Here is a 126,771-nt window from a genome sequence, read left to right on the forward strand (position 1 = left end):
AAACATGTTTGCTGACATGGGTAAGTGACTGTCAGTGACTGAAATAAGAAGAAGACTGCTGATGCAAAACCACATTTCGAAATTGCACCTTGTGTATTCTACTATTCCAAGCCTATTCCCTATATAGTGCACTACTTTTGACAGGTCCATAGGGCTCCATTGAAGGGAAAAAGCCAAAGGAAACACTGCCTTCTTTCATTGGTCTTGTTACCTCTCTGAAAGCAGCTTTTCTTTGGGGTGTTGTCGCGGGTGCCAGACCCCCACTACGCTCTTCTTAACAGGCCCATCCACCTCAAACCCCCCAAGAGTGTGGGACATTAGGCACAGCTCTGAGGAACAAGAGTGTGGGACATTTGGCACAGCTCTGAGGAACAAGAGTGTGGGACATTAGGCACAGCTCTGAGGAACAAGAGTGTGGGACATTAGGCACAGCTCTGAGGAACAAGAGTGTGGGACATTAGGCACAGCTCTGAGGACAAGAGTGTGGGACATTAGGCACAGGACAAGACAAGGAGACAGTAGTATGAACCTATTAATACAGACGCATTCAAATACATTGGACATACTGAACATTAACAGAGACCATGCATTTGATAAGGCTTTGTAATATACAACCTACATGGTCTGATTATGGGTCCAGGTGAGGGTTTACAGTTTAAAACGTGTGTTGTTGCCTGAGAAACTGGAAAATAAAGGCATATGCTCCTTCACCATAGTGTCCATTGAGTTTGATCTCTTTCTCAATAACGCAGTAAGTGATGACAGTACGGGCAGGAATCTCCAGAGACAGACTGCTGTCATTGAGCAGACTGCTGTTCTCCTTCACAGACACCTGTGGGTTGACAAGACAGAAACCTCACATCTGGGGTGTATTAACTACGAACCAAACGGGACAAAACAAGGAGGGACCTACCTGAATTGGTCCAGTAAGAAACTCAGCTTTTGTTGCAAAACTCTTTCTATAGTAAGGGAACACCCCCCTGAAATGGAAAAAAATGAATGGGAAGTCATTGGCACTGGACAAACCATATACACGGTGTCCAATACCACTCAATTCGGCGTTGTTTCGTTCAAAGTTGATTGCAAATGCCATATGGCAAATGCCAGGTGTAACACTTTAAAAATCCAACAGGTGGCGAGCGCGCTCCACCGTGGTTTTTCATATTGCAAATGCAACACAAGTCAACATCCAAAAGCAAAATTTTGAAAAAATCAAAAACCTAGCAACCCCTTAAAAAAGTGCTTTCTGGACCATCTTTTGAAATTCTTTAGATTTCTTTTGTCAATTACACATGTGTAAGAACTGTAGAATATACTTTTGTCAACTTTTATTATCATATATATATATTTTTTAAACTTGTGCATAAGGCGTATGTTTTGTCCATTTGCAATATGATTTCATAGGAAGTCAAAAGTCAAAGTCAAAAGTCACTTTTTTTTGGGCCAAATGCCATAAGAAATTTGACGTGCTCAAAAATCCTGCAGAAATGCAAAATTGACTGGCCTGATGAAAACAGGATGGCCGGGCAGTGATAGTGGTTCCTTTCCATCGCTCGTTGTGTTGACTTCATCATGTCCATTTGGTGATGTTTTTTCACTGTTGAATCATATTGCAAGTGCACGTGCATTTGCAATATGTTTCAATGGGCATTTACCATCACGAATTTGGCATGCTCAGAAATCCTGCAGAAATGCAAAATTGACTGGCCTGATGAACACAGGATGGCCGGGCAGTGATAGTTGCTCCTTTCCATCGCTCGTTGTGTTGATTTCATCATGTCCATTTCGTGATGTTTTTTTTCACTATTGAATCATATTGCAAATGTACGTTCATTTGCAATATGTTTCAATGGGCATGTACCATCACGAATTTGGCATGCTCAAAAATCCTGCAGGAAAGCGAAATTGACTGGCCCGATGAACTCTGGATGGCTGGGCAGTGATAGTTGTTCCTTTCCATCGCTCGTTAGGGTTGATTTCAGAATGTCACTTTGGTGGTACCTCACTGTTAAACATATTGCAAATGGACAATAGTCACCAGCAAGACACCGTCCATCAGTCAATTAGATATCATTCTGACACCAAACTGATACAAACCAAACCCACTTTTTCCAACACATTTAGTAGCCAACTATCACATACTTCAGAGCTGGCCCATAATTCACAACGTCTTCTGTTCAAACCATAATAAAAACCCAAAACACGTAGTTACGTTTTAGCTGCGGGTCCAGTCCTGACATTATGTGTAGGCCTATGTGAGGCGACCCCGAATCCCAAGTTTTGGCTCGATAGGTCATTTGGTGCCCGAGCAAGACCCTAATTGGTGCTGAAAATCCACTTTTTTCCATGCCTTGCTACGGGGTCCTTGAATGAGCAATCGGACAGAAACGTTGGATCCGTCTATATGGGCCAAGGCGGTCGTAATGCACCTAGTCTTGCGACTCGGGGACATTTCTAAATGTCGTCATTTTCGTGATGCAAAAATGAATTGAAGTTATTCCAAAGGGGCTGTTTCTCGGTCCGAGAACCTTCTAGAGCCACGTAACTCACCACGCACTATCAACCTGAGGTCTAGAACATGATTCCAAAGTTTCAGAACTCTAGGTCTGACGGTTCTTTAATAGTTCGAACAAAGTTAACTCATGCAGGCAGTGTATGTCTCTTCGCACCCCAATGTGTCCCTCCTTCCAAGCTGTGTGTGTGTGTGATTTAGTTTTTCTTTGAAATTTTATGGGAAAAATGACTGATTTACAGTTCATGGGGGTTCTGACTTTTTTTAACCCTTCGAAACAGCCCCTGTGACACCAATTATGGCACTTACGGTTGGCACAGGAAGCTATAAGTCAACACATATCCTCACTGGGGTATGCTTTTACAGAATCCTGAGTTTTAAGTCTTTACGTTAAGAACTGTCTGATTTACACAGGGTTGAATGCACTATTTCTATCATGGATATTCACTTTTAGGGTGATTTTAACCACTTCCGGTTAGTCCAGGAAGCTTAGAATCAACACAGGTAGACCTCATAGTGGCCTGATGGACTGTCACCGAAGACAGGTTCATACGGCATTCATAACCCACATAGGCTTCAGGTTGAATTTAGGGGTGCAGGCAATGTATTCCTATGGGGAGAGAAGTCAATGCAAACTGTTTGATGTAAACACCTTCTTTTAACTGTTAAGGAATAATGCCACACGGTCAAGGTTAGGCTTGCACGGATCAGGAGGACCTCATGAACGTACCTGAGGTCGAATTGTGCTTCTCACCCTAACGGTTCTCTCACTGTCACCCAAAAGCAAATGACGTTGGGGGGCAGGCTTCATTTTGGGCCTACTTTTCTCATGGTCGCTGCGCTTAGACCGAGCGAGCTACGGTCAAGCGGGATATCTTGTTGAACTCGGCACGGCCTAGAGATTATGGTAATGCCATTGCCTGCTCTCTGTGTCTTTAAGCACCACACTTTGTCACTCCATCCTTGCTGTGTATGTGTGTGAGAGCTTTTCTTTGACATCACTGTTGGGAGAAATGACTGATTTACAGTTCAGGAGGGTTACCTAGTCACACATATGAAGTTTTGGAAAGACGTGACTTTTTTAACCCTTCGAAACAGACACTGTGACCCAATTAAAGGCCCTTACGGTTGGCACAGGAAGCTATAAGTAAACACATATATTTCTTAGGGTATGCTCTTACAGAATCCTGAGTTTAAAGTCTTTATGTTAAGAATTGACTGATCTACACAGGTTTGAATACAGTGATTTTCATAATGACAGGTTATGTGTTTCAAAACACTTTCAGGGTGAATTTAATCACTTCCGGTTGCTCCAAGAAGCTTAGAATCAACACAGGTAGACCTCATAGTGGCCTGATGGATTGTCATCGAAGACAGGTTCATACGGCATTCATAACCCACATAGGCTAAGTGACCCCAAAATTTTGAACGGTAGTGTATATGTATATATATTAAATATGAATCTATACAGAGTAAAGTACATGGTTAACTTCAACACTTGTAATATATAATATCCAAGCCTAACAAATAGAGATGATTAATGTAACAAATCCTATAACGCTCTTCATCTCTCTCCATCTACCTGGGTGCTCTTGGGCCCACAGAAGCTCAGCAGCTCCCCTAACTGCCCCCCCTGCTGGACCTCCTCTTTGACCGAACATGGCTGGGTCGTCACAATCCTCTCCTTCACCACCGCAACCACCTCCCTGGACTTCTCACAGGTCTGCTGGATCCCACAGTGGGACATGTCCAAAATCCTGAAGGAGAGACAAATAAATCAGAGAGTTGTCCTTTGATGAGGTCAAAGATGATTCAAATCTATTATTTTTCTTGGCTGATAATAATGTATTCTGGAGAAATCCAGTCTGTTTGTGCCAACATTCCACTCCTTGCCACTCCTCATTGTGCCAAACATGACGAACAGTGACAAGGAGTGTAATGTTAGCACAGACAGACTGGATTTCTCCAGGTTACTTCTACAGCTGTATTCAGATTCATTAAGACATTTACTGGTCTTATAAATCTATTTTTTTAAACTATAGCTACAACCTCAAAAATGTTTAAGGTTTTGTTGAAGGTCAATGTTGATGTATTTATTATTTTTGATTTGTATTCGTATTCCCCAGTCAGTCCATATGGTGTTGGGTAGTCAGACTACAGTCAGCCCATATGGTGTTGGGTAGTCAGACTACAGTCAGCCCATATGGTGTTGGGTAGTCAGACTACAGTCAGTCCATATGGTGTTGGGTAGTCAGACTACAGTCAGCCCATATGGTGTTGGGCAGTTATAATACAGTCAGTCCATATGGTGTTGGGTAGTCAGACTACAGTCAGCCCATATGGTGTTGGGTAGTCAGACTACAGTCAGCCCATATGGTGTTGGGCAGTTATAATACAGTCAGTCCATATGGTGTTGGGTAGTCAGACTACAGTCAGCCCATATGGTGTTGGGCAGTTATAATACAGTCAGTCCATATGGTGTTGGGTAGTCAGACTACAGTCAGCCCATATGGTGTTGGGTAGTCAGACTACAGTCAGCCCACATGGTGTTGGGTAGTCAGACTACAGTCAGCCCATATGGTGTTGGGTAGTCAGACTACAGTCAGTCCATATGGTGTTGGGTAGTCAGAATACAGTCAGTCCATATGGTGTTGGGTAGTCAGACTACAGTCAGCCCATATGGTGTTGGGTAGTCAGACTACAGTCAGTCCATATGGTGTTGGGTAGTCAGAATACTGTCAGCCCACATGGTGTTTTGGGCAGTTAGAATACAGTCAGCCCATATGGTGTTGGGTAGTCAGAATACAGTCAGCCCACATGGTGTTGGGCAGTTATAATACAGTCAGCCCATATGGTGTTGGGCAGTTATACTACAGTTAGCCCATATGGTGTTGGGTAGATAGATAACAGTCAGCCCATATGGGTAGTTAGAATACAGTTAGCCCATATGGTGTTGGGCAGTTAGGTTACAGTCAGCCCATATGGGTAGTTAGAATACGTACAGGTGAACTGAGTGTCCTTAGCTTAATGATGAGCTTTGAGGGCACTACGGTGTTGAACCCTGAGCTGTAGTCAATGAATAGCATTCTCTTTTTTAAAACTTTTTTTACCCCCTTTTTCTCCCCAATTGGTAGTAGTTTCTCATGTCTCATCGCTGCAACTCCCGTACGGACTCGGGAGAGGCGAAGGTCGAGAGCCATGCGTCCTCCGAAACACAACCCAACCTAACCGCACTGCTTCTTTGCGCCCGGCCCGCCACAGGAGTCGCTAGTGCGCGGTGGATATCAAGGATATCAAGGATATGGTTTGTTGGAGGGCATAGCGGGAAATCTTCTAAGGTTCTGGGTTAGAGTCCCGCTCCTTGAAAGCGGCAGCTCTAGCCTTTAGCTCAGTGCGGATGTTGCCTGTAATCCATGGCTTCTGGTTGGGGTATGTACGTACAGTCACTGTGGGGACGACGTCATCGATGCACTTATTGATGAAGCCAATGACTGATGTGGTGTACTCCTCAATGCCATCGGAATAATCCCTGAACATATTACAGTCTGTGCTAGCAGAATAGTCCTGTAGCTTAGCATCTGCTTCATCTGACCAATTATTTTATAAACCGAGTCACTGCTGCTTCCTGCTTTGATTTTTGCTTGTAATCAGGAGGAGAGAATTATGGTCGGTTTGCAAAATGGAGGGCAAGGGAGAGCTTTGTGCACTGCTAGCCGAACTGCTTCTTGACACAACGCACATCCAACTCGGATCCAACCCGGTCGTCCCCACATCTCTGTGTGTGGAGTAAAAGTGGTCTTGAGTTTTTTTCCCCCTCTGGTTGCACTTTAACATGCTGATAGAAATGAGGTAAAACAGATTTAAGTTTCCCTGCATTAAAGTCTCCGGCCACTAGGACCGCTGCCTCTGGATGAATGGTTTCCTGTTTGCTTATGGCGGAATACAGCTCATTGAGTGTGGTCTTAGTGCCAGCATCGGTCTGTGGTGGTATGTAGACAGCTACGAAAAATACAAATGAAAACTCTCTAGGTAGATAGTGTGGTCTACAACTTATCATGAGATACTCTACCTCAGGTGAGCAAAACCTCGAGACTTCCTTAGATATCGTGCACCAGCGGATGCCACTGTTGTTTACAAATATGCATAGCCCACCAGCCCTTGTCTTACCAGACGCCCCTGTCTATCCTGCCGATACAGTGTATAACCAGCCTCCTCCTGTATGTTGATTATGTCGTCTTTTAGCCACGACTCCGTGAAGCATAAGATATTACAGTTTTGAATGTCCTGTTGGTAGTTCAATCTTCCTCGTAGGTCATCGATTTTATTTTCAAATGATTGCACGTTAGCTAGTAGAACGGAAGGCAGTTGGGGTTTTATTTGATCACCTACAAATCCTCAGAAGGCAGCCCGACCTCTGACCCCATTTTCTCTGTCTTCTCTTCACGCAGATTACGGGGATTTGGGCCTGTTCCCGGAAAGCAGTATGTCCTTCACATCGAGCTCATCGCACTCATTGAAGGAAAAAAAGCTTCCAGCTCGTGGTGGTGAGTAATCACTGCTTTGTTGTACAGAAGTTATTTTCAGTCACAAGAGACGGTAGCAGCAACATTAAGTACAAATAAGTTACAAACAATGCAAAAACCGAGCAAAAAAACACAATTGTTCAGGAGCACGAAATATGTCAATTTTAAATTAAATAGATCCTCTCTCTAATCCTGAGAGTGATCTTCCTTGCAATTGCTCGAATAAACCTCATTGCTGATAAATGAGTTCTGCCTTATTCCTAGACTTAGTTTTCCTCAACACCGTCATATGCAGTGCATTCGGAAAGTATTCAGACCCCTTCACTTTTTACACATTTTGTTACGTTACAGCCTTATTCTACAATGGATTAAATAGATTTTCTTCCTCAGCAATCTGCACACAATACCCCATAATGACGAAGCGAACAGGTAGACATTTTTGCAAATGTATTAACATAAGTTTGTTAAAAAAGTTTGAAATATCCAATAAACGTTGTTCCACTTCATGATTGTGTCCCACTTGTTGTTGATTCTTCACCAAAAAATACAGTTTTATATCTTTATGTTTGAAGCCTGAAATGTGGCAAAAGGTCGCAAAGTTCAAGGGGGCCGAATACTTTCGCAAGGCACTGTACGTACACCGAGGTGCTTCTACGAACTAAACTGTGCTATGTTGAATTACATGTAAGAACCACTCCCCAATACTGCTTCACTGACATGAGGATGACAACACATCAAACCCCATTATCCTTCCCTGCAACTTGGCATGTACCAAGGACATAACAATGGACGACAGCCGAACAGTGGAACAGGACAGTTTCCCAGTAAGGGGTTAAAGACAATCCTATGATTATGTAATTAATTCTTAGCTAATGCATTTAAGACATTATAGTATATCATTCTTAAGCAAGCTAATTAGCTTATATTTGTTTAATTCTTTTTTTTTTTAGAAAGAGATGTTGAAAATGGGCATGGATTGATTCAATTGATTAAACCAACCCAAATACGTATAGCTACACTCTTAGAAAAAGGGTTCCAAAAGGGTTCTTTGCATAGGGTTCTACCAAGAGCCGTTTTCATCTGAAGAACCCTTTTTGGAAAATGATGGTTATTTAAGGTAAAGGATTCTACCTAGAACTTTTTATATCCTGCTAACCCTTTTTGGAAGAAAGGGTTCTTTGATGATTATTTGGAAGGAAAGAAGGGTTCTACACAGAACCCTTCTGAATCTGAATAAGCTTTTTATTGTACCTTTATTGGAAACCACATACATGAGAACCTTACAGTGACATGCTAGCGGCTAGTCCACTGTTACAGCACAGTGTACAGTGGTACAGAGAAACCTACATAGAATTCACATAGAAACCTGCTATTTTATACAATGCATTGTGATTGTGGACTGGTTGGCATAGTTTGTTCCAGCTGTAATAGGACGCTACTGTATTTAATCAAACTAGGAAACAAACTGTGGGTGTATTTGGAATGCAGTTCCTGTGTCATTGTGAGAAGGGGGTGTGGCAAAGACACTCCTCTTATAGGCTTGTGACTGACACATCCCCTTCAGAGATTTAGCACTGACTGAGTCCCAAGGACCTGGAGGAAGAAACGGTGAGAACCTGGTAGCTATAGAAGCTCTTGCAGATTACGTCAACAGAGATATGAAATAGTGCTCTTCAGGATACACTGGATAAATATATTATGGGATAGAAAATGTCACATTTCATGCTTTGAGTGAAATGTAGTTTACAGTAGTTTGAATTGATGCTATTGAGAAGGCTTGCTTGGACTTGCATTTATTACTTTTTGTCTTTGTCCTTTCTGTTTGTCCTCAGCCTGAGACACCATTCTCAACCATCTCCTCATCTGTCTCCTTGACCTCTTTGGACTTATAGCTATGGCTACGTTTGCCTCAGCAACAGAAAACTTTGTGAAGAACGTGGATTCTGATGGCAACCTGATACCTGTGTCCTCCCTGAACAACTGTGGCAAGTTGAACCCTCTCTCACTGGTTCTCAAACAGTCACCTTTCTTTATGAAAACCAAATACACGCCTACTAAGTTGACCCTCGATGATGTGTTTACCAAAAATATACCCTTAAATCCAGGTAAACTCCTGATGCCTCATTTCTAACCGTATGTTTCACAGTAAATATCAGCGTGCGACATTTCTTAAAATACGTACACATGAAAATATTGAGAATTATAAACTTAGCGCATGTCACTTCCTAAAACTGTGCTCATGAATGAGCATTAAAGTCGAAATCACACAAACGTTTATTTCTCATAATGGAAATAGAATGCATATGAGTGAATGTGAGAAAACAGACGGTTTACAAGCATGAATGGTGGGTGTCATAAGATGTCAAATTAGAAAGGAAGTCTATTTTTCTCACGTCTATGTGGAGCAATGCCGGTCAAATTAGCGGATCAATTGCCAGAAAATAGACTGATTGTACATTGTTATGCCTGGAATTTTGTAATGTGTAGTTAAAAGCGCCAATGCTGATAAGTTTAACTATCAGTGCCAATACTATGTATAGGCTAGGGCTAATGATAAACGGTGTAGCAATGCATGAATGCAACAAAATCCTATTCATTAACAACTGGATTGTGTTTCAGAATTATATATCAGCTGTCAATGTCATTTCTTTACAGTAGGCTATCACAATAGTAGCTTAATAAAGCCGAGTTGATTGATAAAGTATTTTCATAACCATATAACATGCCGTCAAATGTAACAGTTGAACAGACAGATTATATTTTACAGTGAAGCATTGAGTTCAAAAATTCTGCTGACAGGTCCAAAACTATTTGCCATTGTTTTTTGTAATTTTAGTAATTTAACAGACAATCTTATCCAGAGCAGCTTACAGGAGCAATTAGGTTTAAGTACCTTGCTCAAGGGCACAGATAGATTTTTCACGTGGTTGGCTCTTGGATTTGAACCAGTGACCTTTCGGTTACTGGCCCAATGCTCCTAACCCCTAGGATACCTGTCGCCCAGAAACTGGCACAGTCCTTTGGTCGAATACGGCAATAATTATTACAAAATATGAAAACATTCTGTCAACACCTCCAAAAACATCTGATCAAATTTTCCGTGGCTCACTGCTGTTGTCTAATTCCAATATTCTCCAAATGATACAGCATTATTGTCACCATAAAATGTGAATAGAGGGCGTGCTTTCCAGGCAGAGTTAAAATGCCTGTTCACTCACACAAAGTTTTTAAACGGGTCTGATGTATAACGGGAACTGCGAATGTATGGTGTCTGCCAAGTTTTTAAATCTCTATTTTTAACCATAGATAGGCCTACATATTTTTTTCAGAAATTGCACACGCAGCAATTATTTTGTGTGAAATTGATGCAATTGCTACAAATGGGCCTCATTTATAACTATTGCGTAAATGTCACACTTAATATCCTCTTTGCACCATTTCTGAAAAGAATACTATGTATACAAATAGAGATATTTATAAACTTGACACAAGCAGATGTGCATGTTTCCCATTATAAATCAGACCTGTAGTAAAACTCTGCTTGGAAAAGTCCTCCATTCACCTTTTATGGTGACAATAACGCGGTATAATTTGGAACTATTGGAATTAGGCAACAGCAGTTTCTAAAAGAAAGAGCAATGGCACATTTTATCAACTGTTTTTGGAGATGTTGGCAGAAAGTTTTAAACTTATTCTGTATTTGGCAAACGACTGTTTCTGCCAATGGTAAATGGTGGTGGACCTGTCAGCAGAGCATTTCAATTCAACATGTCTTGCATTGACTGGACTACCTGTTAATTCTGAGACATTGTAAAGGAGAACAAATCAAAGAAAATACACAGCAGTTTCCTCACAGTGCTAGCATATATACTTCAATGGAAAATATCAATCACCTGTTTTTTTTTTTTAAATTTGACCCCTTTTTCTCCCCAATTTCGGGGTATCCAATTGTTGTAGTAGCTACTATCTTGTCTCATCGCTACAACTCCCGTACGGGCTCGGGAGAGAGGAAGATTGAATGTCATGCGTCCTCCGATACACTACCCATCCCAACCAGCCGCACTGCTTCTTAACACCCGGAAGCCAGCCAACCCGGAAGCCAGCCGCACCAATGTGTCGGAGGCTACCTTGGTTAGCGCGCACTGCGCCTGGCCCGCCACAGGAGTCGCTGGTGCATGATGAGACAAGGACATCCCTACCGACCAAGCCCTCCCTAACCCGGACGACGCTAGGCCAATTGTGCGTCGCCCCACGGACCTCCCGGTCGCGGCAGGTTACGACAGAGCCTGGGCGCGAACCCAGGGACTCTGATGGCACAGCTGCCGCTGCAGTACATACAGCAGTACAGCGCCCTTAACCGGGAGGCTCAATCACCTGTTAAATTCAGCTGTGTAGCCTACTATAAACTGCACTGCCTATGTGATTGCATAGCCTACAGCAAAACTTGAAATAAATAGCCTATCTATTTACTAGGCTACTAGGCCAAATTAAATGAGAGATGCGAATGCTAATTTGATGTATGGCTCCTTCAGATACATGAACCCATTACAGCCAGAGAAGGTGAGGAATGTAGTCTGCCGTCATGATCATCATAAAATAAATAGGAAATAGATTTCTGTGTCTATTTATACAGTATTAGATTCCAAAAATAAAACACAGATTTTCACTCTTCTCACTAACGGCACATGGCTCCTTTACAATACTTCAACCCCTAGATAGATATTGTGTGTACGTGTGGTCTAAAGTTTGCAGGAAGCAAGTTCAGTTTTTATAAAAGCAAACTTTTGTTGTATATTTAAGTTTATAAATCAGTCCATTTGATTTATAACAGGAAACATGAGTATGTGTGACATGCGCCAAGTTCATAAATGGCAATATTTGTATAGGTACATATTATTTGGATGTGTCTGTTATAGATATGTGATGGATGTGTCTGTTATAGATATGTGATGGATGTGTCTGTTATAGATATGTGATGGATGTGTCTGTTATAGATATGTGATGGATGTGTCTGTTATAGATATGTGATGGATGTGTCTGCTATAGATACAGTGCCTTGCGAAAGTATTCGGCCCCCTTGAACTTTGCGACCTTTTGCCACATTTCAGGCTTCAAACATAAAGGTATAAAACTGTATTTTTTTGTGAAGAATCAACAACAAGTGGGACACAATCATGAAGTGGAACGACATTTATTGGATATTTCAAACTTTTTTAACAAATCAAAAACTGAAAAATTGGGCGTGCAAAATTATTCAGCCCCTTTACTTTCAGTGCAGCAAACTCTCTCCAGAAGTTCAGTGAGGATCTCTGAATGATCCAATGTTGACCTAAATGACTAATGATGATAAATACAATCCACCTGTGTGTAATCAAGTCTCCGTATAAATGCACCTGCACTGTGATAGTCTCAGAGGTCCGTTAAAAGCGCAGAGAGCATCATGAAGAACAAGGAACACACCAGGCAGGTCCGAGATACTGTTGTGAAGTTGTTTAAAGCCGGATTTGGATACAAAAATATTTCCCAAGCTTTAAACATCCCAAGGAGCACTGTGCAAGCGATAATATTGAAATGGAAGGAGTATCAGACCACTGCAAATCTACCAAGACCTGGCCGTCCCTCTAAACTTTCAGCTCATACAAGGAGAAGACTGATCAGAGATGCAGCCAAGAGGCCCATGATCACTCTGGATGAACTGCAGAGATCTACAGCTGAGGTGGGAGACTCTGTCCATAGGACAACAATCAGTCGTATATTGCACAAATCTGCCCTTTATGGAAGAGTGGCAAGAAGAAAGCCATTTCTTAAAGATATCCATAAAAAGTGTTGTTTAAAGTTTGCCACAAGCCACCAGGGAGACACACCAAACATGTGGAAGAAGGTGCTCTGGTCAGATGAAACCAAAATTGAACTTTTTGGCAACAATGCAAAATGTTATGTTTGGCGTAAAAGCAACACAGCTCATCACCCTGAACACACCATCCCCACTGTCAAACATGGTGGTGGCAGCATCATGGTTTGGGCCTGCTTTTCTTCAGCAGGGACAGGGAAGATGGTTAAAATTGATGGGAAGATGGATGGAGCCAAATACAGGACCATTCTGGAAGAAAACCTGATGGAGTCTGCAAAAGACCTGAGACTGGGACAGAGATTTGTCTTCCAACAAGACAATGATCCAAAACATAAAGCATAATCTACAATGGAATGGTTCAAAAATAAACATATCCAGGTGTTAGAATGGCCAAGTCAAAGTCCATACCTGAATCCAATCGAGAATCTGTGGAAAGAACTGAAAACTGCTGTTTTGCAAGGAGGAATGGGAAAAAATGTCAGTCTCTCGATGTGCAAAACTGATAGAGACATACCCCAAGCGACTTACAGCTGTAATCGCAGCACAAGGTGGCGCTACAAAGTATTAACTTAAGGGGGCTGAATAATTTTGCACGCCCAATTTTTCAGTTTTTGATTTGTTAAAAAAGTTTGAAATATCCAATAAATGTCGTTCCACTTCATGATTGTGTCCCACTTGTTGTTGATTCTTCACAAAAAATACAGTTTTATATCTTTATGTTTGAAGCCTGAAATGTGGCAAAAGGTCGCAAAGTTCAAGGGGGCCGAATACTTTCGCAAGGCACTGTATGTGATGTGGTATAATAGCATAGAGTCCATTCAAATGTTGAACTTTCCCTCAGCTGTCAAGGAGTCTGAATTTGTGGACTACAGTGCAACATTTAGTGACAGCCGAGATGCCAGCGTAGACGTGGAGACAAAATTGGCGGCAGATGCAGTTAATGTAAACTTTAACATGGGGGCAAAACACGCCTCCACACACAAGTCGTCCCTTGGCAAACTGAAGAAAGAAGAGGTTGACCTGAAGTGGTTACAAAACAACTCAAAACACAAGTAAGCTACCCTTTTATATAGAGTCATAAAGTAGATCAGAGTCAATGGTTAGACATCAGAATGGGGAAGAGGAAGTTTGAAAGGAAAGTTACAAGTGGGTCTTTGTCCATGTGTAAACACACACTATGATCAGTGAAACATGCTAAAACATTTGTAACATAATGTGACTGTGCCCCTGGGAGTTGAAGTGAACAACATAACTCACACAAAATTCCAGCTAAAAGCGGAAACAATCAATTTGATGCGAGTCAACTTCATGCCATTTCCAAAACCTTGTATTTCTGTCGAGCGAGAGACAGTTTCAGGGACTTAAAAAAAAACTTACCGGCACCCCTAATGGAGAAAGTTCCAGATTTTGTCTAAATTGATTCAACGGCAGTTAACCTAGAGGTTAAGAGAGCTGGGCCAGTAACTGAAAGGTCACTGGTTAGAACCCCCAGAATCCACCCAAGGTGGAAAAATCTGCTGTTCTCTTGAACAAGGCAGGTAACAACCCAAAAACACATGCTCCCCGGAGACCGATGACTTGACCGTCGATTTAGGCAGCTACCCGTAACTCTCTGATTCAGAGGGGTTGGGTTAAACGCAGAAGAAACATTTAGTTGAATGCATTCAGTTGTGCAACTGATTAAGTATCCCCGTTGCATCATTTATTTGTGTCTCTCCTGCAGGCTTCTGGACATGTCCCACTATCTGATCCAGGAGGCCCGTAATAGTAGGTCTGTGTTTGGGGTGGTGATGGAGAGGATTGTGACGAGTGAGCCGTGCTCGATAAGAGTAAAGAAGCATCAGGCTGGAAAATGTGGTGCTGAAGGGAAGGTCACTGGAGTCCCGGTAGGTGTGAGAACAAGAGTAACCAGCCAGCCAGCACTTCTCAAATAACTGGTGACTGAGGCAGCACACCACTGCAGGCAAGCTGATATCCAACCCATGTGTCGGTAGCCGACATGGTGGTATGACGATATCCAAATCACGATAGCGTATCACAGATTTAAAGTGGAAGTCAATTAAGTCCATTTTTGTTGTAGAAACATAAATGGTTTGTTTCTGATTAACTCTAGTTTTTGGTTTATTTACAGGTGTCTGTAAAGGCGAAAGGCAAAGTACAAGAAGTCAAAGATGTGTTCCTGGAGATTCCTAAAAACACTGTCATTGCCTACAGCATTGATGAGATCATGGTCCAACTCGATGGACACTTTGGTGAGGGAGTAGTTCATTATAATAACTTGGATTCTTTGGTTTTCACTTTGGTATACCTTCATCGATCTACTAGTACAAAGCCACTCTATCCTTCAATGTGCTTATCCAGTACACTATCCAGTCTGTCTGGGGTTATAACTGGTTATATTCTATTACAGACACATTAATGTACACTGTTAAATTATATGTGAGCTAAACATAAACAAAATATATAATATATACACTGAGTGTACAAAACATTAACCTCTTACAGGTAGGCGAGACGCTAACGTCTCAACTGGCCAATTGCTGGGGGAAATGCAGAGCGCCAGATTCAAAAGATTCAAATAAAATGCTATAAAATTCAAACTTTCATTAAATCACACATGTAAGATACTCAATTAAAGCTACACTCGTTGTGAATCCAGCCAACATGATTCATCAGATTCTAAAAATGCTTTTCGGCAAAAGCATAAGAAGCTATTATCTGATAGCCTGCACCATCTGCACCAGCAGTGAACAAAGGAGCTAGCATATTACAACCCTGCGGGCGCTACACAAAACACTGAAATAAAATATAAAACATGCATTACCTTTGATGAGCTTCTTTTGTTGGCACTCCAATATGTCCCATAAACATCACAATTGGTCCTTTTGTTCGATTAATTCCGTCCATATATATCGGAAATGTCCATTTATAAAGCGCGTTTGATACAGAAAAAAACAGCTAACAAAAACTACAAAATATTTCAAAAGTTGCCTATAAACTTTGCCAAAATATTTCAAACTACTTTTGTAATACAACGTCAGGTATTTTTAAACGTTAATAATCGATCAAATTGTAGACGGGGCAATCTGTATTCAATACAGGAAAGAAAACAAACCAGCACTGCTTTTCACATCTTACGCAACTCACAAAAGTGTCCCCAGTTCCGAGTTGGTCTACTTCTTCATTGCACAAAGGAATAACCTCAACCAAATTCCAAAGACTGGCGACACCTAGTGGAAGCGGTAGGAACTGAAAATAGGTTCCTATGAAATATCCCATGGCAAAGACCATATAGGGAACAGAGAGAGGAAAAAAAAATCTGAACAGTTAGTCCTCAGGGTTTTGCCTGCTACATAAGTTCTGTTATACTCACAGATATGATTCAACAGTTTTAGAAACTTCTGAGTGTTTTCTATCCAAATCTATGAATAATATGCATATCTTATATTCTTGGCATGAGTAGCAGGAAGTTGAAATTGGGCACGCTATTTATCCAAAAGTGGAAATTCTGCCCCCTAGTTTTATTAAAAACACCTGCTCTTTCCATGACAGGCTGACCAGGTGAATCCAGGTGATGCTATTATCCCTTATTGATGTGAACACTTTCCTAATATTGAGTCTTTGCCCTCATAACAGCCTCAATTCGTTCAGGGCATGGACTCTACAAGGTGTCGAAAGCATTCCACAGGGATGTTCATCCATGTTGATGTCAATGCTTCCCACAGCTGTGTCAAGTTGGCTGGATATCCTTTGAGCGGGAAATACCCAGCAGCATTGCAGTTCTTGACATAAACGACGTGGGCCTGGCACCTACTACCATACCCCGTTCAAAGGCGCTTAAATATTTTGTCTTGCACATTCACCCTCTGAATGGCACACATACATAATCCATGTCTCAATTTCCTCAAGGGTAGAAAATCCTTCTTTAACCTGTCTCCTCCCCTTCAGCTACACTGATGAAGTGGATTTAACAAGTAACATCAATAAGGGATCGTATCTTTCACCTGGTCAGTTTGTGTTGATGGGTTCTGACTTTTCTAAATATTGTTAATTTCAGGTATCCTATTGAAATATTGAGTGCCATGGTCTGTTTCTAAACCAGAAGTTAATGCTTATTACCGGGGTGGCAGGATAGCCTAGTGGTTAGAGTGTTGGACTAGTAACCGGAAGGTTGCAAGTTCAAAAACCCCTGAACAGGCAGTTAACCCACTGTTCCTAGGCTGTCATTGAAAATAAGAATTTGTTCTTAACTGACTTGCCTAGTTAAATAAAGGTAAAAATAAAATAAATTAAGCTTGGTTTGTGTTGAGTCACTGATAAGGGTGGAGAGATGTGGTTTAGTGAGGAATGGAGGTCAGGTATTTCCGGCATCACTTAATTTCATACAGCCTTGCTAGTCCAGGAGATAAATCAAAGGCTATAACACAATTAGGATGATAACATTCTCCAGATCAGGAAATAAACTATACAAAGTCCTAGTGTACAAGTGTAGATTCAAGTTCACTGGTACATCATTGGTCTAAAACCATAATCTAACCCTTCTGTGTTCACTGGTTACAGTACATCACTGGTCTAAGACTGTAATCTAACCCTTCTGTGTTCACTGGTTACAGTACATCACTGGTCTAAGACTGTAATCTAACCCTGCTGTGTTCACTGGTTACAGTACATCATTGGTCTAATACCCTGTTCTCTTGGCTATAGAGGTGCGCTCCTTTGGAAAGGGTGGGTTTGAAAGAGCCTGGAACCTTCTAGGTTCATGCAATATGTCCGCGGTGGTGTCGCTCCCAAAGGAATGCCTCCTTCGTCAAGGTAATGATGCCACTGGATTGACAGAGCAGCTGTGTTTCTCCCTTCTCCATTTTCCTTACAGTTGTAGTTTAAATGAATCTGGTGATTTGATTGATGTGGTAATTGTTTGTATACTGTAAGTCTAGTGATGCTGTAGTGAATGTACTGTATGTTGTTATTTGGGTGAAGCAGAAGCCCTAAATGTCAAGCCTATCCTTTAGTTACAATTGCAGCACATTTGTTGTGACTTTTTAAGTAATTCATAGAAAATAACATACTTTGAAATAGTGGCAGTTGAGTCCTGTGATTCTCTCAATCTGGATACAAACTTTGTGTTGTTTACCACTGGGCACAGATGTCAGTCAGTTCAACGTCTAGTTTTGAATGACATTTGATTGAGGCTGTAAACTAACATGAATTCAACAAACACATTCACCATGTCTTTGGATTTAGGTCAAAAGTAGGTTGAAAAAAAGACTACATTCTATTTATTACCTTGATGATTTTCCCACTTTATTCAACATCACTACATGTACATGTTTTTGTTGAAAGTGGAAACAATGTTGTTTCAACCTGTTTTTGTTTACAGTCTGTTGTGTGTTGACAGAACTGGCGGAACTGAGGGGTCATTTCCAGGTGCTGTCATCCCTGCCAACAGCTAAACGCTCCTCTCTGCTCCAGCTCCTCAAGACAACCATGGAGGACAGAGAGGCAGTTAGTGTACTGGAGAGTGTGGTGAGGCACTATTACGGATTACAAGCACTTAAAATAAATCAGTGGAGCTTTAGAGAAAAGTCTCTGAGGTACTATACCACTCAGTATTTCAGTTCCCTTCAGTTTCTCATCTACACTCTTGTATGGCCGTCTCTCTCCTCACAGCTGGATCAGATGTTGGTTGATGAGACACCTGCCATGGATGATCTTATGGAGGAGACTGAGAAGCAGACAGTCCAGACCATACTGGACCTTTTACATGAGTCTGATGGAACAAATGAGGGCCAGACATACGACGAGTCACCCTCACTGCTCTGTTCCGTCAACCTCATTGTCAGCGCCATGAATGGTGAAATAGAGCAGAATTACATTACATCATCAGTTTATCATTACGTGGATCAATTCTGTTTCAACAACTTTTTTGATAATGACGTAACTTAACCTTTGACCCTGTCAACTGCGACACTCTTCCCGTTCCAGTTTCATGTCATGTGTTCACACGGCTCTAAATGAAGAAACGTTCATTAGTAGCACTGGTGCTCCCAACTTAAAAAAGTGTGCATATTTATTTTGTAGAAATGCCAGATGGGTGTCTCTCTGTGTTGGGATCCTGTTGCAGTCCTCCAATCTTACAGGCCCTGCAGATTCTGGTGAGTTCACACTTCCCCTTTTGCTACACTGGTAAACAAGTCTGTATACTTCTTCAAAAATACTGTACACTTAGCCTGGTAAACAGGTCTGTATTCAATACTTTACTGTATGTCCCAATCATCCATTTTTTTCTGACTAATCATATCAGATCTTTTTCAGAGCTGATCTGATTGTCTAAACGCAGCCATACAGGCACAATACAGCAGTATATAATCATATTCCTGTGCTGCTTGTCCTCCAGGTGCAGCATGTGGCAGCAGGGAGTGGGGAGACCCTCTCTCTGAGAGATGCAGGTCTGGCTGTTCTGACTGAGGAGGAGCTGTATCAGAGGATAGAGAGTCTCTTTGGTCTCTCTGAAGTTACACTGAAGAGAGAGGGGGACACACTGAGGACAGAGATGAAGGACCAGCCTGGATACCTTCCTCTAGTCATGAGTATCACTGTGAAAGGCCTGGCCTCTTTAGTGCAAGGAGGGAGAGAGAGGGAGAGAGAGAGAGAGACCATGCAACTTCTAGTTGAGCTGAAGAACTAGTGAAGAACAGTGAATGTATCCTTGTAATGTTTTCAGTAAAGTTCAACACACGATATCAGACGTCCCGACCTCCATTCTTCTAGTCATTAGATAATACAACATAAAGTGGGACATTACAGAGGGGGGAGGGAGGGAGGGAGGGAAGGAGGGGGGAGGGAGGGAGGGGATCCTACGTTTGAGCATTGTCAAGTGACCCACATGACAATAACAGAAACAGAATCCTGTTCAAAATCCTGTTCACCAGAATCATGTCCCAAAAACAAGTCTGTTATTCTTGTAGACTCATTTGAAAGTGTAAACTTTCTCACATTACTGTGCTACCAGGTTCAAAAAGTATAAGAGGAAGTCCAGCACCCTGGTAATCTTGATGTCTAGAGAACCAGTGTGATTAAGTTGTTATTAATGATTCATTTTAATATTGATTCTTTACTCAAAGATAACATCGCCAATGCTCAATATGTGGTGTCAGTATGATAGTCCATCTCTGTGATATCTGTGAGATTCAGTGTTTGAACAACAAAAACATTTTGTCATCAGAAACCCTATGCGGTGTGTGTGTGAGTGTGTGTGTGTGGGTGAGGGGGTATGAGTGGGTTTATGTGTGGGTATGTGTCTATACATATGAATGGGAGAGTGAAGGAGGGTGAATATGAATATATGTAGGAGGGTGGGAGAGAATGGGTGTGTGGAGGACTAAGCTATATGTTGTGTGTGAATGAAGGAGAATGAATGAGGAAGTAGAGGGGAGGTGGTGATAAACTGGGTCTGGTGGATAAGAGGGTAAGGATGGAAGGGTGGGACAAGCTTGGCTTGGGGAGGCAAGGGGGAGTAAAGATGGGAGATGGGGTTAAGCATGGCTTTGGTGGGGTTAAGGGGGGAGAACAGGGAGGGGGGGTGGAGAGGGATGGATATTGTTAGAGAGAGAGAAGGAACAACTTAATTCTTCTACGTTGTCATCGCATTTCTTTATGACTTGTAAAACCGTTACAACATGAATAAGGATGTTGAAACATTATTATTCCTTGTTTGTCATTACAACTAAGATGTAATGGTGGTTATTGGTGAGAATGAAGAGGGTCTATATCCAGGGGATTGGGATTGGGTGACTGGGAGGGCATTAGACATTTCTCTGAGGTGAGGGGCTATATCCAGGGGATTGGGACGGGGTGACTGGGAGGGCATTAGACACTTCTCTGAGGTGAGGGGCTATATCCAGGGGATTGGGATGGGGTGACTGGGAGGGCATTAGACACTTCTCTGAGGTGAGGGGCTATATCCAGGGGATTGGGACGGGGTGACTGGGAGGGCATTAGACACTTCTCTGAGGTGAGGGGCTATATCCAGGGGATTGGGACGGGGTGACTGGGAGGGCATTAGACACTTCTCTGAGGTGAGGGGCTATATCCAGGGGATTGGGATGGGGTGACTGGGAGGGCATTAGACACTTCTCTGAGGTGAGGGGCTATATCCAGGGGATTGGGACGGGGTGACTGGGAGGGCATTAGACACTTCTCTGAGGTGAGGGGCTATATCCAGGGGATTGGGACGGGGTGACTGGGAGGGCATTAGACACTTCTCTGAGGTGAGGGGCTATATCCAGGGGATTGGGATGGGGTGACTGGGAGGGCATTAGACACTTCTCTGAGGTGAGGGGCTATATCCAGGGGATTGGGATGGGGTGACTGGGAGGGCATTAGACACTTCTCTGAGGTGAGGGGCTATATCCAGGGGATTGGGACGGGGTGACTGGGAGGGCATTAGACACTTCTCTGAGGTGAGGGGCTATATCCAGGGGATTGGGATGGGGTGACTGGGAGGGCATTAGACACTTCTCTGAGGTGAGGGGCTATATCCAGGGGATTGGGATGGGGTGACTGGGAGGGCATTAGACATTTCTCTGAGGTGAGGGGCTATATCCAGGGGATTGGGATGGGGTGACTGGGAGGGCATTAGACACTTCTCTGAGGTGAGGGGCTATATCCAGGGGATTGGGATGGGGTGACTGGGAGGGCATTAGACACTTCTCTGAGGTGAGAGGGGCTATATCCAGGGGATTGGGATGGGGTGACTGGGAGTGCATCAGACATTTCTCTGAGGTGAGGGGCTATATCCAGGGGATTGGGATGGGGTGACTGGGAGGGCATCAGACACGTTTTTTGAGGTGAGAGGGGCTATATGCAGGGGATTGGGATGGGGTGACTGATGGGGCATTAGACACTTCTCTGAGGTGAGGGGCTATATCCAGGGGATTGGGATGGGGTGACTGGGAGGGCATTAGACACTTCTTTGAGGTGAGGGGCTATATCCAGGGGATTGGGACGGGGTGACTGGGAGGGCATCAGGCACTTTTTTGAGGTGATGGGCTATATCCAGGGGATTGGGATGGGGTGACTGGGAGGGCATTAGACACTTCTCTGAGGTGAGGGGCTATATCCAGGGGATTGGGATGGGGTGACTGGGAGGGCATTAGACACTTCTCTGAGGTGAGAGGGGCTATATCCAGGGGATTGGGATGGGGTGACTGGGAGGGCATCAGGCACTTTTCTGAGGTGAGGGGCTATATCCAGGGGATTGGGATGAGGTGACTGGAAGTGCATCAGACATTTCTTTGAGGTGAGGGGCTATATACAGGGGATTGGGATTGGGTGACTGGGAGGGCATCAGACACTTCTGAGGCGAGGGGCTATATCCAGGGGATTGGGATGGGGTGACTGGGAGGGCATCAGACACTTCTCTGAGGTGAGGGGCTATATCCAGGGGATTGGGATGGGGTGACTGGGAGTGCATCAGACATTTCTCTGAGTGATAGAATAATTTGCATGTTTAAGATAATGACTAAAGTATTCCACCCTGAAACCATACAATTGTATGAAATGTGTTAGAGTCATAATTCAATAATGTGACTAGGTCATTGTGTTACTATTTCACAATATGAGCTGGGTATAGTTGAGACATTCAAGGCCAACTGAACTGTCGACTTGTGAGAACTCTGGAACCAATAACAGGAAAGAGGCCTCCCCAACCTAGGTAGGGGAGTAACTGTTAGAAATGGCTAGGCTTGCAGAAGAGAATGAGAAACTATGTGTTAGTATTGTATAAAAATACAGCCCACCTAAGGAGAGGTGGAGTTTCTTCTGGTGTGTGTGTGTGTGTGTGTGTGTGTGTGTGTTATAAAAATATTGTGTTCTCATTTTGAAGTCAGAGCGCTCTCTGAATAAAGTATTGATCTGTTGCAGAATCTGAGACTGTGTCTAATTCTTTATTAATCTGAGATTTAAGACCTCTGGGGAAATAGCCAAAGCTTGAGTGATAGTTGAGTTCAACCATTGGGATAAAAAATCTTGTGACATTAGATACTTCTCTGAGGTGAGGGGCTATATCCAGGGGATTGGGATGGGGTGACTGGGAGGGCATTAGACACTTCCCTGAGGAGAGAGGGGCTATATCCAGGGGATTGGGATGGGGTGACTGGGATGGCATTAGATACTTCTCTGAGGAGAGAGGGGCTATATCCAGGGGATTGGGATTGGGTGACTGGGAGGGCGTTAGACACTTCCCTGAGGAGAGAGGGGCTATATCCAGGGGATTGGGATGGGGTGACTGGGAGGGCATTAGACACTTCTCTGAGGAGAGAGGGGCTATATCCAGGGGAGTGGGATGAGGTGACTGGGAGGGCATTAGACACTTCTCTGAGGAGAGAGGGGCCATATCCAGGGGATTGGGATTGGGTGACTGGGAGGGCGTTAGACACTTCCCTTAGGTGTGCGTGGGGCCTCCACCAGAGTATGTTAGCGGTGCGGAGCTGGAGCGGAGCGAGGAGCAGAGATTCCCAAAGGCTGTAGCGTCGGCTTTCTCTGCCGCTCCAATTTCGCCCCAGTAGCGCTCACTTCACGAGCTCTGGGCATGCCCGCCCCAGCATGCCCGCCCCAGCATGCCCGCCCCAGCATGCCCGCCCCAGCATGTATTTGTAGTCTACTTGTGTGCTGCTAATTGACCCTTGCTTTAGCTATTGTCATGGAGTTCACTAAATATTTTCATAAAGAAACTGATAAAACACACAGGTGTTAAATCAAGGTGACTTATAAAGATGAGGACCAAGAGCAAGAGAGAGAGAGTGTGGCGATGCAGTGTCCACTCTTATGTGTAAGGCTTGGATGCCACCTGCTGGTAGGTTATAGAACGGATGCCATTGTTCTATGCGGCATATGGCAGTTGTTACGCGCTGGCTACATGAAACTTCCACAACTAAAGAATCATTATGGAATCTGAAAAGACAACCCAAAAGTATGATGGTGTACTTACTACATGCACATGCTAAAAAAAAGGAATGAGGTGGGTAGATAACGAAGTGTGTCATTGGAGCAAAGAATTTATAAACTAAAAATCATCTAATTTTTGTTCTATTTTATTTTATTTATTTAACCTTTATTTAACGAGGCAAGTCTGTTAAGAACAAATTCTCATTTACAATGACGGCCTACCTAAAGGCAAAAGGCCTCCTGCGGGGACGGGGGCTTGGATTAAAAAAAAAAAAAGATAGGACAAACATACATCAAGACAACACAACACAACATAAAGAGAGACCTAAAGACAACAACATAGCGAGGCAGCAACACATGACAATACAACATGGTAGCAACACAACATGGTAGTAGCACAAAACATGACAAAAGCACAAAGGGCAAGAAGGTAAGAGTCAATAATACATCACACAAAGCAGCCACAACTGTCAGTAAGAGTGTCCGTGATTGAGTCTTTAAATTAAGAGATTGAGATAAAACTGTCCAGTTTGAGTGTTTGTTGCAGTTTGTTCCAGTCGCTAGCTGCAGAGAAAATGAGCGACCCAGGGATGTGTGTGCTTTAGGGACCTTTAACAGAATGTGACTGGCAGAACGGGTGTTGTATGTGGAGGATGAGGGCTACAGTAGATATCTCAGATAGGGGGGAGTGAGGCCTAAGAGGGTTTTATAAATAAGCATCAACCAGTGGGTAATGTGTTGGGTCTACAGAGATGACCAGTTTACAGAGGACTATAGAGTGCAGTAATGTGTCCCATAAGGAGAATTGGTGGCAAATCTGATGGCCGAATGGTAAAGAACATCTAGCCGCTCGAGAGCACCCTCACCCGCTGATCTATAAATTACTCCGTGATCTAGCATGGGTAGGATGAATCAGGGTTAGTTTGGCAGCTGGAGTGAAAGAGGAGCAATTACGATAGAGGAAACCAAGTCTAGATGTAACTTTAGCCTGCAGCTTTGATATGTGCTGAGAGAAGGACAGTGTACCGTCTAGCCATACTCCCAAGTACTTGTATGAGGTGACTACATCAAGCTCTAAACCCTCAGAGGTAGTAATCACACCTGTGGGGAGAGGGGCATTCTTCCTACCAAACCACATAACCTTTGTTTTGGAGGGGTTCAGAAGAAGGTTAAGGGTAGATAAAGCTTGTTGGACACTAAGAAACCTTTGTTGTAGAGCATTTCACACAAAATCCGGGGAGGGACCAGCTGAGTTTTAAGACTGTATCATCTGTATATAAATGGATGAGAGAGCTTCCTACTGCCTGAGCTATGTTGTTGATGTAAATTGAGGAGAGCGTGGGGCTTAGGATCAAGCCTTGGGGTACTCCCTTGGTGACAGGCAGTATTATCTACACAATAGGCCATCATTGATTTTGGCCCAATAGGCCTAGCTTATTCCCACATTCAAGGAGCTGTCCGTTTTGATTTGGGTTATTTTACCTAAAAACCTTTAGGCCTACCTATAGAAGAAGAAAACCATACTCTGCATCCCTGCCCAGCCTGGCAAGAGTGGCCAAACGGGTGTTAAGCATCCCCAGTGGCTCTGCAGGTGTGGAGAGGATGTTCTCCGCTGATGGTCGGCTCTCCAGACACCATAGCATGAGCCTGAAGCCACAGACTGGCCAAACTCCTGTTGCACTAATGAGTCATCTTTCATTTAATTTGTATTTAATTCTAAGTAAGTCACTGCCTATATGCACAATTTATAGACACCATCGCATGAGCCTGAAGTCACAGACTGGCCAAACTCCTGTTTCTAAAAATGAATTCAAAGTCACTAATGAAACATCTTTCGTTTAATTTGTATTTAATTCTCAGTAAGTCACAGCCTATATGCACAATTTATAGACTATAATGATTTAATACAACTAAATGTTGTTTAAATGCTGCACACTTTATGTACCTACAAGCCTACTGTGTCGCACATGCAAATGCTTCACAATATATTTCTTTGTAGGCTGTAGACTTGACATCATTAAAATAATATAGCCTAAATAATTCCCTGTCTGGCTCCTGACCTATTTAGAGTGTTTGTGTAGCCTATTTGAAATTATGTTTGCCTCTTACGTTCACTTGTCCTTGTTCATTCAAATACTTTTCTTATGGTTTGGTTTCAATACTTAAAAACCAATTAGTAGTTTTAAAATAGATATGTGTTGGTTAAAATGTGGTTTTAATGCACAATCGAGAGCATCCTGTCGGGCTGTATCACCGCCTGGTACGGCCACTGCCCTGCCCACAACCGCAAGGCTCTCCAGAGGGTAGTGAGGTCTGCACAACGCATCACCGGGGGCAAACTACCTGACCTCCAGGACACCTACACCACCCGATGTCACAGGAAGGCCATAAAGATCATCAAGGACAACAACCACCCGAGCCACTGCCTGTTCACCCCGCTATCATCCAGAAGGCGAGGTCAGTACAGGTGCATCAAAGCAGGGACCGAGAGACTGAAAAACAGCTTCTATCTCAAGGCCATCAGACTGTTAAACAGCCACCACTAACATTGAGTGGCTGCTGCCAACATACTGACTCAATCTCTAGCCACATTAATAATTAAAACGGGATGTAATAAATGTATCACTAGTCACTTGGCTATGTTTGTGTAACCCGTAGTGATAGTATACATTCCACATGAAGTGCTGTTTGTCTGTAATCTCTCCGCTGGGCATGAATAAACATAAATTAATTTAAGCTTGACTTTGGGGTCCTTTAGTGGTAACTACCACGACAGTGTGACAGTTGAACAAAGTTCCTAAGTTATATTCTTGAATAATCAATGGGCAACAAGGGTCCTTATTACAGTGTAATTCCATGTGTAACAAGTAGTGTAGTTAAGTGTAACAACTCATAATTACAGTGTAATAACAACATGTGTGGTTAATGGTGGTTAATTGCAGTCTGGAACTACAGAACAAGACATTTGTGGAGTGGTTGAAAAACGTGTTTTAATGACTCCAACCTAAGTGTATGTATAAACCTACCAGTCTGCCTCTATGACCTTTGCAACAATTTATAATTTGACAAATGTGACCTCTCCCATGCCAGTAGGCGAGCCAGACCAAGAATGAATGAATTCCATTAATTCATTAACCAGTGCAGCCTGTGTAGGTGTTACGGCTTCTAGGAATAGTGGGTGGAGGAGTCAGGCGCAGAGAGCAGGTTAGTTCTGTTATTCCAAAGACAGTGAAAACAGACATGCCAAACACAAGGGAGCATGAAACATCCCGTCCAAACAACAGGACTAGAACTGTCCGGAAAAATAGAAACCACAAAATCATCCAACATCATGAACAGAGAACAAGCCCAATATCCAGCGGGCCTGGTGCCCTTAAACAGCCTACAAACAAAACTCAACTCAAAACAGGTGTACCCAATTAGAGCAAACTAACAGACACAAACGGAAAGGGAATCGATGGCAGCTAGTAGGTCGGCGACGAGGACCACCGAGCGCCGCCCGAACAGGAAGAGGCACCATCTTCGGTGAGATTCGTGACAGTAGGCTTATTGGATATTTATTTAAATCATTATTTATTGATGTTCTTCTCTCTTATCATCATTAAATCGCTGCTAGATAACTACATGCCAACATAACAACGTTGAATGAGTAGAATGAAGACGGGGTCAAATCATGACAAAATAACTAAAGACCAGCCCTCGTTAAAATAATGTTTTTAATTAAAACATTTAATTAATATTTGTATAAATATGTTGGCAATCGTTTTTATAAAAGCAATAATGCCCTGGAACCCAGGGATTATCGTGTGATAACTCCCCCTAAGGGCTGTTTCCGGTCCTCGGCAAACAGCCCTTAGTCTGAGTTATCATAACATTACAATAAAAATAATAAGAATAAAAGTTAGGGATAAAAATACAAATGTGGCGAGATTTCTATCAACAACAATACACTTCTTCATACTTGTCAGCATCTGTAGTATTATAGTTACATTTGAACTAATGTCACAGATCTTTCTAGAGGCTGATCAGGACAGAGGTCATTCAACACCATGTGTTATTTCACTTCCCTTTCCCTGTAGGTCAGACTCATGGTTTTCAAAACATTCAAAACATTTTCTATGCCAGGTTTATATTGGGGTTTTCAGGACATTTGTTCAGAAGTCAAGTGATGTGTGTAATAAAACTGTTTCTTCTTTATCTAACCTTCATCTAACCTGACCTGACCGTGGCCCACATTCCTCACTAATCCACAGCTATCCAACCTTTTCAGTGACCACAACCATGTGATTGCTTTTTCCCTCACTTAGTAACTTTCCAGACCCTTAGCTCTTATCCACCCTCCATTGACCCCATCATATGCACTACCAGTCAAAGGTTTTAGAACTCATTCAAGGGTTGTTCTTTATTTTGACTATTTTCTACATTGTAGAATAATAGTGAAGACATAAACTATGAAATAATACATATGGAATCATGTAGTAACCAAAAAAGTGTTAAATAAATCTAAAAATATTTTATATTTGAGATTCTTCAAATAGCCACCCTTTGCCTTGATGATAACTTTGCACACTCTTGGCATTCTCTCTTCGCATTCTCTCATTCTCTCACCTATTGCTTCTCATTGGACCCTATGATCACTCAGCTACACATGCCTCTCCCTAATGTCAATATGCCTTGTCTTCTGCTGTTTTGGTTAGTTATTGTTTTATTTCACTGTATAGACCCTAGTCCAGCTCAACATGCCTTAGATAGCTCTTTTGTCACACACCACACACATGGGGAGACCTCACCTGGCTTAGCTGGTGTCTCTAGAGATACAAGCTCTCTCATCGTCACTAAATGCCTAGGTTTACCTCCACTGTACTCACACCATACCCTTGTCTGTATATTATTCCCTGAATCTATTCTACCACCCCCAGAAATCTGCCCCTTTTATTCTCCGTTCCCAACGCACTAGACGACCAGTTCTTATAGCCTTTAGCAGTACCCTTATCCTACTCCTCCTCTGTTCCTCTGGTGATGTAGAGGTGAACCCAGGCCCTGTAGCCCCCAGCATCACACCTATTCCCCAGGTGCTCTCATTTGTTGACTTCTGTAACCATAAAAGCCTTGGTTTCATGCATGTTAACATCAGAATCCTCCTCCCTAACTTTGTTTTATTCGCTGCTTTAGCACAATCTGCCAACCCAGATGTCATAGCTGTGTCTCATTCATGGCTTAGGAAGGCCACCAAAAATTCTGACCTTTCCATCCCTAACTACAACATTTTCCATCAAGATAGAACTGCCAAAGGGGGCGGAGTTGCAATCTACTGCAGAGATGGCCAGCAGAGTTTTGTCATACTATCCAGGTCTGTGCCCAAACAGTTTGAGCTTCTACTTTTAAAAATCCACCTTTCCAGAAATAAGTCTCACTGTTGACGGTTGATATAGACCCCCCTCAGCCCCCACACACATGGGGAGACCTCACCTGGCTTAGCTGGTGTCTCCAGAGATGCAAGCTCTCTCATCGTCACTCAATGCCTAGGTTTACCCCCACTGTACTCACATCATACCCTTGTCTGTACATTATGCCCTGAATCTATTCTACCATGCCCAGAAATCTGCCCCTTTTATTCTCTGTAAGGCAATAAAATAAGCCATAGTGGCGAGGTAATTACGATATAGCAATTAAACACTGGAGTGATAGATTTGCAGAAGATAAATGTGCAAGTAGAGATACTGGAGTGCAAAGGAGCAAAAATAAATAAATAATTTAATTAATACAGTATGGGGATGAGGTAGTTGGATGGGCTATTTACAGATGGGCTATGTACAGGTTCAAGGATCTGTGAGCTGCTTTGACAGCTGGTGCTTGAAGTTAGTGAGGGAGATACAAGTCTCCAGCTTCAGCTATTTTTGCTTGCTATAGTTTGTTCAAGTCATTGGCAGCAGAGAACTGGAAGGAAAGGCACCCAAACGGGGAATTGGCTTTGGGGGTGACCAGTGAAATATACCTGCTGGAGAGCGTGCTGCGGGTGGGTGCTGCTATGGTGACTAATGAACTGAGATAAGGCGGGACTTTACCTAGCAAAGACTTGTAGATGACCTGGAGCCAGTGGGTTTGGCAACGAGTATGAAGCGAGGGCCAGCCAACGAGAGCGTCCAGGTCACAGTGGTGGGTAGTATATGGGGCTTTGGTGACAAAACGGATGGCACTGTGATAGACTGCATCCAATTTGCTGAGTAGAGTGTTGGAGGCTATTTTGTAAATGGCATCGCCGAAGTAGAGGATCGGTAGGATAGTCAGTTTTACGAGGGTATGTTTGGCAGCATGAGTGAAGGAGGCTTTGTTGCGAAATAGGAAGCCGATTCTAGATTTAATTTTGGATTGGAGATACTTAATGTGGGTCTGGGAGGAGAGTTTACAGTCTAACCAGACACCTAGGTATTTGTAGTTGTCCACATATTCTAGGTCAGAACCGTCCAGAGTAGTGATGCTGGGCAGCGATCGGTTTAAAAGCATCGGTTTACTTGCATTTAAGAGCATTTGGAGGCCACGGAAGGAGAGTTGTACGGCATTGAAGCTCGTCTGGAGGTTAGTTAACACAGTGTCCAAAGAAGGGCCAGAAGTATACAGAAGGGTGTCGCCTGCGTAGAGGTGGATCAGAGAATCACCAGCAGCAAGAGCGACATCAAATCAAATCAAATCAAATCAAATCAAATTTTATTTGTCACATACACATGGTTAGCAGATGTTAATGCGAGTGTAGCGAAATGCTTGTGCTTCTAGTTCCGACAATGCAGTAATAACAAGTAATCTAACTAACAATTCCAAACTACTGTCTTGTACACAGTGTAAGGGGATAAAGAATATGTACATAAGGATATATGAATGAGTGATGGTACAGAGCAGCATAGGCAAGATACAGTAGATGGTATCGGGTACAGTATGTACAAATGAGATGAGTATGTAAACAAAGTGGCATAGTGTAGTATAAAGTGGCTAGTGATACATGTATTACATAAGGATACCGTCGATGATATAGAGTACAGTATATACGTATGCGTATGAGATGAATAATGTAGGGTAAGTAACATTTATATAAGGTAGCATTGTTTAAAGTGGCTAGTGATATATTTACATCATTTCCCATCAATTCCCATTATTAAAGTGGCTGGAGTTGAGTCAGTGTCAGTGTGTTGGCAGCAGCCACTCAGTGTTAGTGGTGGCTGTTTAACAGTCTGATGGCCTTGAGATAGAAGCTGTTTTTCAGTCTCTCGGTCCCAGCTTTGATGCACCTGTACTGACCTCGCCTTCTGGATGATAGCGGGGTGAACAGGCAGTGGCTCGGGTGGTTGATGTCCTTGATGATCTTTATGGCCTTCCTGTGACATCGGGTGGTGTAGGTGTCCTGGAGGGCAGGTAGTTTGCCCCCGGTGATGCGTTGTGCAGACCTCACTACCCTCTGGAGAGCCTTACGGTTGAGGGCGGTGCAGTTGCCATACCAGGCGGTGATACAGCCCGCCAGGATGCTCTCGATTGTGCATCTGTAGAAGTTTGTGAGTGCTTTTGGTGACAAGCCGAATTTCTTCAGCCTCCTGAGGTTGAAGAGGCGCTGCTGCGCCTTCTTCACGATGCTGTCTGTGTGAGTGGACCAATTCAGTTTGTCTGTGATGTGTATGCCGAGGAACTTAAAACTTGCTACCCTCTCCACTACTGTTCCATCGATGTGGATAGGGGGGTGTTCCCTCTGCTGTTTCCTGAAGTCCACAATCATCTCCTTAGTTTTGTTGACGTTGAGTGTGAGGTTGTTTTCCTGACACCACACTCCGAGGGCCCTCACCTCCTCCCTGTAGGCCGTCTCATCGTTGTTGGTAATCAAGCCTACCACTGTTGTGTCGTCCGCAAACTTGATGATTGAGTTGGAGGCGTGCGTGGCCACGCAGTCGTGGGTGAACAGGGAGTACAGGAGAGGGCTCAGAACGCAACCTTGTGGGGCCCCAGTGTTGAGGATCAGCGGGGAGGAGATGTTGTTGCCTACCCTCACCACCTGGGGGCGGCCCGTCAGGAAGTCCAGTACCCAGTTGCACAGGGCGGGGTCGAGACCCAGGGTCTCGAGCTTGATGACGAGCTTGGAGGGTACTATGGTGTTGAATGCCGAGCTGTAGTCGATGAACAGCATTCTCACATAGGTATTCCTCTTGTCCAGATGGGTTAGGGCAGTGTGCAGTGTGGTTGAGATTGCATCGTCTGTGGACCTATTTGGGCGGTACGCAAATTGGAGTGGGTCTAGGGTGTCAGGTAGGGTGGAGGTGATATGGTCCTTGACTAGTCTCTCAAAGCACTTCATGATGACGGATGTGAGTGCTACGGGGCGGTAGTCATTTAGCTCAGTTACCTTAGCTTTCTTGGGAACAGGAACAATGGTGGCCCTCTTGAAGCATGTGGGAACAGCAGACTGGTATAGGGATTGATTGAATATGTCCGTAAACACACCGGCCAGCTGGTCTGCGCATGCTCTGAGGGCGCGGCTGGGGATGCCATCTGGGCCTGCAGCCTTGCGAGGGTTAACACGTTTAAATGTCTTACTCACCTCGGCTGCAGTGAAGGAGAGACCGCATGTTTTCGTTGCAGGCCGTGTCAGTGGCACTGTATTGTCCTCAAAGCGGGCAAAAAAGTTATTTAGTCTGCCTGGGAGCAAGACATCCTGGTCCGTGACTGGGCTGGGTTTCTTCCTGTAGTCCGTGATTGACTGTAGACCCTGCCACATGCCTCTTGTGTCTGAGCCGTTGAATTGAGATTCTACTTTGTCTCTGTACTGGCGCTTAGCTTGTTTGATAGCCTTGCGGAGGGAATAGCTGCACTGTTTGTATTCGGTCATGTTACCAGACACCTTGCCCTGATTAAAAGCAGTGGTTCGCGCTTTCAGTTTCACACGAATGCTGCCATCAATCCACGGTTTCTGGTTAGGGAATGTTTTAATCGTTGCTATGGGAACGACATCTTCAACGCACGTTCTAATGAACTCGCACACCGAATCAGCGTATTCGTCAATGTTGTTATCTGACGCAATACGAAACATCTCCCAGTCCACGTGATGGAAGCAGTCTTGGAGTGTGGAGCCAGCTTGGTCGGACCAGCGTTGGACAGACCTCAGCGTGGGAGCCTCTTGTTTTAGTTTCTGTCTGTAGGCAGGGATCAACAAAATGGAGTCGTGGTCAGCTTTTCCGAAAGGGGGGCGGGGCAGGGCCTTATATGCGTCGCGGAAGTTAGAGTAACAATGGTCCAAGGTCTTTCCTCCCCTGGTTGCGCAATCGATATGCTGATAAAATTTGGGGAGTCTTGTTTTCAGATTAGCCTTGTTAAAATCCCCAGCTACAATGAATGCAGCCTCCGGATAAATTGTTTCCAGTTTGCAGAGAGTTAAATAAAGTTCGTTCAGAGCCATCGATGTGTCTGCTTGGGGGGGGATATATACGGCTGTGATTATGATCGAAGAGAATTCTCTTGGTAGATAATGCGGTCTACATTTGATTGTGAGGAATTCTAAATCAGGTGAACAGAAGGATTTGAGTTCCTGTATGTTTCTTTCATCGCACCATGTCACGTTAGTCATAAGGCATACGCCCCCGCCCCTCTTTTTACCAGAAAGATGTTTTTTCCTGTCTGCGCGATGCGTGGAGAAACCTGTTGGCTGCACCGCTTCGGATTGCGTCTCTCCAGTAAGCCACGTTTCCGTGAAGCAAAGAACGTTACAGTCTCTGATGTCCCTCTGGAATGCTACCCTTGCTCGGATTTCATCAACCTTGTTGTCAAGAGACTGGACATTGGCAAGAAGAATGCTAGGGAGTGGTGTGCGCTGTGCCCGTCTCCGGAGTCTGACCAGTAGACCGCCTCGTTTCCCTCTCTTTCGGAGTCGTTTTTTTGGGTCGCTGCATAGGATCCACTCCTTTGTCCTGTTTGTAAGGCAGAACACAAGATCCGCGTCGCGAAAAACATATTCTTGGTCGTACTGATGGTGAGTTGATGCTGATCTTATATTCAGTAGTTCTTCTCGACTGTATGTAATGAAACCTAAGATGACCTGGGGTACTAATGTAAGAAATAACACGTAAAAAAACAAAAAACTGCATAGTTTCCTAGGAACGCGAAGCGAGGCGGCCATCTCTGTCGGCGCCGGAAGTCATCATTGCGCCGGAAGTCATCATCATCATCATCATGGATGTATACAGAGAAGAGAGTCGGCCCGAGAATTGAACCCTGTGGCACACCCATAAAGACTGCCAGAGGTCTGGACAACAGGCCCTCCGATTTGACACACTGAACTCTATCAGAGACAAGAACATCAATAAATAATGATTTAAATAAATATCCAATAGGCCTTCATAGGCTGCACTGGTTAATGAATTAATGGAATTCATGCATTCTTGGTCTGGCTAGCCTACTGGCATGGTGTCAAGTCAGCTACTGTGTGGCAATAAAAACAACATACATTTCATTAGTTCAGTATATTGTTTGCCTTGTTTTCATGAACTCAGAACCAAACCCAATCTCAGTTTAGTTTGCCATTTATTGATTTGAGTTTGTTATTCTGGTAACATCACATTGAAATTGCTAATTAAACTTCATATTGTCACGAGTCATACAGTTAGACACCATCAGTGTTTTAAGGTAAATGCTGTCAATTGTCAAACACCTCCACCTTCATGACTGCACGACCACTGTTTGACATTGAGGCCTTGATGGTCACATAATCACCTTTATAAGTGATACAGGAGCCATCTGCTACACCCCTGGCAAATGTTCTCTCCGTACTGTAATACATCTCATTATAAAGAGTTTGATCACAGCTTTTGTCCCTGTTGAAGATTCCCACTGCGAACCAGTTGGAGTACAAGTCTGGGCACAGAGAACATGACAGCTATTATCTCAGTATCATTATCATTGGAGGGATTGAAGAGCTCATAGGTGAAAACACCAACAGCTCCCCTTGCTGTATCGGCGGTCTTGGTGAACGTGCTGACGTCTCTCTTTGAGGGTCCTACAGTAGGCTCCAAGGGACGTAAGTTGTAGCCACTGTTCATGTGGACCCTAATGATAGATAAAAACATCACAAGGTTACTCCAAAAGGCACCAAAATAGAAAACAATCACACTTTTTGTAAGAGCAAAACAATTTGAGGGCTTGGAGGCAGAGGGTCATAAGTGATATTCTGGCCTAAAATTACACAAATGATGGATTGGTAAATGAGCAACACAATCTCACACTCAATTCGTGCAAATATGTACAAAAAGTATTTAATCAGATTTCACGATTTCAGATTATTGTGTAGCTTAATTTGTGTGAAAATACTCATTTTTGTGGAACTTCATTCATAGGAAAATACATTTTAGGGCAATCTTCGGAACAATCTTTTGAAAGTTATTAGAACAATGCTGTTCTATGAATGAAGTCGGACAAAAATGTGTGCAGTTTCACACGAATTAAGCCACAAAAAAATGCACAAAAGTGCACGAAACCTGCTGAAATACTTGTACATATTTGCACGAATTCAGTGTGAAATCCCTTTACCCACGTAGGTTAGGCCAACCCATCGGATTCTGAAAGAACTTTGATTGGCAAGATTGGGTCTACAATTTGGCAGTCAGGTTTGAAGCACTTTCAGACACTGAATCACAGAGAAAAATTGGAATAGGGGGAGGAGTGAGTAATTCAGAGGCTGGGCCAGGCAAAGTAAACGCTACCAAGAGGATAATAGCCTTTTTTTCAATAACCAAAATTTGGGCATGAACTGATTGGATGGAATGAAAGGTGTCTCGGCTAGTGGTAAATGAGATATGATTCTTCAAATCATGAACTAACCCTACACTAGAAGCAGCGTGCAGGCTGATCCATGCCAAACAAAGCCGCCACGGCAAAGGTGTAGTCTGGGGGTTAGAGGTCACAGAATAAAAAAAGTAGTTACTTTGGGTTGACGAGAACACGGGAACTACAATCATTTGTAGTCTCAATGGTGCAGTTCCGGTTAGTCGGAATGCTTGAAGAAATCGCCATAAGCGACTCAGCCCAGGTAGGAATAGACATGATGGCGGTTGTAATAGCGATAGCCTGTGGAGACAGACACAGCACAATGACACAACAACATTCACCTATAGTTTCACCTAGCAGTATACAACTCCTATTGACACCTATAGTTTCACCTAGCAGTATAAAACTCCCATTGAAATGTATTATCTGCTACTTTACGACTTAAATAAAAGAGCTGTAAAGTCAACCTCTAACAACACATTATTGTAAGTTACATGCAGACCTCGGTCAAATTCAATCATTCATTTGTATTTATATTTGAAAATATTGTTTCCACTGTATTTTAATATTTGTTTTTGAATAAATACACAGCTCCAAAACAAGCCCTTGTATTAACAGTATTTGTTTATTCAAATACTCTTTCAAATATTATTAGGACATTTTTTCCAAATGCTTATTTGAAATACTGATTTAAACTACTTTTGAAATATTTTTTTGAAATATCTTTCAATATTAGAAGAAAGAACATACAGTATCTTTCAACTGATTTCACTTATTTATCTCAATTGCCTAATGAGTGGGTTGGGCGGGGCCAGATTGTCCCAGTGATCTATGAATGAAATTCAAGAGCCGTTTTTTTTACAAGATTCTTGTTTATTGTAAAGGGAATTTGTGGTGGTGTGAAGTACTTTTAAGTAAAAAATACTTTAAAGTACTACTTAAGTTGTTTTTTGGGGGTATCTGTACTTTACTATTTATATTTTTGCCAACTTTTACTTCACTACATTCCTAAAGAACTTTTTACTATTGGTATCCAATTGTTGTAGTAGCTACTATCTTGTCTCATCGCTACAACTCCCGTACGGGCTCGAGAGAGACGAAGGTTGAAAGTCATGCGTCCTCCGATACACAACCCAACCAAGCCGCACTGCTTCTTAACACAGCGCGCATCCAACCCGGAAGCCAGCCGCACCAATGTGTCGGAGGAAACACCGTGCACATGGCCACCTTGGTTAGCGCACACTGCGCCCAGCCCGCCACAGGAGTCGCTGGTGCGCGATGAGACAAGGACACCCCTACCCAACCCGGGCGACGCTAGGCCAATTGCGCGTCGCCCCACGGACCTCCCGGTCGCGGCCGGTTACGACAGAGCCTGGGCGCGAACCCAGGGACTCTGATGGCACAGCTGGCGCTGCAGTACAGCGCCCTTAACCACTGCGCCACCCAGGAGGCCTGAAAATCCATTTTTGACCCAGGTCTGGTAATATGATCTGTATGACAACTTTACAACCATTTAGAACACTAACACTGCGCTCTACTTTCAAATTGACATTCCTTTGCACAAATAAAATATTTGCACTGTTACACTGGTAAAATACATTAGCCAAAGAAACCAGGCTTTAGGTTAACAACAAACGGGCACTTTATACTAACATTATACAATTACCACTCCTGTATGATTAGTATGCTTACCAGGAATTATTGTTCAGGAAAGCTGCAAGTCTTCAAATGATCAGAAAACAAAGCTGGTGTCTTTCTTGAGTTGAAGAAGTGAAGCCACACCCCCAAGTTTAAAACTCCTACGTTCCACCTCCATCCGTTGAGGAAGGAAGAGAAGGTGCAGACCAGTATAACAACATCACACTGCCATCTAGCCAAATAATTTGTTTTTTGTTCAACTTTCAATGTGAATAGTCTCTTGGTTGTGTGGGTGCAAAACGGTACATATAGGGACAAACAATACATCAGACCACAGGAGAAGAGAGAGAGAGACACATGGTCTACGAGTCCTAATAAGGACAGACATACAGTGCCTTGCGAAAGTATTCGGCCCCCTTGAACTTTGCGACCTTTTGTCACATTTCAGGCTTCAAACATAAAGATATAAAACTGTATTTTTTTGTGAAGAATCAACAACAAGTGGGACACAATCATGAAGTGGATCGACATTTATTGGATATTTCAAACTTTTTTAACAAATCAAAACTGAAAAATTGGGCGTGCAAAATTATTCAGCCCCTTTACTTTCAGTGCAGCAAACTCTCTCCAGAAGTTCAGTGAGGATCTCTGAATGACCCAATGTTGACCTAAATGACTAATGATGATAAATACAATCCACCTGTGTGTAATCAAGTCTCCGTATAAATGCACCTGCACTGTGATAGTCTCAGAGGTCCGTTAAAAGCGCAGAGAGCATCATGAAGAACAAAGAACACACCAGGCAGGTCCGAGATACTGTTGTGAAGAAGTTTAAAGCCGGATATGGATACAAAAATATTTCCCAAGCTTTAAACATCCCAAGGAGCACTGTGCAAGCGATAATATTGAAATGGAAGGAAAGTCCCTCTAAACTTTCAGCTCATACAAGGAGAAGACTGATCAGAGATGCAGCCAAGAGGCCCATGATCACTCTGGATGAACTGCAGAGATCTACAGCTGAGGTGGGAGACTCTGTCCATAGGACAACAATCAGTCGTATATTGCACAAATCTCGCCTTTATGGAAGAGTGGCAAGAAGAAAGCCATTTCTTAAAGATATCCATAAAAAGTGTTGTTTAAAGTTTGCCACAAGCCACCTGGGAGACACACCAAACATGTGGAAGAAGGTGCTCTGGTCAGATGAAACCAAAATTGAACTTTTTGGCAACAATGCAAAACGTTATGTTTGGCGTAAAAGCAACACAGCTGAACACACCATCCCCACTGTCAAACATGGTGGTGGCAGCATCATGGTTTGGGCCTGCTTTTCTTCAGCAGGGACAGGGAAGATGGTTAAAATTGATGGGAAGATGGTTTGGAGCCAAATACAGGACCATTCTGGAAGAAAACCTGATGGAGTCTGCAAAAGACCTGAGACTGGGACGGAGATTTGACTTCCAACAAGACAATGATCCAAAACATAAAGCAAAATCTACAATGGAATGGTTCAAAAATAAACATATCCAGGTGTTAGAATGGCCAAGTCAAAGTCCAGACCTGAATCCAATTGAGAATCTGTGGAAAGAACTGAAAACTGCTGTTCACAAATGCTCTCCATCCAACCTCACTGAGCTCGAGCTGTTTTGCAAGGAGGAATGGGAAAAAATTTCAGTCTCTCGATGTGCAAAACTGATAGAGACATACCCCAAGCGACTTACAGCTGTAATCGCAGCAAAAGGTGGCGCTACAAAGTATTAACTTAAGGGGGCTGAATAATTTTGCACGCCCAATTTTTCAGTTTTTGATTTGTTAAAAAAGTTTGAAATATCCAATAAATGTCGTTCCACTTCATGATTGTGTCCCACTTGTTGTTGATTCTTCACAAAAAAATACAGTTTTATATCTTTATGTTTGAAGCCTGAAATGTGGCAAAAGGTCGCAAAGTTCAAGGGGGCCGAATACTTTCGCAAGGCACTGTACCAAAGAACATACCAAACTAAACATAGGATAAGATGTCGTGTATTATTAATAGGATATGAAGATGCTGAAGGAATGTTAGAATGGACACATAGTCTACGAGTCCTAATAAGGAAAGAACACCCCGAGCTAAACAGAAGGGGCCCATAGGATAAGATGGGCATATATTATTTTTGGGATAGGAGGAGGTCCTGCCACCATTATAAACTTAACCAAAGCGGATATGGGCGTTATTGGGCGTGAAGAAGCAGGATGGACAGATTGAAAGATAATGGTGGTGGATGGACTAAGGGAGGTTACCACATTTACATGTGGGATGGACTCATATGTTATGTGTGTATAAATACAGAGCCAGAGCTCAGGGAAAGTGTGTGTTCCGCGGACCATCTAGGCTTCTGATATGTTTGTATTAAAAGCCTATATTGACTTCACAAGTTCTTGTAAGTGTTATATTTTGAAACGATCCTCAACGACAGTTGAACATTCAGTGAGTTGTACATTTAAGTCTATCTCTCATTGGTACACATTTGTTTTCTGGTCCACAAAAAGCTCTGTAGCATAAAGAGTATAAATGCTATAAATGTGAGACAAGTTGCAGTTTTAATAAGATTTTTTTTTGTAAGCCTCCAATGTAGAATGCCAATATCTCATTTTTTGGAGAATATCAATTATGGATATATACGCATAGATTTCTTGAAGAGTACAATCTCATCCCATCGGAACTCAAAATATTTTTGCCTTGTGTGTTCCTTGTTCTTCATGATGCTCTCTGCGCTTTTAACGGACCTCTGAGACTATCACAGTGCAGGTGCATTTAAACGGAGACTTGATTACACACAGGTGGATTGTATTTATCATCATTAGTCATTTAGGTCAACATTGGGTCATTCAGAGATCCTCACTGAACTTCTGGAGAGAGTTTGCTGCACTGAAAGTAAAAGTTCAAGGGGGCCGAATACTTTCGCAAGGCACTGTATATAGGGCAGCAGCCTCTAAGGTGCAGGGTTACGTAACCAGGTGGAAGCCGCATAGTCATGGCTATTTGACAGTTTGATGGCCTTCAGATAGATGTTTTTCAGTCTCTCGGTCCCAGCTTTGATGCACCTGTACTGACCTCGCCTTCTGGATGGTAGCGGGGTGAACAGACAGTGGCTCGGGTGGTTGTTGTCCTTGATGATCTTTTTGGCCTTCCTGTGACATCAAGTGTTGTATGTGTCCTGGAGGGCAGGAAGTTTACCCCGGTGATGCTTTGTGCAGACCTCACCACCCTCTGGAGGGCAGGAAGTTTACCCTGGTGATGCTTTGTGCAGACCACACCACCCTCTGGAGGGCAGGAAGTTTACCCCGGTGATGCTTTGTGCAGACCTCACTACCCTCTGGAGAGCCCTGTGGTTATGGACGGTGCAGTTGACATACCAAGCTGATGCAGCCCGAAGGATGCTCTCTACTGCGCATCTGTAAAAGTTTTAGCTGACAAGCCAAATCTCTTCAGCCTCCTGAGGTTGAGGCGCTGTTGCGCCTTCTTCACCACACTGTCTGTGTGGGTTGAACTTTTCAGTTTACCCAATCTGTTCTTAGGATGAAACTGAGAAATAAGTTGTGTAGAAAGTAAACATCCGCACCTCGATGGTGCTTATGTCTGCATAATAAGGGAGGAGGAAAAACATGGCAACTTCTGACTATTTCTAGTTTAGCATTTGATGTCAACGGAATACACTGCCCGATTTACATAATTAGAAAGAGGAGATTCTCTTGTGATTAAAATGGTGTCCAATTTAAAATCTAAGTATACACATTGCGAGATATTTGGCAAAATAGACAGACTTACCGATATTTCCTTATAGGAAACAATGGGAAGACCTCAGAGTTCCACGAGTCATTTTTTGTTTACATTTAAACTACCAGCAATGTGGGCAGGTCTCCTATACAACAATAGCAAATCAGGCATTGTGAAGTAGAACAATAGGCTGGGAATAGAACGTTTGGAAGGCGGGTTGGTGCCACGGGGCTCAATAGAACTAATAGGAGCTGGCAGGGAGAAAAATGCCCTACATTTAAAAAAATGATTACTTCTAAACAACGGCAAGCAGCTGGGACATACGGTAATATTATGAAACTGGGCTCCACGGCAGATGCAATTCACTTTTTATTTAAAAAAATAAAAAATGCATTGTTAAAATATGTCATGTGTCCAGCCTATTAGGAGGTGAGTGCAAATCAAGAGGCGCCTCACAACTGCACTTGCTCCTCAAAAAAGTTTGGTGTTCAAAACACTCTTGCTCAGGTTCCGTTTCTGCCAGTTATTGTGGCATCCCCTTACCACGTTTTGAGGAGTGGAACTGAGTTAGTTTTCACTAGCTAGCTACCTATTGGCCCGGAAGTCCCCCACGACAAAAATAAATAAACAGACCCCGCACATATTTCCGTTGAAAATGAGGTGAATAGAATGCTCTTCAAGCCAATCAGAAAGGAGTATTCAACAATGCCATTGCATAACGTATGATAACTCCCAACTAAGGGCTGTTCGCCTAGAGCCGGTGACAACTCTTAGGGGGGAGTTATCACACGCTAATCCCTGGGTTCGAGGGCATTATTCCTTATAAAACAGTTGGCAACATATTTATAAACATCTTAAATGTTTTCATTAAAAACCTTATTTTAACAAGTAAATTAGTTTTTTATTTTGAAGTTGCCATCCAAGAGGGCTGGTCTTAAGTTATTTACTCATTTGACATGTAGTTATCTAGAAGAGATTCAATGATGAGACAGAAGAACTTCAATAAATAATTATTTTAATAAATATCCAATATGCTGCACTGGTTAATTAATTAAAGGAATTCTGATTGCATACGGTTTTCCTGGTGAATTATTAGTTTCATGTTCATTCTTGGGCTTGCTATCCTACTGGCACGGTAGAGATCACATTTGTAAATACATTTTTGCACAGTTCAGAGGCAAACTGGTAGGTTTATACAACGTATAGATGCTTTTTTTCAGAGGGAGAATAAGTTTATTCATGTTCTGCCTTGTACAGTGCTGCTGCGGTACAGTAGAATTATGAGATTAACACATGGTACTTTGTGGGAGTTGTTGTCCCACAATTCCTGCATATCAACCAATCAGCATCCAGGATCCGAACCTCCCATTTTATATTATTATTATTATTATTATCATTGCATTGTTGGGAAAGAGCTCACATAGTATGAATTTCACACTATTAAACCTGTTGTATCCTGTGCACATGGCAAATTAACTTTGAACTTGAATGAAGCAGCAAAATGCAGATTTTTACAGTATATCTGAACTGGATAACTTTATTCATTTTAACATTGGTGTCAAGACAGCTACTCTGTGCAAAATAAAAACAACATACATTTCATTAGTTCAGTATAATGTTTGCCTTGTTTTCATAAAGTCAGAACCAAACCCAATCTCAGTTTAGTTTGGCATTTATTGATTAGTATTTAAGTTATTCTGGAAACATCACATTGAAATTGTTAATTGAACTTCGGATCTTCACATATGAGTCATACAGTTAGACACCATCAGTGTCTTAAGGTTAGTAATGACTACGCTCTCAACTGTCACACACCTCCACCTTCATGACTGCACGACTACCACATGACATGGAGGCCTTGATGGTCACATGATCACCTTTATAAGTGATACTGGAGCCATCTCCTTCACCCCTAACAAATTTTCTCTCCACACTGTAATACATCTCATGATAAAGAGTTTGATCACATAGTTTGCAGTTGTTGAAGATTCCCACTGCAAACCAGTTGGAGTACAAGTTATAGTCAAAGGGCACAGAGAACATGACAGCTATTATCTCAGTATCATTATCATTGGAGGGATTGAAGAGCTCATAGGTGAAAACACCAACAGCTCCCCTTGCTTTACCGGCGGTCTTGGTGAACGTGCTGACGTCTCTCTTTGAGGGTCCTACAGTAGGCTCCAAGGGACTTAAGTTGTAGCCACTGTGCATGTGGACCCTAATGATAAAAGAACATCACAAGGTTACTCCAAAAAGCACCAAAATAGAAGCCAATCACACTTTTTGTAAGAGCAAATTGGAGGCAGAAGGCGTAAGTGATATCCTGGGCTAAAACTACACAAATAATGCATTGGTAAATGAGCAACGAGAGTTTCATGAAGCTGAACCTCCCGAATCCCTTTGCCCACATACAGTGAAGTATTCAGACCCATTGATTTTCAACATTTTGTCTTATTCTAAAAAAAGTTCTCTCCAATATATTAAAAATTAAACAATTACATTATTTACATAAGTATTCAGACCTTTTGCTATGAGACTCTAAATTGAGCTCAGGTGCATCCTGTTTCCAATGATCATCTTTGAGATGTTTCTACAACTTGATTGGAGTCCACCTTTGGTAAATTCAATTGATTGGACATGATTTGGAAAGGGACACAGCTCCCACAGTTGAAAGTGCATGTCAGAGCAAAAACCAAGACATGAGGTCAAAGGAATTGTCTGTAGAGCTCCGAAGGTCTCCAAAAACATAGTGGCCATCATCATTCTTCAATGGAAGAAGTTTGGAACCCCCAAGACTCCTCCTACAGCTGGCCGCAGGCCAAACTGAGCAGTCGGGTGAGAAGGGCCTTGATCAGGGAGGTGACCAAGAACCCGGTGGTCACTCTGACAGAGCCCCAGAGTTCCTCTGTGGAGATGCAAGAACCTTCCAGAAGGACAACCATCTCAGCAGCACTCCACCAATCATGCCTTTATGGTAGAGTGGCCAGACGGAAGCTATGACAGCCTGCTTGGAGTTTGCCAAAAGGCACCTACATAACTCTCAGACCATGAGAAACAAGATTATCTAGTCTGATGAAAACAATATTGAACTCTTTGGCCTGAATGCCAAGTGTCACGTCTGGAGGAAACCTGGCCCCATCCCTACGGTGAAGCATGGTGTTGGAAGCATCATGGAGTGGGGATGTTATTCAGAGGCAGGGACTGGTAGATCAGTCAGTATTGAGGGAAAGATGAACGGAGCAAAGTACAGAGATCCTTGATGAAAACCTGCTCCAGAGCAGTCAGGACGTCAGACTGGGGCGAATGTTCACCTTCAAACAGGACAACAACCCTAAGCACACAGCCAAGACAATGCAGGAGTGGCTTCGGGACAAGTCTCTGAATGTCCTTGAGTGGCCCAGCCAGAGACCGGACTTGAACCTGATCGAACATCTCTGGAGAGACGTGAAAATAGCCGTGCATCCAACCTGACAGAGCTTGAGAGGATCTGCAGAGAAGAATGGGAGAAACTCCCCAAATACAGGTGTGTTAAGCTTGTAGCATCCAAATCGCTGCCAAAGGTGCTTCAACAAAGTACTGAGTAAAGGGTCTGAATACTTATGTAAGTGTCACATTTCCATTTTGTTTTTTTATACATTTGCAAAGATGTCTAAAAATCTGTTTGTTTTGTAATTATGGGGTATTGTGTGTAAATTGATGAGGTGCGGAAAACAATTTTAATCCATTTTAGAACGAGGCTGTAACGAAAGAAAAATGTGGAAAAAGTTAAGGGGTCTGAATACACTGTAGGTTAGGCCAGCCTATCGGTTTCTGAAAGAACGCTGATTGGCCTGATTGTGTCTACAATTTGGCAGTCTTCTGGGTTTGAAGTGCTGTCAGACACTGAATCACCAATTCAAATAATAATAGTGGGAGGAATGTACAATTCCTAGGCTGGGCCAGGCAAAGTAAATGCTACCAAGAGGATACTGTCATTTTCTCAATAACCAAAATGTGGGTGTGAAAACTGATTGGATGGACTGAAAGGAGTCTGGGATAGTGGTAAATGAGATACGATTCTTCAAATCAATAACCTTTTAAGTATTGTGGCTCTGACTCTAACCTCCAGTCTACACTAAAAGCAGCGCGCAGGCTGATCCATGCCAAACAGAGCCGCCACGGCAACGGTGAAGTCTGGGGGTTAGAGATCACAGAATAAAAAAAGTAGTTACTTTGGGTTGACGAGAACATGGGAACTGCAATCATTTGTAGTCTCAATGGTGCAGTTCCGGTTAGTCGGAATGCTTGAAGAAATCGCCATTAGCGACTCAGCCCAGGTAGGAATAGACATGATGGCGGTTGTAATAGCGATGGTGGCCCTTAGCCTGTGGAGACAGACACAGCACAATGACACAACAACATTCAGTTACACGTTCACCTATAGTTTCACCTAGCAGTATACAACTCCTATTGACAACTATAGTTTCACCTAGCCGTATGAAACTCCTGTTGACACCTACCGTTTCACCTATTAGTATAGAACTCATATAAATCAGTCACTTTATGGCATAAATGAAAAGAGCTGTAAAGTCAACCTCTAACAATACATTATTGTTAGTTATATGCAGAGCTGGATCAAATTCCAACATGTTTGCATTGCTATTTGAAAATTGTATTCATTATTTTAATTAATAAATAACCAAAACAACCACTTGTATTAACAGTATATAAGAGCAGCGTCAACTCCCCATCAGTACGACCAAGAATATGACTTTCGCGAAGCGGATCCTGTGTTCTGCCTTTCACCCAGGACAGCGGAATGGATCCCAGCCAGCGACCCAAAAAAACGACTTCGTAAAAGAGGGAAACGTAGCGGTCTTCTGGTCAGACTCCGGATACGGGAGAGTGGGGAGTCTCGTGCACCACTCCCCAGTATACTTCTCGCCAATGTCCAGTCTCTTGACAACAAGGTTGATGAAATCCGAGCAAGGGTTGCATTCCAGAGGGACATCAGAGACTGTAACGTTCTTTGCTTCACAGAAACATGGCTCACTGGAGAGACGCTATCGGAGTCGGTGCAGCCAGCTGGTTTCTCCACGCATCGCGCAGACAGAAACAAACATCTTTCTGGTAAGAAGAGGGGCGGGGGCGTATGCCTTATGGCTAACGAGACGTGGTGTGGTCACAAAAGCATACAGGAACTCAAGTCCTTCTGTTCACCTGATTTAGAATTCCTCACAATCAAATGTCGACCGCATTATCTACCAAGGGAATTCTCTTCAATTATAATCACAGCCGTATATATTCCCCCCCAAGCAGACACATCGATGGCTCTGAACAAACTTTATTTGACTCTTTGCAAACTGGAATCCATACATCCTGAGGCTGCATTCATTGTAGCTGTGGATTTTAACAAGGCTAATCTGAAAACAAGACTCCCTAAATTGTATCAGCATATCGATTGCACAACCAGGGCTGGCAAAACCTTGGATCACTGCTATTCTAACTTCCGCAACGCATATAAGGCCCTGCCCCACCCTCCTTTCGGAAAAGCTGACCATGACTCCATTTTGTTGATCCCTGCCTACAGACAGAAACTAAAACAAGAAGCTCCCGCGCTGAGGTCTGTTCAAAGCTGGTCCGACCAATCTGATTCCACACTCCAAGACTGCTTCCATCACGTGGACTGGGATATGTTTCGTATTGCGTCAGACAACAACATTGACGAATACGCTGATTCGGTGTGCTAGTTCATTTGAACGTGCGTTGAAGATGTCGTTCCCATAGCAACGATTAAAACATTCCCAAACCAGAAACCGTGGATTGATGGCAGCATTCGCGTGAAACTGAAAGCGCACACCACTGCTTTTAATCAGGGCAAGGTGACCGGAAACATGACCGAATACAAACAGTGCAGCTATTCCCTCCGCAAGGCTATCAAACAAGCTAAGCGTCAGTATAGCGACAAAGTAGAATCTCAATTCAATGGCTCAGACACAAGAGGTATGTGGCAGGGTCTACAGTCAATCACGGATTACAAAAAGAAAACCAGCCCCGTCACGGACCAGGATGTCTTGCTCCCAGGCAGACTAAATAACTTTTTTGCCCGCTTTGAGGACAATACAGTGCCACTGACACGGCCTGCAACCAAAACATGCGGCCTCTCCTTCACTGCAGCCGAGGTGAGTAAAACATTTAAACGTGTTAACCCTCGCAAGGCTGCAGGCTCAGACGGCATCCCAGCCGTGCCCTCAGAGCATGCGCAGACCAGCTGGCTGGTGTGTTTACGGACATATTCAATAAATCCCTATCCCAGTCTGCTGTTCCCACATGCTTCAAGAGGGCCACCATTGTTCCTGTTCCCAAGAAAGCTAAGGTAACTGAGCTAAACGACTACCGCCCCGTAGCACTCACTTCAGTCATCATGAAGTGCTTTGAGAGACTAGTCAATGACCATATCACCTCCACCCTACCTGACACCCTAGACCAACTCCAAATTGCTTACCGCCCAAATAGGTCCACAGACGATGCAATCTCAACCACACTGCACACTGCCCTAACCCATCTGGACAAGAGGAATACCTATGTGAGAATGCTGTTTATCGACTACAGCTCGGCATTTAACACCATAGTACCCTCCGAGCTCGTCATCAAGCTCGAGACCCTGGGTCTCGACCCCGCCCTGTGCAACTGGGTACTGGACTTCCTGACGGGCCGCCCCCAGGTGGTGAGGGTAGGCAACAACATCTCCACCCCGCTGATCCTCAACACTGGGGCCCCACAAGGGTGCGTTCTGAGCCCTCTCCTGTACTCCCTGTTCAACCACGACTGCGTGGCCACGCACGCCTCCGACTCAATCATCAAGTTTGCGGACGACACAACAGTGGTAGGCTTGATTACCAACAACGACGAGACGGCCTACAGGGAGGAGGTGAGGGCCCTCGGAGTGTGGTGTCAGGAAAATAACCTCACACTCAACGTCAACAAAACTAAGGAGATGATTGTGGACTTCAGGAAACAGCAGAGGGAACACCCCCCTATCCACATCGATGGAACAGTAGTGGAGAGGGTAGCAAGTTTTGAGTTCCTCGGCAGACACATCACAGACAAACTGAATTGGTCCACCCACACAGACAGCATCGTGAAGAAGGCGCAGCAGCGCCTCTTCAACCTCAGGAGGCTGAAGAAATTTGGCTTGTCACCAAAAGCACTCACAAACTTCTACAGATGCACAATTGAGAGCATCCTGGCGGGCTGTATCACCGCCTGGTACGGCAACTGCTCCGCCCACAACCGTAAGGCTCTCCAGAGGGTAGTGAGGTCTGCACAACGCATCACCGGGGGCAAACTACCTGCCCTCCAGGACACCTACACCACCCGATGTTACAGGAAGGCCATAAAGATCATCAAGGACAACAACCACCCGAGCCACTGCCTGTTCACCCCGCTATCATCCAGAAGGCGAGGTCAGTACAGGTGCATCAAAGCTGGGACCGAGAGACTGAAAAACAGCTTCTATCTCAAGGCCATCAGACTGTTAAACAGCCACCACTAACATTGAGTGGCTGCTGCCAACACACTGACTCAACTCCAGCCACTTTAATAATGGGAATTGATGGGAAATGATGTAAAGTATATCACTAGCCACTTTAAACAATGCTACCTAATATAATGTTTACATACCCTACATTATTCATCTCATATGTATACGTATATACTGTACTCTATATCATCTACTGCATCTTTATGTAATACATGTATCACTAGCCACTTTAACTATGCCACTTTGTTTACATACTCATCTCATATGTATGTACTGTACTCGATACCATCTACTGTATCTTGCCTATGCCGCTCTGTACCATCACTCATTCATATATCTTTATGTACATATTCTTTATCCCCTTACACTTGTGTGTATAAGACAGTAGTTTTGGAATTGTTAGTTAGATTACTTGTTGGTTATTACTGCATTGTCGGAACTAGAAGCACAAGCATTTCGCTACACTCGCATTAACATCTGCTAACCATGTGTATGTGACCATTAACATCTGCTAACCATGTGTATGTGACCATTAACATCTGCTAACCATGTGTATGTGACCATTAACATCTGCTAACCATGTGTATGTGACCATTAACATCTGCTAACCATGTGTATGTGACCATTAACATCTGCTAACCATGTGTATGTGACCATTAACATCTGCTAACCATGTGTATGTGACCAATAACATTTGATTTGATTTGATTTGAGTATTTGTTAATTCAAATACTCTTTCAAATATATTATTTTCTGTTCCTTTTTAAACCTCTGAAATTATTATTTTTTCGTCATTGTCACGCCCTGACCATAGTTTGCTTTGTATGTTTCTATGTTTTGTTTGGTCAGGGTGTGATCTGAGTGGGCATTTTATGTTGTATGTCTACGTTAGTGTCAGCACAGTTCTTATGATAGCTTCACGGTCGTTGCTCGTTTATTATTTTGTATATTTTGTTCAGTGTTTATTAAATTCACGATGAACACATACCACGCTGCATTTTGGTCCTCCAATCCTTCCAACTACTCCTCCTCAGACGAGGAGGGCGACGATCGTGACAGGTATATTTAGCTTGTCATTAAAGGTGGGTTGCACCAACATGGAATAACTCTTAAACTGGGTTAAAATCCAGGTTTATCGATTAATCTTGTTGCACCAAATTTTAAATCTGGTTCTAAATTAATCCAGGTTCAATTAAATCCTTCCTCTAATCTACATTTAGTTTCCACTTTAAACCTAGATTAATATTAAGCCTGTTGCTAAATAAAATAAAAATATATACATTTAGATTGGAGATGAATTCTAAACTGCCACTTGAGGTGGTTGAACTGATGAAATGTCAGCATATCTACTGTGGAGAGACCCAAACGACAGAGTTCCTCAGAGAATGATTAGAGACAGGTTGAATCCTGTTAAATTTTATGATAATGATGAGTTTTAAAGGAGATACAGAGTCCTTGGAGAAGCGGTAATGCAACTAGAAAGAAAGGTTGAACCAACCATTAAGCATGGGAGTGAAAGGAACACGGCTGTACCTCCTGGTGGCCCTATGGTTCTACACACCTGGATGTTTCCAGATGGTGGATGGGGATCTTTTTGGACTCCACAAGTCAACCGTCTGCAGGATTGTAATCAGTATCCAGTGCTATTGCCGGTCTGAAGGATCAGTACATAACGTTCAATTCTACAGAGGAAACGGCAGCTGGATTTTACAAGAGAGCTAGATTCCCAGGTGTATTAGGGGCAATAGACTTTACACACATTCCTATTCCCAACTATTCCGTATTCTGAAAGGTTACTGCTCCATCAACATGCAGGCTGTCTGTGATGACAAATGTCAGCTCTCCAACATCCTACTGCTCCATCAACGTGCAGGCTGTCTGTGATGACAGATGTCAGCTCTCCAACATCCTACTGCTCCATCAACGTGCAGGCTGTCTGTGATGACAGATGTCAGCTCTCCAACATCCTACTGCTCCATCAACGTGCAGGCTGTCTGTGATGACAGATGTCAGCTCTCCAACATCGTAGCTAGATGGCATGAAGTCTCAGAGTTTTTGGAGTGTGGAAAAATAGATTCCCGTGCCTACAGGAGGGGCTCCGCATGACGATGGACACTACAATGACGATCATTATTGCAGTGGCAGTTCTGTATAACTTTGTCAGGAGACCGAGGAGGACCTACCTGAGGAGAATGGAGAGAGCCAGGTGCAACAATGGAAATAGAACGCTGTGAGGAAAATCTTGATTGAGAATCATTTTGCAGTCTAAGGTGTATAATGTAGCATTGGTAACATGTAAAAAGCAATAATATATTTTGATAACCTAATTAGCAATTGTACAGTACGTGTCTATCTGTATTAAAATGTATTATTAAGACTTATTCTCAATATCATACAGGGTGAAACTGGAGGCACCAGAACACAAGAGTGGGGACAAGACTGGAGGACGGCAAATTACTTGGGAAAGGATTGTTTTAATAAATAATTGTTTAAATAAATAAAAAGATCATCATTAAGCATTTGTTTCCCTGAAGTAGTTTTTGTTTCTGAATTTGCAGTAACTCTTTTTGTAAATTCAGGACCTTAATCTGTAGTAGATTATTCTCTCCAGCTCCAAAACATCAATATGAGCTTGATTTCTGTCAGTTCTGGGGCGTCTCCTTGGCCTGTGACGTTTTTGCTGATGTTGCAAGATCCACCGACTGCTGTTTCTCCATGGCACAGGCTCAACTAAAGGAAATAAAGAAAATTAACTCATTATTAGTAGGCTATTTACGTGCCCATTTGGTACATTCATTGAATTGAGGCTTATGATATGCCCAGCCTTGGTACAAATGATGTTATGCAACATGCTGTAATGGGCCTGATTACGGTAACATTGTAGTAAAGTAGCATTAACGTTTGTTTTAACGTGCGTTATAGTCATTCATATTTACCAGTTATTTATGCTTACTAAATATTGGTGGGTCGATTTTTCCACTGTCATCATAGGGGGGCAAACTGCTGGGGAATCATCTCACATATCTTCTGGAAGAGAGGATCAATTCCTTTGGACGGAGGCCCCCTCCCGTCAGAAATAGCCCCCGCCTCTCTCTGCCGCATCTTTTTTTGCCTTTCGCTTTTAAGTTTTTTCCAGCACGCCTTCATCCCTCTTCTCTTTAATCCGAATCGATCCATTAAATCTGTCGCATAAAATGGCCCGTGTCTTCCTTCTTTTTGACAGTTATGTTGTCTGTCTTTTTTACTTCCAGTACATTACTAAATTCCTCCCATCAAATATTTTACGTGCCATGATCAGGTGGCTAGCAGACAAATAATACATGACTAAACAACAATGTTAAGTAATGACAATATTAAGTTATATTTCATGCTAGCTAGCTTGGTTTATAATCTAGCTAGCTACAGTAGCTAACGTTAGCTACCGAATGACTTTTCTGTCTAGTACTGGCAAATGATGGAATATATTTCAAATCAGCCAACCCATGAGATCCTTTCACGATGGAGTTGCAGTACTTCTACATTGTTATTATTTAATCAAGGAACAGCACCTTTGTGGCCTCATTTGACAAGTAGGCTAGCTACATCGTTTCAACTCATGAAATACCTAATATATTGGTGTAACATGTCACTACTCAGAGTTTAAATCCATGAATCATAAATTTACTGATCCAGATTTTAAATTAAGTGGTGCAACACATATCTGATTAATTATAAACCTAGATTTACAAATCCTAGTAGATTAGTTCTAATCCTAGATTAATTTTCACTGTGTTGGTGCAACCCACCCTAAGAGTAGATGATTTAATCATAATGAAAATAAAACACACACATTGTGTTGCCAGTCACAGTGTAGGGCGCAAGATGCAACTGAAAATGTGCAGCTGTGGAGAAAGCAAAAAGGATGGAGGAAACTTGCCTTGAAGTGTCGTAGAAATATTGGTTCAGTAATATCTCTCAGATACCGAAACTTGTGAATTCAAAATATACTTTATTTCAAAGTAACAAGCCGAGTTGGTCCACGGAGCAACTGCCAGTCCCAGACTCAGAGATCTCTTTACATCCACAGCTTCAGTCTGACGCAACATACAGTACACAGCCACTCCTCTTTATAGAAATGATCTTCACCCTTTGGTGTTCAGACACTATCGTCACTTTGTTCAATCCCCTCTTCCTTTATTAGCACATACTTCAGGGCATAGTTTCTATTGGTGGCGGAACCATAGCAATGATACAAAAATACAGACATACACAATGCAAGTGCATGTCTTAAGGATACTTATAGGATTAGGTAATGGCTTTCCCTAGGCCTATGATGACACAGACATACATACATATATACATAATGGCTTCTCTTAATACTATATTGATTTGTATCACTACTCTGAGATGCATAATATATGTACTGGAAAATCACCCATAGAAGAGCTGGGCATCTTGTTATGACATGCATTATCTGAATTAGTTCCACATAGTTAAACCTATGGAGAAGCGGCTTCTATGGAGGATCTTTGACTATCTTTTAACCTCTGAGTTGGTTTAACGTTGGACCAGAGCAAACGTTACTTAGCTAACTAGCTAGTGTGCAGAGCAGCACTATAATTAAAAACACATCTTACCTTTTTGCAGTTAATGAATCCAATGTGAAGTGTGATAACTATAGCACAGAGAGCACAATGCCTGCAGTCCGAACACTTAAAAGACACACCCTATCCCCTCAGCCCTCAAATGAAGTGGACACTTCTGATGACGCATCATGACTGCTTAAAAGACGCACCCTATCCCCTCAGCCCTCAGCCCTCAAATGAAGTGGACACTTCTGACGACGCATCATGACGTCTGACGACGTCACACTTGCAAGGTGAAGGGCGAGAGAGGAAGGAATTACTTTTTAAATGGACCACCCTTGGCCTGAAATTCTTCACTTGTTCATCCCGCGATGATTGTGTTTTCAGCCACCGGTATCTTGTGGGTGCTTTATATGCGCTACAGTTAATTATGATTGCATGTCTACTTATATTAACTATATAAATATTAATATACAACTACTGTATGATAGCTAGCAAATAAATTAGCTAACTAGCGGGAACTTCTGAAGGAAAATGTTTTATTTCTCCAATTACCAAACAAATACATATGTACATGTTTGTGCCGTCATGTGCATTAGTAGCACAGTTTCTAACTTATTTGTATTTGTTTTTACTTCCACTTGTATGTTGACCTCTCCATTGATGTTGTTTTTACTTCCACTTGTATGTTGACCTCTCCATTGATGTTGTTTTTACTTACACTTGTATGTTGACCTCTCCATTGATGTTGTTTTTACTTCCACTTGTATGTTGACCTCTCCATTCATGTTGTTTTTACTTACACTTGTATGTTGACCTCTCCATTGATGTTGTTTTTACTTACACTTGTATGTTGACCTCTCCATTGATGTTGTTTTTAAGTTTCCGCAGACTTTTCTTAGCAGACATACAATCGTCACAAATTGAATTCATGGGGAGTTTCAGGTCCCGGAGTGAACATCATTGTACACTCGCAAAGCCGACTAAAAAGGAGGGCTGAGGGTCTTACTTTGCAAACTTCCCTTGCTTGGCTAATCATTGGGACCGCCCGCCAAAATGGCGATGGGGATTCCCCCAAAGGAATAAGAGGGTAAGTGGACGAGGGTGTGTCTTTAAGTGTTTGGACCGCGAGCTATTAGACATATATTTCACCGGATGTATAAACGTGAAGCATCCGGATGGCGTTTATGGCGGTGAGGAAGCCCAGTGACCGGCAGTGGGAGAAGATGGAGCGACTCGAGATGGATTTTGCCCGATATTCTGCTAATTTTATTATCAATGAAACATTTGATCTCCATACAGTTTTCTGTTTCCAAAACTAGAATCTGTAACTAAAAGAGTGCACAAAGTTTGGTGGACTTAACTCATTGTACACACAGTGAGTCTGGAAAGTATTCAGACCCCTTGACTTTTTCTACATTGTGTTACATTACAGCCTTATTCAAAAATGTATTGTGTTTTTTTGTCATCAATCTACACACAATACCGCATAATGACAAAGTGAAAACAGGTTTTTAGAAATGTTTGCAAATGTATTAAAAATAAAAAACAAATCTCATTTACATCAGTTTTCAGACACTTTGCTATGACTCGACAATGAGCTCAGCTGCATCCTGTTTCCATTGATCATCCTTGATGTTTCTACAACTTGATTGGAGGCCACCTATGGTAAATTCAACTGGTTGGATATGATTGGGAAAGGCACACACCTGTCTATATAAGGTCCCACAGTTGACAGTGCATGTCAGAGCAAAAACCAAGTGATGAAGTCGAAGAAATTGTCCGTAGAGCTCCTAGACCGGATTGTGTCTAGGCACAGATCTGGGAAAGGTACCAAAACATTTATGCAGCATTGAAGGTCCCGAATAACACAGTGGCCTCCATCACACCTAAGTGGAAGACGTTTAGAACCACCAAAACTCTTTCTAGAACTGGCCACCCGGTCAAACTGAGCGATCGGGGAGAAAGGTCTTGGTCAGAGAGGCGACCAGAAGGACAACCATGCAGCACTCCACCAATCAGTCCTTTATGGTAGAGTGGTCAGACGGAAGCACATGCTTCAACAAAGTACTGAGTAAAGGGTCTGAATGCTTATGTAAATGTAACATTTACGGGGTTTTTTTTCCTATAAATTAGTGTTTTTAGTTTTTTTTGCTTGTCATTATGGGGTATTGTTTGTAGATTGATGGAGGGGACGGGACAATTGAATCCATTTTAGAATAAGGCTGTAACGTAACAAAATGTGGAAAAAGTCAGGGGGTCTGAATACTTTCGGAATCCACCGTAGAGGACTTTGTTTAGGACGGGTGCACTAGGTAGGATATGTCATTTGAAACTAAATGATCCAGTATCTTTATCCATTGAACTAACATTGTTCCAGTAGAAAGACAGAAGGAAACAATAGTGACTTTTAAGTCTCAGATTTCCATTCATGTATTCCAAACAGAATGTTGTAGCTTTACTACATCGGAAAAGACCCAGGTAAAATGAAGAACTGTGTATTAACCTGTGTTTCTTTTCTAGTAGTGCGCCAACGTTTCATTTCAGGACCACGGACAGCTACTGTTAGCTAGAGCAGGAGAAATGCAAGGCATGCCGTGGCGAGTTCAGCACCACGGCAGTGGAGACTCTAGAGCGCCACTAACAACTAGGAAGACCACATGATGATTTTTGGACTACTGTACCCTCCAGGGGGCAGCAGCAACTTTCTCGAATGGCTGAGCCTGGTTGATAAGCACATCATGTTGCTGCCAATTAAGGTGATTGTGAGTCAGTGTCCCAGGTGGCAAGCCGTGAGGCTGCTGGGTTTGTTTGGTGGCCATATTTATGTTTCATCACCATATGAAAAATGATTATGCACTTGGACTGGCAGACCAAGAGGACAAGACGGAGATGGCCCTGAACTCGGTAAGTGGCTGTCTCCTGGATACATGCACATCCAACATTGTCCTCAAGCGCTAATTTCTCAAATAACTGCACACATTCATTCAGGTTACAGACCGTGTAACTAGGCCTAGGACAGACCATGTAACTAGGCCTAGGACCCCTAGACGTAACGAGTCTGGTTACAGACCATGTAACTAGACCTAGGACCCCTAGACGTAACGAGTCTGGTTACAGACCATGTCACTAGACCAAGGACCCCTAGACGTAACGATTCTGGTTACAGACCATGTAACTAGACCTAGGACCCCTAGACATAATGAGTCAGGTTACAGACTGTGTAACTAGACCTAGGACCCCTAGACGTAACGAGTCAGGTTACAGACCATGTAATTAGGCCTAGGACCCCTAGACATAACGAGTCAGGTTACAGACCGTGTAACTAGGCCTAGGACAGACCATGTAACTAGGCCTAGGACCCCTAGACGTAACGAGTCTGGTTACAGACCATGTAACTAGACCTAGGACCCCTAGACGTAACGAGTCTGGTTACAGACCATGTAACTAGACCTAGGACCCCTAGACGTAACGAGTCTGGTTACAGACCATGTAACTAGGCCTAGGACCCCTAGACGTAATGAGTCTGGTTACAGACCATGTAACTAGACCTAGGACCCCTAGACGTAATGAGTCAGGTTACAGACCATGTAACTAGACCTAGGACCCCTAGACGTAACGAGTCAGGTTACAGACCATGTAACTAGACCTAGGACCCCTAGACGTAACGAGTCAGGTTACAGACCATGTAACTAGACCTAGGAGCCCTAGACGTAATGAGTCAGGTTACAGACCATGTAACTAGACCTAGGACCCCTAGACGTAACAAGTCTGGTTACAGAACATGTAACTAGACCTAGGACCCCTAGACGTAATGAGTCAGGTTACAGACCATGTAACTAGACCTAGGAGCCCTAGACGTAATGAGTCAGGTTACAGACCATGTAACTAGACCTAGGAGCCCTAGACGTAACAAGTCTGGTTACAGAACATGTAACTAGACCTAGGACCCCTAGACGTAATGAGTCAGGTTACAGACCATGTAACTAGGCCTAGGACCCCTAGACGTAACGAGTCAGGTTACAGACCATGTAACTAGACCTAGGACCCCTAGACGTAACGAGTCTGGTTACAGACCATGTAACTAGACCTAGGACCCCTAGACGTAACGAGTCAGGTTACAGACCATGTAACTAGACCTAGGAGCCCTAGACGTAACGAGTCTGGTTACAGACCATGTAACTAGACCTAGGACCCCTAGACGTAATGAGTCAGGTTACAGACCATGTAACTAGACCTAGGAGCCCTAGACGTAACGAGTCTGGTTACAGACCATGTAACTAGACCTAGGACCCCTAGACGTAATGAGTCAGGTTACAGACCATGTAACTAGACCTAGGACCCCTAGACGTAATGAGTCTGGTTACAGACCATGTAACTAGACCTAGGACCCCTAGACGTAACGTTATGGGTTATAGGCTTCCTAACAATACATTAAAAAAGCATTATAACAACTATAAGCTATGCAAGTGACTCTGAAAATAGCCTTGTAGTTTTTGGAATTTTGTACTCTTTTTGAATGGTCTTCAATGGGCAAAAACGTCATTAAAGGCATCTGGCAGAAGTAAATACAACTGCGTTTTGATGAAAAGCCATTATCACGGAAGTATGACGTAGGGATGTGTCATTAATTAATGTACAGTAGTTGGAATTTATGTATTGATTTATATGACAACAACTTGATCAAATAATGGACCTGAAGTTGAGATGTTTATCAATGATGACTAATTATGTATACATTTCAATCAGGACTGACTAATCAGAATACTATTATGTTACTGTATATGTACTAATCAGAATACTATTATGTTACTGTATATGTATGAATTTTCTTTTTAATCCTAGTACTGAATATAATGTGTGTAAATATAATCAAGAATTAGAACAATGACTGTCTGTTCCTTGGTAGAAATGAATGAACTATATCGCCAGACTGGCTAGAATGCTTATCTACACAGGGTGACCTTGGCTCTAGGCGAGGAGGGAAGGCTTGAGAACTATAGAGCCTTTCTACCAGTGTCAAGAAGAGACGGAACATTTAGAAAACGCTGACGTCATTTTCAGTTTATAATCTGTGGTAAAATGTGTAAGGAGCAGTACTCACGAGAATAAACGCAGCTGGTTGATTTCAAAGGCTGGTCTCTGTCCATTTTATACCAATAAGAGTCTTACAACCTCCTATGAATTGACAGAGTGATTAATTTTAATTGGTTATTAAAACAGAGGAATTTAATTCCTGTAACACCATCTGAAACCATAACATTAGGAACACATGGACGCTAATATACCAGCTATACCACATATTGTTTTATACATTTTTCTTCACGTGCATTATCTTGTTTTTTATACTTTTTACTCCTGCTCTAAGTATCTTTGCAATTGTCAACAATACGTTAGAAAATGTGACATTTCTGAAATTCATCCCTGGCGGTGCAGTTTATATATCCACTTTGTAGCACAAGGAATGTTTCTATTCAGCTAAATCTTTCCTAAAGAGGCCAGGCCATTCACAGCGATACTCATGACAAGAGGAAGGTATCCAGGCTGGTCCTTCATCTCTGTCATCAGTGTGTCCTCCTCTCTCTTCAGTGTAACTTCAGAGTGACCAAAGAGACTCTCTGTCCTCTGATACAGCTCCTCCTCAGTCAGAACAGCCAGACCTGCATCTCTCAGCGAGAGGGTCTCCCCACTCCCTGCTGCCACATGCTGCACCTGGAGGACAAGCAGCACAGGAATAAGCTTACATGCACTCTTATCTAAAAGGCCATATAGGACTAGAGGCTCAATCAAGCAGGTGTGAACTCACCAGGATCTGCAGGGCCTGTAAGACTGGAGGACTGCAGCAGGATCCCAACACAGAGAGACCTTCATCTGTCATTCCTGAAGATATAAATATACACACATAGAACCACAGTAGTGAACCTAGTTTCCCAGGAACTGATCAAATAATAACTGGAGAATCCTGTGAAAACTGCTCTCTATCTCACCGTCCATGGCACTGACAATGAGGTGGACGGCACTGAGAAGTGAGGATCTGATCTCGTCCTCATCCTTCCCAACACATTGGTCTACAAGATCCAGAATGGCCTGGACTGTTTCCCTCTCAGACTCTTCCAGATCACCCAGGTCAGGAGTCTCACCATCACACATCTGATCCAGCTGTGATGAGAGAGAGTGAGATATTCATCCCTGCTATTAGGTTGGTGTGTGTGTGTGTGTGTGTGTGTGTGTGTGTGTGTGTGTGTGTGTGTGTGTGTGTGTGTGTGTGTGTGTGTGTGTGTGTGTGTGTTTGGGCCCTGTTTCTGTACGCCTCACTCACCACACTCTCCAGCACACTGACTGCCTCTCTGTCCTCCATGGTTGCCTTGAGGAGCTGGAGCAGAGAGGAACGTGTGTCTGCTGGCAGGACTGACAGCAGCTGGAAATGACCACTCAGTTTCTCCAGTTCTGTCAATACACAAACAACAAACAGTGTTACTTTGTAAAATATTGATCAACGGGTTTTTTATATACCAAAAGTGTGTTAACTTCATAACTAATCAAAAAGAACAACTTAAATATTGAAAATTCTATTCAGTAGACTACATTACATGTTGACCAGACGTTCCATTCAGTAGACTACATTACATGTTGACCAGACGTTCCATTCAGTAGACTACATTACATGTTGACCAGACGTTCCATTCAGTAGACTACATGTTGACCAGATTTTCCATTCAGTAGACTACATGTTGACCAGATGTTCCATTCAGTAGACTACATTACATGTTGACCAAACATTCCATTCAGTAGACTACATTACATGTTGACCAGACGTTCCATTCAGTAGACTACATTACATGTTGACCAGACGTTCCATTCAGTAGACTACATTACATGTTGACCAGACGTTCCATTCAGTAGACTACATGTTGACCAGACGTTCCATTCAGTAGACTACATTACATGTTGACCAGACGTTCCATTCAGTAGACTACATTACATGTTGACCAGACGTTCTATTCAGTAGACTACATTACATGTTGACCAGACGTTCCATTCAGTAGACTACATTACATGTTGACCAGATGTTCCATTCAGTAGACTACATGTTGACCAGACGTTCCATTCAGTAGACTACATGTTGACCAGATGTTCCATTCAGTAGACTACATGTTTACCAGACATTCCATTCGGTAGACTACATTACATGTTGACCAGACATTCCATTCAGTAGACTACATTACATGTTGACCAGACGTTCCATTCAGTAGACTACATTACATGTTGACCAGACGTTCCATTCAGTAGACTACATTACATGTTGACCAGACGTTCCATTCAGTAGACTACATTACATGTTGACCAGATGTTCCATTCAGTAGACTACATTACATGTTGACCAGATGTTCCATTCAGTAGACTACATTACATGTTGACGGGATCGTTCCATTCAGTAGACTACATTACATGTTGACCAGACGTTCCATTCAGTACATTACATGTTGACCAGACGTTCCATTCAGTAGACTACATGTTTACCAGACATTCCATTCAGTAGACTACATTACATGTTGACCAGACGTTCCATTCAGTAGACTACATTACATGTTGACCAGACGTTCCATTCAGTAGACTACATGTTGACCAGATTTTCCATTCAGTAGACTACATGTTGACCAGATGTTCCATTCAGTAGACTACATTACATGTTGACCAAACATTCCATTCAGTAGACTACATTACATGTTGACCAGACGTTCCATTCAGTAGACTACATTACATGTTGACCAGACGTTCCATTCAGTAGACTACATTACATGTTGACCAGACGTTCCATTCAGTAGACTACATGTTGACCAGACGTTCCATTCAGTAGACTACATTACATGTTGACCAGACGTTCCATTCAGTAGACTACATTACATGTTGACCAGACGTTCTATTCAGTAGACTACATTACATGTTGACCAGACGTTCCATTCAGTAGACTACATTACATGTTGACCAGACGTTCCATTCAGTAGACTACATGTTGACCAGATTTTCCATTCAGTAGACTACATGTTGACCAGATGTTCCATTCAGTAGACTACATTACATGTTGACCAAACATTCCATTCAGTAGACTACATTACATGTTGACCAGACGTTCCATTCAGTAGACTACATTACATGTTGACCAGACGTTCCATTCAGTAGACTACATTACATGTTGACCGGACGTTCCATTCAGTAGACTACATGTTGACCGGACGTTCCATTCAGTAGACTACATTACATGTTGACCAGACGTTCCATTCAGTAGACTACATGTTGACCAGACATTCCATTCAGTAGACTACATTACATGTTGACCAGACGTTCCATTCAGTAGACTACATGTTGACCAGAAGTTCCATTCAGTAGACTTCATTACATGTTGACCAGACGTTCCATTCAGTAGACTACATGTTGACCAAACCTTCCATTCAGTAGACTACATGTTGACCAGACGTTCCATTCAGTAGACTACATGTTGACCAGATGTTCCATTCAGTAGACTACATTACATGTTGACCAGACGTTCCATTCAGTAGACTACATTACATGTACACGGATCTGACTTCCGGCGCCTGATCTGACTTCCGGCGCCGACAGAGATGGCCGCCTCGCTTCGCGTTCCTAGGAAACTATGCAGTTTTTTGTTTTTTTACGTGTTATTTCTTACATTAGTACCCCAGGTCATCTTAGGTTTCATTACATACAGTCGAGAAGAACTACTGAATATAAGATCAGCATCAACTCACCATCAGTACGACCAAGAATATGTTTTTCGCGACGCGGATCCTGTGTTCTGCCTTACAAACAGGACAACGGAGTGGATCCTATGCAGCGACCCAAAAAAACGACTCCGAAAGAGAGGGAAACGAGGCGGTCTTCTGGTCAGACTCCGGAGACGGGCACAGCGCACACCACTCCCTAGCATTCTTCTTGCCAATGTCCAGTCTCTTGACAACAAGGTTGATGAAATCCGAGCAAGGGTAGCATTCCAGAGGGACATCAGAGACTGTAACGTTCTTTGCTTCACGGAAACGTGGCTTACTGGAGAGACGCAATCCGAAGCGGTGCAGCCAACAGGTTTCTCCACGCATCGCGCAGACAGGAAAAAACATCTTTCTGGTAAAAAGAGGGGCGGGGGCGTATGCCTTATGACTAACGTCACATGGTGCGATGAAAGAAACATACAGGAACTCAAATCCTTCTGTTCACCTGATTTAGAATTCCTCACAATCAAATGTAGACCGCATTATCTACCAAGAGAATTCTCTTCGATTATAATCACAGCGGTATATATCCCCCCCCAAGCAGACACATCGATGGCTCTGAACGAACTTTATTTAACTCTCTGCAAACTGGAAACAATTTATCCGGAGGCTGCATTCATTGTAGCTGGGGATTTTAACAAGGCTAATCTGAAAACAAGACTCCCCAAATTTTATCAGCATATCGATTGCGCAACCAGGGGAGGAAAGACCTTGGACCATTGTTACTCTAACTTCCGCGACGCATATAAGGCCCTGCCCCGCCCCCCTTTCGGAAAAGCTGACCACGACTCCATTTTGTTGATCCCTGCCTACAGACAGAAACTAAAACAAGAGGCTCCCACGCTGAGGTCTGTCCAACGCTGGTCCGACCAAGCTGACTCCACACTCCAAGACTGCTTCCATCACGTGGACTGGGAGATGTTTCGTATTGCGTCAGATAACAACATTGACGAATACGCTGATTCGGTGTGCGAGTTCATTAGAACGTGCGTTGAAGATGTCGTTCCCATAGCAACGATTAAAACATTCCCTAACCAGAAACCGTGGATTGATGGCAGCATTCGTGTGAAACTGAAAGCGCGAACCACTGCTTTTAATCAGGGCAAGGTGTCTGGTAACATGACCGAATACAAACAGTGCAGCTATTCCCTCCGCAAGGCTATCAAACAAGCTAAGCGCCAGTACAGAGACAAAGTAGAATCTCAATTCAACGGCTCAGACACAAGAGGCATGTGGCAGGGTCTACAGTCAATCACGGACTACAGGAAGAAACCCAGCCCAGTCACGGACCAGGATGTCTTGCTCCCAGGCAGACTAAATAACTTTTTTGCCCGCTTTGAGGACAATACAGTGCCACTGACACGGCCTGCAACGAAAACATGCGGTCTCTCCTTCACTGCAGCCGAGGTGAGTAAGACATTTAAACGTGTTAACCCTCGCAAGGCTGCAGGCCCAGATGGCATCCCCAGCCGCGCCCTCAGAGCATGCGCAGACCAGCTGGCCGGTGTGTTTACGGACATATTCAATCAATCCCTATACCAGTCTGCTGTTCCCACATGCTTCAAGAGGGCCACCATTGTTCCTGTTCCCAAGAAAGCTAAGGTAACTGAGCTAAATGACTACCGCCCCGTAGCACTCACATCCGTCATCATGAAGTGCTTTGAGAGACTAGTCAAGGACCATATCACCTCCACCCTACCTGACACCCTAGACCCACTCCAATTTGCTTACCGCCCAAATAGGTCCACAGACGATGCAATCTCAACCACACTGCACACTGCCCTAACCCATCTGGACAAGAGGAATACCTATGTGAGAATGCTGTTCATCGACTTCAGCTCGGCATTCAACACCATAGTACCCTCCAAGCTCGTCATCAAGCTCGAGACCCTGGGTCTCGACCCCGCCCTGTGCAACTGGGTACTGGACTTCCTGACGGGCCGCCCCCAGGTGGTGAGGGTAGGCAACAACATCTCCTCCCCGCTGATCCTCAACACTGGGGCCCCACAAGGTTGCGTTCTGAGCCCTCTCCTGTACTCCCTGTTCACCCACGACTGCGTGGCCACGCACGCCTCCAACTCAATCATCAAGTTTGCGGACGACACAACAGTGGTAGGCTTGATTACCAACAACGATGAGACGGCCTACAGGGAGGAGGTGAGGGCCCTCGGAGTGTGGTGTCAGGAAAACAACCTCACACTCAACGTCAACAAAACTAAGGAGATGATTGTGGACTTCAGGAAACAGCAGAGGGAACACCCCCCTATCCACATCGATGGAACAGTAGTGGAGAGGGTAGCAAGTTTTAAGTTCCTCGGCATACACATCACAGACAAACTGAATTGGTCCACTCACACAGACAGCATCGTGAAGAAGGCGCAGCAGCGCCTCTTCAACCTCAGGAGGCTGAAGAAATTCGGCTTGTCACCAAAAGCACTCACAAACTTCTACAGATGCACAATCGAGAGCATCCTGGCGGGCTGTATCACCGCCTGGTACGGCAACTGCACCGCCCTCAACCGTAAGGCTCTCCAGAGGGTAGTGAGGTCTGCACAACGCATCACCGGGGGCAAACTACCTGCCCTCCAGGACACCTACACCACCCGATGTCACAGGAAGGCCATAAAGATCATCAAGGACATCAACCACCCGAGCCACTGCCTGTTCACCCCGCTATCATCCAGAAGGCGAGGTCAGTACAGGTGCATCAAAGCTGGGACCGAGAGACTGAAAAACAGCTTCTATCTCAAGGCCATCAGACTGTTAAACAGCCACCACTAACACTGAGTGGCTGCTGCCAACACACTGGCACTGACTCAACTCCAGCCACTTTAATAATGGGAATTGATGGGAAATGATGTAAATATATCACTAGCCACTTTAAACAATGCTACCTTATATAAATGTTACTTACCCTACATTATTCATCTCATACGTATATACTGTACTCTATATCATCGACGGTATCCTTATGTAATACATGTATCACTAGCCACTTTATACTATACTATGCCACTTTGTTTACATACTCATCTCATTTGTACATACTGTACCCGATACCATCTACTGTATCTTGCCTATGCTGCTCTGTACCATCACTCATTCATATATCCTTATGTACATATTCTTTATCCCCTTACACTGTGTACAAGACAGTAGTTTTGGAATTGTTAGTTAGATTACTTGTTATTACTGCATTGTCGGAACTAGAAGCACAAGCATTTCGCTACACTCGCATTAACATCTGCTAACCATGTGTATGTGACAAATAAAATTTGATTTGATTTGATTTGATGTTGACCAGACATTCCATTCAGTAGACTACATTACATGTTGACCAGACGTTCCATTCAGTAGACTACATGTTTACCAGATGTTCCATTCAGTAGACTACATTACATGTTGACCAGACGTTCCATTCAGTAGACTACATGTTGACCAGACGTTCCATTCAGTAGACTACATTCCATTCAGTAGACTACATGTTGACCAGATGTTCCATTCAGTAGACTACATGTTGACCAGACGTTCCATTCAGTAGACTACATTACATGTTGACCAGACGTTCCATTCAGTAGACTACATTACATGTTGACCAGACGTTCCATTCAGTAGACTACATTACATGTTGACCAGACGTTCCATTCAGTAGACTACATGTTGACCAGATGTTCCATTCAGTAGACTACATGTTGACCAGATGTTCCATTCAGTAGACTACATTACATGTTGACCAAACATTCCATTCAGTAGACTACATTACATGTTGACCAGACGTTCCATTCAGTAGACTACATTACATGTTGACCAGACGTTCCATTCAGTAGACTACATTACATGTTGACCAGACGTTCCATTCAGTAGACTACATGTTGACCAGACGTTCCATTCAGTAGACTACATTACATGTTGACCAGACGTTCCATTCAGTAGACTACATTACATGTTGACCAGACGTTCTATTCAGTAGACTACATTACATGTTGACCAGACGTTCCATTCAGTAGACTACATTACATGTTGACCAGATGTTCCATTCAGTAGACTACATGTTGACCAGACGTTCCATTCAGTAGACTACATGTTGACCAGATGTTCCATTCAGTAGACTACATGTTTACCAGACATTCCATTCGGTAGACTACATTACATGTTGACCAGACATTCCATTCAGTAGACTACATTACATGTTGACCAGACGTTCCATTCAGTAGACTACATTACATGTTGACCAGACGTTCCATTCAGTAGACTACATTACATGTTGACCAGACGTTCCATTCAGTAGACTACATTACATGTTGACCAGATGTTCCATTCAGTAGACTACATTACATGTTGACCAGATGTTCCATTCAGTAGACTACATTACATGTTGACGGGATCGTTCCATTCAGTAGACTACATTACATGTTGACCAGACGTTCCATTCAGTACATTACATGTTGACCAGACGTTCCATTCAGTAGACTACATTCCATTCAGTAGACTACATGTTGACCAGATGTTCCATTCAGTAGACTACATGTTGACCAGACGTTCCATTCAGTAGACTACATTACATGTTGACCAGACGTTCCATTCAGTAGACTACATTACATGTTGACCAGACGTTCCATTCAGTAGACTACATTACATGTTGACCAGACATTCCATTCAGTAGACTACATTACATGTTGACCAGACGTTCCATACAGTATGTTGACCACTAAACAGGAGACATTACCCTCCACTGGCATTATTACCTTTGTTCAGATTTAGGGGACTGTTGGCATCAAAGTCGCCTCCAAGGTCCATAAATCCATCCTCTTCAATCTCGTAATTTGACCTAACCTTTTCAAAGCCCCCATTGTTGGAGAAGAGGCACAGCTCTGTGGACAAGAGCAGAAAACAGTCATAACCAGTCACACACAGGCAGAAACAGTGGCTGTACTAAATACAGTGGCTGTACTAAATACAGTGGCTATACTAAATACAGTGGCTATACTAAATACAGTGGCTATACTAAATACAGTGGCTATACTAAATACAGTGGCTATACTAAATACAGTGGATATATTAAATACAGTGGCCATACTAAACACAGTGGCTATACTAAATACAGTGGCTATACTAAATACAGTGGATATACTAAATACAGTGGATATACTAAATACAGTGGCTATACCAAACACAGTGGATATAGTAAATACAGTGGCTATACTAAATACAGTGGATATACTAAATACAGTGGCTATACTAAATACAGTGGCTATACTAAATACAGTGGATATACTAAATACAGTGGCTATACTAAATACAGTGGCTATACTAAATACAGTGGATATACTAAATACAGTGGCTATACTAAATACAGTGGATATACTAAATACAGTGGATATACTAAATACAGTGGCTATACTAAATACAGTGGCTATACTAAATACAGTGGATATACTAAATACAGTGGCTATACTTAATACAGTGGCTATACTAAATACAGTGGGATATACTAAATACAGTGGCTATACTAAATACAGTGGCTATACTAAATACAGTGGATATACTAAATACAGTGGCTATACTAAATACAGTGGATATACTAAATACAGTGGCTATACTAAATACAGTGGCTATACTAAATACAGTGGATATACTAAATACAGTGGCTATACTTAATACAGTGGCTATACTAAATACAGTGGGATATACTAAATACAGTGGCTATACTAAATACAGTGGCTATACTAAATACAGTGGGATATACTAAATACACTGAGGAACATAGACGCTGGCTGTGTACTTTACCATGGTACTTAACCATGCAGCTATACCTGGGACATTGATAAACCATACACTTCCTCACCAAACTTTCCATTGCGTTTGACCTTGAGTTCAATCAGACTGAAGGCCACGACAGTATATTCAGGAATCTTCAGCGACACATCACTCTCTGTCTGAGTACTGCCGCTCTGCTTCATAGAGGCCTGTGGAGGAAATGTCAAATCAGTCAGAGACGTTTGGTGCCCGTTTTCCACTCATGAAAATATGATAAAAACATAATTGACTTCAGTAGAACGCCTAGTAATCCTTCCTACTACCTTCACGTTCAGGGCCACGCAGGCGCTCATGTTGGCTCCTGCATTGCCACGCTTCCGGGCTTTGTTTGTGACCGGGCAAGGTTGTGATGTCATAATCCTCTCCGTCAACACCCCTAATATTGCCCTGGGCTTCTCCCGGGTCTGCTTGATCACAGGGTGGGTCATGTCCAGACGTCTGCAGGAGAGACCCAAATAAATGATGTTATACAAAATATAGAGTGGGCAAGGAAATATTATTTAAAGGTACTAGTTATGCTTCTTACTAGAGGGTTATTCTTGAACTGCAATGTATTTTACATCCCTCGCCTTTGCAACCATGAAAAACCCTTTCAAGGCTCTCTTCAATCTGTAACACTGAAGCGTTACGGATTACGCAAAATAAATGTAAAAGTCGTTTCCGTTTGAGCCGACATATGCAGCGTTTACCAGGGAAATAATCATGCATTTCAATCACACTGCAAAGCTGAATTTCCGTGATCCGGATTGAGTACAGATAGTTTTAGTTGATATTGAACTGAATTTCCGTGATCCGGATTGAGTACAGATAGTTTTAGTTGATATTGAATTGAATTTCCGTGATCCGGATTGAGTACAGCCCTAAAATGACAAATAGTTTTAGTTGATATTGAATTGAATTACCGTGATCTGGATTGAGTACATATAGTTTTAGTTGATATTGAACTGAATTTCCGTGATCTGGATGAGTACAGATAGTTTTAGTTGATATTGAACGGAATTTCCGTGATCTGGATTGAGTACAGATAGTTTTAGTTGATATTGAACTGAATTTCCGTGATCTGGATTGAGTACAGCTAGTTTTAGTTGATATTGAACTGTTTATCAATGTGAAAACAAGTCCTATATAATGCAAAACATAATTTTTATGTTTTTATTGTTTAAAGAACTTAAGGAAAGCAAATTGGTTTGTCCCAGTAGTGATGTGTAGAGTTGTAGGGACATGTTTCGGGGATTTGGAGACATCTATCTATTATTTTGAATGATAGAAGTAAAAGTATTTCACATATTGTATAGATCAATAAAAACAAAGAAGGCTATTAAAATAAAATAAAATTTAACAAATATAATATGTGTCCTTAAGCTTTATGTCATTAGTGTCACCACCTTATAAATCACTCATTAAAATATTATATAAAAGGACAGTAAGCATTCTCTCAAGTGGCAAACTGTTATACTAGCTAATCACAACCTTTAAGTACAGTATGTCAGACATTTGAGTATTTTATTGATCATTTGGTGTGTGTCTAAATAAAAAGTGTATTTGCTGTTACTCAATTTAAATGAAGGGAAATTACATTGTGAGCAAAATACTTAATCATATCTCTTTAGTAAACTATTTTTTAAAAGGTTAATGACTTTTAGATTTGGACATAAACGCTGCATACTGTACATGTCGTCTCAAGTGTAAATGACCTTCCATGGTCCGGACTGAATCTAGACCCTGGGATTCTTTAGTGTTATGCTGATTGTGATAGCAGTGAGGATTCTAAGCTGTATTCTAAGTGTGAGGAAGTTGCTAAATCAGTACAGTTCCACTTCTTTGTCATCTGACAGAACTTCAACCAGAAAACGCCCTTTTTACAACCAGTATACAACCTGACCATGATGTCAGATTAGATGCCAGCATGACCGCATTGCAACCCATTTTGCCCGCTGGTCTTGGGTCTAAATATGGACTCCTTGGGCAGGTGAACCTGTATGATTGTAGTTAACATACCAACCTGGACTCCTTGGGCAGGTGAACCGTATGATTGTAGTTAACATACCAACCTGGACTCCTTGGGCAGGTGAACCGTATGATTGTAGTTAACATACCAACCTGGACTCCTTGGGCAGGTGAACCGTATGATTGTAGTTAACATACCAACCTGGACTCCTTGGGCAGGTGAACCGTATGATTGTAGTTAACATACCAACCTGGACTCCTTGGGCAGGTGAACCGTATGATTGTAGTTAACATACCAACCTGGACTCCTTGGGCAGGTGAACCGTATGATTGTAGTTAACATACCAACCTGGACTCCTTGGGCAGGTGAACCGTGTGATTGTAGTTAACATACCAACCTGGACTCCTTGGGCAGGTGAACCGTATGATTGTAGTTAACATACCAACCTGGACTCCTTGGGCAGGTGAACCGTATGATTGTAGTTAACATACCAACCTGGACTCCTTGGGCAGGTGAACCGTATGATTGTAGTTAACATACCAACTTGGACTCCTTGGGCAGGTGAACCGTATGATTGTAGTTAACATACCAACCTGGACTCCTTGGGCAGGTGAACCGTATGATTGTAGTTAACATACCAACCTGGACTCCTTGGGCAGGTGAACCGTATGATTGTAGTTAACATACCAACCTGGACTCCTTGGGCAGGTGAACCGTAGGATTGTAGTTAACATACCAACCTGGACTCCTTGGGCAGGTGAACCGTATGATTGTAGTTAACATACCAACCTGGACTCCTTGGGCAGGTGAACCGTATGATTGTAGTTAACATACCAACCTGGACTCCTTGGGCAGGTGAACCGTAGGATTGTAGTTAACATACCAACCTGGACTCCTTGGGCAGGTGAACCGTATGATTGTAGTTAACATACCAACCTGGACTCCTTGGGCAGGTGAACCGTATGATTGTAGTTAACATACCAACCTGGACTCCTTGGGCAGGTGAACCATATGATTGTAGTTAACATACCAACCTGGACTCCTTGGGCAGGTGAACCGTATGATTGTAGTTAACATACCAACCTGGACTCCTTGGGCAGGTGAACCGTATGATTGTAGTTAACATACCAACCTGGACTCCTTGGGCAGGTGAACCGTATGATTGTAGTTAACATACCAACCTGGACTCCTTGGGCAGGTGAACCGTATGATTGTAGTTAACATACCAACCTGGACTCCTTGGGCAGGTGAACCGTATGATTGTAGTTAACATACCAACCTGGACTCCTTGGGCAGGTGAACCGTATGATTGTAGTTAACATACCAACCTGGACTCCTTGGGCAGGTGAACCGTATGATTGTAGTTAACATACCAACCTGGACTCCTTGGGCAGGTGAACCGTATGATTGTAGTTAACATACCAACCTGGACTCCTTGGGCAGGTGAACCGTATGATTGTAGTTAACATACCAACCTGAACTCCTTGGGCAGGTGAACCGTATGATTGTAGTTAACATACCAACCTGGACTCCTTGGGCAGGTGAACCGTATGATTGTAGTTAACATACCAACCTGGACTCCTTGGGCAGGTGAACCGTATGATTGTAGTTAACATACCAACCTGGACTCCTTGGGCAGGTGAACCGTATGATTGTAGTTAACATACCAACCTGGACTCCTTGGGCAGGTGAACCGTATGATTGTAGTTAACATACCAACCTGGACTCCTTGGGCAGGTGAACCGTATGATTGTAGTTAACATACCAACCTGGACTCCTTGGGCAGGTGAACCGTATGATTGTAGTTAACATACCAACCTGGACTCCTTGGGCAGGTGAACCGTATGATTGTAGTTAACATACCAACCTGGACTCCTTGGGCAGGTGAACCGTATGATTGTAGTTAACATACCAACCTGGACTCCTTGGGCAGGTGAACCGTATGATTGTAGTTAACATACCAACCTGGACTCCTTGGGCAGGTGAACCGTATGATTGTAGTTAACATACCAACCTGGACTCCTTGGGCAGGTGAACCGTATGATTGTAGTTAACATACCAACCTGGACTCCTTGGGCAGGTGAACCGTATGATTGTAGTTAACATACCAACCTGGACTCAGGGATTGAAGTGAACGTAAATCTGTCTTTCTCCATTTAGTGTAATATGTTACGTTTCGTATGTATTCATTTGTGGATGTCCATCATTCATTTCATATGATATGTTATGAAATACGATTTGTTACTAATTGCAACCCAGATTCACCTGGTCAGTCTGTCACGGAAAGAGCAGGTTTTCTTAATGTTTTGTACACTCAGTGTATGTACAGTATAGGGCAACTCACTTGTCTTTCGAGTAGTTAACCACCTCCTTCACTTCCACCTCCTCCTTCTTCAGTCTGCCAAAGGACGACTCTTGTTCGTTGAAGCATTTTAAGCCCAAGTTAAGTTTTAAATCAGCCGCCAATCCCTCCACATTTCCTTCTGAGTTTATTTCTTTCTTGTCAGCAAATGTCCCACTGTGGTCCACGAAGTCAGACTCCTTCACATCTCAGGGAACATTCAACATTAGAATTCAACATGATCATTTTCATCATTTTTTCATAAAGGGGGAATTCAGACCCGAGTTATGCGCACGTACATTTCATTTATTTCACTTCTATGCACTTTTCTCTCTACACGTATTCTGACCTTGATTTAATTCCCTCATAATTCCACCACCTTCACACACACAGAAACCATGAATAAGGTTGAGCAACCTGTCGGTTCCAAGTGTAAAAACATCGTCTTGGTCCTGCGTAGCTCAGTTGGAAGAGCACGGCGCTGTGGCGCTGTTTTACTCATGTTAGTCTGTCAACCATGTCCAATCACCCACCATCGCCATGTCTATGTTTCTAAAGCCAATCATGTATATAGCCATAGCTTACATTACTTATACAGTGGGGCAAAAAAGTATTTAGTCAGCCACCAATTGTGCAAGTTCTCCCACTTAAAAAGATGAGAGAGGCCTGTCATTTTCATCATAGGTACACTTCAACTATGACAGACAAAATGAGAAAAAAAATCCAGAAAATAACATTGTAGGATTTTTAATTAATTTAATTGCATATTATGGTGGAAAATAAGTATTTGGTCAATAACAAAAGTTTATCTCAATACTTTGTTATATACCCTTTTTTGGCAATGACAGAGGTCAAACGTTTTCTGTAAGCCTTCACAAGGTTTTCACACACTGTCGCTGGTATTTTGGCCCATTCCTCCATGCAGATCTCCTCTAGAGCAGTGATGTTTTGGGGCTGTTGCTTGGCAACACGGACTTTCAACTCCCTCCAAAGATGTTCTATGGGGTTGAGATCTGGAGACTGGCTAGGCCACTCCAGGACCTTGAAATGCTTCTTACGAAGCCACTCCTTCGTTGCCCGGGCAGTGTGTTTGGGATCATTGTCATGCTGAAAGACCCAGCCACGTTTCATCTTCAATGCCCTTGCTGATGGTAGGCTTTGTTACTTTGGTCCCAGCTCTCTGCAGGTCATTCACTAGGTCCCCCCGTGTGGTTCTGGGATTTTTGTTCACCGTTCTTGTGATCATTTTGACCCCACTGGGTGAGATCTTGCGTGGAGCCCCAGATCGAGGGAGATTATCAGTGGTATTGTATGTCTTCCATTTCCTAATAATTGATCCCACAGTTGATTTCTTCAAACCAAGCTGCTTACCTATTGCAGATTCAGTCTTCCCAGCCTGGTGCAGGTCTACAATTTTGTTTCTGGTGTCCTTTGACAGCTCTTTGGTCTTGGCCATAGTGGAGTTTGGAGTGTGACTGTTTGAGGTTGTGGACAGGTGTCTTTTATACTGATAACAAGTTCAAACAGGTGCCATTAATACAGGTAACGAGTGGAGGACAGAGGAGCCTCTTAAAGAAGAAATTACAGGTCTGTGAGAGCCAGAAATCTTGCTTGTTTGTAGGTGACCAAATACTTATTTTCCACCATAATTTGCAAATAAATTCATAAAAAATCCTACAATGTGATTTTCTGAAATTTTTTTTCTAATTTTGTCTGTCATAGTTGAAGTGTACCTATGATGAAAATTACAGGCCTCTCTCATCTTTTTAAGTGGGAGAACTTGCACAATTGGTGGCTGACTAAATGCTTTTTTGCCCCACTGTATATCTATGAGGGGCGGCAGGTAGCATAGCGGTTAAAAGTGTTGGGTCTGTATCAGAAAGGTTGCTGGTTCAAATCCCAGAGCCGACAAGGTGAAAAATCTGTCGTTCTGGTCTTGAGCATGGCAATTAATCCCCAACAACTGCTCCCCATGTCCCAATGATGTTGATTAAGGCAGCCCCCCACACCTCTCTCATTCAGACACATTTCACTTGAATGCATTCAGTTGTGCAGCTGACTAGCCCATTTGTTTGGGAATTAAAATCAGTCAGGTGACATATCAGCATGATTAATATCAGCATGATATAGCCAAAGTTAACTAATTTGCCATGATGCTTCATTAGCATACTTGCTTGAATACCGACTAATGTCCCATTAACACCATGTACTCTTGTAGGCTAAATGTCATAGAATATGAGGTGTGAAAGAGACGACTGGGTTTGATGTCAGAAGTTAATGGTTTTCTAGAGAAAGCCAGATGGCGTTGGAATGTGTTGGGGGACGGAACGAGAGCCTGTCGTCGGAAGGAGTGGACCAAAGCTCAGAGTGAAAAGTGTTCATGATTTATTTTATTATCAAAAAACACTCGAACGAAGTAACAAAACAAAAGCGAACAGTTCTGTCAGGTAACAGAGACTAAACAGAAAATAAATACCCACAAAACACAGGTGGGAAAAAGGCTGCCTAAGTATGATTCCCAATCAGAGACAACGATAGACAGCTGCCTCTGATTGGGAACCATACTCGGCCAAAACAAAGAAATAGACAACATAGAACGCACACCCAAAATAACACCCTGACCTGACCAAATAGAGAAATAAAACGTCTCTCTAAGGTCAGGGTGTGACATTTAGCCTAGTTTACATTAGGTTTCCATTGTATTGCTAATTGTTCTTGTGGTAGTGTGATACATTCATCCTGTTAGTTACAGCCCCATAAGGGAGTGGATGTCCTGCTTGCAGACATTTGCCACCTCAGGGGTTTGGCCTGTCGATGCGGCAACATGCCAGCTCCGAGGAAGAAAAGGTGGCATGACCTCTTTCAGAAGGTACTGTATGTATTATGACGAGAGATAATGGCCATGCATAGGCCTATGACATTTTAACTTTGTGTTCATCTAGAAAACAGACTGTTTATAAAAATACCTGTCATTAAATGTAGGTCTTAAACACTAATAAACAGAAACTTTATTACAATATTAGGCCATCAAATTGTCATGGCATATTGTTACAAAGAGACTATACACAGTATCAAAGTCTCAAGCTGTGATCTTATCAACCAATCATTACAGGTTAAGGAAAGTTCCAGAGAGAGCTGGAGATCATCACCCCTTGACTCCCGGATTCGGGTGTGGGAGAGACGTAGTGGGGCGAGCTGCTTGAGAGTGGTGTGAGATGGTGAAGTCACCAGCAGAGGACTTCCTAACACATGCTTCCTTATAACAACAACCTGATTTTCACTGTACCCTGCAATTATATATGTTACATGTTACGGTGTGAGTGGTGTGAGATACTGAGATATTAAATAAATGTTAGAGAAGAAGCATAGAATATGAGGAGTGAAAGAGACGACTGGGTTTGATGTCAGAAGTTAATGGTTTTCTAGAGAAAGCCAGATGGCGTTGGAATGTGTTGGGGGACGGAACGAGAGCACCGTGTTGATACAGGAAAGACAGATGGACATCTGTGGATTAGGTGAAGGAGGGGTTGAGGTCAGGAGGTGAGGACAGGTCACCTTAAGGGAGTAATAAAGGTTTGATATCCTGTTACCCGTTTCCTGTAGAACCATAAGATGTAAGGATTGGAGAGAAGGAGTGTCTTAAGTGGGATGAATATAACTGTGATGGTGAGAAATGTTTTTCTGTCTGAATTACAACTGTACAGAACCTTTGGGCAGAATTAAACTTGATTAAAGCTTATCTAGTGTCCGTTGGTTATTTACTCTGAAAAATAAGAACCTAACAGATGGCGCTGCGAGCAGAGTTCACCATGATTTGTCATCAAACCAAAGAGTCCACATCAGTGGAGCAGAGCTGGCAACAAACAAGGTGGGCTAGTTCCTATATCTGTTTCCACTCATTTTGACATCTTGGGGAAATGAGAATCGTTCGCTGAACTAATTATGGGATACCGACCTGGAGAGCCTGAGTTTAATTATATAAGCCCATTGTGTAACAACCGGTCGTAGCTTTATAGTAAATGGTAAGGCCCGGAATGTAAACTCATACAGGCAGTAAGGTAAGTCCTAGGGGGTAACTCCCTAGTGGGTTGGTTCCTGCTATTACTATAAAGTCAATAGTAAATCCCAGTGGGTTAATACCTGTGATTACTATAAATATAGGGTAAGTCCCTTAAGGTAAGCCCGCACAGGCTGGAACCTACGAAGGGTGAGTTCTAGGGGGTAAATCCCGGCGGGGTTGGTTCCCTGCATAGCCATAACGGGGTGAGTTGTATTGGTCATAAAAGTGTGTGTGAATGGAAGGTTAGTTGTGTGCCCAGTTGGGGTGGTAAACCATTGCAGATTATGTGGAAATAGGAAGACAAGTGTGAATTATTTTGATGATGTGGGTTATCAATAATAATGATATTTGAGGAAGTACTGGAATAGGACATACCATTATGTGGAAGGAAATAAAATTATGTGGATATATTGAAGCAACATCTCAAGACATCAGTCAGGAAGTTAAAGCTTGGTCGCAAATGGGTCTTCCAAATGGACAATGACCCCAAGCATACATCCAAAGTTGTGGCAAAATGACTTAAGGACAATAAAGTCAAGGTATTGGAATGGCCATCACAAAGCCCTGACCTCAATCCTATAGAACATTTGTGTGTGTGAGCAAGGAGGCCTACAAACCTGACTCAGTTACACCAGCTCTGTCAGGAGGAATGGGCCAAAATTCACCCAATTTATTGTTTGGAGGCTTGTGGAAGGCTACCCCGAAACGTTTGACCCAAGTTAAACAATTTAAAGGCAATGTTACCAAATACGAATTGAGTGTATGTAAACTTCTGACCCACTGGGAATGTGATGAAAGAAATAAAAGCTGAAATAAATAATTCTCTCTACTATTATTCTGACATTTCACTTAAAATAAATTGGTGATCCTAAATCACCAAAGTAGGGGAATTTTTATTAGGATTAAATGTCAGATATTGTCACGCCGTGGTCTTAGTATTTTGTGTTTTCCTTATTATTTTGGTCAGGCCAGGATGTGACATGGGTTATTTATGTGGTGTGTTTTGTCTTGGGGTTTTTGTAGGTTATGGGATTGTGGTATAGTAGAGTTGTCTAGGTAAGTCTATGGTTGCCTAGAGTGGTTCTCAATCAGAGGCAGGTGTTTATCGTTGTCTCTGATTGGGAACCATATTTAGGCAGCCATATTCTTTGAGTGTTTCGTGGGTGATTATTCCTGTCTCTGTGTTTGTTTGCCCAGATAGGGCTGTTTCGGGTTGTTACGTTTAGTGGTTTGTATTGTTCGTTATTATCTTTATTAAAGATGTATCGCGATAACCACGCTGCATTTTGGTCCTCCTCTCTTTCGACACAAGAAAACCTTAACAGATATTGTGAAAAACTGAGTTTAAATGTATTTAGCTAAGGTGTATGTAAACTTCCGACTTCAACTATATATACAGTCGTGGCCAAAAGTTGAGAATGACACAAATATTAATTTTCACAAAGTTTGCTGCTTCAGTGTCTTTAGATATTTTTGTCAGATGTTACTATGGAATACTGACGTATAATTACAAGCTTTTCATAAGTGTCAAAGGCTTTTATTGACAATTACATGAAGTTGATGCAAAGAGTCAATGTTTGCAGTGTTGACCCTTCTTTTTCAAGACCTCTGCAATCCGCCCTGGCATGCTGTCAATTAACTTCTGATCCACATCCTGACTGATGGCAGCCCATTCTTGCATAATCAATGCTTGGAGTTTGTCAGAATTTGTGGGTTTATGTTTGTCCACCCGCCTCTTGAGGATTGACCACAAGTTCTCAATGGGATTAAGATCTGGGGAGTTTCCTGGCCATGGACCCAAAATATCGATGTTTTGTTCCCCGAGCCACTTAGTTATCACTTTTGCCTTATAGCAAGGTGCCCCATCATGCTGGAAAAGGCATTGTTCATCACCAAACTGTCCTGGATGGTTGGGAGAAGTTGCTCTCTGAGGATGTGTTGGTACCATTCTTTATTCATGGCTGTGTTCTTAGGCAAAATTGTGAGTGAGCCCACTCCCTTGGCTGAGAAGCAACCCCACACATGAATGGTCTCAGGATGCTTTACTGTTGGCATGACACAGGACTGATGGTAGCGCTCACCTTGTCTTCTCCGGACAAGCTTTTTTTTTGGATGCCCCAAACAATCGGAAAGAGGATTCATCAGAGAAAATGACTTAACCCCAGTCCTCAGCAGTCCAATCCCTGTACCTTTTGCAGAATATCAGTCTGTCCTTGATGTTTTGCCTGGAGAGAAGTGGCTTCTTTGCTGACGGCACGTGTTTCCTTGCAGGTAACCATGATTGACAGAGGAAGAACAATGATTCCAAGCACCACCCTCCTTTTGAAGATTCTAGTCTGTTATTCGAACTCAATCAGCATGACAGAGTGATCTCCAGCCTTGTCCTCTCACACCTATGTTAACGAGAGAATCACTGACATGATGTTGGCTGGTCCTTTTGTGGCAGGGCTGAAATGCAGTGGAAATGTTTTATTGGGATTCAGTTCATTTGCATGGCAAAGAGGGACTTTGCAATTAATTGCAATTCATCTGATCACTCTTCATAACATTCTGGAGTATATGCATATTGCCATCATACAAACTGAGGCAGCAGACTTTGTGAAAATTTATATTTGTGTCATTCTAAAAACGTTTAGCCACTATATATATATACATATATACACATATACATTATATACATTATATACATTATATATATATATATATATATTATATATATACACATTATATACATATATACATATATTTCACTGTGACCTGCTGCAACTGACTCAGGCAGTGAGGCAGGCTGTTGCTGAGTGAGTGAGTTAGGGGAGTGCTGGAAGGGTGTGTATGTTGAGTCACTCGATTAGGGTGGTTGAGAGATAACTGCTGCAGGCAGCTTAGTCCATTATTGGCTGAGTCACATGAGTGAGAGGAGACAAAGCAGCACACACACACTTTATGACAACTTTTTACCAGTTGTAGGTAGGCTATTTAGAATGCCATTATGGAGTCACCTATTTTTTCCAACCATTTTACAATAAAACATGTTAACACGCTACAACTGATGCGCATCAAGAAATAACAGTGACAAAACACAGGATAACCACTTTGGGCGCATTAGAATAATTCACGTGGAGGTGGTTTAAACTCCCTTCTAATGTGGACTGGGTTTTACACATGCTCAGTTCTACGGTTTCCGGGGATGTGCTAGTGGAAATCCTAAATGGAAGTTCTGGAACTCCCTGGCTGATTCTGTGATTGGGAAAAGTCCTCAATGAAACAGACAAATGTGAAGAATGACACGTTTGCATCCGTCGACCTATTAGCCTGTTAACTGATATGCCGTTGCTGGCTACTGTAGAATATCATTTGACAAAATAAATATGTTGAAATGGAGTTGCTGGAGTCGATGCAAATCAATTTGTGCTACTTGTTTAGCCTACTTGGAGCTGGAACACGGATTTAATAAATAGCCTGTAACTTCAGTTTAATGTTGTTGTAACCTTGTGTTATTATGCAGTTATTAATGGCCATGTTAGGTTTATTAAATTGTAAGTTATCAAAGCTCTATTGCAATTGTCATCAATTGTTAGAATGCATTAGATTGACAGTAAGAGTCAGTCAGATTAGGCTACAGGTAAACAAACACTGGCTGTTGTTGACAAGCATAGTCAGTTCATTACATATTATTCATTTTTAATTCAGTGATTGAAATGATGACCTCATCCCCAGTAGCCTATTCCAGCAGGCTATTGGTTAACACAAGCACCCTGCCTGAGGGGCTGCTCTGGTGTTTACCTGGGTTTAAAATATCTATAATTATGTACATGCGCTAAATGGATTTATTTCCAATTATAAACCGGGTTCGAGCCCTGAATGCTGATTGGCTGACAGCCATGCTATATCAGACCGCGTACCATGGGTATGACAAAACGTTTATTTTTACTCTTCTAATTACGTTGGTAACCAGTTTATAATAACCAGTTTAAACTGGTAACTAGTTTATATAGGGGCGGCAGGGTAGCCTATTGGTTAAAGCGTTGGACTAGTAACTGGAAGGTTGCAAGTTCAAATCCCCGAACCGACAAGGTACAAATCTGTCGTTCTGCCCCTGAACAGACAGTTAACCCACTGTTCCTAGGCCGTCATTGAAAATAAGAATTTGTTCTTAACTGACTTGCCTAGTTAAATAAAGGTAAAACACATGTAAAAAATGGCCAATATCCCACAGCCAAAGGCTGTATCCAGGCACTTGGCGTTTCATTGTGCGTTTAAGAACAGCCCTTAGCCGTGGTATATTGGCCATATACCACATCACCTCGGGGCTTATTGATAGGATCCCTGTCTTATAAGAGTTTATTGTTTATCTTGTCATTATTGTACTGCCGTGTATTGTTTATATGGTCTGTCTTTGAGTTTAATATCGACATCCATTGATGGAAAATTATCTGGTGAGTTTAATAAGGGCAAATTATATTTTCTCTTGCGACATATTCAAATTCCTATATTTTATCATGTTATAGTTTGCAATAAATATTATTTGGATGAAAACCGAATTTTGCTTCTAACGTCGTTACAAGTTTCGTAAATATTCCTTCTATTTGGTTCGATAACGTTAATGGAAAAAAGGTTTATTGCTGATGGAAATAAAGGTTGGACTAGTTTTCAGGCCTTTTTGGGTGGGTTTTGCGTAGTCAACGCTTGGGATTTTTTTTTTTGACCTGGCAACCCTGCCAGAGGGGCTGTTTTTTATTTTTTTTATTTGACCTTTATTTAACTAGGCAAGTCAGTTAAGAACAAATTCTTATTTTCAATGAAGGCCTAGGAACAGTGGGTTAACTGCCTTGTTCGGCCGGCAGAACGACAGATTTTTAACTTGTCAGCTCGGGGATTCGATCTTGCAACCTTTCAGTTAATAGTCCAACGCTAGTCCAATGTTCTGGTGTTTACCTGGGTTTAAAGGTTTGTCTTCATGTTCTCCGGGTTTCAGCACATCACTCAGGGAAAAGCCTCTGGACTGGTATTTCGGTTCCTGCCAGAAGCATCCACATCTGGGCCTGGTCTTCACAATGAGTGAGAGGAGATTCAGTTTACCAGAGCTGTCGTTCAGACTGGACACAGGAATCAGGCTACCGTTAGAATCTACTTCCTTCAACATGGATTTCACGGCCTTGGAAATCATGATGGTGGTGGATCGTGTTTCTGGCTGCAGCAGATGACAAAGACACAAATGACAAAGATGTCTAAGAAACAAAACTAGGATGAACACATAAACACTCAATACAACAGCTTCAGAAGAGCATTCTAAATACATTTCACAGTTGGCAAGACACTCAATAATACAAACACAAGGTTCAATTTCCCTGGGAAAAGAGTGGATCAGAACAGAGTAGCATTGCTTTTGACAAGACAGGAATACAGACAGGAAATAATTTCAGTCAAAATTGTTGGTCATTCAAGACAATCGAAAGCATGCTGTATTTTAGTCTGATCGCAACACTGCTTCAATACCTGGTTCCCACTGCTTCTTCCTCTGGGTCCTTATGACTTAGAGATACGTTATGAATGAGATAGGAATATGTCTGAAATGCATTAGCTAAGAGTTCATTACATACTAGTAGGAGGAGTCTCTTTTACTGGGAAACTGTCCTGTTCCACTCTTACATTCCTGCTCTTCACTTCTGTTTTATTTCATGAGAAAATAACTTCTCTAGAAGCAGTTAGAGCTACATGCCACATTACTGGGAAGTATATTCTGGTTTGATGTGTTGTCATCCTCATAGCATCCATCAACCAAGCAGACGTTAGTTCCTACAAGTACCTGGATGTCCGTATGAACAATGTGCGTCGCTGGAAATTCCAAGTAGAGTGTCTGCTCCAGTGTCCAACAACGCCTCTATTTCCTACACAGACTCAGGGTTATTAGAGTTACCAGAGAATAATGCTCCTGGTCTTACATGTAATAACTCAGTAACTCATCCACTTTCACTTTCACTTCAGGCTACCGAAGCACAGCTTTGTTTTTACACTGCTGCTACTTCCTGTTTATTATCTAGGGGAGGCCGGGGAAGGGGATTCTGGGGTAGGGGATGCTGGGATAGGGGATGCTGGGGTAGGGGATGCTGGGGTAGGGGATGCTGGGGGAGGCCGTCATTGTAAATAAAAAAGTCTTAACTGACTTGCCTAGTTAAATCATTGTTTAATTTTATAAAGTATCATTCACAACCTTTGTGTCCAACGTGTGGTAAATCAGTTGTCCAACCTGAGTGTGTACGGGGCCTAACTGTTACTACAGGGTCAGAAAGTCACATCCATATACTTCACCACTGTACCGTAGGAGAGTCCAACACCAACAGACACTTATCAGTTCCAAAGTGCAAAAACAGATCTCAAGGTCAAGTGTTAGTTTCAGTTTGAACAAATCCCAGGAGCCTTGCAGTAATAACATACTGTAGTATAGGGTTTCTGATGACAAAATGTCTATGTTGTTCAAACACTGTGAATCAGACATCACAGGAATGGACCATCATACTGACTCCACATATTCAGCATTGGGGATGTTATCTTTGAGTATAGAATCATTATTAAAAAGAATAACATCTTCATCACCCTGGTATTCAAGATTACCAGGGTGCTGGACTTCCTCTTATACTTTTTGAACCTGGTAGCACAGTAATGTGAGAACGTTGACACTTTCAAATGAGTCTACAACAATAACAGACTTGTTTTTGGGACATGATTCTGGTGAACAGGATTTTGAACAGGATTCTGTTTCTGTTGTTGTCATACGGGTCACTTGACAATGTGTAGGACCCCTGTCTTCTGTCTTGCTCATTCACCCTCTGAATGACACACACACACAATCTATGTCTTCATTGTCTCAAGGCTTGAAAATTGTCATTTAACCAGTCTCCTCCCCTTCATCTACTCTGACTGAAGTGGATTTAACAAGTGTCATCAATAAAGGATCATTCACCTGGACTCACCTGGTCAGTCTGTCATGGAGAGAGCAGGGGTTCTTAATGTTTAGTACACTCTGAGAATAACTATTATTTTAATGTAATGTAATGTAATATCTTATGTTGTTCTTGTCTATAACCGTTCTGTAACTTGTAATGTATTTTTCGGTTTCATGTGGACTCCAGGAAGAGTAGCTGCTGCATGTGCAGTATCTAATGGGGATCCTAATAAACTACCCCCCCCCCCCTTTAATGTCCCACTTTATGTTGTATTATCTAATGGGGATCTAATAAACTACCCCCCTTTAATGTCCCTCCCTCCCTCCCTCCCTCCCTCCCTCCCTCCTTCCTTCTGTAATGTCCCACTTTATGTTGTATTATCTAATGACTAGAAGAATGGAGGTCGGGACGTCTGATATCGTGTGTTGAACTTTACTGAAAACATTACAAGGATACATTCACTGTTGTTCACTAGTTCTTCAGCTCAACTAGTGCAAGAGTAAAATACTGAATGGTTCAAACAGGATTGACAAGTTTCATAATATATGCCATTTAGCAGACACTTTTATCCAAAGCAACTTACAGTCATGCGTGCATACCTGTTACATTGCCAAAGCAAGTGAAATAGATAATAAACCAAATTTAAATAAACAATAAAAAATGAACAGTAAACATTACACTCACAAAATATTATGTAAGAATATTCGAAGATAAATACACAATGCAGGGAATTAACAATCAATGGAAATAGTTGTTTTTCAGTTCAACGTCTGTTTAGAATCTGCGTGTGGGATTCTAGTCCGGGACTCTCTTTCTCTCTCTCAGCTTACACTAAAAAGGCCTTTCACAGTGATACTCATGACTAGAGAAAGGTATCCAGGCTGGTCCTTCATCTCTGTCCTCAGTGTGTCCTCCTCTCTCTCCCTTCTTACACTAAAGAGGCCAGGCCTTTAACAGTGATACTCATGACTAGAGGAAGGTATCCAGGCTGGTCCTTCATCTCTGTCCTCAGTGTGTCCTCTTCTCTCTTCAGTGTAACTTCAGAGTGACCAAAGAGACTCTCTGTCCTCTGATACAGCTCCTCCTCAGTCAGAACAGCCAGACCTGCATCTCTCAGAGAGAGGGTCTCCCCACTCCCTGCTGCCACATGCTGCACCTGGAGGACAAGCAGCACAGGAATGAATGTGGCATCTGCATCCCTAGAATTTGCAATAATGAAAAACACTTTAAATGACAAATAGTTAGACATTATACATGTTTTAATTGATATTAAACTGTTTATCAATGTGAAACATAATGGAAGTCCTTTATACTGCAAAACGTTATCTTAGTGGCATGATTTTGGGATATATTATTTTGAATGTTATAAAATAAACAAAAGTATTTGATATATTTTATAGATCAATGAAAACAAATAGAATACTTTGTTAACCCCTTGAACATCACTCATTACAAAGACAAATATATATATATATATCTACAACGTAAACAACATTTATGAATACACTGTATATAGATCAATAAAATAAAGTAAAGATCAATAAAGTAAAGAAGGCCACTAAAATATATATATATTTACAATTATTATGTGTCCCTAAGTTTTATGTAATTAGTGTTACCGCCTTAAAAAATCACTCATTACAAAGATATACAAGTACCTTGAACATTCCTTCCAGTGGCAAACTGTTATCAGGAGAGGGGTCAATATTAAAGAAGATTTTTAGCTAATCACACCCTTTTAGTATGTCATCAATGTTATGATTCCATAGATAATTTGGTGTGTTTAAATAAAACAATATCATTGGTGTAACTCAATTTAAATGAAGGGAAATTACACTCTGAGCAAAATGATTCATCAAATCTCCTTAGTGAATGATTAAGTCAATTATTTTTAAAGGTTAAATGACCTTAGATTTGAGATCGGTGGGCTCCATTTAAGAAACTCCTAAAATACTTACAAAAAGTCATTGATGTGACCTATACTTTGATGCAACACATCGTTCAGCTCCACCACTATCCAAGAGATGGCGCTGATCTGCATGTAATTCTGGCTTTCACTCATGTCACAACATTGTATCAGTAAGCAAACACATTTGATGTGTAATTGCTTGAGCTAATCAAGCATACAGTACGTGCTCGCTTCCCTGTTGTATTGTTATTTTGCCAAATGTTATTTGAGGAAAGGCAGCTCGCTAATGCAGCGGTTTCATTCTCACTCAGTAATCTGTTGTGGAGAGGCTAGCCAAGCTCGCTTGGGTGCTGCTATAGAGAGTCATTAGTAGTGCCAGCCCATAGTTGTTAATCGTCTTCTAGCTACCTAGCTGACAAGTCATCATGAATCATGTCAACAATCACCAAGAAAATTATTTTCAAACTTGTAGAGCTAAAATATCTTGGTGCTCATCAACCGCTGAACAGGCTTCCGTTAAAATAAAGCAAGTTATAAAATAATTAAGCCTGAGTGGTTTGGATGGAACTTCCAGTGGCTAACAGCTGCTGTTTGAGGAAGCTAGCTAGCTAGCTAGCTAAATATCCAACCAGGAAGCGGGAAATTTGAGGTTTGTAGTTTTTCCAACTCATTGCCTATCGAATATACAGTGTCTATGGGGTCATATTGCACTTCCTAAGGCTTCCACTAGATGTAAACAGTCTTTAGAACCTTGTTTGAGGCTTCTACTGTGAAGTGGGGGCGAATGAGAGGGGATTGAGTCAGAGGTCTGGCAAAGTGCCATGAGCCGACCACGCGCGTTCACGTGAGAGTTAGCTTGCATTCCATTGCAATTCTACAGACAAAGGAATTCTCCGGTTGGAACATTATTGAAGATTTATGATAAAAACATCCTAAAGATTGATTCTATACTTCGTTTGACATGTTTCTACGAACTGTAATATAACTTTTCGTCTGAACGTTCTCTTGGACTTGCCTGCGCGACGTGAGATTGGATTGTGTACTAAACGTGCAAACAAAAAGGAGGTATTTGGACATAAGTGATGGACTTTATCGAACAAATCAAACATTTATTGTGGAATTGGGATTCCTGGGAGTGCATTCTGATGAAGATCATCAAAGGTAAGTTAATATTTATAATGCTATTTCTGACTTCTGTTGACTGCACAACACGGCGGATATCTGTTTGGCTGTTTTGTTGTCTGAGCGCTGTACTCAGATTATTGTAAAGCTTTTTTGAAATCTGACACAGCGGTTGCATTAAGGAGAAGTTTATCTAAAGTTCCATGTACGTTCCTCCCGGGTGGCACTGTGGTTAAGGGCGCTGTACTGCAGTGCCAGCTGTGCCACCAGAGACTCTGGGTTTGCGCCCAGGCTCTGTCGTAACCGGCCGCGACCGGGAGGTCCGTGGGGCGACGCACAATTGGCCTAGCGTCGCCCCGGTTAGGGAGGGCTTGGCCGGTAGGGAAATCCTTGTCTCATCGCGCACCAGCGACTCCTGTGGCGCGCTAACCAAGGTTGCCAGGTGCACGGTGTGTCCTCCGACACATTGGTGCGGCTGGCTTCCGGTTTGGATGGCTCTGTGTTAAGAAGCAGTGCGGCTTGGTTGGGTTGTGTATCGGAGGACACATGACTTTCAACCTTTGTATCTCCCGAGCCCGTACGGGAGTTGTAGCGATGAGACAAGATAGTAGCTACTAAAAACAATTGGATACCATGAAATTGGGGAGAAAAAGGGATAAAAATATAAAAAAATAAAAAGTTCCATGTACAACACTTGTATTTTCATCAATATTTATGATGAATATTTCTGTAAATTGATGTGGTTCTCTGCAAAATCACCGGATGTTTTGGAATTACTGAACATAACACGCCAATGTAAACTCAGATTTTTGGATATAAATGAGAACTTTATCGAACTAAACATACATTTATTGTGTAACATTAAGTCCTATGAGTGTCATCTGATGAAGATCATCAAAGGTTAGTGATTCATTTTATCTCTATTTCTGCCTTTTGTGACTCCTCTCTTTGTCTGGGAAAATGTCTGTGTTTCTCTGTGACTAGGTGCTTACTTAACATAATCATTAGGTGTGCCTTTGCCGTAAAGCCTTTTTGAAATCAGATACTGTGGCTGGATTAACGATAAATGTATCTTTAAAATGGTGTAAAATACTTGTATGCTTGAGGAATTTTAATTATGAGATTTCTGTTGTTTTGAATTTGGCGCCCTGCACTTTCACTGGCTGTTGCTGAGGTGGGACGCTACCGTCCCGAATATCCCAAAGAGGTTTTAACAGACAGGCAGAGGCAACTGCACTCAGAATGGTGTTCTGCTGTGTCCCATCACTCTAACAGTGATTAGCAATATTGCAGACCGGTGCTGATATTGATTCTGAAGTAAAATAGACTTTACTCTATAAAGTATGCCGGACTACCGTGGTCTTCCTTGCAATAGGAGCCAAAGATATGGGCAGTAGCCTATACACTGGTCATGACCCTTATGTTATAACGTTTGTGTGTGTCGGATAAGTATTTATGACGCACTGTCCATTCAATGTGTAGTGTAGTGTAGTAATGTGTTTTTGTTAAAAATCGCCACTGGTTACCAATGGTCAATGGTGTTACTACAGCTACTGGTGGTACAATGTTATCTTAATGGTAGAAATATTAGTTTATTTAACATGGGAAGATACATTTACATAAACCCAAATACATATACATAAACCCAAACACATTTACATTAACAAAAACCTAGAAAAATGAACTCCAGGTCATACAGGACTGGAGGCTCAATCAAGCAGGTGTGAACTCACCAGGATCTGCAGGGCCTGTAAGACTGGAGGACTGCAACAGGATCCCAACACAGAGAGACCTTCATCTGTCATTCCTGAATAAATAAATATACACACATAAAACCACAGTAGTGAACCTAGTTTCCCAGGAACTGATCAAATAATAACTGGAGAATCCTGTGAAAACTGCTCTCTATCTCACCGTCCATGGCACTGACAATGAGGTGGACGGCACTGAGAAGTGAGGATCTGATCACGTCCTCATCCTTCCCAACACATTGGTCTACAAGATCCAGAATGGCCTGGACTGTTTCCCTCTCAGACTCTTCCAGATCACCCAGGTCAGGAGTCTCACCTTCACACATCTGATCCAGCTGTGACAAAAGAGTGAGTGAGTGAGTGAGTGAGTGAGTGAGTGAGTGAGTGGTAAAAAGAGACAAGGCAAGAAGGGCCTTTGCTCTTGGGGGCGGCAGGTAGACTAGTGGTTAGAGCGTTGGGTCAGTAACCGAAAGGTTGCTACATCGAATCCCCGAGTAGACAAGGTCACAATCTGTTGTTCTGCTCCTGAACAAGGCAGTTAACCCACTATTCCTAGGATGTCATTGTAAATAAGAATTTGTTCTTAACTGACTTGCCTGGTTAAATAAAAATGCCATCAAAATTTGACATACCAATTAGGATTTTGCTACAAATACTTGGATCAGATATAGAACCTGTTACCACTGGTTATGGTTGTGAGGTCTGGGGTCCGCTCACAAAATGGGCCAAACACCAAATTGACACTCTGCAGAATTCTGCATCCTCCGTGTACAACATAAAATACCTAATAACACATGCAGAGCAGATTTAGGCAGATACCCACTAATTATCAAAATCCAGAAAAGAGCCATTAAATTCTACAACCACCTAAAAGGAAGCGATCCCCAAACCTTCCATAACAAATCCATCACCTACAGAGAGATGAACCTGGAGAAGAGTCCCCTCAGCAAGCTGGTCCTGGGGCTCTGTTCACAAACACAAACAGACCCCACAGAGCCCCAGGACAGCAACAGCAACATAATTAGACCCAAACAAATCATGAGAAAACAAAAAGATAATTACTTGACACATTGGAAATAATTTACAAAAACTGAGCAAACTAGAATGCTATTTGGCCCTAAACAGAGAGAACACACTGGCAGAATACCTGACCACTGTGACTGACCCAAAATTAAAGAAAGCTTTGACTATGTAGAGACTCAGTGAGCATAGCCTTGCTATTGAGAAAGGCCGCCATAGGCCGACCTGGATTCCAAGAGAAGACAGGGTATGTGCACACTGCCCACAAAATGAGGTGGAAACTGAGATGCACTTCCTAACCTCCTGACAAATGTAAAACCATATTAGAGACACATATTTCCCTCAGATTACACAAACCCACAAAGAATTTTAAAACAAATACTATTTTGATAAACTCCCTTAACTATTGGGTGAAATACCACAGTGTGACATCACAGAAGCAAGATTTGTGACCTGTTGCCACGAGAAAAGGGCAACCAGTGAAGAACAAACACCATTGTAAATACAACCCATATTTATGTTGATTTATTTTCCCTTTTGTACTTTAACTATTTGCACATCGTTGCAACATATTTAAAATGTCTTTATTATTTTGGAACTTTTGTGAGTGTAATGCTTACTGTTAATTTCTTATTGTTTATTTCACTTTTGTTTATTATCTATTTCACTTGCTTTGGTAATGTAAACATACAGTACCAGTCAGAAGTTTGGACATAGCTTCTCATTCAAGGGGTTTTCTTCATTTTTATTATTTTCTTTTTTTTTATTGTAGAATAAGTGAAGACATCGTAACGATGAAATTACACATATGGAATCATGTAGTAACCAAAAAAGTGTTAAACGAATCAAAATATATTTTACATTCTTCAAAATAGCCCCCCTTTGCCTTGATGACAGCTTTGCACACTCTTGGCATTCCCTCAACCAGCTTTACATGGAATGCTTTTCCAACAGTCTTGAAGTAGTTCCCACATATGCTGAGCACTTGCTGGCTGCTTTTCCTTCACTCTGCGGTCCAATTCAGCCCAAACCATCTTAATTGGGTTGAGGTCAATTGTGATTGTGGAGGCCAGGTCATCTGATACAGCACTCCATCACTCTCCTTCTTGGTCAAATAGCCCTTACACAGCCTGGAGGTGTGTTTGGGGGCATTGTCCTGTTGAAAAACAAATGATAGTCTCACTAAGAACAAACCAGGTGTGATGGAGTATCGCTGCAGAATGCTGTGGCAGCCATGCTGGTTAAATGTGCCTTGAATACTAAATAAATCACAGACATTGTCACCAGCAAAGCACCCCCCACCATCACACCTCCTCCTCAGTGTTTTCCGGTGGGAACCACACATGCAGAGATAATCCGTTCACCTACTCTGCATCTCACAAACACTCGTCGTTTGGAACCAAACATCGCAAATTTGGACTCATCAGACCAAAGTTGTGACGTGATAAGGTTGGATCCAGGTGCAGAGAAGAGGCCAGATGAGGAATCAGTGGTTAAATATAAATACTTTACTGAGAAACGGTATCCAAAGGATCACAGTAACAACAAACACTAAGTCTCAAAAACTCACTCAGGAAACAAACGCACACGGTAAACAATTCAAGCTTCAGGAAACCAGGAAACACACCTGTTTTAACAGGGAAATCATAATGAATAATAGGACACAGCTGAGTGTTGTTAATGTCTCTAGGTGACAGGTGGAACCATGACAAAAGGACCGATTTCCACCGGTCTAATGTCCATCGCTTGTGTTTCTTATCCCAAGCAAGTCTCTTCTTATTGGTGTCCTTTAGTAGTGGTTTCTTTGCAGCAATTTGACCATGAAAGCCTGATTAATACAGTCTCCTCTGAACAGTTGATGTTGAGATATTTCTGTTACTTGAACTCCATAAGCATTTATTTGGGCTGCAATTTCTGAGGCTGGTAACTCTAATGAACTTATCCTCTGCAGCAAAGGTAACTCTGGGTCTTTCTTTCCTGTGGCGGTCCTCATGAGAGCCAGTTTTGTCATAGAACTTGAAGGTTTTTGCAACATTTTCCACATCAGTAGTAGAGTAGAGAAGCAGGTACGGGGAGTCAAACATTTAATCGGAACAGACATAGAACAAGACAGGAAGAGCATCAGCACAATGCCGAAGTAGGGAAAAGAGGGGGGGGGGGGGGGCAGACAGATATAGGGGAGGTAATGAAAGAGGTGATTGAGTCCAGGTGAGTCCAATAATCGCTGATGCGAGTGACGGGGGAAGGCAGGTGTGCGTAATGATGGCTGGCAGGAGTGCATAATGCTGGGGAGCCTGGAGCGGGAGCAGGTGTGCGTAATGATGGCTGGCAGGAGTGCATAATGCTGGGGAGCCTGGAGCGGGAGCAGGTGTGCGTAATGATGGCTGGCAGGAGTGCATAATGCTGGGGAGCCTGGAGCGGGAGCAGGAGTGCATAATGCTGGGGAGCCTGGAGCGGGAGCAGGTGTGCGTAATGATGGCTGGCAGGAGTGCATAATGCTGGGGAGCCTGGAGCGGGAGCAGGTGTGCGTAATGATGGCTGGCAGGAGTGCATAATGCCGGGGAGCCTGGAGCGGGAGCAGGCGTGACACAAATGCATTAAGAAGGAAAGAAATTCCACAAATTAACTTTTAACAAGGCACACCTGTTAATTGAAATACATTCCAGGTGACTACTTCATGAAGCTGGTTGAGAGAATGCCAAGAGTGTTTAAAGCTGTCATCAATGCAAAGGGTGGCTACTTTGAAGAATCTCAGATATGTGTTATTTTATAGTTTTGATGTCTTCACTATTATTCTACAATGTAGAAAATAGTCAAAATTAAGATAAACCCTTGAATGAGTAGGTGTCTCCAAACTTCTGACAGGTACTGTATGTTTCCCATGCCAATAAAGCCCCTTGAATTGACATTGAATTGAATTGAGAGAGAGAAAAAGAGAGAGACATTAGTTGTGTGTGTGTGTGTCTACATTGTGTGTGTGTGTGTGTTTGGGCCCTGTTTCTGTACGCCTCACTCACCACACTCTCCAGCACACTGACTGCCTCTCTGTCCTCCATGGTTGTCTTGAGGAGCTGGAGCAGAGAGGAACGTGTGTCTGCTGGCAGGACTGACAGCAGCTGGAAATGACCACTCAGTTTCTCCAGTTCTGTCAACACACAACCAATACAGAAACCATTTTATCAAAGTGTCTTATTTTCATGTAACAAATCAAAACATTTTTATATATTTCAAAAGTGTGGTAACTTTGTAATTACTAATCAAAGAGAAATATTGAACATTCCATAGACATTACATTTTGACCAGACGTTCCATTCAGTAAACTACATTACATGTTGACCAGACGTTCTATTCAGTAGACTACATTACATGTTGACCAGACGTTCCATTCAGTAGACTACATGTTGACCAGACATTCCATTCAGTAGACTACATGTTGACCAGACGTTCCATTCAGTAGACTACATTACATGTTGACCAGACGTTCCATTCAGTAGACTACATGTTTACCAGACGTTCCATTCAGTAGACTACATGTTGACCAGACGTTCCATTCAGTAGACTACATGTTGAACAGACGTTCCATTCAGTAGACTACATGTTGAACAGACGTTCCATTCAGTAGACTACATGTTGACCAGACGTTCCATTCAGTAGACTACGTTTACCAGACGTTCCATTCAGTAGACTACATTACATGTTGACCAGACGTTCCATTCAGTAGACTACATTACATGTTGACCAGACGTTCCATTCAGTAGACTACATTACATGTTGACCAGACGTTCCATTCAGTAGACTACATGTTGACCAGATGTTCCATTCAGTAGACTACATGTTGACCAGATGTTCCATTCAGTAGACTACATGTTGACCAGATGTTCCATTCAGTAGACTACATGTTGACCAGACATTCCATTCAGTAGACTACATTACATGTTGACCAAACCTTCCGTTCAGTAGACTACATTACATGTTGACCAGACGTTCCATTCAGTAGACTACATGTTGACCAGACGTTCCATTCAGTAGACTACATTACATGTTGACCAGATGTTCCATTTAGTAGACTACATTACATGTTGACCAGACGTTCCATTCAGTAGACTACATTACATGTTGACCAGACGTTCCATTCAGTAGACTACATGTTGACCAGATATTCTATTCAGTAGACTACATTACATGTTGACCAGACGTTCCATTCAGTAGACTACATTACATGTTGACCAGACGTTCCATTCAGTAGACTACATGTTAACCAGATGTTCCATTCAGTAGACTACATTACATGTTTACCAGACATTCCATTCAGTAGACTACATTACATGTTGACCAGATGTTCCATTCAGTAGACTACATTACATGTTGAGCAGACGTTCCATTCAGTAGACTACATGTTGACCAAACATTCCATTCAGTAGACTACATTACATGTTGACCAGACGTTCTATTCAGTAGACTACATTACATGTTGACCAGACATTCCATTCAGTAGACTACATTACATGTTAACCAGACGTTCTATTCAGTAGACTACATTACATGTTGACCAAACATTCCATTCAGTAGACTACATTACATGTTGACCGGACGTTCCATTCAGTAGACTACATTACATGTTGACCAGACATTCCATTCAGTAGACTACATTACATGTTGACCAGACGTTCTATTCAGTAGACTACATTACATGTTGAACAGACGTTCCATTCAGTAGACTACATTACATGTTGACCAGACATTCCATTCAGTAGACTACATTACATGTTGACCAGACGTTCTATTCAGTAGACTACATTACATGTTGACCAGACGTTCCATTCAGTAGACTACATTACATGTTGACCAGACGTTCCATTCAGTAGACTACATTACATGTTGACCAGACGTTCCATTCAATAGACTACATTACATGTTGACCAGACGTTCCATTCAGTAGACTACATTACATGTTGAACAGACGTTCCATTCAGTAGACTACATGTTGACCAGACGTTCTATTCAGTAGACTACATTACATGTTGACCAGACGTTCTATTCAGTAGACTACATTACATGTTGACCAGACGTTCTATTCAGTAGACTACATTACATGTTGACCAGACATTCCATTCAGTAGACTACATTACATGTTGACCAGACGTTCCATTCAGTAGACTACATGTTGAACAGACGTTCAATTCAGTAGACTACATGTTGACCAGACGTTCCATTCAGTAGACTACATTACATGTTGACCAGACATTCCATTCAGTAGACTACATTACATGTTGACCAGACGTTCCATTCAGTAGACTACATTACATGTTGACCAGACATTCCATTCAGTAGACTACATTACATGTTGACCAGACGTTCCATTCAGTAGACTACATTACATGTTGACCAAACATTCCATTCAGTAGACTACATTACATGTTGACCAGACGTTCCATTCAGTAGACTACATTACATGTTGACCAGACGTTCCATTCAGTAGACTACATTACATGTTGACCAGACGTTCCATTCAGTAGACTACATGTTGACCAGATATTCTATTCAGTAGACTACATTACATGTTGACCAGACGTTCCATTCAGTAGACTACATTACATGTTGACCAGACGTTCCATTCAGTAGACTACATGTTGACCAGACATTCCATTCAGTAGACTACATTACATGTTGACCAGATGTTCCATTCAGTAGACTACATTACATGTTGACCAGACGTTCCATTCAGTAGACTACATGTTGACCAAACATTCCATTCAGTAGACTACATTACATGTTGAACAGACGTTCTATTCAGTAGACTACATTACATGTTGACCAGACATTCCATTCAGTAGACTACATTACATGTTGACCAGACGTTCTATTCAGTAGACTACATTACATGTTGACCAAACATTCCATTCAGTAGACTACATTACATGTTGACCGGACGTTCCATTCAGTAGACTACATTACATGTTGACAAGACATTCCATTCAGTAGACTACATTACATGTTGACCAGACGTTCTATTCAGTAGACTACATTACATGTTGAACAGACGTTCCATTCAGTAGACTACATTACATGTTGACCAGACATTCCATTCAGTAGACTACATTACATGTTGACCAGACGTTCCATTCAGTAGACTACATTACATGTTGACCAGACGTTCCATTCAGTAGACTACATTACATGTTGACCAGACGTTCCATTCAGTAGACTACATTACATGTTGACCAGACGTTCCATTCAGTAGACTACATTACATGTTGACCAGACGTTCCATTCAGTAGACTACATTACATGTTGAACAGACGTTCCATTCAGTAGACTACATGTTGACCAGACGTTCTATTCAGTAGACTACATTACATGTTGACCAGACATTCCATTCAGTAGACTACATGTTGACCAGACATTCTATTCAGTAGACTACATTACATGTTGACCAGACGTTCTATTCAGTAGACTACATTACATGTTGACCAGACATTCCATTCAGTAGACTACATTACATGTTGACCAGACATTCCATTCAGTAGACTACATTACATGTTGGCCAGACGTTCTATTCAGTAGACTACATTACATGTTGACCAGACGTTCTATTCAGTAGACTACATTGCATGTTGACCAGACGTTCCATTCAGTAGACTACATGTTGACCAGACGTTCCATTCAGTAGACTACATTACATGTTGACCAGACGTTCTATTCAGTAGACTACATTACATGTTGACCAGACGTTCTATTCAGTAGACTACATTACATGTTGACCAGACGTTCTATTCAGTAGACTACATTACATGTTGACCAGACGTTCCATTCAGTAGACTACATTACATGTTGACCAGACGTTCTATTCAGTAGACTACATTACATGTTGACCAAACATTCCATTCAGTAGACTACATTACATGTTGACCGGACGTTCCATTCAGTAGACTACATTACATGTTGACCAGACATTCCATTCAGTAGACTACATTACATGTTGACCAGACGTTCTATTCAGTAGACTACATTACATGTTGAACAGACGTTCCATTCAGTAGACTACATTACATGTTGACCAGACATTCCATTCAGTAGACTACATTACATGTTGACCAGACATTCCATTCAGTAGACTACATTACATGTTGACCAGACGTTCCATTCAGTAGACTACATTACATGTTAACCAGACGTTCCATTCAGTAGACTACATTACATGTTGACCAGACGTTCCATTCAGTAGACTACATTACATGTTGACCAGACGTTCCATTCAGTAGACTACATTACATGTTGAACAGACGTTCCATTCAGTAGACTACATGTTGACCAGACGTTCTATTCAGTAGACTACATTACATGTTGACCAGACATTCCATTCAGTAGACTACATGTTGACCAGACGTTCTATTCAGTAGACTACATTACATGTTGACCAGACGTTCTATTCAGTAGACTACATTACATGTTGACCAGACATTCCATTCAGTAGACTACATTACATGTTGACCAGACATTCCATTCAGTAGACTACATTACATGTTGGCCAGACGTTCTATTCAGTAGACTACATTACATGTTGACCAGACGTTCTATTCAGTAGACTACATTGCATGTTGACCAGACGTTCCATTCAGTAGACTACATGTTGACCAGACGTTCCATTCAGTAGACTACATTACATGTTGACCAGACGTTCTATTCAGTAGACTACATTACATGTTGACCAGACGTTCTATTCAGTAGACTACATTACATGTTGACCAGACGTTCTATTCAGTAGACTACATTACATGTTGACCAGACGTTCCATTCAGTAGACTACATTACATGTTGACCAGACGTTCCATTCAGTAGACTACATTACATGTTGACCAGACATTCCATTCAGTAGACTACATTACATGTTGACCAGACATTCCATTCAGTAGACTACATTACATGTTGACCAGATGTTCCATTCAGTAGACTACATTACATGTTGACCAGACGTTCCATTCAGTAGACTACATGTTGACCAGACGTTCCATTCAGTAGACTACATGTTGACCAGACGTTCCATTCAGTAGACTACATGTTGACCAGATGTTCCATTCAGTAGACTACATGTTGACCACTAAACAGGAGACATTACCCTCCACTGGCATTATTACCTTTGTTCAGATTTAGGGGACTGTTGGTATCAAAGTCGCCTCCCAGGTCCATAAATCCATCTACTTCCAACCCCTCCTTTGACTTATCTATTTCAAAGCCCCCATTGTTGCAGATGAGGCACAGCTCTGTGGACAAGAGCAGACAACAGTCATAACCAGTCACACACAGACAGATACAGTGGCTATACTCAATACAGTGGCTATACTCAATACAGTGGATATACTCAATACAGTGGCTATACTAAATACAGTGGCTATACTAAATACAGTGGCTATACTAAATACAGTGGCTATACTAAATACTGTGGATATACTAAATACAGTGGCTATACTAAATACAGTGGATATACTAAATACAGTGGCTATACTTAATACAGTGGCTATACTAAATACAGTGGCTATACTCAATACAGTGGCTGTACTAAATACAGTGGCTATACTAAATACAGTGGATATACTAAATACAGTGGCTATACTCAATACAGTGGCTGTACTAAATACAGTGGCTATACTAAATACAGTGGCTATACTAAATACAGTGGCTATACTAAATACAGTGGCTATACTAAATACAGTGGATATACTAAATACAGGGGCTATACTAAATACAGTGGCTGTAGAAAAGGCCTATGGAGTTGGTGGAAAACTCCTTTAATTCATTGCCATTTACTCAGCTGGACCAGGGGCGCTCTAATTAGGTCAGGTGGAAATGTCCGACAGATCTCAACTCCATAAAAGGAGGAAATTGCCATCGCCTGATCTCGCTGCTTTCTCTTCCTTAACTCCAACTGATCCAGAAGTTCTGTGCGTCCATGAATCCACGTAAGTCCACCGACTATGTTACCTTTCAACTGAATTATCTGTGGCGATCGGGAGAGTGGGCCATTCAGTTATTGTTTATAGGTTTTACCGCGGAGCGCGGCTTGGAGCGCACGCTTCAAACATATTGTGTAATGTGAATTGTCAATGATCACGGCCCTACGGATCCTCATAGGCCAATTATGCAATCGATATGGTTCATATGTATTGGAATGAATTATATGTACACATGAAGACAATTGAAAGAGTGAAATGAGAAACGTCATTGTTTGCTAACTGATTGACTTTGATGGGGATTATAGATTGTATAACCATTCACTGTTTGTATTCTTTCATGATTTATGATAAATAGTTACGAGCCTAAATGACTCGCGGATGATTACTATTGACTTAATGAACTGAACTGTTGACCTCCCTAACTTGTGTTAATAATGAATGATATGATTTGATCTTTGATTATGAATCTGATTGGATACATGTTATTTGTTTCCTTTGTGATGCAGCACAGACTACTCAGTAAATATACCACTTTATGGTTAAAGGAATTCCTGCCTCAGTCTCATCCATTCCTCTGTCACCTGACACGTGACCACCTGTTCACCTTCACTGTCAGTCATCCTACCTGTCCAGCTACTCACACAGATTCCACTAATCTTTCAGTGGCTATACTAAATACAGTGGATATACTAAATACAGTGGATATACTAAATACATTGGGATATACTAAATACACTGAGGAACATAGACGCTGGCTGTGTACTTTACCATGGTACTTAACCATGCAGCTATACCTGGGACATTGACAAACCATACACTTCCTCACCAAACTGTCCATTGCATTTGACGTAGAGTTCAATCAGACTGTAGGCCATGACAGTATTTGCAGGAATACCCAGTGACACATCACTATCTGTCTGAGTACTGCCGCTCTGCTTCATAGAGGCCTGTGGAGAAAATGTCAAATCTGTCAGAGACGTTTGGTACACAGATGACCCAGATTATAACCCAGACAGTCATCTATTCAAAGGACCTTGCTCCCAGACAGACTAAATAACTTCTTTGCTCGCTTTGAGGACAATACAGTGCCACTGACACGGCCCGCTACCAAAACCTGCGGTCTCTCCTTCACTGCAGCCGACGTGAGTAAAACATTTAAACGTGTTAACCCTTGCAAGGCTGCAGGCCCAGACGGCATCCCCAGCAGCGTCCTCAGAGCATACGCAGACCAGCTGGCTGGTGTGTTTACGGACATATTCAATCAAACCTTATCCCAGTCTGCCGTTCCCACATACTTCAAGAGGGCCACCATTGTTCCTGTTCCCAAGAAAGCTAAGGTAACTGAGCTAAACGACTACCGCCCTTTAGCACTCACTTCCGTCATCATGAAGTGCTTTGAGAGACGAGTCAAGGACGATATCACCTCCATCCTACCTGACACCCTAGACCCACTCCAATTTGCTTACCACCAAAATAGGTCCACAGACGATGCAATCGCAACCACACTGCACACTGCCCTAACCCATCTGGACAAGAGGAATACCTATGTGAGAATGCTGTTCATCGACTACAGCTCAGCATTTAACGCCATAGTACCCTCCAAACTCGTCATCAAGCTCGAGACCCTGCGTCTCGACCCCGCCCTGTGCAACTGGGTACTGGACTTCTCCACTCTGCTTCAACACTGGGGCACCACAAGGGTGCGTTCTGAGCCCTCTCCTGTACTCCCTGTCCACCCACGACTGCGTGGCCATGCACACCTCCAACTCAATCATCAAGTTTGCGGACGACACTACAGTGGTAGGCTTGATTACAATGACGAGATGGCCTACAGGGAGGAGGTGAGGGCCCTCGGAGTGTGGTGTCAGGAAAATAACCTCACACTCAAAGTAAACAAAACAAAGGAGATGATGTCGTGGAGGATCGTTACAAAATATAACACTTACAAGAACTTGTGAATTCAATATAGGCTTTTAATACAAACATATCAGAAGCCTAGATGGTCCGCGGAACACACCCTTTTCCAGAGCACTCGCTCTGATTTATACACATACAACATATGAGTCCATCCCACATGCAAATTAAGTTATTTCCCTCAGTCCATCTGCCACCATTATATCCCAATCTGTGCATCCTGCTTGTTCACGCCCAATAACACCAATATCTGCTTTGAGTCAAGTTATAATGGTGACAGGACCTCTTCATGTCCCAAAAATAATACATGCCCATCTATCCTATGGGCCCCCTTATGTTCAGCTTGGTGTGGTCTTTGGTATGTCTGTCCATATTAGGACTAGTAGACTATGTGTCTCTTCTCTTCATGTCCTAAAAATATATGTCCTATGTCTATAGTCCATCAGTTGGTCATTTGGCTGACCCCCTCCTTTGTATGTCCCTCTGACCTTGGTATGTCCAGCTGTCCTATGCTCTCATGGCCTTACTCTGGTTTCCTGTCCTATACAATAGACAATGCATTTTACCAGAATGGCAAATGCACTCTAAGTGTATCTTTCTCTTGTGGTACAGTATTAAGTTTCTCCCTATATGTACATCTTTCTCCCACAAAACCTTCCTCTGGTGCTTATTTAGCACCAAAAAGACACTAAAAGGACATATAAGGTGGAGGCCAATACCAACAGTTGACAAAAACATTAACAAAAATAAAGCTTACAAATCACTTGGACCAAACATCTCCAGATCCTATTTGAAACATAAAACACTTACAAAACCCAATCAGACCAAACATCTCCAAACAATAACATAGATAGGAGTAAAAGATCTAGTCTGTAAAGAATAAAACACTTATAATCAATCATTATATTGTGAAGAAGCAATGAGCATGTAGTATGCCCACACATCCAGAAACAATCAGCTATTCCTTAATCCTGATTCTTTAACATTTCAAGACATAATGTTACTTGAGTTATATTACCACATTTTACCTTTGTGTTTTAAAATCATTACTTTATCAAATTGACTAACTCCTGCAGTTTCTATTACCCAAATAGTTTATTAAATTAACTATAGTGTTTCCCACATCATCCCATTATCTCCAATTAACTATAGTGTTTCCCACATCATCCCATCATCTCCAATTAACTATAGTGTTTCCCACATCATCCCATTATCTCCAATTAACTATAGTGTTTCCCACATCATCCCATTATCTCCAATTAACTATAGTGTTTCCCACATCATCCCATTATCTCCAATTAACTATAGTGTTTCCCACATCATGCCATTATCTCCAATTAACTATAGTGTTTCCCACATCATCCCATTATCTCCATAGCTGTAGAAACATTCATTTATTCCCCCTTTCTTTTCTTTTTACAATAGTAAACTCATCATTATGAGGATCATTCCATTCAGTTCTTATGTTGCACATTCATGTTCTCACAACATATTGTTATTTAATTCACTTCTGCCTTTAGTGTTACCTAGTGCCAAACTGCATTCTATGTTACACAAAGGAATGTAGTATTTTCTCTGAATACATTGAACATTTTACATTTCACACATTCTTCAAATGATGCAAGTTCAGGTACTATCAAAAGATCAGACAAAGGTGATTTTCTACACAAAAGACAATTGTCCATCCTATGTTGATTTTTTTTCTGTATACTTAGCCCATTCGTACCACTCGTTCTTCACTACTTCTTCTCGTGTGGCGTCCTTTAGTGGTTCTGATTCTGAGATATATGTGGCTTTTACAATGTTTTTGTCTTGAGGTATATCATTAGAGTTTGTCAAAGTTCCAAATGTCAGTAAAGAACCCTCCTGGTTCTGATGCTTTAGATTTCTTTGTGGGTACATTGGACTGCTTGGTAAGGACTGCTTGGTAAGGACTGCTTGGTAAGGGCAGTTGATGTTATCTTAGTGGTAGCTACTGTGGTCTTCACAGCAGCTTCCACAGCAGCTTCCACAGGAAATCAAATCAAATCAAATGTGTATGTGTGACAAATAAAATTTGATTTGATTTGTTGTCGTTCTAGCTACCACAGGCTCTTCCTGTTTAGGTATTGGCGTAGGACCAATTCTAATGACTGAGGTGCTACTCCCTTCGGTCAATCTTGTTCTCGTTATTTCAACTATTAATTCTTCACCTTCAACTGGTTCAATCTGATTCATGGTGAGCACCCACTCGTCTACTTCTTTGGTTAACGTCAGGTCACATCCTTTTGGGTCCCAAATGACTTCTCCCTTCGTGTGATGATGTGTCCATCCACAGAATGCAATCTCAGGTAGAGGCTTGATCCTTTTGATTGAGATTGTCTTCTGTTCTCCTGTTTCAGTTCTGTGTTGAGGTGGAACAGAGATTCTAACCTTGTCAGTCTTTTTAGATTGTTTGGCTGGTTCCTCTCTTCTCTTCCTGTTTCCACCCTACATCTTGATTGTGCGTGAGTCTGTTGTTGCTATACTAGCGTTCACTGTTACTTCTGTTATGTCAATGTCATTGTTCTTCTGTGGTTCTAACTTCAAGTGTCTGTTAAGGAGACCATTCAAGAGCTGAAAAGTCAATTGTGGGGAAATCCCCATTTTCTTCAGCTTGCTGGACTTTTCCTCCTCTTTGTGGGGTCTCTCCTTCTGTTCCTTGTGAGGCCTCTCCTCCTCTTTCTTCCCCTGAGGCTCCCTCAGGCCGGACTGGGCTTCCATCTGGAAGGGTGTAATTTTAGGGAAGAGATGTTCCCATTCTGTAGGTGATACTTTGGGGTCCCACTGTGGAGGGCTTCTGTCAAAGAGTTCTACCACAACAGGTATGTCATCAAGAGTATCAGGCATGTTACTCCCTCCCATCCCTGGACTCTTTGGCCCCACAGGAGTGAATTTTGGTTGTTCACAGGTCCTCTCTCCAGTGTTGTCTCTCCTTCGCCTTCTTCTGGGTGCATTAGGCGATGCACCTGTCGTATTTTGGCTTTCACTTGGTCTGCTGTTCTCTTGGCTCCTCCCTGGCGTCTCGATTGCTTTCGCTGTTCCTGCTCCTTCCGAGCTCCTGCCTGATGGATCAGCATCCTCTGTGTCCTCATCTCTATATGGTTGTGTCCTTCTTTCTGTTGGGACTCAGGTGCAGTGATTTAGATGGTACCATGGTACCACGTCTTGCTTCCTTTCACTTGAACGGCCGTGTTTGTTGCTGCGGCCTCCTCGTAGGGTCCTTCTCTCCTCGGTTGATCCCACTTCCTCCGGAACACTTAAACATAGACTAGATCTCCTGGTATCACTGGGAGAGGTCCTTCTGGTCCCCTTGGATCATCAGACATCAGACTTCTCGTCCTGGTTCAGGTTTCTGCCTTCTTTCTGTGAGGCATTCAGACTTAGAGACTTATGGCCTCTGTTCTATGATTACACCATACATTCTCTTACTTCCATCACTCATCACACAACAAACTAACATTCCAGCTGAAGCTGGCGAACTCTTCTCCATCTGGTTTCCTAAACATAAGACTTGGAAAACAAAGGACAAAACATAACAGTATTGACCATGTTATATGTTATGCATTAATATATTCATGAATACTGAACTCTGAGACCATGACAATTCCCACTCTCTCTTCACCTGACTCTATGCCTCCAGGATACTTTTCTGCTGGACTCCACAAAAATGAAAGCCCTGAAAAGCTTCCTCGTGCTTCCACCCAGTCTTTCCCTTTCGGCCGCAGGTTCGGAGAAGTGTTCCCAAATCATGTCATTTTTTTACTTAGTTCCCCATCTGCTCTATTTCAACTGATAAGCATGTGCATAACCTTAATCAACATGATTTCTTCTTGAAGTAATTTAACACTGTATCTGCTTTCACATCAAGCCTTCAACATGTTGTTTAGAGTACAACTACCCTAACATCTATCCTTTTTCACATGATGCATTAACAAATGAAACAAGTAACCCCCAAACTCAACCCAGTATGTCTACAGTGGAATCTAGTCTTTTTCTCTCTCTCTCTCTGGTTCCACGTCCTCTGTCATGGTGTTTTCAAGCTCACCCATTTTACCCACCTTACTTCTTGTGAGACTTATGCACCCACCAAAGAGAGACATGACGATCTTTACCACTGCAGGTGCTGTAAGAAGTATACCCCCAGCCTGGTGTATCTTGATGTACACTCAGTCTCCAGAATTCAGCCCATGCCCTTCCAGGCCTCTTATGTGCTGTTTTTTCCCGAGGACATACACACTAACACATGGGTTATTTCCTGACAACAGACTTTCTTCTTATAGCAAGATCACTAAATCTTAATTTTTAATTAACAGCCCTATGTAAACATTCTGTCTCAAATACCTGGCCTCCTGCCACAAAAAATATTCATAATGATAGCCAAATGATGGTCCCTACAGGCTCTCCAGAGGGTAGTGAAGTCTGCACAACGCATCACCGGGGGCAAACTACCTGCCCTCCAGGACACCTACACCACACGATGTCACAGGAAGGCCATAAAGATCATCAAGGACAACAAACACCTGAGCCACTGTCTGTTCATCCCGCTATCATCCAGAAGGCGAGGTCAGTACAGGTGCATCAAAGCTGGGACCGAGAGACTGAAAAACAGCTTCTATCTCAAGGCCATCAGACTGTTAAACAGCCACCACTAACACTGAGTGGCTGCTGCCAACACACTGACTAACTCCAGCTCACTTTAATAATGGAAATTGATATAAAAAATGTATCACTAGCTACTTTAAACAATGCCACTTAATATAATGTTTACATACCCTACATTATTCATTTCATATGTATATGTATATACTGTACTCTATATCATCTACTGCATCTTTATGTAATACATGTATCACTGGCCACTTTAAACTATGCCACTTTTATGTTTACATACCCTACATTTCTCATCTCATATGTATATATATATACTGTACTCGATACCTATGCCGTTCTGTACCATCACTCATTCATATATCTTTATGTACATATTCTTTATCCCTTTACACTTGTGTGTATAAGGTAGTAGTTGTGGAATTGTTAGGTTAGATTACTCGTTGGTTACAACTGCATTGTCGGAACTAGAAGCACAAGCATTTCGCTACACTCACATTAACATCTGCTAACCATGTGTATGTGACAAATAAAATTGGATTTGATTTGATTCTACACCATTGCATTTTCAGGAAGTGGTTCTAATGTCAAGAACAGGAAATGATGTGGTAACTAGAGCTGGGTCATTCCACCAATTCAGTTTGAGAAGTGTAACTTGAAGAAAAAAAAAATTGCATCACAAGAGGTATCCTTCTTTTATGACTATAGTAAGTGCCTGTTAATTCCCAAATAAAGTAAGGTTGAACATAACTAGGGATGTCCTTGTGACAGGGGGAATGTAAGCTTGTTGTTTGAAGGGATTGGCAGTTGAATGCAAGCTTCACAAAAAACATGAACAATTGTTCAAACATTTCTAGCATGTCTATCTATGGTGCGTTGCGGTCCACCTGCTCAGTGTTCCACCACAAAACACAAGATAATTGGCAAAAATAATAAAACCAGCTGACCTGCTTTTACACTATAATTTGAATATTAGATGTTCAATATTTCTTCTGAAAAAAAACCCATTTAAAAATGAATAGTTTTGAGAGTTCAGTTCACATAAAAGGGTTGACCTTAAAATGAGGGACGGACGTTAATGAATGCTGCATGGATGGACAATATGCTGAATGGTGGCACTTTAACAAGTCTTTATTCATATCAAAAATCAGATTGATTGAATTCTCCATGTGGTCTATATTAATGAAAGGGCACTTCATTTAATTTAACATGCTTTTAAAATTCAATATTGGTGCACAATTTATTCTAGAACAACCCAGGTACAGCATTCTGACTTGAGCAAAAGACAGTATTACCACTACTGAACAGACATCTGTGAGTATTACCACTACTGAACAGACATCTGTGAGTATTACCACTACTGAACAGACATCTGTGAGTATTACCACTACTGAACATCTGTGATCTGTCAATATGGTCCTGACATTGACTTTATTTATGAAGGCCTAGCTATCATGAAGTGAGATTATTGAGATTAAAAATCTATTTTACAACAGAGATTGTCTAAATCTGAGTTACCAGTAAAATATGAGGAAAATATAATTCACTTCAGTAGAACACTTGGTAATCTTTCTTCCTACCTTCCCGCTCAGGAACACACAGGCGCTCACGTTGGCTCCTACATTGCCATGCTTAAGGACATTGTTTGTGACCGGGCAAGGTAGTGACGTCATAATCCTCTCCGTCAAGACGCCTAACACTGCCCTGGGATTCGCACGGGTCTGCTTGATCACAGGATGGGACATGTCCAGAACTCTGCAGGAGGGACACATTTTAGGTCATATTTCATAGAAATCTGGAAACACTGGAAAGCTACTTTAAAAGTAAATAAATGGATGTACCAATCACAGATTGTCTCTTTAAACTAAACTAGTAGTGAAAACAGTGAGGAGGTAGTTTAAGTTTCAGGAAGTTGCTAAACCAGTACAGTTCCACTTCTTTCTTGTCTGAAATCACTTCAACCTGAAAATGTCCTTTTTACACAAAAGACCTGTCTGATGTCATTGCAACCAGTTTTGCTCGCTGGTCTTGGGTCTTGGACTCCTTGGGAAGGTGAACTGTATGATCTATTATGATGTATTGTGACTGTATTATGATGTATTATGATGTAGTATGACTATTATGACTATATAAGACCATATGACTGTATTATGATGTAGTATGACAATTAGGACTGTATTATGACTGTATTATGACTGTATTATGACTGTATTATGACTGTATTATGACTGTATTATGACTGTATTATGACTGTATTATGACTGTATTATGACTGTATTATGATGTATTATGACTGTATTATGACTGTATTATGACTGTATTATGATATATTATGACTGTATTATGATGTATTGTGACTGTATTATGATGTAGCATGACTATTATGACTGTATAATGACTGTATTATGACTATATAAGACCATATTATGACTGTATTATGATGTAGTATGACAATTAGGACTGTATTATGACTGTATATGAATGTATTATGACTATTATGCCTGTATTATGACTGTTATGACTGTATTATGACTATATTATGACTCTTATGACTGTATATGACTGTAGTGAGACTATTATGACTGTATTATGACTGTGTTATGATTATATTATGACTCTTATGACTGTATATGACTCTTATGACTGTATATGACTGTATTGAGACTATTATGACTATATATTACTATATTACGGTGTAGTATGACTATTATGACTGTATCTGACTGAATTATGACTGTATTATGACGTATTATGACTATTATAATGTATTATGATTGTATTATGACTGTATGATGACTGTATGATGACTGTATGATGACTGTATATGACTGAATTATGACTGTATTATGATGTATTGTGATGTATTGTGATGTATTATGACTGTATTATGACTGTATTATGACTATTATGACTATTATGATGTATAATGACTGTATAATGACTGTATAATGACTGTATAATGATGTATGATGATGTATGATGACGTATGATGACGTATTATGATGTATTATGATGTATTATGACTGTATTATGACTGTATTATGACTGTATGATGATGTATTATGACTGTATTGAACATATGTATAGTATAGGGTAACTCACCTGTTTTTTGAGTAGTTGTGTAAGTCCTTCACATCAACCTTCTCTTTGTTCAGGCTGCCAAGGGACAGCTTCTGTTTGGTGGACCATTTCCCTCCCACTGTCAGGTTGAAATCAGCCAACTTTGCCTCCACGTTTCCATCTGCTTTTATTTCTTTCTTGTCACCAAATGTCCCACTGTAGTCCACAAAGTCAGACTCCTTGACAGCTGAGGGAAAGTTCAACAGTTGAAAGGACTCTATGCTATTATACCACAGCACATATCTATAACAGACACATCCATCACATATCTATAACAGACACATCCATCACATATCTATAACAGACACATCCATCACATATCTATAACAGACACATCCATCACATATCTATAACAGACACATCCATCACATATCTATAACAGACACATCCATTACATTATCATTTTCCTATTCTCTTCAGAAAAACAAGAGTAGGATAAATATTTAAATCAATGGTCAGATATTTTAGAACAACAACAACCCATAGTTATTTGTCACTAGCGGGATGCTCTGGTGCTTACTTGGGCTTAAAGGTGTGTTTCCAGGCTCTCCAGGCTCCAGAACATCACCGAGGGTAAAGCCAGGGGACTGGTATTTGGCTTCCTGCCAGAAGCATCTGTGCCTGGTCTTGACAATGAGTGATCGGAGATTCAGTTTGTCTGTGTCATTCAGACTGGACACAGGGATCAGGTGTCCCTCATGATCTGTGTCCTTCACGAAGGCTTTTGTGGCTTTGGCAAACATCTGCGAGATGGTGATGGATCGTGTTTCTGGCTGCAGCAGATGACAAAGACACAAATGACAAAGTTGTCTAAGAAACAAAACTAGGATGAACACATGAACACTCAATACAACAGCTTCAGAAGAGCATTCTAAATACATTTCACAGTTGTCAAGACACTCAATAATGCAAACACAATCTCTTTGAAAGGTTCACTTTCCCTGGGAAAAGAGTGGATCAGAACAGAGTAGCAAATATTTTTTGACCAAAATGTTGGTTATATATCATTCAAGACTATACAAAGCATGCTGTATATTTTTCTTAATTGTTTTATTTCAACAATCTGCAAGAGCTTCAATACCTGGTTCTTACCAATTCTTCCTCTGGGTCCTTATGACTGACAGGTTGTAGAGATATGCTCTTAAGAAGGAGATACTAGTATGTCTGAAATGCATTAGCTAAGAGTTCATTACATACTAGTAGGAGGAGTCTCTTTAACTTAACCCCTTACTGGGAAACTGTCCTGTTCCACTCTTACATTCCTGCTCTTCACTTCTGTTTTATTTCATGAGAAAATAACTTCACTAGAAGCAGTTAGAACTCAAGGAACAACATGCCTGTATTGTTTTGTGTTTAAGAGCAGGGAATTGGCTGTCGTCCATTGTTATGTCCTTGGTACATGCCAAGTTGCAGGGAAGGATAATGTAGTTTGATGTGTTGTCATCCTCATGTCAGTGAAGCAGTATTGGGGAGTGGTTCTTAACATAGCACAGGACCAAGTAGCTGGACGGTCCAAGTAGAGTTGTGCTGGAGGACCAAGTAGCTGGACGGTCCAAGTAGAGATTGTGCTGGAGGACCAAGTAGCTGGACGGTCCAAGTAGAGATTGTGCTGGAGGGCCAAGTAGCTGGACGGTCCAAGTAGAGTTGTGCTGGAGGTCCAAGTAGCTGGAAGGTCCAAGTAGAGATTGTGCTGGAGGACCAAGTAGCTGGACGGTCCAAGTAGAGATTGTGCTGGAGGACCAAGTAGCTGGACGGTCCAAGTAGAGATTGTGCTGGAGGGCCAAGTAGCTGGACGGTCCAAGTAGAGATTGTGCTGGAGGTGCAAGTAGCTGGAAGGTCCAAGTAGAGATTGTGCTGGAGGACCAAGTAGCTGGACGGTCCAAGTAGAGTTGTGCTGGAGGACCAAGTAGCTGGACGGTCCAAGTAGAGATTGTGCTGGAGGACCAAGTAGCTGGACGGTCCAAGTAGAGATTGTGCTGGAGGGCCAAGTAGCTGGACGGTCCAAGTAGCTGGAAGGTCCAAGTAGAGATTGTGCTGGAGGACCAAGTAGCTGGACGGTCCAAGTAGAGATTGTGCTGGAGGACCAAGTAGCTGGACGGTCCAAGTAGAGATTGTGCTGGAGGACCAAGTAGCTGGACGGTCCAAGTAGAGATTGTGCTGGAGGACCAAGTAGCTGGACGGTCCAAGTAGAGATTGTGCTGGAGGACCAAGTAGCTGGACGGTCCAAGTAGAGATTGTGCTGGAGGACCAAGTAGCTGGACGGTCCAAGTAGAGATTGTGCTGGAGGACCAAGTAGCTGGACGGTCCAAGTAGAGATTGTGCTGGAGGACCAAGTAGCTGGACGGTCCAAGTAGAGATTTACTCTCTCAAATGACACCTTCTTAATAATAATAACAGACTTCACAAAAATATCACCACTATGATATTTTATTAGATCTTATGGAGCATCTAACATACAAGCCAGTTTTACATACACTAGGTTGGAGTCATTAAAACTTGTTTTTCAACCACTCCACAAATTGGCTCTCATGCGGACCGCCACGGGAAAGGCAGACCCAGAGTTACCTCTGCTGCAGAGGATAAGTGCATTAGAGTTAACTGCACCTCAGATTACAGCCCAAATAAATGCTTCACAGAGTTCAATTAACAGACAGACACATCTCAACATCAACTGTTCAGAGGAGACTGCGTGAATCAGGCCTTCATGGTTGAATTGCTGCAAAAGAAACACTACCAAAGGACACCAATAATAAGAAGAGACTTGCTTGGGCCAAGAAACACGAACAATGGATATTTGACAGGTGGAAATCAGTCCTTTGGTCTGATGAGTCCAAATGTGTCACGTTCTGACCTTAGTTCTTTTGTTATGTCTTTGTTTTAGTATGGTCAGGGCGTGAGTTGGGTGGGTTGTCTATGTTCCTTTTTCTATGATTTGGGATTTCTGTGTTTGGCATGGTATGGTTCTCAATCAGAGGCAGCTGTCATTCGTTGTCCCTGATTGAGAACCATACTTAGTTAGCCTGGTTTCACTTTTGAGTTGTGGGTGATTGTTTCCTGTGTCTGTACCATACGGGACTGTTTCGATTTTCGTTTGGTCAGTCACAATGTTATTTTGTATTTTTGTAGTGTTCAGTTTTATATATTAAAATGGACACGTACCACGCTGTACATTGGTCCTCCGATCCTTCCTACTACTATTCTTCGTTAGAGGACAATCGTTACAAAATGTACGATTTTTGATTACAACCGCCGTGTCTTTGAGAGACACAGAGTAGGTGAACGGATGATCTCTGCATGTGTTGTTCCCACTGTGAAGAATGGATGAGGTGTGACGGTGTGGGGGTGCTTTGCTGGTGACACTGTGATTTATTTAGAATTCAAGGCACACCAGCATGTCTACCACAGCATTTTTACCAGCTGTACGCCATGCCATCTGGTTTCGGCTTAGTGGCACTATCATTTGTTTTTCAACAGGACAATGACCCAAAACACACCTCCAGGCTGTGTAAGGGCTATTTGACCAAGGAGAGTGATGGAGTGATTCATCAGATGACCTAGCCTCCACAATCACCTGACCTCAACCCATATGGTTTGGGATGAGTTGGACCGCAGAGTGAAGAAAAAGCAGCAAACAAGTGCTCAGCATTGGTGGGAACTCCTTCAAGACTGCTGGAAAAGCATTTCTCATTAAGCTGATTGAGAGAATGCCAAGAGTGTGCAAAGCTGTCATCAAGGCAAACGGTGGCAATTTTGAAGAATCTAAAATTAATTTGGTTTTTTTTAACACTTTTTTTGGTGACTACATGATTCAATATGTGTTATTTCATCGTTTCACTATTATTTACAAAGTAAACATTTGCAAAAATAAAGAAACTCTTGAATGAGTAGCTGTGTCCAAACTTTTGACTGGTGCTGTACATGCTCTGTATCATTCCAAAACACTATATCCACCAATTATTCACGTGCCTTTTTTAATCACAAATGATTGCTTATGGGTTCCTTCATGTGTGTGTAAAATATTACTGTTCTCAGATTTGTTATTAATAGACTTTATATGCATATATTTTTTTGTTGCTAAACGCTATTCTGTATATATCCATTGTTTAGCTAGAAAGGAATGTTGGTATCCTGTCTATTTGACTGTGATATGTGGTTGTCTCACCTAGCGATCTTATTAAGTTGAATGCTTTAACTAAGTTACTCTGGATAAGATGTCAAATGCAAATACTTTACTTACATACACAACATACACAAAAGTATGTGGACACCCCTTCAAATTAGTGGATTTGGCTGTTTCAGCTACACCTGTTGCTAACAGGCGTATAGAATTGAGCACACAGCCATGCCATCTCCATAGACAAACATTGGCAGTAGAATGGCCTTACGTCAGCATGAGAACGGTTCGTCGGGCGCTTTATGAAATGGGTTTTCATGGCCGAGCAGCCACACACAAGCCTAAGATCAACATGTGTAATGCCAAGTGTCGGCTGGAGTGGTGTAAAGCTCGCTGCCATTAGACTATGGAGCAGTGGAAAAGCGTTCCCTGGAGTGTTGAATCACGCTTCACCATCTGGCAGTCTGATGGATGAATATGGGCTCATGGGATGCCAAGAGAACGCTATCTGCGCCAATGCATAGTGCCAACTGTAAAGTTTGGTGGAGGAGGAATAATGGTCTGGGGCTGTTTTTCATGGTTCGGGCTAGGCCCCTTAGTTCCAGTGAAGGGAAATCTTAATGCTACAGCATACAATGACATCCTAGACACTTCTGTACTTCCAACTTTGTGGCAACAGATTAGGGAAGGCCCTTTCCTGTTTCAACAAATGGTTTGTTGAGATCGGTGTGGAAGAACTCGACTGGCCTGCCCAGAGCCCTGACCTCAACTTCATCGGACACCTTTGGGATGAATTGGAATGCCGACTGCAAGCCAGGCCTACAGTAATTGGCCAACAATAGTGCCCGACCTCACTAATGCTCTTGTGGAATGAGATGTTCTACGAGCAGGTGTCCACATACTTTTGGTTATGTAGTGTATCTCATATTATATTATTGATTTTTTAAACCTTTAAAAAATATATAACATTTGTACAGTTCTCTATTAAAAATGTAGTTATTTGTCACATTTGACTGTGTAAAACCTAGCAATACTACTTATTTCTCTGAGACTGAGGTATATAGCGTTTTGCAACAAAACATTATTATTTGTTTCTCCCATTGTTCTCTGCAGATCCTCTCAAGCTCTGTCAGGTTGGATGGGGAGCATTGCTGCACAGCTATTTTCAGGTCTCTCCAGAGATGTTCGATCGGGTTTAAGTCCGGGCTCTTGTCCCGAAGCCACACCTGCGTTGTCTTGGCTGTGTGCTTAGGGTCGTGGTCCTGTTGGAAGGTGAACCTTCTCCCCAGTCTGAGGTCGTGAGTGCTCTGGAGCAGGTTTTCATCAAGGATCTCTCTGTACTTCACTCCGTTCATCTTTCCCTTGATCCTGACTAGTCTCCCAGTCCTTGTCGCTAAAAAACATCCCCACAGCATGATGCTGCAACCACCATGCTTCACTGTAGGGATGGTGGCAGGTTTCCTCCTGATGTGACGCTTGACATTCAGGCAAAATAATTCAATCTTGGTTTCATCAGACCAGAGAATCTTGTTTCTCATGGTCAGAGTCCTTTAGGTGCGTTTTGGCAAACTCCAAGCGGGCTGTCATGTGCCTTTTACTAAGGAGTGGCTTCCGTCTGGCCACTCTACAATAAAGGCCTGATTGGTGGAGTGCTGCAGAGATGGTTGTCCTTCTGGAAGGTTCTCCCATCTCCATATAGGAACTCTGGAGCTCTGTCAGAGTGACCATCGGGTTCTTGGTTACCTCCCTGACCAAGGCCCTTCTCAACCGATTTCTTAGTTTGGCCGGGTGGCCAACTCTAGGAAGTCTTGGTGGTTCCAAACTTCTGTCATTTAAGAATGATGAAGGTCACTGTGTTCTTGGGGACCTTCAATGCTGCAGAAATTTTTTGGTACCCTTCCCCAGATCTGTGCCTCGACACAATCCTGATAATTCCTTCGACCTCAAGGATAGTCTTTTTCTCTGACATGCACTGTCAACTGGTGGGACCCTATATAGACAGGCGTGTGCCTTTCCAAATCATGTCCAATCAATTGAATTTACCACAGGTGGACTCCAATCAAGTTGTAGAAACATCTCAAGGATGATCAATGGAAACAGGATACAGGCTGCAACTGAGCTCCATTTTGTGTCTCATAGCCAAGGGTCTGAATACTTATGTAAATAAGGTATTTCTGTTTTATTAATTTGAAAAAATATCTAAATACCTTTTTCTGCATTGTCATTATGGGGTATTGGGTGTGGATTGATGAGGAAAAACATGTATTTAATACATTTTAGAATAAGGCTGTAACATAACAACATGTGGAAAAAGTCAAGGGGTCTGAATACTGTATCTTTACCATAGATGAATGTCAAGGGGTCTGAATACTGTATCTTTACCATAGATGAATGTCAAGGGGTCTGAATACTGTATCTTTACCATATATGAATGTCAAGGGGTCTGAATACTGTATCTTTACCATAGATGAATGTCAAGGGGTCTGAATACAGTATCTTTACCATAGATGAATGTAAAGGGGTCTGAATACTGTATCTTTACCATAGATGAATGTCAAGGGGTCTGAATACTGTATCTTTACCATAGATGAATGTCAAGGGGTCTGAATACTGTATCTTTACCATAGATGAATGTCAAGGGGTCTGAATACAGTATCTTTACCATAGATGAATGTAAAGGGGTCTGAATACTGTATCTTTACCATAGATGAATGTAAAGGGGTCTGAATACTGTATCTTTACCATAGATGAATGTAAAGGGGTCTGAATACAGTATCTTTACCATAGATGAATGTAAAGGGGTCTGAATACTGTATCTTTACCACAGATAAATGTCAAGGGGTCTGAATACAGTATCTTTGCCATAGATTAATGTCAAGGGGTCTGAATATAGATGAATGTCAAGGGGTGTGAATACTGTATTGAATGTCAAGGGGTCTGAATACTGTATCTTTACCACAGATAAATGTCAAGGGGTCTGAATACAGTATCTTTACCACAGATAAATGTCAAGGGGTCTGAATACGATATCTTTGCCATAGATTAATGTCAAGGGGTCTGAATATAGATGAATGTCAAGGGGTGTGAATACTGCATTGAATGTCAAGGGGTCTGAATACTGTATCTTTGCTATAGATGAATGTCAAGGGGTCTGAATACTGTATCTTTACCACAGATAAATGTCAAGGGGTCTGAATACAGTATCTTTGCTATAGATGAATGTCAAGGGGTCTGAATACGATATCTTTGCCATAGATTAATGTCAAGGGGTCTGAATATAGATGAATGTCAAGGGGTGTGAATACTGCATTGAATGTCAAGGGGTCTGAATACTGTATCTTTGCTATAGATGAATGTCAAGGGGTCTGAATACTGTATCTTTGCTATAGATGAATGTCAAGGGGTCTGAATACTGTATCTTTACCACAGATAAATGTCAAGGGGTCTGAATACAGTATCTTTGCTATAGATGAATGTCAAGGGGTCTGAAAACGGTATCTTTGCCATAGATTAATGTCAAGGGGTCTGAATATAGATGAATGTCAAGGGGTGTGAATACTGTATTGAATGTCAAGGGGTCTGAATACTGTATCTTTACCACAGATGAATGTCAAGGGGTCTGAATACTGTATCTTTACCACAGATAAATGTCAAGGGGTCTGAATACTGTATCTTTGCTATAGATGAATGTCAAGGGGTCTGAATACTGTATCTTTGCTATAGATGAATGTCAAGGGGTCTGAATACGGTATCTTTGCTATAGATGAATGTCAAGGGGTCTGAATACGGTATCTTTACCATAGATGAATGTCAAGGGGTCTGAATACGGTATCTTTGCTATAGATGAATGTAAAGGGGTCTGAATACTGTATCTTTACCATAGATGAATGTCAAGGGGTCTGAATACTGTATCTTTACCACAGATGAATGTCAAGGGGTCTGAATACTGTATCTTTGCTATAGATGAATGTCAAGGGGTCTGAATACGGTATCTTTGCCATAGATCAATGTCAAGGGGTCTGAATACTGTATCTTTGCTATAGATGAATGTCAAGGGGTCTGAATACGGTATCTTTGCTATAGATGAATGTCAAGGGGTCTGAATACGGTATCTTTGCCATAGATTAATGTCAAGGGGTCTGAATACAGTATCTTTGCTATAGATGAATGTCAAGGGGTCTGAATACGGTATCTTTGCTATAGATGAATGTCAAGGGGTCTGAATACTGTATCTTTGCTATAGATGAATGTCAAGGGGTCTGAATACGGTATCTTTGCTATAGATGAATGTCAAGGGGTCTGAATACGGTATCTTTGCTATAGATGAATGTCAAGTGGTCTGAATACAGTATCTTTACCATAGATTAATGTCAAGGGGTCTGAATATAGATGAATGTCAAGGGGTGTGAATACTGTATTGAATGTCAAGGGGTCTGAATACAGTATCTTTGCTATAGATGAATGTCAAGGGGTCTGAATACGGTATCTTTACCATAGATTAATGTCAAGGGGTCTGAATATAGATGAATGTCAAGGGGTGTGAATACTGTATTGAATGTCAAGGGGTCTGAATACAGTATCTTTGCTATAGATGAATGTCAAGGGGTCTGAATACGGTATCTTTGCTATAGATGAATAGGGTAAACTTGTAATTATATTTGCTGACCCCTACAGTATCTATCTAGCCTAGCTATATAAACCACACCCCTCCGCAAACTCGCCTTCTCCAATGTTGGTTCCCCGGCGGTACTTATGTAAATTAGGTAAGAGAATACAATGTTACCAGTGTTTGACATGGGGGAGGGGCCAGGAACTTTATGATCAAACTTGATCAATAAAGAAGCAACGGTCATTTTCATACTTTGGTCATCAATACTTTAATCAGGTTCCCTTCAAATATCATACAATTTCATGAAAAACATGATTTTGACTGTTCATGACCTTTTAAATTACAAAAGCTAATTCACCAACATTTCTGAAAATGGATATATAGCATTTTTAGAATGAAACTTCATATACATACTTCATTCTTTAAAGAATTTCTCCTCGCACGAAACACACGTGCCCTTCTGAAACATCTCCGTTTGTTTACAGTAATATAGTTCACCCAGTAAGGCATTAGACAGGTGCAGAATAAATATTGACACGTACACCTTCTCAACGGTGTTACAAGTACCATGGAATCTCATCTCAGAGGTAGAAAACCGCGTGTATTAAGACAGTGTTGTACAGTCAACAGCTGTGTTAATGTGAACTAGTAGCTAAGTTAGCGAGGATCGGCAATACAAAAAGGGAAGGATTATTCCACAGTCTTTGCAGAACCCACAAGGCTAGTAATTCATTCTTTAGTACCTTGTTGAAGTATACAGTATTTATTATGTGTTCTATTCTGCATGATGAGACACCACAGGTGGAAAAACAGGACACCATTGTTGCATAATAGTCTCTGCATTCGAAGGGTATGCTCGCAAAGACGCTACATTAATACACTACTCGGATAAATGTTGTCTATTAAGGCAATGAACTGGATAAACTCTCAAATGAAAACAACAATGAATTATGATGGATAGTAGATGGACATGTGAATGATGGACAGTAGATGGACATGTGAATGATGGATAGTAGATGGACATGTGAATGATGGACAGTAGATGGACAGTAGATGGATAGTAGATGGACAGTAGATGGACATGCGAATGATGGACAGTAGATGGACAGTAGATGGACAGTAGATGGACATGTTAATGATGGATAGTAGATGGACAGTAGATGGACATGTGAATGATGGACAGCAGATGGACAGTAGATGGACAGTAGATGGACAGTAGATGGACAGTAGATGGACAGTAGATGGACATGTTAATGATGGATAGTAGATGGACAGTAGATGGACATGTGAATGATGGACAGCAGATGGACAGTAGATGGATAGTAGATGGACATGTTAATGATGGACAGTAGATGGACAGTAGATGGACAGTAGATGGACATGTTAATGATGGATAGTAGATGGACAGTAGATGGACATGTGAATGATAGACAGTAGATGGACATGTGAATGATGGACAGTAGATGGACATGTGAATGATGGACAGTAGATGGACATGTGAATGATGGACAGTAGATGGACAGTAGATGGAGAGTAGATGGAGAGTAGATGGACAGTAGATGGATAGTAGATGGACAGTAGATGGACAGTAGATGGACATGTGAATGATGGATAGTAGATGGACATGTGAATGATGGATAGTAGATGGACAGTAGATGGACATGTGAATGATGGATAGTAGATGGACATGTGAATGAGGGACATGTGAATGAGGGACAGTAGATGGATAGTAGATGGATAGTAGATGGACATGTGAATGATGGATAGTAGATGGATAGTAGATGGATAGTAGATGGACATGTGAATGATGGATAGTAGATGGATAGTAGATGGACATGTGAATGATGGACAGTCGATGGACATGTGAATGATGGACAGGAGATGGACATGTGAATGATGGATAGTAGATGGACATGTGAATGATGGATAGTAGATGGACAGTAGATGGACATGTGAATGATGGATAGTAGATGGACAGTAGATGGACATGTGAATGATGGATAGTAGATGGATAGTAGATGGACAGTAGATGGACATGTGAATGATGGACAGTAGATGGACATGTGAATGATGGATAGTAGATGGATAGTAGATGGACAGTAGATGGACATGTGCATGATGGATAGTAGATGGACATGTGAATGATGGACAGTAGATGGATAGTAGATGGACATGTGAATGATGGACAGTAGATGGACATGTGAATGATGGATAGTAGATGGATAGTAGATGGACATGAGAATGATGGACAGTAGATGGATAGTAGATGGATAGTAGATGGACATGTGAATGATGGATAGTAGATGGATAGTAGATGGACATGTGAATGATGGACAGTCGATGGACATGTGAATGATGGACAGTAGATGGACATGTGAATGATGGATAGTAGATGGACATGTGAATGATGGATAGTAGATGGACAGTAGATGGACATGTGAATGATGGATAGTAGATGGACAGTAGATGGACATGTGAATGATGGATAGTAGATGGATAGTAGATGGACAGTAGATGGACATGTGAATGATGGACAGTAGATGGACATGTGAATGATGGATAGTAGATGGATAGTAGATGGACAGTAGATGGACATGTGAATGATGGACAGTAGATGGACATGTGCATGATGGATAGTAGATGGACATGTGAATGATGGACAGTAGATGGATAGTAGATGGACATGTGAATGATGGACAGTAGATGGACATGTGAATGATGGATAGTAGATGGATAGTAGATGGACATGAGAATGATGGACAGTAGATGGACATGTGAATGATGGATAGTAGATGGACAGTAGATGGACATGTGAATGATGGATAGTAGATGGACATGTGAATGATGGACAGTAGATGGACATGTGAATGATGGACAGTAGATGGATAGTAGATGGATAGTAGATGGACAGTAGATGGACATGTGAATGATGGATAGTAGATGGACATGTGAATGATGGATAGTAGATGGACATGTGAATGATGGATAGTAGATGGACATGTGAATGATGGACAGTAGATGGATAGTAGATGGATAGTAGATGGACATGTGAATGATGGATAGTAGATGGATAGTAGATGGACATGTGAATGATGGACAGTAGATGGACATGTGAATGATGGACAGTAGATGGACATGTGAATGATGGATAGTAGATGGACATGTGAATGATGGACAGTAGATGGACAGTAGATGGACATGTGAATGATGGATAGTAGATGGACAGTAGATGGACATGTGAATGATGGATAGTAGATGGATAGTAGATGGACAGTAGATGGACATGTGAATGATGGATAGTAGATGGACATGTGAATGATGGACAGTAGATGGACATGTGAATGATGGATAGTAGATGGACATGTGAATGATGGACAGTAGATGGATAGTAGATGGACATGTGAATGATGGACAGTAGATGGACATGTGAATGATGGATAGTAGATGGACAGTAGATGGACATGTGAATGATGGATAGTAGATGGACATGTGAATGATGGATAGTAGATGGACAGTAGATGGACATGTGAATGGTGGACAGTAGATGGACATGTGAATGATGGACAGTAGATGGACATGTGAATGATGGATAGTAGATGGACATGTGAATGATGGATAGTAGATGGACATGTGAATGATGGACAGTAGATGGACATGTGAATGATGGATAGTAGATGGACATGTGAATGATGGATAGTAGATGGTCATGTGAATGATGGATAGTAGATGGACAGTAGATGGACATGTGAATGATGGACAGTAGATGGACATGTGAATGATGGACAGTAGATGGACATGTGAATGATGGACAGTAGATGGACATGTGAATGATGGACAGTAGATGGATATGTTCATGATGGATAGTAGATGGACATGTGAATGATGGACAGTAGATGGATAGTAGATGGACATGTGAATGATGGACAGTAGATGGATAGTAGATGGACATGTGAATGATGGACAGTAGATGGATAGTAGATGGACATGTGAATGATGGATAGTAGATGGATAGTAGATGGACAGTAGATGGACATGTGAATGATGGATAGTAGATGGACATGTGAATGATGGACAGTAGATGGACGTGGATGATGGATAGTAGATGGACATGTGAATGATGGACAGTAGATAGATAGTAGATGGACATGTGAATGATGGACAGTAGATGGACATGTGAATGATGGATAGTAGATGGACAGTAAATGGACATGTGAATGATGGATAGTAGATGGACATGTGAATGATGGATAGTAGATGGACATGTGAATGATGGACAGTAGATGGACATGTGAATGATGGACAGTAGATGGACATGTGAATGATGGACAGTAGATGGACATGTGAATGATGGATAGTCGATGGACATGTGAATGATGGATAGTAGATGGACAGTAGATGGACATGTGAATGATGGACAGTAGATGGACATGTGAATGATGGACAGTAGATGGATATGTGAATGATGGATAGTAGATGGACATGTGAATGATGGACAGTAGATGGATAGTAGATGGACATGTGAATGATGGACAGTAGATGGATAGTAGATGGACATGTGAATGATGGACAGTAGATGGACATGTGAATGATGGATAGTAGATGGACATGTGAATGATGGATAGTAGATGGACAGTAGATGGACATGTGAATGATGGACAGTAGATGGATAGTAGATGGACATGTGAATGATGGACAGTGAATGGACATGTGAATGATGGATAGTAGATGGACAGTAGATGGACATGTGAATGATGGACAGTAGATGAACATGTGAATGATGGATAGTAGATGGATAGTAGATGGACATGTGAATGATGGACAGTAGATGGATAGTAGATGGACATGTGAATGATGGACAGTAGATGGACATGTGAATGATGGATAGTAGATGGACATGTGAATGATGGATAGTAGATGGACAGTAGATGGACATGTGAATGATGGACAGTAGATGGACATGTGAATGATGGACAGTAGATGGACATGTGAATGATGGATAGTAGATGGACATGTGAATGATGGATAGTAGATGGACATGTGAATGATGGACAGTAGATGGACATGTGAATGATGGATAGTAGATGGACATGTGAATGATGGATAGTAGATGGACATGTGAATGATGGATAGTAGATGGACAGTAGATGGATAGTAGATGGACATGTGAATGATGGACAGTAGATGGGCATGTGAATGATGGATAGTAGATGGACATGTGAATGATGGACAGTAGATGGACATGTGAATGATGGATAGTAGATGGACATGTGAATGATGGACAGTAGATGGACATGTGAATGATGGACAGTAGATGGACATGTGAATGATGGACAGTAGATGGATATGTGAATGATGGATAGTAGATGGACATGTGAATGATGGACAGTAGATGGATAGTAGATGGACATGTGAATGATGGATAGTAGATGGACATGTGAATGATGGACAGTAGATGGATAGTAGATGGACATGTGAATGATGGACAGTAGATGGACATGTGAATGATGGATAGTAGATGGACATGTTAATGATGGATAGTAGATGGACATGTGAATGATGGACAGTAGATGGACATGTGAATGATGGATAGTAGATGGACATGTGAATGATGGACAGTAGATGGACATGTGAATGATGGATATTAGATGGACATGTGAATGATGGATAGTAGATGGGTAGTATATGGATAGTAGATGGACATGTGAATGATGGACAGTAGATGGACATATGAATGATGGATATTAGATGGACATGTGAATGATGGATAGTAGATGGATAGTAGATGGACATTAGATGGACATGTGAATGATGGACAGTAGATGGACAGTGGATGGACATGTGAATGATGGACAGTAGATGGATAGTAGATGGACATGTGAATGATGGATAGTAGATGGATAGTAGATGGACATGTGAATGATGGACAGTAGATGGATAGTAGATGGATAGTAGATGGATAAGAGATGGATAGTAGATGGACATGTGAATGATGGATAGTAGATGGACATATGAATGATGGACAGTAGATGGACATGTGAATGATGGATAGTAGATGGACAGTAGATGGATAGTAGATGGACATGTGAATGATGGATAGTAGATGGATAGTAGATGGATAGTAGATGGATAGTAGATGGACATGTGAATGATGGACAGTAGATGGACATGTGAATGATGGATAGTAGATGGACATGTGAATGATGGACAGTAGATGGATAGTAGATGGATAGGAGATGGATAGTAGATGGACATGTGAATGATGGATAGTAGATGGACATATGAATGATGGACAGTAGATGGACATGTGAAAGATGGATAGTAGATGGACATGTGAATGATGGACAGTAGATGGACAGTAGATGGATAGTAGATGGACAGTAGATGGACATGTGAATGATGGATAGTAGATGGACATGTGAATGATGGACAGTAGATGGACAGTAGATGGACATGTGAATGATGGATAGTAGATGGACATGTGAATGATGGATAGTAGATGGACATGTGAATGATGGATAGTAGATGGACATGTGAATGATGGACAGTAGATGGACATGTGAAGGATGGATAGTAGATGGACATGTGAATGATGGACAGTAGATGGACATGTGAATGATGGACAGTAGATGGACATGTGAATGATGGACAGTAGATGGATAGTAGATGGACATGTGAATGATGGACAGTAGATGGATAGTAGATGGACATGTGAATGATGGACAGTAGATGGACATGTGAATGATGGATAGTAGATGGACATGTGAATGATGGATAGTAGATGGACATGTGAATGATGGACAGTAGATGGACAGTAGATGGACATGTGAATGATGGATAGTAGATGGACATGTGAATGATGGACAGTAGATGGACATGTGAATGATGGACAGTAGATGGACATGTGAATGATGGATAGTAGATGGACATGTGAATGATGGATAGTAGATGGACATGTGAATGATGGACAGTAGATGGACATGTGAATGATGGACAGTAGATGGACATGTGAATGATGGACAGTAGATGGACATGTGAATGATGGATAGTAGATGGACATGTGAATGATGGATAGTAGATGGATAGTAGATGGACATGTGAATGATGGACAGTAGATGGACATGTGAATGATGGACAGTAGATGGACATGTGAATGATGGACAGTAGATGGACATGTGAATGATGGACAGTAGATGGACATGTGAATGATGGACAGTAGATGGATAGTAGATGGACATGTGAATGATGGACAGTAGATGGACATGTGAATGATGGATAGTAGATGGACATGTGAATGATGGATAGTAGATGGACAGTAGATGGACATGTGAATGATGGACAGTAGATGGACATGTGAATGATGGATAGTAGATGGACATGTGAATGATGGATAGTAGATGGACATGTGAATGATGGACAGTAGATGGACATGTGAATGATGGATAGTAGATGGACATGTGAATGATGGATAGTTGATGGACATGTGAATGATGGATAGTAGATGGATAGTAGATGGACATGTGAATGATGGACAGTAGATGGATAGTAGATGGACATGTGAATGATGGACAGTAGATGGATAGTAGATGGACATGTGAATGATGGACAGTAGATGGACATGTGAATGATGGATAGTAGATGGACAGTAGATGGACATGTGAATGATGGACAGTAGATGGACAGTAGATGGACATGTGAATGATGGACAGTAGATGGACATGTGAATGATGGATAGTAGATGGACAGTAGATGGACATGTGAATGATGGACAGTAGATGGACATGTGAATGATGGATAGTAGATGGACAGTAGATGGACATGTGAATGATGGACAGTAGATGGACATGTGAATGATGGACAGTAGATGGATAGTAGATGGACATGTGAATGAGGGACAGTAGATGGATAGTAGATGGACATGTGAATGATGGACAGTAGATGGATAGTAGATGGACATGTGAATGATGGACAGTAGATGGACATGTGAATGATGGATAGTAGATGGACAGTAGATGGACATGTGAATGATGGACAGTAGATGGACATGTGAATGATGGACAGTAGATGGATAGTAGATGGACATGTGAATGATGGACAGTAGATGGATAGTAGATGGACATGTGAATGATGGACAGTAGATGGATAGTAGATGGACATGTGAATGATGGACAGTAGATGGATAGTAGATGGACATGTGAATGATGGACAGTAGATGGACATGTGAATGATGGATAGTAGATGGACAGTAGATGGATAGTAGATGGACAGTAGATGGATAGTAGATGGACATGTGAATGATGGATAGTAGATGGACATGTGAATGATGGATAGTAGATGGACAGTAGATGGATAGTAGATGGACAGTAGATGGATAGTAGATGGACATGTGAATGATGGATAGTAGATGGACATGTGCAAGACCGTACGTCCCAAATGGCACCCTATTCCCTTTAGCGTATGATGCACTACTTGGGCCCACAGGACTCTGGTCAAAAGCAGTACACTATGTAGGGAATAGGGTGCCATTTGAGGCGTAACCAATGAGACGGATAGAGCAGCAGGACTCCAGCCCCCAGAACCAGCCTGGGTCACAGTACAGACAGGAAGTCCAAACAGGGTCGTGTTCATAAGTGCACACCGTAGCAAAACGTTTTGCAACTGAAAACAAAAAAATAAAGTTTCTTATTGGACTGGAAGTTGCAGTCTGTTTTCTTCCGTTTGGTGCCTTATGAACACACGTTCAGGTAGTCCCTCCCTGTTTCAGTCCTGGGCCTAATAAACATGACCCAGGTGTGTGACCAGTGGCCACAAAAGTCACACTAAGGTCACCACAACACAGGACAGTCCAGGTGGTGATAGCCTGGTTCCCTCCTCAGGGCACCACAACACAGGACAGTCCAGGTGGTGATAGCCTGGTTCCCTCCTCAGGTCACCACAACACAGGACAGTCCAGGAGGTGATAGCCTGGTTCCCTCCTCAGGTCACCACAACACAGGACAGTCCAGGTGGTGATAGCCTGGTTCCCTCCTCAGGTCACCACAACACAGGACAGTCCAGGTGGTGATAGCCTGGATCCCTTCTCAGGTCACCACAACACAGGACAGTCCAGGTGGTGATAGCCTGGATCCCTTCTCAGGTCACCACAACACAGGACAGTCCAGGTGGTGATAGCCCGGTTCCCTCCTCAGGTCACCACAACACAGGACAGTCCAGGTGGGCAAAGCCTGGATCCCTTCTCAGGTCCCAGTAAGTGTTGTTGCTAACCCAGGTGTCGTCCTTTGATTTCCTGTGGACAACAGAAAGACATATTCTTTACTTGAACTGAATAATGAAATACCTTCTAAAAAGAATCAACAACAAAAAGATCATGATGCAAAACACAGCCTCATCATCATCATCATCAGCCTCATCATCAGCCTCCTCATCATCATCATCAGCCTCATCATCATCATCAGCCTCCTCATCATCATCATCAGCCTCATCATCATCATCAGCCTCATCATCATCATCATCAGCCTCATCATCATCATCAGCCTCATCATCATCATCATCATCAGCCTCATCATCATCATCATCATCAGCCTCATCATCATCATCAGCCTCCTCATCATCATCAGGTTTTTGCTTTTTATTAGAAGTGCTCTTTCTTGAAACCTTGACTGTTGACATTTTTGTGGATAAACAGTGGACTGATGAACAAAATACAAACATGTGACCGTTTTTGAACTATGCCTTCAACCCTCACAAGCCTGCCAACAGAAGTGAATGGAAACTGAGAACCAGCTACTGAAAATGGAGAAACCTAATGTTCCCATGGACATGTGACATGACTGGTGTGTCTGTTGTGGTACTTGTACATCTATATAGGTACATCCATATTGTGTTATAAACTGGGTGGTTCGAGCCCTGAATGATGATTGGCTGAAAGCCGTGGTAAATGAGACCGTATATCACGGGTATGACAAAACAATTATTTTTACTGTTCTAATTACGTTGGTAACCAGTTTATAATAGCAATAAGGCACCTCGGGGGTTTGTGGTATATGGCCAATATACCACGGCTAAGGGCCGTATCCAGGCACGTTGTGTCATGCATAAGAACAGCCCATAGCCGTGGTATATTGGCCATATACCACACCTCCTCCTTCCTGCCTTATTGCTTTAATAAACCCCATGGGAATAAATGCAGGTGGAGTTTAGCTGTGGAGATGAATTAGAACAGGGTCCCTTTATAAGAAAAATGAAGTCTAGACCCAATGTTATTCTGCTAAAAGACGTTTTGTTATTATCCTTTATATGAACCCTCAATTTAAATGTACGTATTCTCTTTTACAGAAAGGGCCCGATTCCGACCTGAGTTAAGCGTGAGTAAATGGAACGTAATTATCTGAACTTGACCTGAAGCATGAGAATAGCGTGATGTTCGTTTTGGGTGGAGATTGAATACATGAAGGTGTGGCAGAGGTGTGTCTGCAGATACGGAGGATTCTGACCACTTTTACGCGCTAGGAAACTATGAATAAGGTCTAGCAAACCTACCGATTCCAAGTGGAAAAAGCATCAGATTAATTTTGTTTTCCAATCAAAAAAGAACCGTTCTCCATGCACTGTAATTTACAACTTGATCAGAGCTATTG

The 126,771-nt window shown here is 42.0% G+C and overlaps 4 protein-coding genes across 8 annotated transcripts in view; 1 reads left to right on the forward strand and 3 right to left on the reverse strand.

Moving 5' to 3' along the window:
• Positions 1-8,607: 8,607 nt before the first annotated feature.
• LOC139387070 (gasdermin-E-like) lies at positions 8,608-19,627 on the forward strand. The gene is made up of 10 exons (XM_071133057.1): positions 8,608-8,643; positions 8,868-9,140; positions 13,728-13,938; positions 14,610-14,772; positions 15,018-15,138; positions 17,591-17,698; positions 18,285-18,412; positions 18,557-18,740; positions 18,968-19,041; positions 19,284-19,627. Exons 2-10 carry the CDS (start codon positions 8,930-8,932, stop codon positions 19,572-19,574), a joined length of 1,491 nt encoding a protein of 496 aa, XP_070989158.1. The 5' UTR covers positions 8,608-8,643; positions 8,868-8,929; the 3' UTR covers positions 19,575-19,627.
• Positions 19,628-58,148: 38,521 nt separating this feature from the next.
• Positions 58,149-82,103, reverse strand: LOC139405676 (gasdermin-E-like). 4 transcript variants are annotated; one of them, XM_071148091.1, is made up of 10 exons: positions 81,861-82,072; positions 80,990-81,245; positions 71,998-72,202; positions 67,969-68,143; positions 67,734-67,854; positions 66,634-66,759; positions 59,422-59,549; positions 59,090-59,261; positions 58,909-58,982; positions 58,149-58,814 (listed from the first exon to the last, which is right to left on the reverse strand). In XM_071148091.1, the coding sequence occupies exons 2-10, from the start codon at positions 81,219-81,221 to the stop codon at positions 58,581-58,583; spliced, it is 1,467 nt and encodes a 488-aa protein (XP_071004192.1). In that variant the 5' UTR covers positions 81,222-81,245; positions 81,861-82,072; the 3' UTR covers positions 58,149-58,580. The 4 variants fall into 4 exon arrangements, with proteins under 4 accessions (XP_071004192.1, XP_071004193.1, XP_071004194.1 ...); XM_071148092.1 differs by having other exon boundaries at positions 58,225-58,814; positions 80,990-81,241; positions 81,861-82,103; XM_071148093.1 differs by having other exon boundaries at positions 58,286-58,814; positions 81,551-81,904.
• Positions 82,104-83,414: 1,311 nt separating this feature from the next.
• Positions 83,415-108,295, reverse strand: LOC139405677 (gasdermin-E-like). The gene is made up of 9 exons (XM_071148095.1): positions 107,935-108,295; positions 107,397-107,601; positions 105,875-106,049; positions 98,578-98,698; positions 96,936-97,061; positions 91,818-91,945; positions 87,944-88,115; positions 87,763-87,836; positions 83,415-84,154 (listed from the first exon to the last, which is right to left on the reverse strand). The coding sequence occupies exons 1-9, from the start codon at positions 108,293-108,295 to the stop codon at positions 83,927-83,929; spliced, it is 1,590 nt and encodes a 529-aa protein (XP_071004196.1). The 3' UTR covers positions 83,415-83,926.
• A 16,257-nt stretch (positions 108,296-124,552) lies between these two features.
• The window catches only part of LOC139405678 (oxysterol binding protein-like 3b), a 127,890-nt gene continuing 125,671 nt past the window's right edge, over positions 124,553-126,771 (reverse strand). For both annotated transcript variants that reach the window (XM_071148097.1, XM_071148096.1), the window contains one exon: positions 124,553-125,420. In XM_071148097.1, coding sequence (XP_071004198.1) covers positions 125,324-125,420 — 97 coding nt within the window. In that variant the 3' untranslated portion in view covers positions 124,553-125,323. The remainder of the gene's footprint in view (positions 125,421-126,771) is intronic.

This window comes from Oncorhynchus clarkii, chromosome 3 (genome assembly GCF_045791955.1).
Source record: "Oncorhynchus clarkii lewisi isolate Uvic-CL-2024 chromosome 3, UVic_Ocla_1.0, whole genome shotgun sequence".
Lineage (NCBI taxonomy): Eukaryota > Metazoa > Chordata > Actinopteri > Salmoniformes > Salmonidae > Oncorhynchus > Oncorhynchus clarkii.

What these genes read in the sequence shown, in the direction of transcription:
- LOC139387070 (XM_071133057.1), top strand. Translation starts at nt 8,930, where the DNA reads ATGGCTACGTTTGCCTCAGCAACAGAAAACTTTGTGAAGAACGTGGAT. An exon ending in GGAATGCCTCCTTCGTCAAG is followed by an intron (nt 17,699 to 18,284) that starts GTAATGATGCCA and finishes GTGTGTTGACAG; the next exon opens with AACTGGCGGAACTGAGGGGT. An exon ending in TACAGGCCCTGCAGATTCTG is followed by an intron (nt 19,042 to 19,283) that starts GTGAGTTCACAC and finishes CTTGTCCTCCAG; the next exon opens with GTGCAGCATGTGGCAGCAGG.
- LOC139405676 (XM_071148090.1), bottom strand. Translation starts at nt 81,353, where the DNA reads ATGTATTTAGAATGCTCTTCTGAAGCTGTTGTATTGAGTGTTTATGTG. An exon ending in CAAACGCAATGGAAAGTTTG is followed by an intron (nt 66,760 to 67,733) that starts GTGAGGAAGTGT and finishes TCTTGTCCACAG; the next exon opens with AGCTGTGCCTCTTCTCCAAC. An exon ending in CATTGTCAGTGCCATGGACG is followed by an intron (nt 58,983 to 59,089) that starts GTGAGATAGAGA and finishes TTATATCTTCAG; the next exon opens with GAATGACAGATGAAGGTCTC.
- LOC139405677 (XM_071148095.1), bottom strand. Translation starts at nt 108,295, where the DNA reads ATGTATTTAGAATGCTCTTCTGAAGCTGTTGTATTGAGTGTTCATGTG. An exon ending in GTGTGTTCCTGAGCGGGAAG is followed by an intron (nt 98,699 to 105,874) that starts GTAGGAAGAAAG and finishes TTTTCTCCACAG; the next exon opens with GCCTCTATGAAGCAGAGCGG. An exon ending in CAAATGCAATGGACAGTTTG is followed by an intron (nt 97,062 to 98,577) that starts GTGAGGAAGTGT and finishes TCTTGTCCACAG; the next exon opens with AGCTGTGCCTCATCTGCAAC.